This window comes from Mustelus asterias, chromosome 12 (assembly GCF_964213995.1).
Source record: "Mustelus asterias chromosome 12, sMusAst1.hap1.1, whole genome shotgun sequence".
NCBI classification, from domain to species: domain Eukaryota; kingdom Metazoa; phylum Chordata; class Chondrichthyes; order Carcharhiniformes; family Triakidae; genus Mustelus; species Mustelus asterias.
In genome coordinates this window covers 22,120,594-22,264,772 of record NC_135812.1, presented here as the reverse complement: position 1 = coordinate 22,264,772, position 144,179 = coordinate 22,120,594, and positions in this window count along the sequence as shown.

Genomic DNA, 144,179 nt, shown 5'->3' with positions numbered 1-144,179 from the left:
CCCTTCTGACCTCCAGAAAGAATGAAAATTAATTTGACAAACTTGTAACCTATAGGTGAGAAAATGCCAAGTTTCACAAAAAAATATCAAAAATTAGTGGAGAAATTGAAATTTAAAAAAAAACAATGACAAGATAAGTTTAAAGTTTATTTATTAGTGTCACAAGTAGGCTTACATTAGCATTGCAATGAAGTTACTGTGAAAATCCCCTCGTCACCACATTCCGGCGCCTGTTCGGGTACACAGAAGGAGAATTTAGCATGGCCAATGCACCTAACCAGCACGTCTTTCAGACTGTGGGAGGAAACCGGAGCACTCTGTTTGATGTGTGTAAAAATGAATTATCACCTTGCTTTACTTTTGCATCTAATTTCCTCCTGGGGGGTAGTTGTATATGAATTAATCTCCCGCTAACATCCAAATCCTGTGACCTTTTGTCTGAGTTAGTGCAGAAGATCGAGTTGGATTTCTATGTTGGTCTACAGGCCCTCAGAAAGTGGAGTTACAAAAAGGTCTAAATCTAGGAAAATGATGATCGTTGGAAAAGAAGGCCAATTAAGCCCCTCAAGCTCATTATCAGTCAATTAGATCATAATGGAGGTGTTGGTCTCCCATAGTATGATTAGACAGAGTCAACACAATCCTCGGGTACCACCCACCGCGGGAGTCATAGCGGGTGGGACAGAAAATTTAGCGGATCATTTAAAGTTCTGTTGACCTTGAGTGGGAATTCCTGGTCTTGGGGCACGAACGGCTCAAATATATCACCCAGTGAGAGAGAATTCATGTTTGACACATCACAGAATCCCTACAGTACAGAAGGAGGCCATTCGGCCCATCAAGTCTGTACCGACCACAATCCTACCCAGGCCCTATTCCCGTAACCCCACACATTTACCCTGCTAATCCCCCTGACACTAAAGGTAAATTTATCATGGGGCAATCAACCTAACCTGCACATCGCTGGACTGTCGGAGGAAACTGGAGCACCCAGAGGAAACTCACGCAGACACGGGGAGAAAGTGCAAACTCCACGCAGACAGTGACCCGAGGCCGGAATTGAACCTGGGTCCCTAGTGCTGTGAGGCAGCAGTGTTAACCATTATGCCACCATGCTGCCCGAACATGGGTTAGAGTTTTTTGAGGGTGTAATTGGCAGGATAAGTAAAAGCGAAACCAGTATATTTAGTCATATATTTGGATGTTCAGAGGCATATAAGTTGTCACAGAAGTGGTTGTTACAAAAGATTAGAGTTCATGGGAATGGGGTTTATATATTAGCATGGATTGAGGATTAATAATACTCTGAAAACAGAGAGGGAATAAACTAGTCATTTCCAATATGGCAGAGTGTAATTGCTGCAGTGTCACAAGGATCAATGGGTGGACCTCAGCTATTTACAATTTACATCAATTACTTAGTTGAGTGGACCGAGTGTATTATATCAAAGTTTGTTGACAATACAAAGCTAAGTGAGAAACTAAACTGGGGGGAGAATGTAAAGAGGCTGCAAATGGATATGGACTGGTTAGGTGATTGGACAATAAGGTAGCAGATGGAATATAATGTGGGAATTGTGAAATTATCCACTTTGGATAGAAACAATGAATAGACTGGGCCTCGATTCTCCAAAGAAGAATGAGAGGCGATCGAATGAAAATGTTTAATCGTCTGAGAGGTTTTGACAGGATAGATGCTGAAAAGTTGTTTCCCCTACCTTGAGAGTCTAGAAATTATAGAATCACAGAATCCCTACAGTGCAGAAGGAGGCTATTCAGCCCATTGAGTTTGCACCGACTCTCTGACAGACCATCTTACCCAGGTTCTATCCCCGTTACCCCATATACTTACCCCACTAATTCCCCTAATCTATACATCTTGGGACATTAAGGGACAATTTAGCACGGCTAATCAATCTAATATGGACTGAGGGAGGAAACTGGATCACCCGGAGGAAACCAACACAGACATGGGGAAAGATCCACACCGACAGTCACCCAAGGCTGGAATCAAACCTGGGTTCTTGGTGCTGAGGCAGCAGTGTTAACCACTTTGCCACAAGTAGGGATCGTGTTCTCATGATATGGGGTTGGCCATTTAGGACTAAGATGTGAGGTGATATCTTCACTAACAGGGACAGACATCAGCTAACAGAGAAAGAGGTAACATCATAAGGGGGATCCCTTCGAACAGGATCAAAATTCTCCTTACATTTTGCAGCCTTTATGGCTACCAGTACCTCATCAACATTCATATAAAATTACTTGACAGCACAACAAAAAATAAGCCTTGGTATTTTGAAATGAATTTTCCCAGAGGATTTCATTTGTTATGCTCAATCCACCACCCTGGCTTTGTCCACATAAAACTTAAAGGAACATTTCATCGACGTGTGTGAGACAGATTTTAAGATGAGATTGCGAGGAGCAAAAATAAATCCAGACCACAAGGCATAAAGGAACAGATTGTGACAGCTATGGTATAAAAGGGAACAGCAGTAAAAACAGTGGAGTGAAAGTGCTTGGAATACTTCACGTTCAGCAGGCTGTCACAGTACCGCACACTGTGACATAACATCCTATCTGGCAAACTCCCAAACATTGCATTTAAAAATTTTTGTACAAAAAGTTCGTTAGAAAAAGTTGATGTCACTTCCACCTCCTCAATTTATTCCCCTGCCAAAGGCACAGCTTAAGTTGATGTTACTCTTCACACATTCATCGCAACGCGACGCTTCAATAAGAGTGGCCATTCCATCCATCTTTTTGATCATTCTATGGAAACCTGTGGTTGTGTCTGTCATGTTGCTCACAGATACCAGTCGCTCGTTGTGTGTTCATTTATTTTTATTAGGCACATGAAAACATTTATACATAGATAGAAGATTGAAGGCATCAACAGCAGAGTTTTGTGTGTGTGTGTGTGCTCTGCTCTAAAACAAAGGTGAGACTAAGACTGGATTGTATGACACACTTCCCTTCCAGTGACGTCATACCGCTATCCTTTAAAGGCATATTACAACAATACCTCTAACCCTTCCCCTTGGAGCAGCTAATCATCGTGTGAATGAATTTGAATATTTTTCCCTGTATTCTGCTGCCTGGCGGACAATTCCAGCATTCTTTGTGTAAAGACGTGTTTTGTGATGCCAGCTCTCAATATGACGGCCAGAATGTTACGGCCATTCATGCTGGCAGGATTTTCCCATCGCGCTGCAGTGAATGGAGATTTGGCTGGGCACCAGATTCTCTGACTTTTCTGCCGTGCGAGATTGGCGTGAACGGCCGGTAAGATTGCGCCCTTTGTTTGTCGTCTGTTCTTCAGTAAGTTTAACTTAAAACATGATGTTTTTCTATTCTACTTAATATTTTGCATGTCCTCTTCAACTTCTTCCTTTCAACATTGTCTTGAGCTTTTCTACCTGCAGTAGAGTGGCAGGACTTAAGTAAGAAGAACTTGTACTTACATAGTGCCTGTGGCTTTTACAGCTGATGAAGTACTTCTGAAGTGTAGTCACAGTGGTAATGTAGAAAATGCAACAGCCAATTTACTCATTGCAAGGTCCCACGAAGAGCAATGCGTGATGACCATATAATCTTTTCCTTTATAATATTCAATAGATATTCGCTAAGGCACCAGGGGTTCTTCAACTAGGGTCAAAGAATTTCTTATGTTTACTCAAGGGGGCAAACAGGCTTTCTGTTTAACGTCTCATCTGAAAGACAGCACCTCTGGCAATGCAACACTCCATCATGACTGCACTGATGTGTTAGACTTTGTACTCTGGTTCTGACCCAAAGGTGAGAGTGCTACCACTGGCCCACAGCTGATAGTTCCATGTTTTTTTGGGTGTTGCTTTATCCATATGCCAAATTGAAGACCCATTTCAACACATTGAGGAGTCTGGGTCTATACTCGATGGGGTTTAGAAGGATGAGGGGAGGATCTAATTGAAACTTACAGAATACTGAGAGGCCGAGATAGAGTGGACGTGGAGAGGATGTTCCCACTAGTGGGAGAGACCAGAACTCGAGGGCACAAACTCAGAGCGAAGGAACGCTCCTTTAAAACTGAGATGAGGAGGAATTTCTTCAGCCAGAGGGTGGTGAATCTGTGGAACTCATTGCCACAGAGGGCCGTGGAGGCCAAGTCATTGAGTGTCTTTAAGGCAGAGATAGATAGGTTCTTGATCAATAAGGGGATCGATCAAGGGTTATGGGGAGAGGGCAGGACAATGGGGATAAGAATCATATCAGCCATGATTGAATGGTGGAGCAGACTCGATGGGCCGAGTGGCCTAATTCTGCTCCTATATCTTATGGTCTTATAATCCAGGCTGGCATTATTGTGTAGTACTGAGGACAGGTGGGTAAGGAGCTTAGTTTTTTTCCCCCAGAGAATCATCACCCTCTGGACCAAACATCCATAATATATAGTCAGAGTGGATCATTCCCTTATAAAGGACTGTAATGACCCATCCTCAATATATGTTATGAATGTTTGTTCCAGAGGCTGATGATTCTCTGGGGACAAAAGATGAAACTCTTCACCTACCAATTTTATAGTCATAACCGCATCATTATCCATATCAAATAGACTATCTGCTTCCATATCCTTTCATCATTTTCAAAACACCATCAGATTCCATTTAAGTCCATGCTTTCTGAACAATAAATAACCTGATCTTTCTGAGCCATTCCTGATAAGCAAGAGCTGTGAGATTTAATATCATTTAGACAGTTCTCCCTGCATTTTCTCGGAGACACAATGGGCGTGATTTTCCCCCCGCGCTTACCCAAAGGCCGGAAAATCCCGGCCGAGGTTAATGGACCTTTTCACGGTCCGTACCCCGCCTGTTGCAATTTTCCCGTGGGGGCGGGCTGGGAAAGTTCCACCCAATATCTTCCACCATTTGGAAAAATGCTCACTCTCAGCCTTCCCGTTTGATAGTTGGCAAAGTGGACACGCTGCTGAATGAGGTAAGGAGAAGGCAGAGTTGGCCTGTCGGTGCTCTGCGGCTACCAGAGATAATGGCCAGACTCAATGTTCAATGCTTTTCTTTCAAGATGGAGCAGATGCAGAAAAATGGTCGAACAGAGCAAATGTGCCAGGGCAAATGTATTCATTTCAAAGAACCATAGAATCCCTACAGTGCAGCAGGTGGCTATTCGGCCCATCGAGTCTGCACCAACGACAATCCCACCCAGGCCCTATTCCCGTAACCCCACATATTTACCCTGCTAATCCCCATGACACTAAGGGACAATTTAGCATGGCCAGTCAACCTAAACCGCACATCTTTGGACTGAGAGAGGAAACCGGAGCACCCGGAGGAAACCCACGCAGACACAGGGAGAACGTGCAAACTCTGCACAGACAGTGACCCAACCTGGGTCTTTGGCGCTGTGAGGCAGCAGTGCTAACCACTGTGCCACCGTACCGCCCATATCAGGTATATGGCCCAAATATTTAGGCTACAGTCAGATGCTGGAAAATGCTTTGCTGTTTTTTTATTGTTGGCCTCCCTGTACTTTGGGAAGTGCAGCAATATACTGGCGCTGACCAGCTGTGTCATGTCTCTGGTGTAGTCAGTAACTGGTGGATGATCAATCACTTGCTTCATTGATCTATTAGCAGGCTGTACATTGTTTGCTGGTGTAGATGACACTTTGCTTGGAGACAGAGATAGGAGACAGAGGTAGAAAAAAATTGAATGTGCTGGTGACTTTGTCTCCCAATGATGGTGCTCACCCTTTGGTGTAAATTGGGTGCTGTTACCCTTGCAGTTGGTGGAACACGTTGCAAGTGACTATAAACTAACCTGATTCCTGTAGAGCTAATATGATTTGCAGATATAGGTGGTGATTTACAGTTAAGTTTTCCATTTTTAAGTTTATTTATTAGTGTCACAAGTAGGCTTACATTAACACTGCAATGAAGTTACTATGAAAATCCTCCAGTCACCACACTCCAGCACCTGTTCAGGTACACTGAGCTAGAATTTAGCACGGCCAGTGCTCCTAACGAGCACATCTTATGGATTGTGGGAGGAAATTGGAGCACCCAGAGGAAACCCATGCAGACGCGGGGAAAACGTGCAGGCTCCGCACAATGACCTAAGCCGGGAATCGGACCCGGGTCCCTGGCGCTGTGAGGCAGCAGTGCTAACCACTATGCCACCCCTGTCACAGATATCACAGTGGGTGCACCCCGAACTGGGTGTTCACTGATCTTCAGTGAAAGCTTTCTTTACCTCCTTCCACTTAAACACCATGATTAAGGCCCAGTGCTAAGCAATAACGAGGTGCATCTTCCTCACTGGCCAAGGCCCACCCAGACTGGAACAAATGATGATATCATGGCTCACTCTACAGATCTGCCAGACTGTTTGAGAAAGTTTTGGGGCAGTAAGTTTTTCTGTGATGCTGAAACATGATTCTCCTGTGATGTAGGCATTCTTCCTTCTAAAACAGAGAGAAAAAATATATATATCCCTGTGGAGAAAATAAAGTCAAACATACTAAACACTAGGCGCGAACAAATAACACCATTTGTACTCTAGACACTTATACATTGCTCAAGAACCCGTGCAGGGGATAGATATTCTGTGCAGCAACTGTACTCACTGCGATCATGAATTTTTTTTGGTCAGGCTTTCTGCTAAACCTTTCTCATCAGAAAAATGCTCTGTCAGCATACCCCATTTAATGTTGCCACTTCAATTGTTGCCATGTTGTTATGGGCTGTTCAGTCATGGGCTCTGTTGATTGGTGGAGCCAATTCCCGAAACCTCTGTTCCACCTCCAATTCCATCTTGACCTTTCACAGAAAATCTCGTACTCATCGGCCCTCGTGTCGCACATCGCTTATACGTGCCATTTATCTCTCGCTCAAAATGGACAGAGGCAGATTAAATACTGGTTATTGGTAAGGCAGGGCATGGGGTAGGGGTCGAAGTACCCACCTTCCAACTATTCAGTTGCTCAAATCATGCTGGCTATAGGACAGCACGGTGGCACAGTGGTTAGCACTGCTGCCTCACAGTGCCAGGGATCCAGATTCGATTCCCGGCTTGGGTCACTGTCTATGCAGAGTCTGCACATTCACCCCGGGTGCTCTGGTTTCCTCCCACGGTCTGAAAGATGTGCTGGTTAAGTGCATTGGCCAGTCTAAATTCTCCCTCAGTGTACCTGAATAGGCGCCAAAGTGTGGCAACGAGGGGATTTTCACAGTAACCTCATTGAAGTGCTAATGGAAGCCTACTTGTGACACTAATTTTTTTTTTAAACTTTATATCATTCGGGGAGGCAATGGCCTAGTGATATTATCACCAGACTATTAATCCAGAAACTGAGTTTATGTTCTGGGGACCCAGGTTCGAATCCCACCATTGCATTTGATGGAATTCGAATTCAATAAAAAATATCTGGAATTAAGAATCTACAGATGACCATGAAACCATTGTCGATTGTTGGAAAAACCCACTAATGTCTTTTCGGAAAGGAAATCTGCTGTCCTTAACCTGGTCTGGCCGACATGTGACTCCAGAGCCACAGCAATGTGGTTGACTCTCAACTGCCCTCTAAAATGGCCTAGCAAGCCATTCATTTGTATTGATCAAGGGCAACTAGGGATGGGCAATAAATGCTGGCCAGCCAGCAACGCACATGTCCCACAAATGAATAGAAAAAAGCCATGGGAAACCCAGAATAGAAAATGCTCCATTCTTCACATTGATGTTCAGCAAGAAACAAATGATTTTTCCTTATCTCATTACTTTATATGACATTGTTAAAGCTAATTGAATTTAAAGTAAATGCATTAATAAAGTGAACTAGGAATTCTATTATACTTATTTGAAACGGGTCATTACCACATGCTGAGAGTGTGTGGACCAGTCTATCCAATGTAAAATGTTAAACTCTAAGGGACCCTTTATATTGACCTAGAAAGGCTTAATATTTGATGTACTCAGAATCATAGAATCCCTGCAGTGCAGAAGGAGGCCATTTGGCCCATCAAGTCTGCACCAATCACAATCCCACCCAGGCCCTATTCCTGTAACCCCTCATATTTACCCTGCTAATCCCCCTGACACTAGGGTTAATTTAGCATGGCCGACCAACCTAAACCCACGCAGAAAATGTGCAAACTCCACACAGACAGTGATCTGAGGCTGGAATTGAACCCGGGTCCCTAGCGCTGTGAGGAAGCAGTGCTAACCACTGTGCCGCCGTGCCGCCCTGTACTTATGCCAGAATATTCGGTGTGAAACACAGGGTCACAGCCGCACCGTTTTCCCCAATGTGTTTATGCACTTGATGGAATGCACAGCTTTGCTCTGCTCCAAATTTTCATTGGTTGTTCACACAAAACATAACCCTCAGCATCGAGAATGCTACAAATGATCAGAAGTGTCAATTAACTGCAACAGACCATGGGCAAAACCAGTACATTTCCTGTGAGAAATAGAGACCATAAAAGGCATCAACCAAGATGGAGAATCCTGCAGGTTTTCATAGACACCATGGGGCCACAGCAAAATACTCTTCTCTGAGCAGAATTAGAACAACCCATCATGGCCAGAAGGTAAAGAAGATGCGGAAGGTCATCACACAGGTCAACATGGAGTTGTATATCAGGAGAAATTATGAGAGAAAAGTTGAAGAAACACGATGTTGTGTAAGGATCAAGCACCTATATGCAGAAGACTATGGAAAACCTCTTTAGCAGACACGTTCTGCAACCAATACCAACGGCAGCCATGATTGAATGGTTGAGCAGGCATGATGGGCCAAATGGCCTAATTCTGCTCCTATATCTTATGGTCTAACACATGCCATCACCATCATCCTCACAGCTTCACGTCATATCACAAGTGTGGTTGGGATCAATCTGGGATAGTTCTTCGGTAGGAAAGGATGTTAACAGGTCACTGCGCAGGCAGGATTCCAGTATTTTCCCAGGCTCTCCACATTCACACTTGGAATGATCCCTGAGGTTACACGTGATCACATTGCTATTGATCTTTTCCATCCAAGCTCTCTCTTGATTGAGAGGAACCCAGTGTTTTTGTTCAGGGTTAGAACCTGGAGGGGGTATTCTGAAAGAAGCAAGTTCTCCAAGAGCATTAGCCTCTCTTGCCACTTTGTTACTCTGTGGCTCTCCACAGTGGGACTTTGGAGTAAGTGGCTTTTGAGAGGCAAAGTTCAATCTGGATTTAAGCCTATTAGATGGTTGGAAACATAGAAACATAGTAAGTAGAAGCAGGAGTAGGCCATTCAGCCCTTTGAGCCTGCTCTACCATTCATTTTGATCATGGCTGACCATCAAATTCAATCTCCTGATCCTGCCTTCCCCCCCATATTCCTTGATCACTTTAGCCCCAAGAGCTATATCTAACTTCTTCTTGAAATCATACAAAGTTGAATGTGTCTAATTAGTGGGTGTGAAGGATGGTACATCTGTTTTTGTCTTTCCTTTATGCTGAAGTCCTCCCACCTCACTGATGTAGGTACAATCCCTACCAAGCAGTTCAGCTATAGTGTGGGGGTCCTTTTCAAATGAAGAGCCTACAGGATGGACTGAGTCCAGCATTAATTCCCCATTACTCAGTTACCATTGGGCTCAAGCCAGGCACACTGTGCCAGGCTTGAGAATAAGGAATGGAACTGAACTGAATAGAAATCAGTTTTATATACCATAGCCAAGTGTGGCTATGGATGCCAATCAAGGTTACTGACTACAGACCAGTTTGTTTGCATCTGAATTGACCCAACACCTAACAAAGGGTCACCTGGACGTCAGCTCTTTTCTCTCCTCACAGATGCTGCCAGACCTGCTGAGAGTTTCCAACTAACTGCAAGTGCAACACAAACTGAAATGAAATGAACATGCTGAGCAAGGGGCGGTGACGGCCTAGTGGTATTATCGCTTGACTATTAATCCAGAAACTCAGCTAATGTCCTGGGGACCTGGGTTCGAATCCCACCACGGCAGATGGTGGAATTTGAATTCAATCAAAAATATCTGGAATTAAGAATCTATTGATGATCATGAAACCATTGTCAATTGTTGGAAAAACCCATCTGGTTCATTAACGTCCTTTGGGGAAGGAAGGAAATATGCCGTCCTTACCTGGTCTGACTCCAGAGCCATGTGGCAATGTGGTTGACTCTCAACTGCCCCCTGAAATGGCCTAGCAAGCCACTTAGTTCAAGGGCGACTAGAGATGGGCAATAAATGCTAGCCAGCCAGCGACGCCCATGTCCCAAGAATGAATAAAAGAAAAACTACTGGAGCAGGGAGATGCCAGAATGCTGAGGACTGAAGACTCATCTTGCCCATTCCCATAGGCAACTAATAGTTATGATGCATCTAGTTAGCTTCTACACATTCTCTCAAGCTTACTGTAGGCAGAAGCCTGCCTCCTTGCTTTACCCTATGCTTGATGCAGAGTGCTGCCCCTCAAGCTATATAACCACTAGTCTCTGTCTAACAGAGAGAGATGCCTATAGTTTCTGGTGGGCAGTGGCTAATTACCGTATTATCCTATTGGAGTCAAGGTACTTTACATTCAGGTAAGCAATACACGGCCACACAACGGTGCCACAGACAACTCTTATCTCCTTATGGGAATGAAGGTCTGTGTGTGGAGAATGGCATGCATCAGGAGGTGAAACCTTTCACCCTCTTTCAAGATGCTATCATTAAAGTCTGTCAGTTGGAAAGCCAGTGTGGGTGACTCTCACGCTGGAGGCCAGGGAAAACTTTGTATAATTGTAATTACACAGCTTCGATGTGCAAATGTTTTTCAGCATTGATTGCGCCTCATGCTGTCTACAGTAAATACACCTGTAACTCTGCACTGTAACTCACTGTGTGCCCTCCTTGCTGCAGATCATTCCTGACTCCTCTCAGTAATAAGCCTCACTCAGCCCTCTGTATTATCAACTACTTGAGGGAAGCAGCCCACAGATAGGCGCCAGGAGGGCCTTTTGAAGAGAACGAGTCACAGTGCGAGGTGGAGCTGAAGAAATACCGACCACTATAATCAGGCCGAGGCACAGAATCATCGTGGGCCCGATGTGATCGGAACTTCAGGTTGCCCATTATGAGATGGAGGGTACTTCAGGAACAGTCAGCTACCTCCTTGCGGGTCAAGCTGGGTACATCATAGTTGCAGAGTCAGTTTCTTGATCAGGCGCTGTTTGCGAAGCAAGAGTTCTCTGTTCTGCAGAGTGCTACTGAGCAACATCATTGGCATCGGCAGCAGAAATCTGATGTATGCTGATGTGTCGCTCGGTAATGTTCACACTCCACAACACAGTAACCACCAGACTCGTGCAGTCGGAAGCAGCTGCCACGAAGGAATGATTCTGAGGCCTTGTGGCAGTGCAATACCGAGGCCGGGGTTTCCGGCGGTGGGACGGCTCTTGGTTGGCCACTGTTGGCCACTTCCGGTCCTGTTGAAGCCAATTGCTATTTGCGTTGCTCATCGTCCGCACTGCTGGGGATCCCGTCACAGGGGGTCATCTTTGGAGGAGCCGGAATATCCTGCTGGCGGGAAGGACTGGCCTGAGTTTAAAGAGAGCCACACCTGATGGGAGCACTTAACTTTCAGACAGCGTAAGCAGATAAAAGCAGACGTGCTTTCTGACCTACAATGGATCCCGGTCTAACAATGTCTCAACTTTAAAATTCTCATACTTCACCCCTCAGCTCTGTCGCCTTCTACAGACCCACAAAGACTGCTCTGCAACCCTCCCTCCCACCAACCCCCCCTCCCACCCTCCCCACCCCTCAACCCCACATTCTCTGCGTTCCTGCAATTCTGGCCTACTGCGCATCTCCAATCTTTATCCTAAAATCTCCTTCTGTGGCATTGTTTTTTTCATTTATTAGTGTCACAAGCAGGCTTACATTCACACTGCAATGAAGTTACTGTGAAAATCCCCTAGTCACCACACTCCAGCACCCGTTCGGGTACACTGAGGGAGAATTCAGCATGGTCAGTGCACCTAACCAGCACGTCTTTCAGACTGTGGGAGGAAACCAGAGCACCCGGAGGAAACCCACGCAGACACGGGGAGAATGTGTGCAGACTCCTCACAGACAGTGACCCAAGCCGAGAATCGAACCCAGGTCGCTGGCGCTGTGAGGCAGATTGCCTGATAATACTCCCATGAACAGCCATGGGGTATTTTAATTAAATTTGTAAAAATGCTACACAAATGCAAGATGTTGTTGTACAAGAAGGCTCTCGATTCGTCACCAGTTTCTTGCCTTTAGCTACCTCTGGACATGTGATAGATACAATCAGATACATTTTGCAATCTACAGCCATTTACACATTTTAAACACCCAGGCAATTTCCCTTGACTGTCTCCAGGGACTGATGTCTGCTAAGATATAATTGCAGTGAAGTGGCTGCCATTTTGCTGTGTTACAAATTCTTGTTCCCATTGCATGATTCCATCAATAATATGAGGAAAAGAATTACTGGTAAGAATATCAGGGAATGCACAGTTAACATGCTCTTTCCCCGGAAACATTAACCCATTTATAATAATTTCTGTCAAATTTGCAGACACAGGAATGTCTAATGAAGTCCAATCCACTGGTAATACCATCAGTATTTTCCAGGATATGCTGTCTCTCACAGTGGTGCACTCGAACCTGACTGCAAGATCACAGATGGCAGACTGCTGGTTGTTTCAGAGTGTTGGGTGTGTGGGCAGTACATCCTGAAATGTGCCTAGCAAGTGGCTAGCTCTTCCAAGAGTGAGAATAGGAAGGTTCAGATTTTAAACGCTAGGTCCCATTTTATATGTGTCACTGGCGAACTTCTTGGCCAAAAACAGCTCCAAGTTGGTGGAATCAACTGCCCGGTGAAAACTGGGCAAAGGGGGAAATCATTGGTTTCGGCACAGTAGCACAGTGGTTAGCACTGCTGCCTCACAGCGCCAGGGACCCGGGTTCGATTCCTGGCTTGGGTCACTGTTTGTGCAGAGTCTGCACATTCTCCCCGTGTCTGCGTGGGATTCCTCCAGGTACTCCAGCTTCCCCCCACAGTCCAAAAGACGTGCTGGTTAGGTGCATTGGCCATGCTAAATTCTCCCTCAATATACCCGAAGTGTGGCGTTTGGGGGATTTTCACAATAACTTCATTGCAGTGTTAATGTAAGCTGACTTGTGACACTAATAAATGAATAATGCTAAATTGCCCCTTAGTGTCCCAAGATGTGTAAGTTAGGTGGATTAAGGGGTTATGGGGATAGGGTGGGGGAGAGGGCCTGAGTAAGACATTATTTCAGAAAGTTGACTCTTCTGCACTGTGGGGATTCTATGATTCTGTATGAAACAGCATACTACCCCTATGTAGTGCTTCAGTCAGTCTTCATTAGAATGCTTTGATAGAGGCCACAGTCAGGATAAGGTATAAGGGTTAGCGAGGGCCAAGGTGAAGGAGTCCGAAAGTGCAATGTCTGCTGCCCAGGCCTCTTCTGGACCTCGATCCAACTACCAAACAGCTTTGGCCTTGTGAAGAAGCCATCACTACATCTTCACACAGGTTCAGGTTTGTGTTACAGTCAGTGGCAACGGCACCATTGGAACTCAAATCCTTTAAAGAATGATCCTGCCAGCTATGGCCGGGTGTCTTTTATGCCTGTGTAAAATGTCTGCTGGCTCAACCAGGGCAGGACGTTGGTGGTTAAATCCCTAGCTCCATTGGAAGTGTTTCTGCTAACCTAAGTTTCTGTTGGATAATGAAGGACGTTTAAATCCCACCCCCACCATCGGTCTATATGAAAGAAAGATGACTGGCCAGTCGCCCAGGAATAAGATGTAGGGCACAATCTTACCGCCCTTTCACGCCACGCTCCTGCTGCAACGAGGACAGAGAATTAGGCGACAAGCCAAATCTCCGTTCAGTGCAGTGGGATGGGAAAATCCCGCTGGCATGAACAGTCGGAAAATTCTGGCCAATGCATTTTGTTTGGCATTTTTTTTCACAAAAATATACTTTATTCTTGAAATACCTGAAAGAGACACGACGAAACATTTCATTTTGTCATAAGAAGAAAGTGCAATGATATTCAAATAAGAACATAAGAACATAAGAACTAGGAGCAGGAGTAGGCCATCTGGCCCCTCGAGCCTGCTCCGCCATCGATAAGATCATGGCTGATCTTTTTGTGGACTCAGCTCCGCTCACCATAACCCTGAATTCCTTTGCTGTTCAAAAAGTATCTATCCTTGCCTTAAAAACAGTCAATGAGGTAGCCTCAACTGCTTCACTGGGCAGGGAATTCCACAGATTCACAACCCTTTGGGTGAAGATGCTCCTCCTCAACTCAGTCCTAAATCTGCTCCCCTTATTTTGAGGCCATGCTCCCACATTTTCTCCAGAGATTAAGATGCTCTCTATGACGTGTCAATTGAGTAATGAGAACATTACAAACATTTCAATCCTTTTGCTACAGAGAGTACAATTCTGTTCAAACTATATATAATACCTCAATAGGTGAACCATAGGTGTTAATTGCCTTTTATGGCATTGAGAAGTCTGCTTGCACTCTGGGTGATCCAGTTACTCAATTGTTTGGTTTCAAGTTTATTTATTAGAGTCACAAGTAGGCTTACATTAACACTGCAATGAAGTTACTGCGAAAATCCCCTAGTTGCCACACTCCGGGTACACTGAGGGAGAATTTAGCATGGCCAATGCACCTAATCAGCACATCTTTCAGACTGTGGGAGGAAACCGGAGCACCCGGAGGAAACCCACGCAGGCACGGGGAGAACGTACAGACTCCGCACAGACAGTGACCCAAGCCGGGAATTGAACCCGGGTCCCTGGCGCTGTGAGGCAGCAGTGCTAACCACTGTGCCGCCATACCAACCCCTCTGATCCTTGTTGTTTTGGTACACTAGCAATTTCCTCCTAATCGCGGTTTAGGCAACACCTTTTAATTCCCCTCCCCTTGTATCATTTTGTCTACAGGTTTCGCCGGCAATCGAGCTGCAATGTGTTGAGAACAGAACAGCGAGTTTCATTAGCATGCATTAGCATCTGTTATCTGCATTTAGCATACATTACTCCCCATTTCCTGATTGGCTGGAGCTGAATACATAGATTGCTCTTAACTTTTTTGCAAATCCGCGGCGTCTCAGTTGAAAATACCAACAATGTGAAAATAATTGAATATTTTCCGCATCGCATCATGAGATGCGGGAGATTTGCATGAAAAAAAAATCTCTCAGAGAATCGGACCCTAAGCTTCTTTCAGCTGATCTAACTGGCCCGCTGCTGTAAATGGAAAGCGCTATTATTCTAAATGAATTTTTAGTGCTCCAATGTAATTTATACAGGGTCCTCTTCAGTGTCTACCTTGGTAAGTATATAACAAATTGTAGGGAATCAGTTATACACTCCACGGCAGTGCACTGAATCAGGAATAGGATAGCTTATTATTTTATAGACAAATCACTTGGATCTCAGATATGTCAGGTCAAAGCAGTTGGCCTCTTTCCTTTGTTTCTGCTTGTACGGGGAGACAAAGAGAACTGATGGAAAGTAAGGCTTATAATTCCACTGGATCTATGTCACCTGCCACCTGTCTGTTCTCGGCAGCCTCTTGGGAGATTGGAGGGCAGCGCAACTAAGCAGGCAGTGAGGGGAATGTTAAACTGGGTTGCCTCTGGACTTTGTGAAAAGGCTTCTGATCCCCAGGTGTGACACGTTGGCTCAGTAGCAATGAGATGCGCAGTCATGCTCTCCCTGAGATGCTGGGTTAAAGATTTGCTCAGGGCAGTCAACAGCATGCACCAAGTATCTGCCTAAAGAATGCATCTGTTACGTCTTGGCCCAAGTACTGGTGCTGGGCCCAGAGGCATTGCTCAAGCGATAGCACTATCTTCACTTCATCAGGATATTCAGAGATCTGGCTGTTACAACCGTCATCAAGGTCTGGAGATCTGTCTCCAAATACTGCCTTTTAATCACTGACCCACTACTGCCTTCCTCATTAACCCATTCTACTGCACCATATTCTATTGTGCAGCTCTTAATTCTTATCGATTAGGGACGTCCGCAATGATCATAGTTTTCATAAGAACACTCTTTGAGGCTAGGCCTACACATTACTTCACATCTTGTGAAACACACCATGGGTGTGACTTCAACTGTTTTAAACAATTTTGAAATTCTAATTGTATGTCCTCCCTACAAATAAGAACAGCTTACGCTCTTAAGTCTCCAGTACAAATCTTCTCTCACAAAGACAATCTGTTCATAAAATGTCAATCATAGAACTAAGATTTTGATTTGAATTGATTTATTATTGGATACAGTGAAAAGTATTGTTTCTTGTGCACTATATAGACGAAGCATACCATTCATAGAGTACATAGGAGAGAAGGAAAGGAGAGGTTGCAGAATGCAGTGTTACAGTCATAGCTAGGGTGTAGAGAAAGATCAACTTAATATGAGGTAGGTCCATTCAAAAGTCTGATTGCAGTAGGGAAGAAGCTGTTCTTGAGTCAGTTGGTACGTGACCTCGGACTTTTGTATCTTTTTCCCAACGGAAGAAGGTGGAAGAGAGAATGTCTGGGGTGCATGGGGTCCTTGATTATGCTGGCTGCTTTTATAGAGTCATAAAGTCATAGAGGTTTACAGCATGGAAACAGGCCCTTTGGATCAACTTGTCCATGTCGCCCCTTTTTTTTAACCACTGAGCTAGTCCCAATTGCCCGCATTTGGCCCATATCCCTCTATATCCATCTTATTGTCAAAATGCTTTTTAAAAGACAAAATTGTACCCGCCTCTACTACTACTTCTGGCAGCTTGTTCCAGATACTCACCACCCTCTGTGTGAAAAAACTGCCCTTCTGGACCCTTTTGTACCTCTCAACTCTCACCTTAAACCTATGCCCTTTAGTTTTAGACCCCCCTACCTTTGGGAAAATATATTGACTATCTAACTGATCTATGCCCCTGATTATTTTATAGACCTCAATAAGATCACCCCGAAGCCTCCTACGCTCCAGAGAAAAAAGTTCCAGTCTATCCAGCCTCTCCTTCTAACTCAAACCATCAAGTCCCGGTAGCATCCTAGTCAATCTTTTCTGCACTCTTTCTAATTTAACGATATCCTTTCCATAATAGGGTGACCAGAACTGTACACAGTATTCCAAGTGTGGCCTTACCAATGTCTTGTACAACTTCAACAAGACATCCCAACTCCTGTATTCAATGTTCTGACCAATGAAACCAAGCATGTCAAATGCCTTCTTCACCACTCTGTCCACTTTTCCAAGGCAGCGGGAAGTGTAGACGGAGTCAATGGTTGGGAGGCTGGTTTGCGTGATGGACTGGGCTTCGTTCACAACCCTTGGTAATTTCTTGCACCCTTGGTCAGAGCAGGAGTCATACCAAGCTGTGATACATCTGGAAAGGATGCTTTCTATGGTGCATCTGTCAAAGAGAAGAGAGCAGGCCAAACTAATGAGCAGGTCAGGCTCTTCGAATGTGTGTAATTTTGTGCTGGGCATTAAGTCTGCATGGTTTAATTCTGATCAATGCAGTGTAAGTCCAAAACAGAGCTGGGAGCATGACCTCCATCATGTGATATCTGCAGAAATAATATTGAGACTGCAGCATACAAAGCCAAACGGCATTGAAGATCACTGAACTGTATTATTAGGATGTGGTTTCCTTCATCCTCTTCTTTCAAAGCTTGTTTTATTTCCTTGGATCTGATGTTGTCGGCAAAGGGATATCAATGGGTCTCCCCATCTCCCATCAGATTTCTGATTTTCCTATTTGGTTGATTTGAATAAAGGGTAGATTTGACCACCCAATTCCCCCCCTCTCCCCGGCAAAGGTGGGAGTCATCGTCGGCAGTGGGGGGGGGTTCCTGATGGTGGGATTTAATGGCAGGAGCTTGCAATCACAACCGTCTTGGTAGGATAATAGCAGGTCACCATTCCCACCAACAGCTGTTGGGAAGCCCTTTCTTATCCTAATGTGGGGATGCAAACTGGAATTTTCCCCCACTATCCCCCCCTCCCCCCCCCCACTCCACCAGTGCAATTTCACGCATGTCCGACCCAGCAGGGCCCGCATACGTCGGGACTTAACTGGATGAATATCGGGGGCAGCCTGTGGAGAGTGGAAGAGATGGAGGTCTCAAGTGACCGTGGGCACTGGAAGATCATGTGGAGCACCTGTCTTGAGCTACAGGTGCTTCCAGGACATGGATCATTGAGCCTCGGCTGTCCGGGCACATTTTAAATATGGTGGCCGGATGTGAGAGTAGGGCGCGCAACATCCTGTCTGCCCTGTGACACGAAATGTCCCATCAGCTCGAACAATACACTATGAGGACATGCGGTATCAATCACCTGGCATTTAATGCAGTCCTGTAGGATTGTTCATAGAATCATAGAATCCCTACAGTGCAGAAGGAAGCCACTTGGCCCATCAAGTCTGCACTGACCACAATCCCACCCGGGCCCTATCCCCATAACCCCATGCATTTAGCCTAGCTAATCCCCCTGACACTAAGGGGCAATTTTAGCATGGCCAATCCACCTAACCCGCACATCTTTGGACTGTGGGAGGAAACGCAGGCGGACATGCAGAGAATGTGCAAACTCCACACAGACAGTGACCCAAGCTGGGAATTGAATGCGGGTCCCTGGCGCTGTGAAGCAGCAGTGCCAACCACTGTGCCACCGTGCCGCACAGTGATCTTCAATGCTGAGTTGTATAAAACTACTCCCGTTTTTTAAAAAAAACATTTTACTCCATCCTTAAAGTTACAAAGCCAATGCTCAGAATGGAACCGACAAACCCAACCCCATTCCTTACTTGCTCCGAAAACCAAATTCAAATTCCAAATGAATCCAATTCATGGTCCCACTAGAGCGACAAATAACATCCAAGCTGACAAGATAAGACATTGCACCCCATCTTGGGGTTGGTCTGACGCTTTATCTTAGCCAAAAGGCAGAGAAGCCACTTCCGTTATTAGTCAAGCATATTAAAGCTTGCTGTTTAAAACTTAATTGGTCTGAATCTTTTGATGGTTACTATTGGTGAACAATCCTTTTGTTGTGAGCCTAACCATGAGGAAACCCATGGCTAGGACTTTTAAGATGGTGTGTTTCCATTCCCGCCGCTGCTGTGCCGCTAATTCACTGGCTGGAGACAGGACTTCCACCCCCTTTCTCGGGAGGAGCCCCGCCTCGGAGAGGTGCCAGCCAACCTGATTGTAAAGCAGCCCTCTGGTCGCCGCAGCTCCAGAGGCTGCAGTGGTCAGGAGATCTGGAAGTGAGCTACCCTCACGTTTGGTGGCATGAAGAGATGAAGGGAGCAATGCTCCATGTTGGTACAGGACTGCAAGATTGTTGGTGGCGAGGCTGGTGCGGAAGGCCCACCCTTAGTGGGGTGGGGAGGGAGTGGGGATGCCAATGTTAAAAGCAGGCTGGTGATGGAGGTGCTCCCCCCTCCCGCCTCACACACACGCACACGCACGTGCACACGCATGCACACGCACTTCCCACCTGAGGCCTGAACAGGGTTAATTTTTTTGGGCTTCACCCCTGACCTGAAACTCCTCCCATGAGGCTGGGCGGGAAACGGCCAATAATTGGCCCCTTAGGACCGCATTTGGGGCAAGGGTGGGAGGGCCTGGCCCATCTGAGGGTAAACCTGCAGGGAGGTCGGGGCGGGCAGAAATCTGACAGGAAGGCCATTGGAGGAATGTTACAATTACACCCCCCCCCCCCGCCCCCTTCAAACTCGCCGGTGCGGGAGAATGTAAAATTCTGCCCCATGTGTTGTTAATCTTTGGGTAAACAGTCTTCCATAAACAAGGACAGGAGTGTGCTGTAGTCATTTCAATATTTGTAGAAGTCTTTGATCAATATTTTCAGGGGTGCCCTTTCGTGGCAAAGTTTGAAAATTGTTCCCTTCATACCCTCACGTTTGGTGGCATGAGGAGAACTCACTTCCAGATCTCATGTCCGTCACACTCTTGGGGTTGGTACAGGTCTGAATGAAATGGTGTGCCAGTACAGGCAGTTCCAGATCCATTGCGAAACAAATTACCTGTGGTTAAAACATTTGTTTGCCCAATCTGTGACTCAGCATCCTGGCACAACAATCCCTATAGTACCAAGCTGTCTGTCTTAGGTTTACACTCAAGACTGCAATGCACAAATACGCTGTTATTGCTGGGTAGTATTGAGGACATGCTGCATCATTTGACAAGCTAATTTTTAGATGAGATGCTAAATTAAGGCCCGCCTGCATAAGTGGATGTGGGAAAAATCCTCTGATACTATTCGGACAATAGCAGATGGCTCACCCAAGCTCTTGGTCAAAGTTTATCACTCAAACTACAGCACAAAGCAAATTAACTGGTCATTTATCACATTGATCTTTGCTATGCGTAAATTAGCCACTCTGTTTTCCGACAAGACAATAGTGATTGCACTTTTGTTTTGGCAGTGCAGTGGGTTAGGATGTCCTGAGATTGTGAAAGGCGCTATGTAAATTAAGATCCTTCCCTTTTGTGATGCTTCACATTTTTGTCTCCCTGTCGGTCGCTTGGCAGGGTTGCTGGAGTTCTGCTTTTTAATGCTTATCAGTTTTGCTCCATGGATTGATGGCAGGACCCAGATGGGGGGGTCACGTAATATCCCCTTTCCCACTTCCCTGAAATGCCGTGCACTCACGATGTGCTCTGTCTCGTATCCTGGTGGACAGGTATGCAATATACCCGGCCAAGGCAAGCAAGTTGCAATGATGGGTGACTTCCCTACACCAAAAGGTGATCCTGAGTGCTCAAGAATACCAGTGTGGCTAGAATATATATTTTCAAAGTTTTACTGTTATTTATTAGTGCCACAAGTAGGCTTACATTAACACTGCAATTAAATTACTGTGAAAATTCCCTAGTCGCCACACTCCGGCGCCTGTTCGGGTACACTGAGGGAGGATTTAGCATGGCCGACGCACCTAACCAGCACATCTTTCAGACATGTGGGAGGAAACCGGAGGAAACCCACGCAGATACGGGGAGAACGTGCAGACTCTACACAGACAGTGACCCAAGCCAGGAATCGAACCCAGGTCCCTGGCGCTGTGAGGCAGCAGTGCTAACCACTGTGCCACCATACAGTCCAGTCGCCATTTCATAGAATTAATAGCTACAGTCATTATAGGGAGATGAAATCATGGGCCAGCAGCCTGTTCAGGTCTCAACACTGCAGAACTTAATTTGCTTATGCGTTACAAATAACACTAAAATGCTGCTATAATCCTCCATGAGTTTAACAAGCTGGACCTGTGTCAGTCTACCATGAGGCCCAACTCCCTGCTGATAATTCCAATTAGCACAAGTAGACTAGTTCAGACTAGTTGATCTAGCTTGAAGCATTACAGACCTTTTATATTTCTCTCTGCTGCCTCTGCCTCTCTCCGCTTCTCACTCAGATATATCTTGCTTCAACTCACCAGTACACATGCAGTATGCAGGCCTGAGTACCTCATCAGCTACCACCATTCTGAATTTCCATAAAGATTTACTTTAATCAATTAGATTAATAAAACCAAATTATTTTTATTGACTTGGGTAAAGGTTCTGCTGTTTATCATGTGCTCCTACCCTGCAACCTTCCAAGATCTCTGCACTCTACTAATGCCAATTTAAACCTTGCTGCAACATTGATGGCTTAATTTCCCTTCTGCTGCCTAGGCCCTAAACTTTGGAATCCCCTGACTAAAACTCTCTGCTTCTCTACATGACACAGTGGTTAGCACTGCTGCCTTACAGCGCCAAGGACCCGGGTTCAATCTCCGGCTTAGTTTACGGGTGCTCTGGTTCCCTCCCACAGTCCGAAAAACATGTTGGTTAGGTGCATTGGCCATGCTAAATTCTCCCTCAGTGTACCCGAACAGGCGCCGGAGTGTGGCGACTAGGGGATTTTCACATTCACTTCATTGCAGTCTTAATGTTAGCCTACCTGTGACACTAAAAAATAAACTTTAAACTTCACTCTCCCACCTTTAAGGTGCCTTTTAAAATCTATCACTTTGACCAAATGTTTGGTCTCTTCACATTTCCTTTTGTGGCTTAAGGGTGCTCAATTTTGTTTGATAACACACTTTGTGAAGCACTTTAGGATGCTTTGTTACACTTTTTACGATGCTATGTAAATGCATAATGTTGTTGTTCTGAGATAAGATGATTACAGCGTAGTGGAGGACATGCCCCTGTCTACATCAATGGGGACAAAGTAGGAATGGTCGAGAGTTTCAAGTTTTTAGGTATCCATATCACCAACAACCTATCCTGGTCCCTCCATGCAGATGCTATAGTTAAGAAAGTCTGTCAATATATCCACTTTTTCAGGAGGCTAAGGAAATTTGGCAATTCCGCTACGACTCTCACCAACTTTTACGGATGCACCATAGAATCCTTTCTTTCTTGTGTATCACAGCTTGGTATGGCTCCTGCTCTGCCCAAGACCACAAGAAACTACAAAGGGTTGCGAACGAAGCCAATCCATCACTCAAACCAGCCTCCCATCCATTGACTCCGTCTACACTTCCCGCTGCCTCAGGAAAGCAGCCAGCATAATCAAGGACCCCACGCACCCCGGACATTCTCTCTTCCGCCTTCTTCCTTCGGGAAAAAGATACAAAAGTCTGAGGTCACATACCAACCGACTCAAGAACAGCTTCTTCCCTGCTGCCAGACTTTTGAATGGACTTACCTTGCATTAAGTTGATCTTTCTCTCCACTCTAGCTATGACTGTAACACTACATTCTGCACTCTCTCCTTTCCTTCTCTATGAACGGTATGCTTTGTCTGTATAGCGCTCAAGAAACAATACTTTTCACTGTATGCTAATACATGTGACGATAATAAATCAAATCAAGTTGAATACAGATATAGACCTTGGAGAGCTAGCTTGAGCCTTTTCTAAATGAGGGGATTTGGTGGATCAATCTCTGAGCCTGAACTCTGAGGCCTGATTGACACCCCTGACCTCCACTTCCCATCGAGCAGGTGAGCAGCAAAGAGTGGCCAGCCACTCAGCGAGGGAACCTGAAGCCTCTGCCAACATTGCCAGGGCCCCCAGATAAATGGGGAAAGGAGGGGGAAACCAGAAACCATTCAAGAAGGAAGGATAACTAGGGTTGTGAGAGAAATGGTGAGCTGGGAGGGAGCGGAAGCGACAATAAGGTATTGTGGGGGAATGGCCAGCAGTGGCCTGCATTCTTTTAATGTGGGATCGGTAAGAACATATATTTTCCGATATATTTTTAAAGCTTGCCTTCTTGGTTGCAGCCTGACATTCCGTTGCTTGCTTGTTAGGCCCCAAGTAGGCCCCAGTTGCACCGCACAATTGCCATCATTGCAACTGGGGACATCAAACGGCTTTCGAATTGGCAGATGGAAAGGGAACATTGTCTGTTACTGGTCTGGGTACTGCGTGTCCGTTATCTGACCGTCTGCATAAAGTCATGCAGTGCACATCCAGCTCGGAATATGCGTACACCTCCTGGCCGCCATGCTGGGGGCTTGGGAACCCATTTAGTCCACAAGAAAGCAGGTGCTGTATGACTGAGTTTCTGAGGTAGTGCCTCTGACAATGCAGTATGCCCTCAGTGTCAGTTTATTAAATGTGCTTGGCTCCTGGAGGGGTGTCTTAAACCTTCTGCCTTTCAGGATACAACACTACTAACTGAGTCATGCTGGCCATGGCTGGGATTTTCCTGGCCACCATGGCAGGACCCGCTGCAGGAGGTTCAGCTGACCAGCCCATAGACTGCTTCTTCAGAAGGAACTCTTCAAAAATGCAGATACGAAAATACAGCAAAACTTACTCCAACTTATAAATCAAAGGAAGGGTTTAATAAAGAAACATCATTACTCCAAACTTGGGGCCTCGCCCTGAGCCATTCCAAGCTCCCGACAATTCTACATGGCTTCTTATTTATAGTGAATCAGCTGGTCAGCTGACTATTACATCAGTCTGTAATTGGTTCCATGGTTTACCGGGTCAGCTGACCCTTACATCTTGTTCCCAATGGTCAGATTACATCCAAATACAAAGTTGTCACCGGTTACATTCTAACATAGACCTTTTGATGGAACTGGCGGGGAGGGCCAGAAAATTCCGCGCTATGTTTGTGACTACCAGCTAAGGAGTTCCACCATCTAGATTTATCAGGGTATTATAGATTTTACCCACTCAAAATAATCCCAGATTTTATAGTCTTGTGAAATAATAATGTATTGTATAAGAGTCAAAGATTGAAAGGATCCTGGAACAACACTTACGACAGAGAAGAAAAAGTGACATGTACCAACCCTTCATCAACATGAATTCCTACTGATTATATTCTCCATGGTTACAGTTAAATAACTCGATTTTCAAACAACACAACAACTTGAATTCTAGCATAGTAAGGGTCATTAAGGTGGCTGCATAAAATGGTCTTTAACATGTTTTCACGGTTCTGTTTTGGAGAGTTTGTTGATGGTTTGAAAAGGAGGATTGTCCTGAGGTTTAATGATTTAATGGGGATAACTGGGGAGCAGAAATGGTTACTGCACCCTAAGGAACGGTGGCTCCTCATACATATTACTTCAGGCTAATGGTCTATGACTGTTCACTCAGTGGCTTAGGAGGGAGTCACGGTACATAGACTCCATAATACCAAATGGTCTGATTAAATGCATATTCAATAATGCTAAGTTTCACAAATCTTTACCACCAACCGGACCAATTTGTTGTTTCAAAATGTTATCACTCATTTAATTTTGTTTTTGCTGTATTTAACTTGTGATTACAGTTCCTATAACTCCACGTCAGCACTTTCCAAGGTGGGTTTATGATAAATCTTCAATCAATGCAGGAGATACATATTTTCAGCTATATTTTCCAAGTTAATGCCCTTTACCATTTTATAAAAATCTTTCTTCTTTCCCTGCATGCTGTCCTCCTTTTTGTGATTGGGCAGAAAATCTAAAAAAAAAATCTTTTTGTTTTAACCAATCGATTATTTGCACCCTCTTGGTCTTTGTGTAATTTTTGTTGTTCTTGGCGATTCCTTTTTTCCATCTCCCTTGCTCTGTGTTCGTTTTCTCTTTCACTGGACCCTTCACTTTTTCTATTTCACTTTGGAAAGAGGCGCAGGATTTTTAAAAATGTATTTATTAGTCACAATTGGGCTTACATTAACACTGTAATGAAGGTACTGTGGAAATCCCCGGGTCGCCACACTCCGGCGCCTGTTCGGGTAACACTGAGGGAGAATTTAGCATGGCCGATGCAGCTAACCAGCACGTTTTTCGGACTGTGGGGGGAAACTGGAGCACACGGAGGAAACCCACGCAGACACGGGGAAAATGTGCAAACTCCGCACAGACAGTGACCCAAGCCAGGGATCGAACCCGGGTCCCTGGCGCTGTGAGGCAGCAGCGCTAACTACTGTGTCACCACGCCACTGACATTGGCGTACATCTTTCTAAAGTAAAAATACATAGCCCCAACTTTATGTTGTCGATATATTAACGCAGTGTGCCCCCTATGCATGTTGGACAGTTTACATGTGGTCCAGTCGCACTTTAGATGAGATTAAGTATAATGGGCAGTAGCACCTTAACAGGAAGATGCAAACTCCTTACCAAACATCCATTTCTGTCCAAAATACCGAGCACATAATTTAAGTGGCCACTTGACAATAACGCTAACAGAAATTGGTTACTTCTATTTGTCCGACTTAATTGATTGTCTGCTTCAAATATAGGCAGTTTATGGCAGGGCAGGTATATTCATTGTGGTTGATTCTCCTATCATGATGCGTTAATATTTTAGTAAGAAGTTTAACAACACCAGGTTAAAGTCCAACAGGTTTATTTGGTAGCAAAAGCCACACAAGCTTTCGAGGCTCTGAGCCCCTTCTTCAGGTGAGTGGGAATTCTGTTCACAAACAGAACTTATAAGACACAGACTCAATTTACATGAATAATGGTTGGAATGCGAATACTTACAACTAATCCAGTCTTTAAGAAACAAAACAATGGGAGTGGAGAGAGCATCAAGACAGGCTAAAAAGATGTGTATTGTCTCCAGACAAGACAGCCAGTGAAACTCTGCAGGTCCACGCAACTGTGGGAGTTACAAATAGTGTGACATAAATTCTGATTCTAGGATCGCATGATAAAGACTCAGGAGGAAAAAAGCAGAAATATTTATGTGAAATAGTGTGACATAAACCCAATATCCCGGTTGAGGCCGTCCTTGTGTGTGCGGAACCTGGCTATCAGTTTCTGCTCCGCGACTCTGCGCTGTCGTGTGTCGCGAAGGCCGCCTTGGAGAACGCTTACCCGAATATCAGAGGCCGAATGCCCGTGACCGCTGAAGTGCTCCCCAACAGGAAGAGAACAGTCTTGCCTGGTGATTGTCGAGCGGTGTTCATTCATCCGTTGTCGCAGCGTCTGCATAGTTTCCCCAATGTACCATGCCTCGGGACATGTCCCGAGGCATGGTACATTGGGGAAACTATGCAGACGCTGCGACAACGGATGAATGAACACCGCTCGACAATCACCAGGCAAGACTGTTCTCTTCCTGTTGGGGAGCACTTCAGCGGTCACGGGCATTCGGCCTCTGATATTCGGGTAAGCGTTCTCCAAGGCGGCCTTCGCGACACACGACAGCGCAGAGTCGCGGAGCAGAAACTGATAGCCAGGTTCCGCACACACAAGGACGGCCTCAACCGGGATATTGGGTTTATGTCACACTATTTCACATAAATATTTCTGCTTTTTTCCTCCTGAGTCTTTATCATGCGATCCTAGAATCAGAATTTATGTCACACTATTTGTAACTCCCACAGTTGCGTGGACCTGCAGAGTTTCACTGGCTGTCTTGTCTGGAGACAATACACATCTTTTTAGCCTGTCTTGATGCTCTCTCCACTCCCATTGTTTTGTTTCTTAAAGACTGGATTAGTTGTAAGTATTCGCATTCCAACCATTATTCATGTAAATTGAGTCTGTGTCTTATAAGTTCTGTTTGTGAACAGAATTCCCACTCACCTGAAGAAGGGGCTCAGAGCCTCGAAAGCTTGTGTGGCTTTTGCTACCAAATAAACCTGTTGGACTTTAACCTGGTGTTGTTAAACTTCTTACTGTGTTTACCCCAGTCCAACGCCGGCATCTCCACATCATTAATATTTTAGCGCAGTGGGCTGGAAGATTCCAGTGGCGCATAATGCACGGTATCCGCGTTGGGTGTCCTAGCCTGCTAGCATCTCTCAGTGCCGGATTTCCGGTGGCGACAGCTCCGCGTCAGAAATAAATGGGGATATGCATAAATCATGCTAATATTTATTACCATATATTTTAAATCCTATTAGAGGGCCCGAGACTGAAGTCTCCGGGCCCGCAAGCCTCTCCCACCCCACTAGGAGTATTTCACTGCAGCGAGGTTTACAGTAGCTCGCCCCTTGCCGGACCCTGCTGGAGTGAAGGGGGGGCAACTGGGGCCCCACAGATGGTCGGGCGGTGGGGGGACGATGCCCCTGGGCATTGGCCCCTTGGCAGTGTCAGCCTGTGCCCCCTAGCACTGCCCAAGGGACAAATTCCAATGTCCAGTGGTAGCTTGGCACTGCCCACCAGGCCTGGGGTAGTGCCAAGGGGCTGGGGCCTATGGGGGCAGGGTCTAGGCTTGGGCCTGATGGGGGCAGGGCCTGGTGGGGCAATTGATGGGAGTGGAGGGGTTTTGCTCCCTCCCTCTGTATTGGGGATCAGTGGGGGAGAGAGGGGGGCCAGCGATCAGGGCTGGCCATTGGGGTGGGGGAGGGGGGCCAAACTGGGGATGGTTGGGACTGCTTGTTGGGGGGGCAACGGATCGGGAGGGAGCAGGAGATTGGGTTGCTGGGCGAGTTGAGACTGGGCTGGACATTCATTGGGGGGCAGTGATTGGGCCATGGTGGGCGGGGTGAGAGAGCCGGCGTTGGCATCGGGAGGCCGGCAGTACGGGACCACTGCGCATGTGCTGATCTCAGTGCTGACAGATTGGCGCATGTGCAATGGCGCACTCAGGACTATGCTGCTGGCCTCTCGGGCGGGAATAGGCCCCGCCCACTGATTTTCAGTGTGATTTACGCTCGTGCACTCTGCAGTGCACAGAGTGTGAGAGTTTCAGTTTGAAAATCCCGCTGAAAAAAAACAGCGGGATTTACTCCAGTTTTTATGCGAATTCGACACTAGAATTTCTTTGAGAGAATTCCTCCCATGAACCGTCTACATCTGCACAGCACTTACAAAAGAACATCTTTGATGTGGAGTTACTTTAATTTCATCTGTGATGGGACAGGGGCAATTTGAGAGCATCTCACATGACTCGGGCAGGCAGCAAGACATAGTGAGCCAGTTGGAGTCCAGGCGGCGATAGGATGTGATGTGATGCTATCATGGATCATTTGCTTGGGACAGTGATTGGGCTTTAACTTCCATTCCGTGTATCTCTGTATCTTTCCCTGGGGTGCAGTTTGGGTGTTTGAGCAAAGGGCTAAGAGTTGTAGCTTTTGCTGGAGTAAGGATGAAACATAGAATCTTCGGGCATTATCTCACCTGTCATTCACACCATGCTCCCGCTGCAGTGAGGTCGGAGAATTTGGCAGCCAGCCCAATCTCCGGTCTCTGCGGTGGGGAGAGAAAATCCCGCTGGTGTGAACGATGTTAAAATTCCAGCCATAGAATCCCTGCAGTGCAGAAAGGAGGCCATTTGGCCCATTGAGCCTGCACCAACAACAATCCCACCCAGGCCCTACCCCCATGACACCATGTATTTATCTTGCTAATCTCCCCGACACTAGGGAGCAGTTTAGCACGGCCAATCAACCTAACCTGCACATCTTTGGACTGTGGGAGGAAATGGGAGCATCCGAACAGGAGGCGATGGTCCAGTGGTATTATCGTTAGCCTATTAATCCAGAAACTCAGCTAATGTTCTGGGGAGCTGGGTTCGAATCCCGCCACAGCAGATGGTGGAATTTGAATTCAATTTTTTAAAATCTGGAATTAAGAATCTACTGATGACCATAAAACGATTGTCAATTGTCGGAAAAACCCATCTGGTTCACTAATGTCCTTTAGGGAAGAAACTCCTTACCTGGTCAGGCCTACACGTGGCTCCAGAGCCACAGCATTGTGGTTGACTCTCAACTGCCCTCTGAACAGGGCAACTAGGGATGGGCAATAAATGCTGGCCAGTCAGCGGCATCCACGTCCCATTAATGAATAATAAAAAACCCACGCAGACACAGGGAGAACGTGCAAGCTCCACAGCGACAGTTACCCAAGGCCGGAATGGAACCCTGGTAGCTGTGAAGCAGCACTGTTCTACCATGCCGCCCGTAGTGTGTATTGCTTCATCAGAAAACAATTAATCAAGGGGAAAGAGATCAGATATATTTTGTAAAATTCCAAGGTTAAGTGTACGGCAGAGGAATTTTGAGGGCAGCTTTCTATCCTGTACCATACGTAGTGAAATCTTGCGAGTGTCCTTTCTAAACATGTTAACAATTTTATGATGCATCATGCACAGGGCATTTTCCCTTTTAATGCTGTAAATATTTTTTTGTTTCAATTCAATCTCATTGAATGCCATTTTGTTTCTATATTAAATAATTAAAAGTTATTTTCTGAAAAGTGATATATTTAAATGTTGCACAGTACATTAGAGGGAGATCTCAAAAGGCTTCCCATAATTATATTATCTGATTAATAAAAAAGTGTTGTATGGTTTGGCATGGAGAATGCTTTAATAGTACTCCAGTGTTTCAAGTGGATTTTTACCCACTGGCATATGAGAAAATTGATATCTCTTGTTCATATGACCATTGATGCTAGATTACACAGCTTCCTTCATTTGAAATGAAATGCAAATAAATAGCATCACTGATAATGACATTGATAATGTATCATATCATTGGACTGCTTAAGCAGCACTGAATACCATAACCAGCCCCTACCTACTATTTTTATTGCAAATTGTGGCAAATGTCATTTATGTCACATTAAAAATGTTAACAGTATAGAATGTCATTTCAAAAATCGTAGACTTTGCTCCAGAAAATTAATTTTACTTATTCCTTCTCTCCGTTCCTATCTTCGGGCCAATATTATGCTTTCCATTCTACAAGAGTAATATTTAATGAATAGGATTATTAATAATGTCAAGGTCTAAGGGGGTCTTTTGGGTAACAGATAGGCGTACACAGAGAGGGGATCATGTGACACAGTTAATGTTCCATGAAAATATCAGGCGGTGTGGAGTAATTATGGAGCACAGTAAAGCAGGGAACCCATTGAACTTTGAGTTTTAACCAGAGCTTTCATAGAGAGAAGCTGATTGCAGAATGCACGGACCCAGCATATTCTCAATGTTTTTTGCATCTCTCTCCGCTATGTATGGAAAAAGTTGGAAATAAAATCGAGGGGCGCTCAAATCCCCTTCATTGAAAACTAGTTCAATTATCCCTGCTTGGTGAACTCATTTTTTTGGGGACAAAAAAAAAACAGGAGAGTCATACGAAAAATAGAATTAGATTTTACGAAAACCCATCAAGGCAGCCACTTAACTGTGGCTGGGTTTTATAACCCCGTCCTGTTTTTCTGTTCGTCTTCTCTAAGAGAAACCTTCAGGTTAGGGAAAGGACAAAATAATGACCCTTTTCATCCTTTTCCTACAAGTACAGCTTATCAAGTCTGTGAGTGACACCGGCTCTTTAGTTTTCACAAGGAGCCGAAAGTGATTTCTATGAGAAAATATGGCTTTCCTCTATAGCATGCCACAGTGAATGAAGCTATAAAATTATGTGTAGCTTTATGACTACCATTCAGGGATGCTTGTATATTGATGGTTCACAGGCCATATCCTTCTTTACCCCCTTGAAAAGCTGACGATGGTGCCTGTGTAACTATTTTTCATGCATTTAATATATTAATTATCCAGTAAATGCTCCCTAGGCTATACTTTGGATTGCGAAGACTGACAGCTTTTCAATGAAGCTCCAAAGGCAGCCATCAGGCGCAGTGTATTATGTCGTAAAGGTCAGGGTGGGGTTAATGTAACTTTTTATTTGCTGATTTTTCATAGGTGGGAGCATGGTTAGTGGAAGAGAAGTACAAAAGAGAACACAGATACCAGTGAGGCATATTTTTTGTTCAATGTCAGATCACTCAATCCTCCGGAAAGGAGACGATTTCTGCAAAGGAACTCCAGGTCAAAGGGATTTTTTTTCTCTCTCTTTCTCATGGTTGCTTCTGTGTTTCATTGCTTTTAGCCACACAATCTCAATTCGGAAATCTAACATGTTGTTCAAGATTCAATTTATCTGCTATTTTTTTTGTAGATTAGCATTAGCTCACAATCCGTCGTGCGTATATTAAAAAAAAATAAACCTGAGGTAAAACATTTTCTCATTTAAATTTATTTCATTTTTTTTTCCCTGATAGATAATAGCCGACGCAGGCGACAGCGAGGATGTTATATATCAACCTTTGTTCTTTGAAAATGCCTTGGGGAGGAGGTCTGAAATTAGAGGAATATATTTTTTAAAATGCTGCAGGGGTATATGCGGGTGGGGGGGTGGGGGGTAGTGGGGGGCACTGATAAAGATGCTCATCTGAAAACAGAATCAGCGCACTAGCAATCAATATTGTGCCAAGTCTCAGCTGCATGGAATAACTTGGTCCACAAGTTTTGACCTCATAAAATGTATTAGAAATGCAGACATGATTAACTGTGGCCAGATTTATGTGAAATTAGTATCTGTTTAAGCACTTATATCCCAAAAGCCTCTGATCATAAAGAGCCCTTGTGCTCAGTGTGTACAAGTGTCTCAGTAAGGCTACCAGGACAATTGCAAAAGGTGCAATCAAATTTTTCTGCTATATTTTTTTTAAAACTGAACTATGGGATAATTGAACCCCTGCTAATAGCTAGTAAAAATTGTCCAACGCGGAAAGAATTAAGCACAAAAGGTTGCCGAGGTTAAAATGCAAACTAGAGCTCTCTGAATGTGAATCCAGTTATTAGAATACCGTATTTTCTTTTTAAAAACCTTCCTCTGATAAACACAGTTACACATTTCATAGAATAAGCAGAACCATGAACAACTTGTGGTATTATTCGGCCTAACCACATGGGAGGTGATGTGAGGGGAGCAAGTAGAAAGTAAGCAGTTATCAACAATGTAATCATTTGCTTACATATACATTTTCATTTAAAAAACAAAATAAATACAATTCCGATTTAAATACAACAATGTTCCATTGTCTGATGTAGCAGATACAATTGATGTGGGCTATCTTCCAATGTCTTTCTCTGCCTGTAACTATTGATAGAATCAAGATATGTTCTTCATTAGTACGTAAATTAGGTATGAAATTAAGATTTGAAACATATTCATTTGTTTTTTTAGCTATTATTGCTAATGAAACTTCAGGACTTTCCACTAACCAGGGCCCTGGGCAGGGATCCATTTTCAATGAGTTAAACTCAGCAGCACTTGGTCGCTGAGGCAAGGACCCCATCAGTAAGTGCAGCCTCAGATTGTTACGGGGATGTCGAACACTTGACAAAGCTAGGGGCGGCATGTGGCACAGTGGTTAGCACTGCTGCCTCACAGCATCAGGGACCTGGATTCAATTCCCGGCTTGGGTCACTTCCTGTGCAGAGTTTGCGTGGGTTTCCTCCGGCTGCTCTAGTTTCTTCCCACAGTCCAAAAGACGTGCTGATTAGATGCATTGCCCATGGTAAATTCTCCCTCAGTGTACCTGAACAGATACCAGAGTGTGGCGACTAGGGGATTTTCACAGTAACTTCATTGCAGTGTCAGTGTAACCCTACTTGTGACTAATAAATAAACCTTACTGTACTTTAATTTAAGATTCACATATACATTTAATACAGGTTAATTTGGCTTTTATTTATTTTTTAAAAACCTGAAATTTTTCCCTAATCTGAGGACTTTCCCACTGTTGGTTTCATTAAACTGAGCTGGGACACTGACAAGTATTCGAAAAGCTTTGAAGAAATGCTGATATATGTGCATGGAGACAGCCTTCCCTAAAGCATTAAGGGCTCATACATACCAATAGGAGATCAAATAATGCATTGACTCCAGGTACATTTCTGAGAACACGTGGTATCAGTGGAATGTTGTACAAAGCATAAACTCATGGTGAGGGAGGCAGGCTGGCAGATGGGGAGTGGAGGAAGAAGGATGCATTCAAATCTATAAAAAATCATTAGTTTTATCATTTGGAAAACTGGTCTGAATTTTATCGTGGAGGTTGGCAATTTTACCACAGCAGTATCCTAATTGGCCGTCTGTTGGCCTGCGGTCCAATTATGGACAGATGGCGGCCTACCAGACCAATCAAAGGGCTGGCAGCTCCAAAGCCTTGGCCGCACCCAAGGGAGAGGCAGTCAGGGCTGAAGCAGCTCAGATTCCTTGGGTGCTGAGCCAGATAAGTTTGAAAAAAAATGCCGCGAGGGTCGGAGAGGAAACCCCTCCAGGTGAGATAATTGGAGCTGCAGGGGTTGCTTTTCCTGCCCATGCCCCCCCCATCCCACCCCCACTGTTTGACCCATAAAGCCTCTGGTTCCCATGACCACCTGGGCTGCTGAAGGCCGCATAAAATGGTCTGGGCTTTTAATTATGCTAATTGACTTCCCTTCTCTCTGGACAGACCGCCAATTCCCATCAGGTCGCGCTGTGGCACAGTGATTAGCACTGCTGCCTCACAGCACCAGGGACCCGGGTTCCATTCCTGCCTTGGGTCACTATCTGTGCAGAGTCTGCACATTCTCCCCGTGTCTGTGTGGGTTTCCTTTGGGTGCTCTGGTTTCCTCCCACAGTCTGAAAGACGTGCTGGTTAAGTGCATTGACCATGCTAAATTCTCCCTCAGTGTACCTGAACAGGCGCCGGAGTGTGGCGACTAGGGGATTTTCACAGTAACTTCATTGCAGTGTTAATGTAAGTCTACTTGTGACACTAGAGAGGGAACCAATTCAACACAACTACCCATTATTTAACCACTCCCACCTCCCAGCCTATCTCCAAGGAGCTAGTAATATACAGGCCAAGAGTTTGTGTTTTGTAAAGTATTCGATTGATACCTCTAGGACTCACAATCTTTCGCGGAGGGAAAGCATTTTTTGACCTCATATTGGTACGTGTGAGCCTTTGATGCTTTAGAAAGGGCCATCTCATTACACACACATCTGCCTCTCTTTGAAACTTATTTGAATACTTGTTGGTGTCTTACGACCCACTTTATTTCTTTTACTGGACTGTTTCTCAGGTATCATAGAATCCATGGAATCCTACAGTGCAGAAGGAGGCTATTTGGCCCATCGAGTCTGCACTGACCACAATCCCATCCAGACCCTATTCCCGTAACCCCACATTTACACTGTTCCTGACACTAGGGTCAATTTAACATGGCCAATCCACCTAACCCGCACATCTTTGGACTGTGGGAGGAAACCAGAGCACCTGGAGGAAACCCACGTAGACACAGGGAGAACATGCAAACTCCACACAGAAGGTGTGGAGATGCCACTATCCCCGTCAAGGTGTTACTGTTGTTCAGACGAAACTACCCAGGACTAGAGATGCCTCCTCCTTCCTCCTCCCCTAACACAGTGGCCACATTCCCAAACTGTCCTACCGATCGTCATACCTCTTTCCTTACTAATGCGCCATCGGTCAACATTGAAGACACAAAGTTGTTGTGCGTTCCAAAATATTTAAAAATCGCAAAAGTGACTGCCACTGGTCAAAACTAAAGAAGAAATGTCTAAAATCCTGACTCTTAGCTTTGCTGCAGTGGCCGCCCCTGGCACTTTGCTGAGCATCTCAGAGGAACACTGTAGCACAGCATTGCCTATCTGTACATTTACATGCAGCAGGAGCTGCTCTCTGCTGAACTGGGGGCCACGCTTTGTCAGTGCCTGTGAAAGTCATCGCAGCTCGGAACATTTTTGCCTCAGGTTCTAGCCTGGCCTCCAGAGGAACCATCACCCACTTCTCTTGATCTGCACTGCATTGCTGTATTAAACAGCTGGAGTTTGTCTGACTAGCTACCTTTAAAATTGGCAGGCAGACCCCAGATTTCTCCTGGCGGGGGGATGGAGGGGGGGAGGCCAGGGCGTGAATTGTTAATGGTGTGTTAATTATGTTATTTCGGTACACCAGTGAAGGGCATTATTTAATTAAATACTTGCAGTACCTATAAATAGCAGACAGCTGGGATACTGGCAGTATTTGGGATGGTATAGTGGCACAGTGCTGCTTCACAGTGCCAGGGACCTGGGATCGATTTCAGCCTTGAGTGACTGTGTGGCGTTTGCATGTTCTCCCTATGTCTGCATGGGTTTCCTCCAGGTGCTCCAGTTTCCTGCCGTGCTCCAAAGATATTCAGTTTAGGTTGATTGGACATGCTAAATTGTCCCTTAGTGTCCAAAAGTGTATAAATTAGGGGGATTAGCGGGGTAAATATGTGGGGCTGCAAGGATAGGGCTGGAGCAAGATGCTATGTCAGAGAGTCGGTGCAGACTCGATGGGCCAAATGGCCTCCTTCTGCATGACAGGGATTCCCTTCTATTCTATTTAATTTACTCATTCATGAGATATGGTGTTATTGGTTGGGCTAGCATTTATTGCCCATCCCTAATTATCCTTGAACTGATGTGCGAGGATGTGTGAGGCAAGTTTTTTACACAGAGGGGGGTGAATGTCTGGAACGCGCTGCCTGGGGAGGTGGTGGGAGCGGGTACGATAGCGGCATTTAAGGGACAACTAGACAAATACATGAACAGGATGGGAATGGAAGGATACAGACTCCGTAAGTGCATACGGTTTTAGTTTAGGCAGGCATCATGATCGCAGGCTTGGAGGGCCGAAGAGCCTGTTCCTGTGCTGTACTTTTCTTTGTTCTTTGTTTGAGTGGCTTGCTGGGGCATTTCAAAGGGCATATAAGAGTCCATAAGACCATAAGACCATAAGACCATAAGACATAGGAGCGGAAGTAAGGCCATTCGGCCCATCGAGTCCACTCCACCATTCAATCATGGTTGATTTCAACTCCATTTACCCGCTCTCTCCCCATAGCCCTTAATTCCTCGAGAAATCAAGAATTTATCAATTTCTGTCTTGAAGACGCTCAACGTCTCGGCCTCCACAGCCCTCTGTGGCAATGAATTCCACAGACCCACCACTCTCTGGCTGAAGAAATTTCTCCTCATCTCTGTTCTAAAGTGACTCCCTTTTATTCTAAGGCTGTGCCCCCGCGTCCTAGTCTCCCCTGTTAATGGAAACAACTTCCCTACGTCCATCCTATCTAAGCCGTTCATTATCTTGTAAGTTTCTATCAGATCTCCCCTCAACCTCCTAAACTCCAATGAATATAATCCCACGATCCTCAGACGTTCATCGTATGTCAGGCCTACCATTCCTGGGATCATCCGTGTGAATCTCCGCTGGACCCGCTCCAGTGCCAGTATGTCCTTCCTGAGGTGTGGGGCCCAAAATTGCTCACAGTACTCCAAATGGGGCCTAACCAGTGCTTTATAAAGCCTCAGAAGTACATCCCTGCTTTTGTATTCCAAGCCTCTTGAGATAAATGACAACATTACATTTGCTTTCCTAATTACGGACTCAACCTGCAAGTTTACCTTTAGAGAATCCTGGACTAGGACTCCCAAGTCCCTTTGCACTTTAGCATTATGAATTTTGTCACCGTTTAGAAAATAGTCCATGCCTCTATTCTTTTTTCCAAAGTGTACGACCTCGCACTTGCCCACGTTGAATTTCATCAGCCACTTCTTGGACCACTCTCCTAAACTGTCTAAATCTTTCTGCAGCCTCCCCACCTCCTCAATACTACCTGCCCCTCCACCTATCTTTGTATCATCGGCAAACTTGGCCAGAATGCTCCCAGTCCCGTCAACCATGTTGCTGTGAACCTGGAGTCACATACAGGACAGACCAGGTGAGGATGGCAGATTTCCTTCCCTAAAGAACCCTGTACTAGAGTGCATTTACTAACAGGGGTATCTTAGAAATGAAAACCATCTGTTCCTGCAGTTTCAATAGAGTTCATTGTTAACATTTCCCAAGAGCAATTATTACAGCTGAATCCATTATGAATGCTGGTCTGAGTTTTTAAAAGCTATAAGTCACTTAACTCAGCTTGGGTTGGGGGTGGGGTGGATGAGTTCACATTTTAATTGACAGTTTTAAGATATTCTTAAAGGACTAGGGGTCTTTGATGTGGTTAAGGAATGGAAGTTTGTTTGGTTTTATAACAGATTAAGGGGATTTAAAATCTTTGAATTGGTTTCATGAATGAGTTTTTCTTTCTGATACAAGTATGTATGAGTGACAGCTCCCTTAGATTATTAGAAGTTTATTCTTTTCATCTCCAATGTTGTCTGAGGTCTGATCATACTGTTCACTGGGTAAGTGGCATTGAAGGTTCCTTAGACAACCACAACTGCACACAACAAACATTCCACCCACCTGCTTTCCTGCACATGCAAAGATGTTGATTTGATTTGATCCATCAAAGAAGAAACAAAAACTTGGAGGGCCGAAGAGCCTGTTGTGGTTGTCTAAGGAAACCTCCAATGCCACTTACCCAGTGAACAGTATGATCAGACCTCAGACAACATTGGAGATGAAAAGAATAAACTTCTAATAATCTAAGGGAGCTGTCACTCATACATACTTGTATCAGAAAGAAAACTCTTGCCTGGATTCAAATTCGAGACCTTCTGGCACATGTGTGGGACTCAGAACACTGAGCTACCAGGTGTTCTGAATGATGAATTGGGGTCGATTTTAGCTTGGAGTGGATTTCAGGCAAAGGTTTAGATAAGGTGTCAAAACTCAGGTGACTCCTGACTGCTCATTGACTTCCAGGGAGCATTGAGGGACAAAAAGTACGAGTGGGAGGAGGGGCACAAGGCAGTGGAAGGCATGACTTTTTCATGGGGGCTGGAGAGGAGAACTTCTACTCGGCCTGGCACAGGGTCTCTTGATGTGGAGCAGCGCTCCGAAAGCTCGTGGCGTTTGCTACCAAATAAACCTGTTGGACTTTAACCTGGTGTTGTGAGACTCCTTACAGGGTCTCTTGGCCCTTGTCGCCAGTTGCCCCTCAGCCTAAGCCTATCAGGAAAGGAGCCGTGGCTTCCATACACAGGCACTGGCATCAGTGGATCCATATTAGCATTTATGCGTCAGTCTCCACCTTGATCTCACAACCAAAACCAACAGAATTAAACAGCAGATAACACCAGGAACAGAGCAGTAAATTTTAACTGCTTTCCATTCTGTCCTTGCTCAGCCAGGAGAGTTAAAATCGCACTGTCGCCTCATGATTCAGAGGCGTAGCTTTAAGTTCACAGGCGTAGCTTTAAATGGTGGAAGGTATTAAACTGAGGAACTATCAATGCTTGGCATATCGCCAAAGGTGTTATTCGAAATCCCCAGTATTAAACAAGGATGCTATTATGAAGATTCCGACTTGAAAATCAGCATTCAATACAAACAGCAGAAAGAAAAGATGTTGCCCAGGATGAATTTTGCCTGCATTCCTTGTTTGGGCCTGATCCCTTGCTGTCCTAGATCATAAGATCATAAGATTATAGGAGCAGAATTAGGCCATTCAGCCCATCAAGTCTGTTCCCCCATTCAATCCTGGCTAATAAGTTTCTCAACCCCATTCTCCCGCCTTTTCCCCGTAACCTTTGATCTCCTTACCAATCAAGAACCTATCTCTGTCTTAAATACACTTAAATCTTGACCTTTATCTTGCTGTATTTTCAGGTTCAGGTTATTACCATGGGCTCGAGGGACCCGAGTAGGCAAATATATGGACGTTGACAGAAGTTTGTGACTAGATGCTCAGATATTGGCAGCAACAATGATGAGTAAAGGCATTGGGCTGATCGACTGCTGACCCGGGTTCGATTCCAGCCTCGGGTGACTGTGTGGAGTTTGACTTTCTCCCCGTGTCTGCGTGGGTTTCCTCTGGTTTCCTCCCACAGTCCAAAGATGTGCAGGCCAGGTTGATTAGCTATGCTAAATTGGCCCCAAGTGTATCCCAAGATATATAGATTAGGGGAATAACAGGGTAAATATGTGGGGTTACGGGGTAAGGCTGGTTAAGAGTGGGTGCAGGCACGATGGGCCGAATGGCTTCCTTCTGCACTGCGGAGATTCTATCCATGAAGAGGTGTTTGTAATAATGGTATCATCTAGGCCTCTTGGCTAAGATGCAAATGAGATCAAGTCTTGGGGGAGGTGCAATGCCTGCTCCAATCAGCTTGGATCATGTAGATCAAGCCCAAAACAGGAAGTGGGATGCCTGTCTTGTCAGCTTGGATCTGGAATGTCTCACTTGTTGAGACTTTGAATTGGACTTTGATTGGATTGAATTAGATATAAACACAAAAAAAAATAGTTAAAGAACATGTCCGTTAAGGCAATCTTTGTAGTCTTCAAAATGTTAACAGTAAGTCTTTATTAACTACTTGTAATTATTATAGGGGAAAGTTTTTCCCAGATTTGTCAGAAAACTGGTGTGTTTCTCTCCACAAACACCGTCGAGTTTTCAGACCAGATTTCCATGCACTGGGAGCCTGGTTTATGCCTGATAGCCAGCCCTCCCGGCTCCACACATATCGGGGCGCTTTTTAAAGAGCACCCCAATCTGCATTTAAAATATACTTCCTCCCACCCACCATAACTTACAAGGAGAACGCCTCCCCACCCCCCACAAGCATCTGGGCGACTCCTCCCCCGCCCCCCAACCATGGAAGTATCAGGGGTGCTCTTCCCCCCCATCCTCCACCGCCACACAAGTATCAGGGGGCACTCTTCCAATATCCTCCTACCACTGCGACAGTAGTCCTGTCCCCCCCTCACAGGCTGTTGCCTAGCAACTAGGGGTCCACAGGGATGGCAAAAGCAGTTCGAGTTCAGTTGGAACAAGGTAACCCAGGAGGAAGCAACATTCTACAGAAACTGCCGGAACAGGCAGGACTCTACACAGGGGCAAAAAGCAAGTCCCCTAAACTAAAGAAGAAAGTCCAAGAAAACAGGGAGAGGGTCAGAAGCAAGTTCAAAGAAGTGCATCTACTCAAAGAAACAGAAACCTGGGAAGTAGGTGCTTTTTTTCATTTATTCGTGGGACATGGGCGTCACTGGTTGGCCAACGTTTATTGCCCGAGTTGCCCGAGGGCAGCTGAGAGTCAACCACATTGCTGTATCTCTGGAGTCACATGTAGGCCAGACCAGATAAGGACAGCAGATTTCCTTCCCTAAAGGACGCTAGTGAACCAGATGGGTTTTTCCGACAGTCGACAATGGTTTCATGGTCATCAGTAGATTCTTAATTCCAGATTTTTTTTAATGAATTCCAATTCCACCATTTGCTGTGGTGGGATTTGAACCCAGATCCCCATTAGCTGAGTGTCTGGATTAATGGTCTAGCGATAATATCACTAGGCCATCACCTCAGTGCAGTTGAGAGTGAGGAGCAGAGAGCTTCCAAGTTAAAGATAGGGCTGCAAGGCGCAGACTTGTGGACATTGGCTTGCGAGAATAAGGGAAGAACTCAGGAAAATTTCAGTCACTGGAGAAATGGTACTGAGTAAGTTGTTGGAGCTGTGAGCTGACAAAGCCCAAGGCCTGATGGACTTCCTCCGAGGGTCTTAGAAGAAGAGGCAGGTGAAATTGTCGATGCGTTGGATTAATTTTCCAAAACTTCTTAGATTCGGGGAAGGTCCAATTAGATTGGAAGATAGCAAAAGGAACTCCATTATTCAAAAAGGGAGGGAAGCAGAAACTGGGAAACTACAGGCCAGTTAGTCTAATATCTGTCATAGGGAAAATGTTCTGATCTGATTGTGGTCTTTACTTTCCTATCTACCCCCTTTAACACCCTTGTCAATTAAGAATCTAGCAAACTCCACCTTAAAAATCTTCAATGACCCCGCATCCAGTGCCCTCTGGGGCAGAGAATTCCGTAGATCAACAACCCTCCGAGAGAAATAAGTTCTCCTAATTTCCCTCGAAAATGAGAGAGCCCTTATTTTTGAAACTGTGTCCCCTAGTTCTAGTCTGTCTGATAAGGAGAAACATCCTTTCAGCATCCACTCTGTCAATTCTCCTCAAGATCTTACATGCTTCACATTCTTATAAACTCTAATGAATGCAGGCCCAACCTTTCCTCATAGGGCGGCACGGTGGCACAGTGATTAGCACTGCTGCCTCACAGCGCCAGGGACCTAGGTTCAATTCCAGCCTCGGGTCACTATCTGTGTAGAGTTTGCACTTTCTCCCCGTGTCTGCGTGGGTATCCTCTGGTGCTCCGGTTTCCTCCCACAGTCCAAAGGTGTGCGGGTTAGGTTGATTGGCCATGCTAAATTGACTGTAGTGTCAGGGGGATTAGCAGGGTAAATGAGGGTTACGGGAATAGGGCCTGGGTGGGATTATGGTTGGTACAGACTGATGGGCCAAATGGCTTCCTTCTGTACTGTAGGGATTCTATGGTAAGATAACCCTCTCATCCTAGGGATCTGTCAAATGAATCTTCTCTGAACTGCTTCTATATACTTTCTCCAAGTAAGGGATCAAATCTGCCACAGTACTCTAGATACAGTTTAATTCACACCCTATACAATTGTAACAAAACTTTGCTACTTTTATATTCCATTCCCCTTGCAATAACTGGCAACAAATCAAATTAGCCACAATGCTGTAGAGTAGGAATTCCTGGAGTGTCTCCGGGATGGCTTTCCTGACCAATACGTGGAGGAACCAATGAGAGAGCAGGCTATTCTAGACTGGGCACTGTGTAACGAGAAGGGAATCATTGCCAATCTAGCTGTATGAGACCCCTTGGGTTGAGCGACCATAACATGATAGAATTTTTCATCAAGATGGAGAGTGTAGTAGTTGATTCGGAGACGAGGGTGCTGAATCTTAATAAAGGAAGCTATGAGGATATGAGGTGTGAGTTGGCCTTGATAGATTGGGGAGAGTTACTTAAAGGGATGACAGTGGATAGGCAATGGCAAACATTCAAGGAACGCATGGGGGAACTGCAGCAACTGTTTATTCCTGTCTGGCACAAAAACAAAATGGGTAACAAGGCCTATCCAGGGCTTACAAAGGAAATTAAAGAGAGTATCTGATCTAAGGAAGAAGCACACAGATTGGCCAAGAAAAATAATAGGTCTGAGGATTGGAAGCAGTTTAGAATTCAGCAAAGAAGGCCAAGGGATTGATTAAGAAGGGGAAAATACAGTACGAAAGTAAGCTTGCAGGGAACATAAAGAGTGACACTAAGAGTTTCTATAGATACGTGAAGAAAAAGAGGCTGGTGAAGACAAATGTAGGTCCCCTACAGACAGAAATGGGGGAATGTATAATAGGGGACAAAGAAATGGCCGAGCAACTGAATACATACTTTGGTTCTGTCTTCACAAAAGAGACACAAATCAAATGGCAGAAATGCCATCAGATGTTTGAATGGACATACCCTCTCCTTCCCTTCTCCCCTATGTACTCTACGAACGGTATGCTTTTTCTGTATAGCGCACAAGAGACAATACTTTTCACCGTATCCCAATATCTCTGACAATAATAAATCAAATCAAATGTACCAGGACACCTCAATGTGCAGAGAATGGGAAGTAGGGCAATGTCGGAGGACCACAGGGTAGAAATGGGGAAAAGCACTGGTCTTCCACATGCACAGAGCTGTGAGTGGATTACTCTGTAAAATGCAATGATTGAAATCCCCATCCAGTCCCCACTGACTGCTATGGTGTGCAGGCCAAAACAGCTGAGGGTAGCACGTGAGCTAATGGCCACATGCGAGACAGAACACATATCATTGACCACCTTTATTCAGTGCACAAAACAGAAGCTGCTTTGATGGATGTAGTAGAGGAAATGGTCTTCCCTTACTCTTATTGAAAGCACTGCAGCACAGCTGTGTGGGCAGCTGGTAAAGTTCATTGGCATGGGCACAGAGGGTGCTGCAGACCATCCACTGTAGTTGACCACTACACCAAGATTTAGTGCGAGAGAATAGAGAAATGGTACTGGGAAAATTGATGGAATTGAAGGCAATAAATCCCCAGGGCCTGAATCTACATCCCAGAGTACTTAAGCAAGTGGCTCTCGAAATAGTGGATGCATTTTCCAGGATTCTATAGACTCTAGAACAGTCCCTGCAGATTGGAGGGTAGCGAATGTCACTCCAATATTCAAAAAGGGAGGTAGAGAGAAAACAAGGAATTATAGACCAGTAAGCTTAACATCGGTAGTGGGGAAAATTCTTGAATCCGTAATCAAGGACTTTATAGCAGAGCATTTAGAAAGCAGTGGCAGGATCAGACAGAGTCAACATGGATTTATGAAGGGGAAATCATGTTTGACAAATCTGTTGGAATTTTTGAAGATGTACCTAGTAGAGTTGACATGGGGGAACCGGTTGATGTGGTATATTTGGACTTTCAGAAAGCGTTTGACAAAGTCCCACACAAGAGATTAACGTGCAAGATTAAAGCGCATGGGATTGGAGGAAGTGTATTGAGATGGATAGAAAACTGGCAGCAGAAAGAAAACAAAAAGTAGGAATTAATGGGTGCTTTTCAAATTGGCAGGCAGTAACTAGTGGGGTGCCACAGGGGTCAGTGCTGGGACCTCAACTATTCACAATATATATTAATGATTTGGATAAGGGAACGAAATGTAACATCTCAAAGTTTGCAGATGACACCAAGTTGGGTGGGAGGGTGAACTGTGACGAGGATGCAGAGATCCTTCAGAATGATCTGGACAGGTTGGGTGAGTGGGCAAATCAATGGCAGATGCAGTATAATTTGGTTAAATGTGAGGTTATTCACTTTGGAAGCAAAAACAAAAAGGCAGATTACTACCTGAATGGCTGTAAATTGGGAAAGGGGAGTGTGCAGCGAGACCTGGGTGTCCTTGTGCACCAGTCACTGAAGGTAAGCATGCAGATGCAGCAGGCGGTAAAGAAGGCAAATGGCATGTTGGCCTTCATTGCGAGAGGTTTCAAGGACAGGAGCAGGGATGTGTTGTTGCAATTATACAGAGCCTTGGTGAGGCCACACCTAGAGTATTGTGTGCAGTTTTGGTCTCCTTTTCTGAGGAAGGATATTCTTGCTCTCAAGGGAGTGCAGCGAAGGTTTACCAGGCTGATTCTGGGGATGGCAGGACAGATGTATGAGGAGAGATTAGGATTGTTTTCACTGGATGAATGAGGGGGGATCTCCTAGAGACTTATAAAATTCTAACAGGACTAGACAGGGTGGATGCAGGGAGGATGTTCCCGATGGTGGGGGAGTCTAAAACCAGGGGTCACAGTCTGAGGATTCAGGGTAGACCATTTAGGACGGAGGTGAGGAGACATTTCTTCACCCAAAGGGTGGTGTGCCTGTGGAATTCATTACCACAGGAAGTAGTTGATGCCAAAACATTTAATATACTCAAGAGGCGGCTGGATATAGCACTTGGGGCAAATGTCATCAAAGGTTATGGGGAAAAAGCAGGATTAGGCTATTGAGTTGGATGATCAGCCATGATCGTAATGAATGGCGGAGCAGGCTCGAAGGGCCAAATGGCCTCCTCCTGCTCCTATCTTCTATGTTTCTATGTAACATTCCATTTTCCTTCCCAATCAAATGCTGTACCTGCATATTAATTTTTTGTGGTACAAACGTCTATGGTCACGTACCAACCGACCCAAGAATAGCTTCTTCCCTGCTGCCATCAGATGTTTGAATGGACATACCCTCTCCTTCCCTTCTCCCCGATGTACTCTACGAACGGTATACTTTTTCTGTATAGCGCGCAAGAGACCATACTTTTCACCGTATCCCAATACCTGTGACAATAATAAATCAAATCAAATGTACCAGGACACCTCAATGTGCAGAGAATGGGAAGTAGGGCAATGTTGGAGGACCAGAGGGTAGAAATGGAGAGAAACACTGGTCTTCCACATGCACAGAGCTGTGAGTGAATTACTCTGTAAAATGCAATGATTGAAATCCCCATCCAGTCCCCACTGACTGCTGTGGTGTGCAGGCCAAAACAGCTGAGGGTAGCTAATGGCCACATGCGAGAGAGAACACATATCACTGACCACCTTTCTTCAGTGCAGAAAACAGAAGCTGCTTTGATGGATGTAGCAGAGGAAATGGTCTTCCCTTACTGTTATAGAAAGCGCTGCAGCACAGCTGTGTGGACAGCTGTAAAATTCATTGGCATGGGAGCAGAGGGTGCTGCAGACCATCCACTGCACTTGACCACATCTCCAGTGAACTTCGCTTGCCACCAGGGACAGATGTGCAAGACCAGGGGCAGGATTTTCCGGCCGCGCCCGCCCCAAGACCAGAAAATCCCACCCGAGGTCAACGGACTTGCCAATATTCCACCCACCCTCTGCCGCTACAATTCTCATGGTGGGCGGGATGGGAAAATTCCGCCCCAAGTGAGTGGCCAGTGAAGCTCAATCCATCTCCACTGGAATCAATTCATATGCAGGTACAGATGAACATCAGTGCTTCTCCCCATGTCTAACCCTCTGGTCCACCAGCATTACCCTGCTTCCCATTCTCTGCATCTTAAGGTGTCCTGGTACATGAATCACAAAAAGTTAGTACTCAGGTACAAGCGATTGGGAAGGCAAATGGAATGTTGTCCTTTATTGCAAGGGGAATGGAGTAGGAAAGTTTTGTTACAATTGTATAGGGTGTTGATGAGACCACAGAGCACAAATTGCCAACTCCCTCACACATCTCATTACACACACCTTTCGTATTCACCCACACACTACAGTGTATTGCATCCAAGGCAAAAAGAGGAAATAAAACACTACATTGCTTCTTCATCCTTGCCTGCACTGTGGAAAGGCAGGATGGTCTGCTATTGGGCTTGGCAGCCATGTTAGAATGAACAAAGATGACTATATACAAGCAAGAAAAGGCCATCTTCAAGAATGAAGGGAAACAATTGGCGACTGATTTTAACTCGGGACTGCAGTGATGTAGTGAAAGCGAAGCAAGTGGCAAACTATCCAACCTTGGTCATTTGAGGCCCTCCCGCACCTCAACTGAATCCCATCTCTCATAAAAACTGGGCAAGTGGCCATTGTTCTCATTGTGTACTGTTCATCCCGAACTACTGCATGAAATCAGTGTTAACTCTGATGGTCACTGCAATGACTTCGACTGCAATATTTTCAGGCCAAGACATGGAACCGTTAATGGACCAGGCTTTATGTGCCTGCTGCATTGCAAAAAAGATTGCTCGCTGCACTTTGGTTCTGGATTAATATTATTTTATGTTCTTAAACTTTAAAACGGCAAGGATTAAAATCCGAATCTCAAACTGCAGTGCTCAGACGATACATGACATTTAGTTATACCTTCTGATGACAGGATATTTATGTCTGTTAACTATTAATATTTTATAGTTGAGCCATAACACAGTAGAAGACATCTTTTATATTAAGTTTTTGTCATTTTTATTTTCGAGCATATGATCATTTACTCCATGGTCATTATACAGAAGTGGAACATAGAAGCTGACAGCTAGTGAATTACTTTAAATACAGCCAGTTTGTCATATTAAGAGAAATTGGCACCAGTTCAATAGTCTAACGTGCGAGTCTACATTTTTTAGTTTTAAATTTGGGGATTTCCTCAAGTTTATTGAGAACTTTGAGTTTGCTTGAAGGGGTGATAGAAACAGACATTAAAACAAAGGCAGCAGACGCATGGGAACACAAGTTCCCCTTGTTGGAGGGAATGAACGAACTGAGTCTTCCGAGACCCTATAGAACTTCAACAAAAACGGCTTTATTCAACATGCAGGAGGGAGAGCAATACTCGGAGCTGTAATTCTAGCTTATTCCCGAGCTACTCTGCTAATCATAGGTTCTTACACATTCTAATATTTTTTCGCATTACAAAGCACTACATTTCAATTAGGTCATCATATTGTTACTTTAAATGTGTTAAAATTCTCTTTTGATCACATTCTGCTGATCCATTGTCCTGTGTGCTTTATCTTTAATTGTTTTCTAAACATATCCTGTCTACCTGTTTGTGGTCTCAAAGCTTTGCAGTTTCCTTCTAGAATGCAAATTTCAACTGTGTATGTCAATTGTCACCATCACCCCGATACTTGATTAGTTTTCTGGAGGCACAATGGAACTTTCTGTCTTAGACATTGTGGGGTCATGATAGCTGGTATTGATTCTTTATTGCTGCGGTAATCTCCGAAGAGTGTCACCTCGGGTGTGACTCTCTAGTGCAGTCAGGGAGGTAGTTATTTGTAATTTGTCATGTGTCTACCTGCAGTGAGTTTTGATACTACAGCCAGGCTGCCTGTTTAACCCTTTCCATTCTTCCTCTCCTGCTGCAGCCCTCGCTCCCTGTGTTGCCCTGCTCCACCCTCCAAGCCACTCACCACCCTGACTTGGAAATATATCGCCATTCCTTCACTGTCACTGGGTCAAAACCCCAGAACTCCTTCCTTAACAGCACCATGGGAGTACTTACACCACAGGGTCTGCAGCGGTTTAAGAAGGCAGTTCACAACCACCTTCTCAAGGGCAATTAGGGATGGGCAATAAATGCTGGCCTAGCCAGCAACACCCACATCCCATAAATGAATTAAAAAAATAATTAAGAACAGCACAAATGGGTCCATTATTGACTGACTAATTGTGGAATGAAGAGTTTAGAAGTTAGAACCACTGGTGTTCATGGCTGAATGTGGCAGGTCTGCAGAGTTCAGATTTGATCTGTTGGTTGTGGAATCGCTTAGCTCTGTCTATTTCTTGCTGCATATGCTGTGAAAGTAGGCTGTGTTGTAGCTTCACCAGGTTGACACTTCATTTTTAGGTACGCCAGGTGTTGCTCCTGGCATGTCCTCCTGTACTCTTCATTGAACCAGGATTGATCCCCTGACTTGGTGGTAATGGTAGAGTGTGTGACATGCCGAGCAATGAGATTACAGATTATGGTTAAGTACAAGTCTGTTGCTACTGATTGCTCTCAGCGCCTTATGGATTCCCAGCCTTGAGTTGCTAGATCTGTTCAATGTCTATCACATTTAGCACAGTGGTAGTGCCACACAACACCTTCAATGTGAAGAAGGGACTTTGTCTCTGCATGGACTATGTGCTGGTCACTCCTTGCGATACCGTCATGGACAAATGCATCAGCAGCAAATAGGTTGGTGAGAATGAGGTCAAGTATATTTTTCCCCTCTTGTTGGTTCCCTCACCACCTGCCATAGTTCCAGTCCAGCAGTTATGTCCTTTAGGACCCAGCCAGATCAGTTTGTGGTGATACTACCAAGACACTCATGGTGCTAAACATTGAAGTCCCCCACCCAGAGTACATTCTGTGCCCTTGCCTTCCTCATTGGTTCCTCCAAGTGGTGTTCAACATGGAGGAGTACTGATTCATCAGCTGACGGGGGGATGGTATGTGATCATCAGCAGGAGGTTTCCTTGTCCATATTTGACCTGATGCCATGAGACTTCATGGGATCTCAAGTCAATGTTGAAGACTTTCAGGACAACTCACTCCCGACTGTATGGCACTGTGCCGCCTGCCACCTCTGCTGGGTCTGTCCTGCTGAAAGGACATACTCAGGGATGGTGATGGAGTGTCTGGGACATTATCTGTCAGGTATGATTCCGTGAGTGTGACTATGTCAGGCTGTTGCTTGACTAGTCTGTCAAACAGCTCTTCCAATTTTAGCACAGGCCCCCAGATGTTAGTAAAGAGCTCTGTGCTGGGTCGGCAGGATTGAGTTTGCAGTTGTCATTTCTGGTCCTGGGTCCCATTTCATTCCTTTTTATTGACTTGTTGCAGTTTGATACAACAGTGCCTTGCTAAGTGATTTCGGAGGGCATTTAAGAATCAACCACTTTGCTTTGGGTCTTTCACTGTTAACTTACCTTGAGCTAGTCAGATCTGCTATTTCTTATTGATGAAGCACAGCTTGGTATGGCTCCTGCTCTGAGCAATACCACAAGAAACTACAAAGGGTTGTGAACGTAGCCCAATCCGTCATGCAAACCAGCCTCCCATCCATTGACTCTGTCTACACTTCCCGCTGCCTCGGAAAAGCAGCCAGCATAATCAAGGACCCCACGCACCCCGGACATTCTCTCTTCCACCTTCTTCCTTCGGGAAAAATCTGAGGACACATACCAACCGACTCAAGAACAGCTTCTTCCCTGCTGCCATCAGACTTTTGAATGGACCTACTTTATAATAAGTTGATCTTTCTCTACACTGTAGCTATAACTGTAACAATACATTCTGCACCCTCTCCTTTCCTTCTCTATGAACGGTATGCTTTGTCTGTATAGCGGGCAAGAAACAATACTTTTCACTGCATATTGATACATGTGACAATAATAATAAATGAAAATCGAAATTCCCAACCAGCATTCCTATTCTTCATTCATAATTTGTAATCTGTGCAATGAAATTTTTCTTATGCAATAATTGCAGTATTCCTAAACTTTGCCCCAAATGCAGGCACCACTTCAATATTGTTCTGGCAATCAATTCCAGTGATAATGAACAGGAGAAATGAATGATTTTATCCTCCTCAGCTGGACAAATAAAACTAAAGTACCTTATTAATAGATCAGCCATGAGACGAAAACCAGCTCATCAGACACTTGTCCAACTTCACGTCGGCGGAATATCCTCCACAGTTTGTTCGGAAATCACTGAGGGAGTTGAAGCACTCTGATTTTCTTGTTCATTTTGAAAACCACTTATTTCCACAGGGACGAAAGGACAATCAAGGGGACCCTGTAATTCCCGAGGACACCAAGAGAGGGAGCCTTCATCAGTAGAGTTGAATCCATTGAGAAGTACTCAGCTTCTTATTAAAACCTAGCCATGCACATTCCGTTCCATGATATATTCTTTTATCTTTGTGTTTTTCCACTCACATCTTTGTTGAATTTAATTTGCCCTTCCGCACGATCAGCTCACATTAAGTTGATCTTTCTCTACACCCTAGCTAAATGACTATAACACTGCATTCTGCACTTCCTCCTTTCCTCCCCTATGTACAGCATGCTTTGTCTAGTTAGCGCGCAAGAAATAATATTTTTCACTGTAAACCAATACATGTGACAATAATAAATTAAATCAAATCAAATCAAATCAAAAATCAGACGCACCATAGAATGCATCCTTTCCAGATGTATCACAGCTTGGTATGGCTCCTGCTCTGCAAGAAACTACAAAGGGTTGTGAATGTAGCCCAGTCCATCACGCAAACCAGCCTCTCATCCATTGACTCTGTCTACACTTCCCGCTGCCTCAGAAAAGCAGCCGTCATAATCAAGGACCCCACGCACCCCGGGCATTCTCTCTTCCACCTTCTTCCATCAGGAAAAAGATACAAAAGTCTGAAAACACGTACCAACCGACTCAAGAACAGCTTCTTCCCTGATGCCATCAGACTTTTGGATATTTTGAGTTGATCTTTCTCTACACCCTATCTTTCCTTCTCCGCTATGTATTCTATGTACGGTATGTTTTGTCTGTATAGTGTGCAAGAAACAAAACTTTTCACTGGATCCCAATACGTGTGACAATAAATCAAATCAAATCAAAAAGATTGTTCGGCAGGTGCCTAGTTTACAGGGTACAGCTTATCTGTTATCCAGGAATGGGAGGTGCAGGTTAACCAAATTTGCTGGTTAACTGAAAGGCACACTGAATTCCATGGTTTTAACCAACAAGAAAGTTCCAGGGTGGTCACACGGGCATTGAGGCTTTGAGGGGTGCAGGAGTGCGAATATGGAGTGAGCAGACCTCAGGGGAGATGGTGCTGCAAAGCATTGAGAGGCCGAGATCAGAGGGAGGACAGGCCATCGATAACTGTTACCGGTGAGTCCGACATCTCCCATCAAAAGGCAGACCCGATCCCAGAACTCCGGTGAATTGGGAATTCCGGTTGGTGGAGTGCTGGATAACAGAGATTTTTCTGTGGTCTCATCATTACAACGGACAGCAGGAGCATGAGAGTGACCTGACTGATGCATCCTCCATTTATGCCTCAGTGCCTGCTGGGAGAGGTCTGGCCAGCATGCAGCATCTCTGCTTCCACAGCCCTAACATCAGCGGGATTGAAATCAAGACTTTAAACTCGTGTCCAACATCCCGTCCCAGCCATTCTGTAGAAGCGTCATACAGACTCAAAACTTTAACTGTGTTTTTCCCTCTCCACAGATGCTGACAGACGTGCTGCAATTATCCAGCATTTTCAGTTTTAATTTCAGATTTCCAGCATCTGCAGTATTTTGTGTTTATTATCGTTTCCCAGGTCTTGCTTTATAAACACGTCCTGATTTATAAAACTCCAAATTTCTTGACTGGAAAAGATAGAAAACTTTGAGGAACTGAACAACATTTGTTCTAAGAAGACTAAGTTCTAGTGTGCCTTTAAACATTAGCCAAACACTCTAGATTTTTGCATGATGAAAGTAGACACTATGTAAATTGAACATTTGGCAGTTTGTCTTGTCAAGGGCAAAGCTTCCGGTTTTTTTCCCTTCCAGTTATTTATTCCCCTTTCTCGGTCTCTCTGATTCCATCACACAACTCCCAAGTAAAGGTTTTATATGGACACCTGCTCCATAACCTCTACCAATGCTGCTGAGAAAGTTCCCACAAGTGGCCTGGATTGACTGTGATTTTTTCTCTGTCCCTGTGGGGACATGTCTAGGTAATTGTGTAACACGTCCTCACCATCACACTGATGTGATCAGTGTATTTTAAAAATTCATCCAGGGGACGTGGGCGTTGGAGAGTTTTTATTGCCCATTCTTAATTGCCCTAAGGCGGTGGTGAGCTGCCTTCTTGAATCGCTGCAGTCATGTGGTGTAGGTACACCCACAGTGCTGTTAGGAAGAGAGTTCCAGGATTTTGACCCAGCGACAGTGGAAGATCGGCCGAGATATATCCAAGTCAGGATGGTGAGGGGAACTCCCAGGCAATGCTGTTCTTTTGTGTCTGCTGCCCTTGTCCTTCTCGATGATAGTAGCCATGAGTTTGGAAGATGTTGTCCAAGGAGCCTTGGTGAGTTACTCCAGTTTAACTTGTAGATAGTACACACTGCTGCCACTGTGTATTGATGGTGGAGGGGGCAAATGTTTGTGGCTGGGATGCCAATCCAGCGGGCTGTTTTGACCTGGATGGTGTCAAGCTTCATGAGTATTGTTGGAGCTGCACTCATCCAGACAAATAGAGAGCATCCCATCACACTCCTGACTTGCACCTTGTAGATAGTGGACAATATTGGGGGAGTCAGGAGGTGAGTTACTCCATCAGGATTCCTAGCCTCTGACCTGCTCTTGTAGCCCACAACATTTATATGACCAGTCCAATTACTCTGATCAATGTTAACTGCAGGATGTTGATGGTGGGGAATTGGGCAATGGTAATAGTGTTGAATGTCACAAGGAAATAGATTTTGTCTTGCTGGAGAAGGTCATTGTTTGCACTTGTAACATCAATGTTATTTTCCAGTTATCAGTTCAAATCTGAATGGCGTCCAGCTCATGCTACATATGAACATGCACCGTTTCAGTATCTGAGTTGCGAATGGTGCTGAACATTGTGCAATCGTCATCAAAATTCCCACTTCTGACCTTATGGTGGAGAGGTCAACGAAAGACCAGTCGAAGATGGTTAAGCCTAGGACACTATCCTGAGGAACTCCAGCAGCAACATCCAGGGTCTACAAAGATTAGCCTCCAACAACCAAAAACTATCCTTTGTGATAGGAATGCCTCCAACCACTGAAGAGTTTTTTTGCCAATTCCCATTGACTTCAATTGTACTTAATTATTCCCTAATGTCACACACGGTCAAATATATGGGAAAACGTTGATGCAATACCCACATTCTACCACAATGGGGATGAGTTTCCTTACCCCATTAAAAGTGCATTAACTACACTGGAAATTCTTTGGCTAAGCAATTCCAATTTTTACCAATTGTACATCAATAAAATGACTGCCCCAAGTGACCTTGCACTCTTGGGCCCTCAACCCCTTGAATCTACACTGATTCCATTTGAATATATCGGAGTTTCAGACTAAACACTGAGTATCCTGGGCTTGCGTTGCAAGTGTACTCCAGGTAACTTAGGCTGAGGTGTATGATGCACAACAGATAAGTGATACAGGTGGACATGAGGAGATCTTGACCCAGCATGGTCTGGCGGTTTCAAAAGAAGATTTCTGCAGCTGGCTAACACTTTTCAAAGGCCTTTTTATTTCACTATCTAGTCCGCAGACATAAGTGGATTTCCTCCAGAGTCAGATTACTGGGGAATTTTCCATTTATCACTTACCTCGGGAACAGGTATAGCATTTCCAGTGGGCAAGCCTATGTGAGCAAGCGTGCTATTAATTTGAAAGAGGAAAAACGCTCCAGGCGAATCCGCTATTTCCTTCGTCTCTTTGTTCTCGGTGCATGGAGCATCTCTGTGGCACGCTATGCCTGTTCTGAAGGATCTCCTGCAATTCAGTGTCCAGCCCATGGAAGGAGATGAAAATAGATTGAATACAATTCCATGGAAATACTGGCAGCTGCTCAAAAGTATCTTGGATGACTTCCATTGATAAAGACAAAAAAACATTTTCTAAAATATATGGTTTGAAGTAATCAGAGGATCAGAATTTTCTGGCAAAATAATAGCGAATTTAATGTGCATACCATTATTAATATGAAAAATGCCCAGTAATTTGTGTTGAGGAAGAGATATGCCCATAGGTTGTGAATTGGTCATTAACCTCATAAAAAATGGCAGCTTGCCATCCACCTTTTAAGGATATTGCTGCATCTGTGCTGTTAAAATAAGACTCACCACAGAGAGTTAGTGCTGGTATTCGATAGCATAAGAACCCTTTTTAAAGATCAGATTTATGTTCCTGCAATGCCAATTAACCTCTTCAGCCCAGTCCAAGACCAGAGGGCGTAATCTCACCACTTAAAACAGAGATGAGGAGGAATTTCTTCTCTCAGAGGGTAGTGAATCTGTGGAATTCTTTACCGCAGAGAGCTGCAGAGGCTGGGTCGTTAAGTATGCTCAGGGCTGAGGTGGACAGATTTTTAGTCAGTAAGGGAATCAAGGGGTATGGGGATAAGGCAGCAAAGTGGAGTTGAGGATTACATCAGATCAGTCACGATCTCATTGAATGGCAGAGCAGACTCGATGGGCCAAACGGCCCACATCTGCTCCTATGTCTTATGGTCTTAAACCATGAAATCTCGTTCGTGCAGGAGAGCCATTTATCTTACTGATCCTTTCTATTTCTTTTTTTCCAATCTCTCCCTCATAATTCAAACTTTTGTTCCCTCTCTTTGTTTCTCATTTTGCATTTGTAAGAATCAAATACATCTTCCAATTATCTTTCATTTTATTTCTCTCATTCAACCTATTTTCTTCTCTGTTATTCCTCTGTTTCTTTCTCAGTCCTTGACTTTTACTGCTTAAGGAGGTAGACTGTTGCCCTCATCGGTTTGTATGCCAGCAGTTTGCAGAGTAAACATTTTGTTTGAGCTGAGGGGAGAGAAATATTTTTGATTTGATTTATTATTGTCACATGTATTGGGATACATGAGAAGTATTGTTTCTTGTGCACTATACAGACAAAGCTTAACATTCATAGATCACACATGGGTGAAGGAAAGGAGAGGGTGCAGAATATAGTGTTGCAGTTACAGATAGGGTGTAGAGAAAAATCAGTTTAATATAGAATATAGAAACATAGATCATAGAAAAACTACAGCACAAACAGGCCCTTTGGCCCACAAGTTGCGCCGGTCATGTCCCTACCTACCTAGGCTTATATATAGGCTTACCTATAACCCTCAATCCTATTAAGTCCCATGTACTCATCCAGAAGTCTCTTAAAAGACCCTATCGAGTTTGCCTCCACCACCATTGACGGCAGCCGATTCCACTCACCCACCACCCTCTGAATGAAAAACTTACCCCTGACATCTCCTCTGTACCTACTCCCCAGCACCTTAAACCTGTGTCCTCTCGTAGCAGTCATTTCAGCCCTGGGAAAAAGCCTCTGAGAATCCACCCGATCTATACCTCTCAACATCTTGTACACCTCTATCAGGTATAATATAAGGTAGGTCCATTCAAAAGTCTGATGGCAGCAGTGAAGAAGCTGTTCTTTTTTTTATTCATTCATGGGACATGGGTGTCGCTGGCTGGCCAGCATTTATTGCCCATCCCTAGTTGCCCAAGGGCAGTTGAGAGTCAACCACATTGCTGTGGCTCTGGAGTCACATGTAGGCCAGACCAGGTAAGGACAGCAGATTTCCTTTCCGAAAGGACATTAACGAATCAGATGGGTTTTTGCGACAATTGACAATGGTTTCACGGGTCATCAGTAGATTTTTAATTCCAGATTTTTAAAATTGAATTCAAATTCCACCACCTGCTCTGGCAGGATTCAAACCCAGAACATGGCTGAGTTTCTGGATTCATGGTCCAGTGATAATACCACTAGGCCATTGCCTCCCCCAGTTGGTACGTGATCTCAGACTTTTATATCTTTTTCCTGATGGAAGAAGGTGGAAGAGAGAATATCCGAGGTGCGTGGGGCTCTTGATTATGCTGGCCACTTTTCCGAGGCAGGGGGAAGTGTAGACGGAGTAAGTGGATGGGAGGCTTATTTACCACACTGCCGAAAATTCAGGGTCCAGAAACTTCTGGCAAGTAAAAGTGAAAAATAAAGTGATGTGCTGCATTTATCTGTGCTCATTCTCTCCCTCCACCCACTGCTGTCAAATCCCCTTGTTTTCCTTAAGCAGAGACACTGTGTAACCTTTGTCTCTTCATCAAGTACTCAGCCTTATAGCTCATCCCCATTTTCAGGCCCATGCAGCCGTCAGTCTGAATTATTTTCAATGAGCACTTCTCTATCTCATGTCAACACCCAGTTCGAACCCATCACCGTACGCCTAGGCTGCGGCGGCACATTTTGCATGTTTATCAGCCCCGTGCATTGCTATTAACCTTTTCCCTCTGCTGCAGCCCTCTCGACCTGCTGTAGTTTGCAGTCCCTGATAGCAGCAGCTGCCTGATTTCACCTCGGTGCAAAGGAACGCACATTAGCATTTCCACCAGGGCGGGGTGGGGGAAGAAAGAGAGAGAGAAAAAAAAACTCCTCTTACACATGGCCAGGAATTTATTCCGGTAAACAACCTCATCTAATCTCACAAGACGGTTCAGCGGAGATGCTAATTCGAAACAGTGCTGCGTTACCCAAGAGCAGATGGGGGGGAGGAGGAGGCTTCCCTCCCTCCACCCCACCGTCTCCACATTTTGTGGACAAACATATTTACCTGGGTGTAGAGAAATCCTTAAATTACAAACTGTGTGACAATAGCAGTAACTGGATTGAAGGCACGCACTGCTGAGTTTATTGAAATACAGTGGTGTAGGTGGAGAGGGGGGGGGGGGGGGGGAGGGTTGGGGAGGATGGTGTAGAGAAGCCAAATCATAAGGAGGAAGACAGAAGTCTTGTTTTTTCCCTCAAACCTTCAAAAATAATAGCAGTTTATTTAGGACACTGGATTGCGACACAACAGCTGTATTATAATTTTCTCTAACAACACCAATTATACCTTGGATTGATTCTGCACACATTTAATAGGGGTAGCCACACCTCTTGCGTTACAAGTCATTAAAGGTGTCGAACAATGTAATTTTAAAATTGTCCTTCTGCTACACATGTCAATATGACAACATAATTTTCACAATTCGTACTGTGTAAACACTGCATAACAGTAATTTCCCCTGTACAAAAGCAGGATTATTAGCTGTCTGGGTTTTTGCTTGTTCCAGACATGTCAATTTTCCTCCTTTTCTTCTTTCTGGTTTCAAATTGCTACTGCGTCTCCTTTTCTCATTTGTTGCCCAGAATGAAGTGGGCACGTTTAATCGTACCGGGCGCACTGTGAAATCGCCACCCAAGGTGTAACAATGCATTCCAAGTTTGGTATGGGGCAAGCATGCAGCTTTTGTTCAGTTCGGGTGGGAAGCAATGTTATTGCAGGCAATGTCCGGTATTGGGAGGTAGGGATGGAGGGGAAGGCAGAGGTAGGGAGGGGATGGGGTTGAGGAGGTAGGGAGGAGGTGGTTGTGGGGTAGATGAGTGGAAGGAGGAGGAGGGGTGGATCGGGAAACGAAAGAAAGGAGTGGCATGAAAATAAGAATCAAATACATCTTCCAGTTGTGCTGCATTTTATTTCTCTTTCTGTCTCTCTCCTTTCCCTCTCTCCTTGCTCATAAATGCTCACATTGAATCGTAATGTACATACGTGACACACCTGAGTAAGTATAATCTGTTTTAGGTTTTCTTCATAGTAGCTTGCTGTAAAATCTAATGGTGTCATAAAATTGTTAAAATGGTCTGGTCCTGCATCTTCCTGGATGACTTTAAGCTTGAAAATAAAATTATTTATTCTTCCTGGCTCCCGTTTCTATGATTTATTTCTTCTCTGTGACAACAGTGAAACATTTTTGTCTATGACTGGGCTATTTAATGGATACTTTCTCACGGCGTGGCACACACAAAGTTAATCCAAAGTACTACTGGCTGATTCATCAAGCTGCATAGAATATGCTTTACCAGTCTGTGACATCAAAGGTACTGATCGGTCATTGTTTACCTGTTTGCAGTGGTTAGTGAGGTCTAATAAGCAACAATTGGCTTGCTCCTTTAACTATTGAGTAGCCAGGGTCCCTGGACGGGGTCCATCCCACTAACCCTTCTTAGTGTTCGGACGGATTAATGAGTCAAACTGTTCCTTTCATCTACAAGCGTTCTGTGGGGTCCTTTACAGATGCCTGTTTTATTTTTGCAGCTGTATTTGTGTGGACAAACATTATTTTGAATACTGCAGAGGTCTCGGAAAAAGTATATCTTTTTAATATTCTCTGGTATTAGGTTTGTGCTAAATATTTAAGAGCCGTGCATGGGTATCGGTGCATGAACACCCCGGTCACTCTGAGGTCAGTAGGGGTACAAGACAAACCAGAGGCTCCATAGCAAGTATCACTACTTACTAGAAGCAAACTTCCATGCACCTCGCTCTTCAGCCTCATCATCATGCATTTAGTGACAATTCTCTTTGTGAATGCAGGCTCTGGTCAATGCCTCTTTATCTCTTTTGATCTGTCTTGATTAGAGCTAAATAGTAACTAGCATCATGCACTGTAACTATACCAATGAGGAGTGAGTTAGATTTGTAGATCGGACCTAAAGGTTGATGACTTTTCTTTGCGTTCTTGAGTCTGCTTTTTTAACACCAGATGATGTCTGCTGTCATTGGCTGTTACCACAGTATAAAATGTGAAAGGCATATATGTTTGTTTGTATTTCTGGTGATGCAATGTGGACGGGCTTTATCATCAGTATTTTAATAGAGAATTTATAATCCATTGTGGCCTAGTGTTGGAGTTTGTGTCTAACTCCTGCTGGTCAAATGTGTATGACTTTTACAAATGCACCATGGAAAGCATTCTTTCTGGTTGTATCGCAGCTTGGTATGGCTCCTGCTCTGTCCAAGACGGCAAGAAACTACAAAAGGTTGTGAACGAAGCTCAGTCCATCACTCAAACCAACCTCCCATCCATTGACTCTGTCTACACTTCCCACTGCCTCAGAAAAGCAACTAGCATAATTAAGGACCCCACGCACCCTGGACATTCTCTCTTCCACTTTCTTCCATTGGGAAAAAGATAAAGTCTGAGGTCATGTACCAACCCACTCAAGAGCAGCTTCTTCCCTGCTGCCATCAGACTTTTGAATGGACTTATCTCGTATTAAGTTGATCTTTCTCTACACCCTAGCTATGATTGTAACACTACATTCTGCACCCTCTCCTTTCCTTCTGTGTGTACGATACGCTTTCTCTGGATAGCGCGCAAAAAACAATACATTTCACTGCATATGAATAAATGTGACAATAAATCAAATCAAATCAAAACATTCCTGTTGGTCTAGTGATGGAGTTTGTCTATGATTCCTGCTGGGCCAGAGATGGAGTTTGTGTATAACTCCTTTTGGGCCATTGATGGAGTTTGTCCATGATTCCTGCTGGACCAGTGATGGAGTTTGTGTATGACTTCTGCTGGGCCAGTGATGGAGTTTGTGTGTAACTCCTGTTGTCTAGCGATGGAGTTTGTGTATAAATCCTGCAGGTCTAATGATGGAGCTTGTCTATGATTCCTGCTGGTCTAATGATGGTGTTTTTGGATGACTCATAATGGTCTGGTGAGGGTGTTTGTGGATGACTCATGGTGGTCTAGTTGTGGGCTTATGTATGAGTCATGTTGCCCTGAATGGATGAATCTAACTCATGGTTTGACTGCCGGTTATGAGTGGAGTCAGGGCCTTGGAACTGGAATCCAATATTGCAGCACTGCAACTACCCGTGGATTTTTGACTATATTTTTTCCACTCCTATGTTAACAGTTGTCCCCTCCCGGTTCCCCAGTGTAGAGACAGGTCAAGTGATCTGCTGTCCTCAACCCTTGTGCTTCTCTGATCTGGCGGCTGGCATGCAACCAAGATGCCTTATTTGCTTTTGTTCAAGTGTTATAACCTCGCTGCCAACTGAGGTCGAGGGAATCGTCTGTGACAACTTTGATCAGCTCTCACATACAACAATCTTGGATGCTTACACCTTCTGCTTTCGCTGCAATGTAGCTGGAATGTGTAATTCACTCTGAAGAACTATATGTGGCATTTACTCCATACAGACATTGATGAGATACCATCAATTACCACCAGACCGCTAGTGAATTATTTGTCACAGTTAATTACACTTTAGATTTTCATAATCACCTTTAATCACTAACTAGATCTTTGACAACCTTGTATTAAAGGAGCTATTCAGAGGTGAATAGCTAAGTACTCCCTAATGTTAAGAGGTGAATATGCAAGCTCTCCTTGACATTAAGCATGATAGCGTATCAACGCTGCCTTTCATCGTTTGAACAATATTTTGAAATATTTCTTGATTTATACAGAATAATACCTTTTTAAAATCCAGTATCCGAGATTATTGCAGCTGAACTCCTGTACATGACACAATCCATGACTGCTCAATAGTTTTTGGGTTTCCTAATGACTTAATGTTGGAATACTATTACATTAATACATCAATGATCAGTTACCTTGCACTAAAGTGTCATTAATATCTGTAAGCATTACATTCATGCAGTGAGTAAGGTACACTTTATATACAGAGCATATAATTAGCAGGCACATTAGGCCATTAGTTACAAGGTGTTTGCTGCACTCAGAGAAATAAAAGCATGACTTTCACTCCCTAAGGCCAAAATAGCCAGTTTATCTTCTCAAATGGGCAATGAAATGCTTTATGACTGGCTCAGATGTGAACGCGTCTGCCTTTCCCCATCTACCCATGGGCCCTGATTCCACAGTATGCATTTTCCATTTGCCAGAGCAAGTCTAAAAATGTCAGGAGTGAGAAAAAGGAAGGAGGGTTGGAAGAATAGGAAGACACAACATAAAAGAGAAGAACAAAAATGAACTGAATCAAAGGGAGGAAAGTAAATTGTTAACAGCAGAAGGTGCAAGAAAAATGAATTATGAAAGTGGCATAGTGGTTAGCACTGCTGCCTCACAGCGCCAGGGAGCCAGGTTCAATTCCGACAAGGGGGTCGAGGGTTATAAGGGACAGGAGGCAAAGTGGAGTTAAGGCCACAATGAGATCAGCCACGGATAGCATGATGGCACAGTGGTTAGCACTGCTGCCTCACTGCGCCAGGAAGCCGGGTTCAATTCCGGCCTCGGGTGACTGTCTGTACGGAGTTAGCACTTTTTCCCTGTTTCTGCGCGGGATTCCTCCGGGTGCTCCAGTTTCTTCCCACAGTCCAAAGATGTGCAGTGCCACAGTGGTATTGTCACTAGACTAGTAAGCCCAGAGACCCAGGGTAATGCTTTGCGGACCTAGGTTTCAATCCCATCATGGCAGATGGTGAGATTTGAATTCAATAAAAATCTGCAATTAAAAAAAGTCTAATGATGACCACAAAACCATTGTCGATTGTCATAAAAACCCATTTGGTTCACTAATGTTTTTTGGGCAAGGAAATCTGTCGTCCTAACCTAGTCTGGCCGACATGTGTCTCCAGATCCACAGCAATGTGGTTGAATCTTAACTGCCCTCAGGGATAGGCAATAAATGCTGGACCAGCCAGCAATGCCTACATCCCATGAATGAATTTAAAAAAAGGTTAGGTTGATTGCCCCTTAGAGTCAGGGAGATTAGTAAGGTGGTTAAGGGATAGTTGTCAGAACAGGCTTGATGGACGGATGGCCTCGTTCTGCACTGTAGGTATTCTATGATCCTATGATCTATGATCAGAATTTTCACTATTTCAATTGTCTTCTTTTCCTCAAATGACAGCTGGCCAGGAACCCCCTAAACTGAAACCTGGCCAACCAGTCACAGTTTCGTAAAAGCCCTACAGTGCAGAAGGAGGCCATTCGGCCCATTGAGCCTGCACTGGCAATAATCCCACCCAGGCCATATCCGCATAACCCCACGCATTTATGCTGCTAATTCCCTGACACTAAGGGGCAACTTAGCATGGCCAATCCACCTAACCCACACATCTTTGGAGTGTGGGAGGAAACCGGAGCACCCAGAGGAAACCCAGTCAGACAGAGGGGGAACATGCAAACTCCACATAGACAGTGACCCCGAGGCTGGCATTGAGCCTGGATCCCTGGTGCTGTGAGGCAGCAGTGCTAACCACTATGCCATCATGTCGAATGCTCCATGAGAAATAAAAATTTCAAAGTCTATTTGAAAACTTAAAATTCAGGGTAGGTTCAACAGCTTGTTTTTAAGTATCATTTTGTTTTGCCGTTTTTATTTAGTCTAGATTGCTTTACTGAATGTTCCAATACTTTAATTTTTTGTATGTCAAAATAACTCTTAATATCCAAGAGTTGGGTTCTGTGTTTGAGTAAGTTTGTGTGTTTGAGTGTGTTGATGTGTATCCGTGTGCATTAACTCCGAGTTTACTTCCCAATGGGTTTAACATAAAACAATAGGCAGCAACCCACTTCCCATTCTCGCTTGAGGCCTCTAATCTGAATAATAGGGCCAAGAATTTCCTCGTGGTGACTCTTTCTCCATCTTGTATTTTGCTGGAAGTGTGGCGTGAACTCTGTCCAAATGCATAAATAATTTTGCTCCACTTCCATCAAAGTTATGGTTCTCGAAGAGGTCCAACAACTTCTAGACTGGATCTTTGTTAATGAATAAGGAAGAAGTGAATGGCCTTTCACTTCTTCCTTATTCATTAACCAGTATTTACCCTAATCAACCTCTTCAGTAATATTAGGATTGTTAATAGTGGAACCACTAATCTGATTCCAATAATATTCCAAGTCAAACTTATGTGGATGGCTCAATCAGATAGAACAGTGGCATTTCCCTTTATGTACTTGAGTTCGATTTTAATCCAATTTTTTTTTATTCATTCGTTGGCTGGCCAGCATTTATTGCCCATCCCTATTTGCCCTTGGAGGGCAGTCAATTACATTTCTGTGGCTCTGGAGTCACATGTAGCCAAGACCAGGTAAGGATGACAGATTTCCTTCCCTAAAGGACATTAGTGAACCAGGTGAGCTTTTCCAGCAATCGACAATGATTTCATGGTTATCAGTAGATAATTAATTCCATGATTTTTTTCATCGAATTCAAATTCCACCATCTGCTGTGGCGAGATTCGAACCTGGGTCCCCAGAACATGAGCTGAGTTTCTGGATTAATAGTGTGGTGATAATACCACTTGGCTATCTGCAATGGTTGGGATGAACGTCTCTTCTCTCTGAAAGGGGCTTACAAATTAGTTTCAACTGTTCCGAACCTCTTTCTGGTTGATGTGGCTTCACTCCACAAATCAGTCCACAGTTTGTCACTTTTACTCAGGCTATAATAAAGGTAGTTTACAAAGTGTAAACATTCACACTGGTGCAGTTCCGGGTCTTTGTTTTTGAGATGGTGGGGTTGGGGCAGAATAAAATAAGGTTTACTTTGCGCCTGGTTGTGATAACTTATAACAAAGGGGGCTCGTTGCCAAAGTAAAGAAGTCTTCCAGTATGGACATCTTTCACTTTGATCAGCATAGAACACACACACACACACACACACACACACACAGACACGCACATACACACACACGGGATGGCACGGTGGCACAGTGGTTAGCACTGCTGCCTCACAACGCCAGGGAGCCGGGTTCAATTCCAGTCTCAGGTCACTGTCTGTGTGGAGTTTGCACTTTCTCCCTGTGTCTGCGTGGGTTTCTTCCAGGTACCCCGGTTTCCTCCCACAGTCCAAAGATGTGCAGATTAGGTGGATTGGCCATACTAAATTTCCACTTAGTGTCAGGGGGATTAACATGGTAAATATATGGGGTTACAGGAATAGGGCCGGCGTGGGATTGTTGTCAGTGCAGGCTTGATGGGCTGAATGGCCTCCTTCTTCACTGTAGGGTTTCTATGGTTTCTATGACAAATTTGAATGGTGTGGGCAAACCTGAAGTGGACCATAGGACATTAACAGTTGTAATAGGATCGTTGTCATGTCTATCGTTCAAACTCATTGACAGTTTACAAATGCACATCAGCTTGCATCAATTGAAGCAGATAGAGAGCTAAAAATTGCTCATGGCCCGCTTTTGGATGTGGGGCTTGTGATGTGGGGCTTGCAGCACAAAAACTTCACTGCTGCCTCTGTGCTTACCCAATTGTAACATTAGTTTGAGTGTCACGCACCCTGCCAGGGGACCAAACAATGTGTGTGCTGATAACACGTGCTGCAGAAAGTCTGCTCCTCTCAAAGGTAGTCTGTCCCTCTTAAAGCGGAGCTACACTCACTGGAAGGGAGCTGCTACTCACTGCCTGAACTGGTGCTGGGTGCGCTAAGGAGGTGCACCAGGAAAGAGGGAGGGCTTCTAGGTTCACTGATAAGGTGTTGAATGCCTTGGTCATAGAAGTGAACAGGAGAGGGGGAGAGGCTTTGTCTCTCCAGCGTGTTGAGGGAGGGGGATAGTGGGTGCATCAAGGATTGCCCTTCGAAGGGACTGGAACCAGCTAGGTCAGTGAAAGGAATCTGGCCATGAGGACGTGGTAACAGTACATCAAAAAGTTTAAGGTATGAATGTAGGTAAACATAAAATATTCACTGTTTTTAAACTAATGACTGTTTGATTATATGTAATACCGGAGGTGAGGCCAAAGACAAATTTCCATTTTAGAATGGACAATAAAATTCTGCTCTATTCTATACTATGCCATGTCCAGGGATGTATGAAGAATACATCTTCAAAGGACATCTCCCACCCACCACCCATCACATTGTTCAAAGTACCAAACCCCCATCACTCACCCATCTGCAATCCCTGACACTCAGGATTTAAGTCTAACCTTCTGATACTACACCTCACTCTCACATGGATTGCAATGATGACAGATTCATTCCCAACTCCCACCTGCTTTCACAGAACTCCAGCTATTCAGCTGCGGCAGACGCATCACCGGTGTAGCACAATCACTATCATTCCCCTCTCCCGCAGGACAAGGTTACATGCAATAGAAAGGAACAGAGCTGAATGACAAGGGTGCCTTCATCTCCTGATAGAGGAAACGGTTCTCAGAATCATGGAGCTGATTGTGATAGAGCCTGTGGCATTCAGAGAACACTGATGATGGAATGTTCCAGCCTTCTGCCCTTTGCAAACTCCCAGAGCACCCTCATCCTGCCTGCTATCTGGCATGAGGGGCAAGTTGTTGATGCTGTCACAATGGACCTCTTAGACCCCAACCCCATTTCTCTCATGCTAACTCTCTCCTTTCCGTATTTCAGATTTCAGACATCCAAGAACTGGTATCTGGCCAGCCAGGGATGCCCAGGAGGAAGGGAGATATCAACAGCGCATCTCTTAAAGAAATACAATCATATGGATCTGATACTCTCAGTCATCAGCTCAGATGCTGACATTGCACTTACCATAGAGGCTGATATAGAGTTGTGAGGCCCAATTTTATCTCTGTGAGTTTTGCATGAAAGGGATCAGGTGAGCCACTGGGCACTAGTGGGCTGTAGCCAGGGCAAGGGAAAAGGATAGATCATTGTCCAGTTTCCCAGGTGGCAAGGTCACAGACAGATTCCGCTACAGAGGTCTCAGATGAAGGAGATTGCTGGTGAGAATGCTGGGTGTGTTGTCTGGCCTGCCAGACAATCCCCTGTCACTATGAAGGAGCAGGGAGAAGTCTGGCTCCAACATGGCAAGGACATTGTGCAGAGCTCCCCCCCCCTCTGCAGCCTCTACTCCATCTCTCCGCAGTGTTGCAGACCTAGAGGCACCGTATCTGCAGCCGCCCGTACTGGATGCAGCCTTTCTGTGGACAGGTCACCAAATCACCTTTCCTTCCTGTGAGGTTGCAGCAAGACTTCCAGCTGAATCCAGGAACTCACCGCCACAGCTCCAAAAAACAATCTGGAGTGCTTCCAGAAACTTGGCAATGGCAGAGGTTAGAGGACGTGACCTTCCCCGCAAACTGGGTACCTGGCACTGTCAATAACACTGGTGCTGGATCCGTTTTGCAGCTATATGCATACACCTTGGAGAGTGAGTAGTAAATACAGGGCAGCCTCGACGGGCCAAATGGCCTCATTCGGTGCAGTGCTATTCTACAACTCCACGATCATGTGAGTGGAGTGGCATTGTCCAAGGTTGTAAGTAGTATGTTAAATCAACCGGTGTCTCTGATGTTGTGATGTGCTGTTTGGGGCAGTACTGGCGCATGCCAGCACAAATGCCCTTCTCAGCACCGGGACGCCATGTGGAGAGTGGCCGAATTCACTGCCTGCTCCACTTGGATGGTTCCTGGCGTCAGAATCAGAGCTTTGAATTTCACAATATACTTTCCTTAAGACATAGCTTAGAAATTGCAGCTACTTTGTGTTCAAATATCTGAAACTTGTTTGGTTTAATTTATGCCGTGTCACATATTTAATTTTTGGTACTTAATTTTTCTGATATCCCTATCTTTTCTACGCCAATCTCTTCGAAAGAGTTCTTTCACATTTTGTTCATCCTTTTCTATTCACACCTCTTTGTTCCTCATTCATCTACTTGTGAAGTGCAACCAGGACAGAGAAAATAGCCACAGAATGGGCTCACGCTGTGTGTTGTGCTGAGTTTCACTGTATCATCTTGTGGCAAATGTATATTCATTCTCCTGTGCTGAAATACTTTCATTCAAAGAATAGTTTACATTTGATATCGCGCTCCACTCCTTTATTCTCGTCTGTTTTCCAGGATAAGGGTTCAATAAGCTGGATTTGATTTGATTTGATATATTATTGTCACAGATATAGTGAAAAGTATCATTTCTTATGCCCTATACAGACAAAATATACATAAGGGAGGAGGAAATGAGAGTGTGCAGAATGTAACAGTCATAGCTAGGGTGTAAAGGAAGATCAGCACAATATATAGATTCATTCAAAAGTCTGATGGTAGCAGGAAAGAAACTGCTCTTGAGTCGGTTGGTACGTGATCTCAGACTTTTGTATCTTTATCGCAATGGAAGAAGGTGGAAGGGAGAATGTCCGGGGTACATGGGGTCCTTGATTATGCTGGCTGCTTTGCTGAGGCAGCGGGAAGTGTAGGCGGAGTCAATAGATTTAATTTAGACAAATGCGAGATGATGCATTTTGGTAGATCGAACCAGGGCAGGACTTACTCAGTTAATGGCAGGGCGTTGGGGAGAGTTACAGAACAAAGAGATCTAGGAGTACATGTTCATAGCTCCTTGAAAGTGGAGTCACAGGTGGATAGAGTGGTGAAGAAGGCATTCGGCATGCTTGGTTTCATCGGTCAGAATATTGAATACAGGAGTTGGAATGTCTTGTTGAAGTTGTACAAGACATTGGTAAGGCCACACTTGGAATACTGTGTGCAATTCTGGTCACCCTATTATAGAAAGGATATTATTAAACTAAAAAGAGTGCAGAAAAGGTTTACTGGGATGCTACCGGGACTTGATGGATTGAGTTATAAGGAGAGGCTGGATAGACTGGGACTTTTTTCTCTGGAGCGTAGGAGGCTGAGGGGTGATCTTATAGAGGTCTATAAAATAATGAGGGGCACAGATCAGCTAGAGAGTCAATATCTTTTCCCAAAGGTAGGGGAGTCTAAAGCTAGAGGACATAGGTTTAAGGTGAGAGGGAAGAGATACAAAAGTGTCCAGAGGGGCAATTTTTTCACAGAGTGGTGAGTGTCTGGAACCAGCTGCCAGAGGTGGTAGTAGAGGCGGGTACAATTTTGTCTTTTAAAAAGCATTTAGATAGTTACATGGGTATGATGGGTATAGAGGGATATGGGCCAAATGCAGGCAATTGGGATTAGCTTAGGGGTTTTTTTTAAAAAAAGGGCGGCATGGACAAGTTGGGGCTGTAAACCTCTATGACTCTATGAGAGGCTGGTTTGCGTGATGGACTGGGCTACGTTCACAATCCTTTATAGTTTCTAACGGTCTTGGGCAGAGCAGGAACCATACCAAGCTGTGATACATCTGGAAAAGATGCTTTCTATGGTGCATCTGTAAAAAGTGGTGAGAGTCAAAGTGGACATGCCGAATGTCCTTAGTCCTCTGAGAAAGTAGAAGCATTGGTGGGCTTTCTTAACATGTTGGACATATTTCCCATTTCCATATGGATCTACACTTTGCCCATAGTTCTCCTTTTCAGCCCTTCTCCTATTCACAGTGGCCTTGAGGTGGCGAGAAAGGGGGAGCTTTTGGTGTCTGCAGTTAGGGGCAGAATTTCCCATGCCTGCCAGTGGTGGGAATCGTGGCAGGCGGTGGCACAAGATCTGACGTGGTGGAAAAAGTAGGTTTCCCGCTGGTGGGAAATTCTTTTGGAATTTTGTTCTCCTGACTTTGATGGCGGGTGAAGGTGAGTTTCCCACTGATCTATGTTGGGAACCATATTTGCATTTATTTGCATCTCATGAATTCTCATTAAAAGCCCAATCCGCTGGAATCACGTTCTCCCTCCAAATTAAGTGTCCCACCAGCGGATAATTAGAACAGTATGTTTCCCAACTGCATATAGATATCGGGCACTTGGCAATCTTCAGTTCATCAGTGGCTTCGAGGTACATAAATACTGCTTTTACCTAACTTTGAGAGCGGAGCAGTGAGATTTCAGGTGTTGGTATCAGAGGTTGCACCAAGATGAGGCATGGGAGGCAATGGCAACAGGGAGGGACAAGACGGAGACAGGACTAGGGAAGGATGGTGGAACTTGGAGGGAATGGGAAGTCAGAGAATGTTCCGGGCCTGAGGCCACACTGAGATGGACAAATTGGATGAACTGTCCTGGGGCTGAAGCCATGCTCTCAGCTGTATATTGAACAGACTGTTCTAGGCCTATGAGGGCAATGTTAGTGGGTTGTATACGGCATGCATGTCTTGGTTCTGGTCTGTGAGGAGGGGATAAGTATGGGGGAGGGACCCTCTCTGGATGGTGACAGTTGTAAATAGTATGGTGTGAAGAGTGTGGTCCTGGGGGTTAGAGACATGGTACTGTACAGCAGAATCATGGTCAGGGGAGGCATCCTCATTCTGTACACTTACAGTAAGTCAGTAGTTGAAAAGTCATGGGGGCATATTGGATGGTCTCATGGGCGCTTTTGGGGGGACGGCTCGTGGCAGGGGGTGGTTGGTGGCTGGGGCAGATGATGGTGGTGAGGGGCAGTGGGTAACAGGAGGGTGTTGGGGTGGTCCTGGAAAGTCAGGGTGCATGTGACCTCAAGAAGCACACAGGTCAAGTCAACAAAGGGCATGGGGACATCAACGTTACAGGGTTTAGCAGCGAGAACAGGAATATTCACATGATAACGATGGGTTGAAGGGTAACAGGATGAGGCTGTGACAGGAAGAAGGGGAGTTAGGAGGCAGTGAGTATGGAAAAGGGCGGGATGGACTTGGTGGGCAATAGGGACAGGCTGGCTGATGATTGCCCACACAAAAGCTTGCAGCAGTAATATCGAGTTCACCTTGCAATGATCAGGCTAGAGAAAGGAGATCTTCAGCACAAATCTTGGCCAATTGATGGATCCTGACCTCCGCATTGGATGTGTCATCATAGAATCCCTATTGTGCAGAAGAGGCCATTTGGCCCTTCGAGTCTGCACTGACTCTCTGACAGAGTAAGCTACCCAGGACCTTTCCCCTGTCCTGTCCCCGTCATCCCACACATTTCCCATGGCTAATACACCTAACCCACACATCTTTAGACTGTTGGAGGAAACCTGAGCACCCGGAGGAAACCCACGCAGACACGGGAAGAACGTGCAAACTCCACACAGACAGTGACCTGAGGCTGGAATTGAACCTGGGTCCCTAGCGCTGTGAGGCAGCTGTGCTAACCACTGTTCCACCCTGCCACCCACTCAATGGGCCAAAAGGCTTCCTTCTGCTCTGGAGGGATTCCATGATTCTATACGTGTTAATCTGCATCTGAGTTGCATCTACATTCTCGGTGTAGATTGTCAATACTAAACACTCAAATTAGGTTGTTTCTGCCCGAGCAAGGTCAGGCTAATTCTATGCAAGTGGTAGTGGTAGGAGACTCGACAGTCAGGGGCACAGACAGGCGTTTCAGTGGCCGCAAATGAGTCATTAGGATGGTGTGTTGCCTCCCTGGTTCCAGGGTCCTGGATGTCTCTAAGCGGGTACCGGGCATCCTGAAATGGGAGGGTAAACAGATGTCATTGTCCACATTGGTACTGATGACATAGGCAGGAAGAAGGAAAATGTCCTGCGAAGGACAGGGAGTTAGGTCGGGAGCTAAAAAGCAGGGCCTCGAGTAATCTCAGGATTACTCCCTGTGCCACATGCTGGTGAGGTTTGGAACAGGGAGATAGTACAGTTGAACATGTGGCTAAAGAGCTGGTGAGGAGGGAGGGCTTTAGATTTATGAATCACTGGAATGTCTTCTGGGGAAGGTAGGTCCTGTATGAGAAGAACAGGTTGCACCTGAACTGGAGCGGCACCAATATCCTGGGCGGGACGTTTGCTAGTGCTATTCGGGAGGGTTTAAACTAATGTGGCAGGGGGCTGGAAACCAGAACAGCAGACCAGTAAGTGTAGAAACTGGGGAAAAAAGTGAGGCTGAGATAAGCATAGCGCAGAGTAAGAGTAGGCAGAGAGAAGTCACAGGGCTCAGCAGGGCTTTAGGTCTGGAGTGCATTTACTTCAATGCAAAAAGTATAAAAGGTAAGACAGATGAACTAAAAGCCTGGATACTGCATGGAATTATGCTGTAATTGCAATTACAGAAACATGGTTAAAGGAGGGACAGGACTGGCAGCTTAACATTCTGGGATATCGTTGTTCTAGACGGGGCAGAAAGAGAAACAAAAGGGGTGGGGGAGTTGCATTGCTGATGAGGGAGCAGGACACATTGGAATTAGGAGGGCTAAAAGGGGCATTGAAATGTCTTTAGCAAACAAGGTGAAGGAGAATCCCCAGGCTTTTTATGCATGTATTAGGAGCAAGAGAAAGACTGGGCCCATTCAAGGACAGTGGAGGGAAGTTATGCGTGGAATTACAGGAAGTGGGTGAAATCTTTAATGAGTGCTTTGTATCTGTATTCACCAAGGAGAAGGACATGACTGATGTTGATGTCAGGGATAGGTGCGTGAACACTCTTGAGAATGTCAATATATCAAAGGAGGAAATGTTGAGTATCCTGAATTGCATTAAGGTAGAGAAGTCCCCAGGGCCAGATGGGATCTATCTCAGGTTACTGCAGGAGGCAAGGGGAGAAATAGCTGGGGCCTTAACAGATATCTTCACATTCTCTTTGACCACAGGCAAGGTTCCAGAGGACTGGAGAATAGCCAATGTTGTTCCCTTGTTTAAGAAAGGAAGCAGGAATAATCCAGCAAATTAAAGACCAGTGAGTCTGACATAAGTGATGGGGAAGCTTTTGGAGAAGGTACTGAGGGACAGAATATGCACACATTTGGAAGAAAATGGACTAGATAGTGACAGGCAACATGGTTTTGTACAGGGAAGGTCATGTCTCACCAACTTGACTGAGTTTTTTGAAGAGGTGTCAAAGAAAATTGATGAGGGAAGGGCTGTGGGTGTAGATTGTATGGACTTTAGTAAGGCGTTTGATAAGGTCCCACATGGCAGACTGGTACAAAAACTGTAATCACATGGGATTCGGGGTGGGCTGGCTAGATGGATACAGAACTGGTTTGGTTATAGAAGTTTAACAACACCAGGTTAAAGTCCAACAGGTTTATTTGGTAGCAAAAGCCACACAAGCTTTCGGAGCTCTAAGCCCCTTCTTCAGGTGAATGGGAATTCTGTTCACAAACAGAGCATATGAAGACACAAACTCAATTTACATGAATAATGGTTGGAATGCGATTACTTACAACTAATCAAGTCTTTAAGAAACAAAACAATGTGAGTGGAGAGAGCATCAAGACAGGCTAAAAAGATGTGTATTGGACGAGGACGGCCTCAACCGGGATATTGGGTTCATGTCACACTATTTGTAACCCCCACAGTTGCCTAGACCTGCAGAGTTTCACTGGCTGTCTTGTCTGGAGACAATACACATCTTTTTAGCCTGTCTTGATGCTCTCTCCACTCACATTGTTTTGTTTCTTAAAAACTTGATTAGTTGTAAGTAATCGCATTCCAACCATTATTCATGTAAATTGAGTTTGTGTCTTTATATGCTCTGTTTGTGAACAGAATTCCCATTCACCTGAAGAAGGGGCTTAGAGCTCCGAAAGCTTGTGTGGCTTTTGCTACCAAATAAACCTGTTGGACTTTAACCTGGTGTTGTTAAACTTCTTACTGTGTTTACCCCAGTCCAACGCCGGCATCTCCACATCTTGGTTATAGAAGACAGAGAGTAGCGGTGGAACGGTGTTTTTCAGAATGAAGATCTGTAGCTAGTGGTGCTCCGCAGGGATCAGTGCTGGGACTTCTGTTGTTTGTAGTATATATAATGATCTGGAGGAAAATGTGGGTGGTCTGATTAGTAAGTTTGCACATGCCACAAAGACTGGCGCAGTTGTTAATAGTGCCAAGGATTGTTAAAGAATACAACAGGATATAGATAGATTGGAGACTTGGGCACAGAAAAAGCAGATGGAGTTTAATGCAGACAAATGCGAGGTGGTACAAGGAGGATCAAATTTAGGTATGAATTACTAAATGCTAAATTCTCCCTCAGTGCACCCGAACAGGCACCGGAGTGCGGTGATTAGGAGATTTTCACAATAACTTAATTGCAGTGTTACTTTAAGCCTACTTGTGACACTTATAAATAAACATAAACATCATATTAATGAAGTGGATAGTTCTTTTTAGGGCTCCGTGTTATACGGCAGAAGTTTGTAGCTTTTAGAGAGCTTTGTAGATAACTGCAGTCCTGTTCCTTGACAAAAGTAGTTGGTAACACAACCTTGCAGAGGCAGTCCTTTATTTTTGTGAGAGTTTTCCAACTTGTACCAAACTCCCACTTCTTTCTGTGGCTGTGGTCAAACTATGATTAAAACTTGTTCACATATTGGACCTGGCCTATCAGCAGTCTTCAATTTGAAAATAGAAAGCTCTATGCATGCGATTGTGCATTAGGCACTGAATGTGCACTCCAGAATATGCAGCTGTGCATACATGGGGAAAAGACACCACATTAACTTGCTGCCTGATTAGAACACTTTTAGTTGAATATCCAGAATGCACCATTTAAAATTCCAGCTCCCAGATACTCTGTCCATGAATCAGTACTAGAACAATACAGAGTCAGTACTAGAACAATACAGAATCACTACTAGAACAATACAGAATCAATACTAGAACAATACAGAATCAGTACTAGAACAATACAGAGTCAGTACTAGAACAATACTGAATCAGTACCAGAACAATACAGAATCAGTACTAGAACAATACAGAATCAATACTAGAACAATACACAATCAGTACCAGAACAATACTGAATCAGTACTAGAACAATACTGAATCAGTACTAGAACAATACAGAGTCAATACTAGAACAATAGAACAATACTGTTCTCGTTGTCAATCACATTCACCACCCTCCCCCCCCCCCCTCCCCCCGCCGTCAGCAATTTTATTCCATACTCTATTTTAGTTTTATTTGAGGAAGTCATGATCTGGTGCCTAGTTCAGTTCTACAAGTGCTAGTGCAATTATGTCGAGCACTGCAGGTCAGACATGGGTTAGGGTTTTACAGCCTCGCTTGTGCCGAAATTGTAAAATCCCGCCCGAGGTCAACGGACCTTACCATCATCCGCCCCTCGCCTGCTCCGATTCCCTTGGCAGGCGGGGCAGTAAAATTCCGGTGGTGGTCTCACTTATTGCATTTTATCCTGAGAATCCCTACCTTTAGAGAAAGACCAGCAGGAATATCTAGCATGAAGTCACTTGACTATGATGTGCATGAAAATCACTTTGGTTTTACTTCTTAGAGGACTAATTCAAAGGGTTACCTTTTTAAAATGCTTAACAAGAGGGAGTATAGAGGAGATTCACCAGGATGTTGCCTGGGATGGAGCATTTGAGCTATAAGGAGAGACTGGATTGACTTGGATTGTTTTCTTTAGAGCAGAGAAGTTTGAGGAAGGACATGATTGAGGTTTAAAAGATTATGAGGCGTATGGGCAAGGTGAGTAGGAAGCAGCTGTTTCCTTTGTTTGAGAGGTTCAATCACAAAGGAGCATAGTTTAGGTTAAGGGGCAGGAGATCCAGAGGGGATTTGAGAAAATATTGTTTCACTCAGAGGCTAGTGGGAATCTGGAATGCACTGCCTGGGGAGGTAGTGGAGGCCAGAAATCTTAGAAGTATTTGGATGAACACTTGAAACATCATAACATCCAATGATATGGGACAAGCGTTGGAAAATGGGATCAGTGCACCTTTATTAGTAGTTATTGTCGGTGTAGACTCGATGGGCCGAAGGGCCTTTTCTGCACCGTACGACTCTATGACTCTGTAACATAGCGAGTTAACTGGGTTGACGTAAGCTTTAGGGAAGCCTTCCCTGAAATAAGAGGATCTAGAACAAGGGAATGTAATCTGAAAATTTGAACAAAGCTTTTTCCTGACGGGAGAAGGCGGAAGGGAGTATGTCCGTGTCGGGAACTGAACTCACAAGAGAGTGCTGTACAGGAAATTGTGAGCCCACAGTTCTTAATTTAATGGGTAGAAAATTGAGGGCCTATGATTTTCTGGTGCCACTCCTTGCTGGAAGTTTTGATTGGTATATCAAATCGATGGCCTATTTCGATTATTAAAAACAGGCTCCCATCACAGAGTACGCTCAGTGCTTAGAATGGCCGATTTCTGCTATGGATTGATAGGATCACTAACTTTAAGTTATAGAATCCCTACAGTGCAGAAGGAGGCCATTCGGCCCATAGAGTCTGCACCGACAACAATCCCACCCAGGCCCTATCCCTGTAACCCGACTTATTTACCCTGCTAATCCCCCTGACACTAAGGGACAATTTATCATGGTCAATCAACCTAACCTGCACATCTTTGGAGTGTGGGAGGAAACCGGAACACCCGGAGGAAACCCACGCAGACATGGGGAGAACGTGCAAACTCCATGCAGACAGTCATCAGAGACCAGAATTGAACTCGGGTCCCTGGCACTGTGAGGCAGCAGTGCGAACCATTGTGCCACCGTGCTGCCACCCATCCTGATCCTTTTGCAACACACTGATGGGATTGAATGCAAACTGGATCATGGCATCTCACTGTTTGCATTGAACAGGGAAGGGGTTTTGCCAGTTTGCAACCGCTTTGATCCCTATCAAGGGGGTGGGGGATGGGGGGGAGGAGCTGTCCCTCTGACTGTTAGAAAGTGTACAAGCCTGCAAGGGTGGCCTCTCTTCTCAAGTGTCTCCCTTTTATCTTCCTGCCTCCTCCTTTGCAACAGATACAGCTTTTGAACTTCATTTAGTTCTCTGTTTGGTGACAGAGCCACGCTGCCTGTTGGTAATGCTTTCTTGCAGGAGTGTGCAGATGGACCTGTGAGAGGGGTGAGGCCAGCAGCTTCACAGATTGCGGGTTACTCAGTACAGCGTGAAAGCCGTCGCCAGGTTGATTTGCAAGCAGCTGTTAGTGCGAATGTTTGTTATAGCCAAACAAAGGCAGACAGCGCTGAGGCTCGGAAGGGTCCCTGGCACGGACCCAAGCAAATACGTTCTACCGCACTCCTGGTGAATAAATGTAGCACTTAACTGTGCCAGAAGCTTAGCTGGTGGCCTGTTTATCTGCAGCCACTTGTCACAATTCATTTCCACATATTGGCCCCTTCTTATACTTAAGTTATGTTACATGGCAGCAAACAGACAGTTTTGTCCACATATCGCCATCTCAATCTTAAATGTCCTGTTCTAGCAACCTTTTCTTCCTCTTGCTACCTTTATAGCAATTGGAGATTTTGCATTAAATGAGTTGCTATAAAATGTATCGATTGTTCCAGGAAATGGAACAAACTGGAGCCACGATGCATCCAGCGCTATTTAAATGGACAAATGTAACAACACAGGCTGAGTTTGTTATCGGTCATTTCCTATCTCGGTAACATTCATTGAGTCTGGGAATCGCTGTAGGATCCAGTGTGCTGGTGGGACTTGTCCCACAGAATAAGCATAATTAAGTTACGTTTCACCTTAATGTACATTAGCCTGGTTGTCAGTCGGTTTTAACCGAGCACTGACTCAGAACAACATGAACCATGACTTTTTCTTCAAATGGATTAAATCAGGTTTGCAGTGGAGGTTGGGAGCGAGCAGCAGTCGATATTCAAAGGCTGAAGAGATTATTTACAATAGCTTCATTGTGCAAAATTATACCTTTTGTCAAATTAATGTTTTTTTCTTGACGACAGCCAGGTTTCAGAGGTCTCGTTCCCAGTGATACACAGCCTCAGTACTGGGTTATCTGGAATAGTATGTAAAGCAGTTACTGAGATTAACAACGTTATTTGCAGGATTCTCTCACTACATTCATTATTAGTTGCAAGCAGCCAGCACAGCTTTGTCTGGAGTCCTCCGATTGCCCCAGTGCAAAAGGCTCTTTGTACTGTGGTTTATAAAGTGCCCGCTTCCTCACATAATCCTGGATTCACACAACTGTGGACTAAAGAAATGCTTGGTTGATAGAGGCAGCTTTTGAATTGGGGCCACCATGTTCAGACAGCACAGGCATAACCTGATCCACCAGCGGTGAATAAAAGGGTATTAAATATCTCAGTAGCAAGGATTTGATTTACTATTGTCACATGTATTAGTATACAGTGAAATGTATTGTTACTTGCGTGCTGTACAAAGCATACTGAACATAGAGAAGGAAAGGAGCGTAGAATGTAGTGTTACAGTCATAGCTAGGATGTAGAGAAAGATCAACTTAACACAAGGTAGATCCATTCAGTAGTCTGATGGCAGCAGGGAAGTAGCTGTTCTGGAGTCAGTTGGTACGTGACCTCAGACTTTTGTATCTTTTTCCAGATGGAAGAAGGTGGGAGAAAGTATGTCCGGGGTCCGTGGGGTTGTTGATTAGGCTGGCTGCTTTTCCGAGGCAGCAGGAAATGTAGACGGAGTCAATGGATTGGAGGATGGTTTGCGTGATGGATTGGGCTTTGTTCATGACCCTTTGTAGTTTCTTGCGGTCTTGGGCAGAGCAGGAGCCGTACCAAGCTGTGATACAACCAGAAAGAATGCTTTCTATGGTGTATCTGTAAAAGTCAGACACAAACTGCACAAATAGTGTTACAGTCATAGCTTGGGTGTAGAGAAGATCGATTTAATATGAGGTAGGTCCATTCAAAAGTTTGATGGCAGCAGGGAAGAAGCTGTTCTTGAGTCTAGGTATTACAGGCTTCCGAACCAGAAAACTGCAATGCAGAAATAACATTACACATCAACAAATTTGTAAAGAGTTTCTCAAATTTTAATTTTTGTTAAACCATCCGCATTTCAGTGGAACAAGGTACAGAAGAACAATGGGGTAGTAATGGGTGTATAAAGTGCCCTTTGCTGGGGACGAAATTGGAGTTTTTTCATTCATTAATTGGACGTGGGCGTCGCTGGCAAGGCCTGCATTTATTGCCCATCCCTAATAGCCCTTGAACCAAGTGGCTTGCTAGGTCATTTCAGAGGGCAGTTAAGAGCCCTCTGAAATTACTGTGGGCCTGGAGTTACCTGTAGGCCAGACCAGGTAGATAAAAAATTTCCTCCCAAGTGCAATTTCCGGCCATGGACTGTGCAATATTTCAGACAAGAACCTTTGTCCATCAGTGACTTCTCAAAAGCGCATGTAACTATTCCTATTTTAAGAGTTTGAATATTTATTTATCTCTGTTATATGCTTTATTCCCTTGATTAATATGGTGAGGGTTTGTTTATTTTATTTATTAGTGTCACAAGTAGGCTTACATTTACACTGCATGAAGTTCCTGTGAAAATCTCCTGGTCGCCACACTCTGGAGCCTGTTCGGGTACACTGAGGGAGAATTTAGAATGGCCAATGCACTCAACCAGCACATCGTTCGGGCTGTGGGAGGAAACCGGAGCATCCAGAGGAAACCCACACAGACACGGGGAGAACGTGCAGACTCTGCACAGACAGTGCCCCAAGCAGGAATCGAATTCGGGTCCCTGGCGCTATGAGGCAGCAGTGCTAACCACTGTGCCACCGTGCCTTGTGACAGTGCTGCTGGGACCTTGACAATATCATGTCAAAGAAGGTCAGTGCCAAAGGTTTAATATCATAGGCAGGTGTTTGGGACTTTTGGTTGAGTTGTCTGTGGGGGAGCACATGGATCACAATTGCAGAATCTTTCACCTGGAGATCGAATCTGTGTGATTGAGTACAAGAGAGAACAGCTTGCCTGCGGAAGGTTGGCACGTGGTGGGTCAAATGGCACTTGATAATCTCTTTTATTCTTCTGTAGGAGTTAACATTGAGGTATTAAAAGGACATCATCATCTAACGAGTGAGAAGCTACAGTGATTGATGAACTTCATCCAAGCCCTGAGTTACAGCTTTCAAACTCTGTACATGTTATTACAACATACAACATATACCTCCCTACCAGTAATTTCAAATGTTATATTCTGAGTGACAGCATATACCGCACACCTGCATGAACAGAAATCTCCGACGATGACCTTCAAGCAAAGACAAACTGCCCCATAAAATACAAGCAAAGAACAAAACTGAAAAGCTACAATCACTTTGAAGAATAGCGGCCACAGGCTGCTAATGGGTAAAGTCATGATAGAATTCCTACAGTGCAGAAAGAGGCCATTTGGCCCATCAAGCCTGCACCAACAACAATCCCACCCAGACCCTATCCTCACGTTTTTATTCTGCTAATCTCCCTGACATTAAGAGACAACTGAGCATGGCCAATCAATCTAATCTGCACATCTTTGGACTGTGGGAGGAAACCGGAGCACCCGGAGGAAATCCACGCTGACGCAGGGAGAACATGCAGACTCCACACATTTGAACCTGGGTCCCTGGCACTGTGAGGTAGCAGTGCTAACCACTGTGCCACAGTGCTGATGATATTTCTTTAGGAAGAGAAAGTTGAGTGAGGATCTTTGAGTTGAAATGTAAACAGCTTGAAGTTTACTTTGAAAAATATCTTTACCAAAATATATTCACAATGGATTTCATAAGAAAGAAATATAAATACAGTCTCAACATCTTAGATTGCGCCATTTTCCTGGCCCAACCTCCCTCCTTCCTTTCTCCAGAATTACCTATACGATAGTGAGTCCATATCTCTCATTCTAACACACCCAGTGTGAGTGGGAATGCACAAGCAAGAGGTTGGCCCTGATCAAATGTACTCGGTGAATAAGTACGGCTGCCTTAATGTTGGTCAATTTTATAACTGGAGTGATTTATCTCATGCTGCGACCACAAGATTAACAACAGCAGTTGGAGGAACGTATCGCTACTTGGTAGTATACAGTTGATACTTTCCCTCATTGGGGAGTGGAGGGAAGCCAGGAAGCTACACTGTGAAAATAGAGGAAGCGCCATTCTGAAGATTTTTAAAGTTCAGAATCCCTTTCTAGACATTGATGTGCTTATCTTGTCTGGGCATGATCATGCTACAGATGAGATAACTGATACATGCTGCAACCATCCCCTCCACCTCCTTCAATCAAAGATTGCCCTGGTCACGTCTAGGACGTGTCAGTGTAAATTTCTAGTGATCTGGCATTCAACTGTCAATCAAAAAGTCTTTGGAACCAGTCAGATGCCAATGTCAGCACTCAAATATCTTGGGAAAGATAGAGATCTCAAGTCTGAGCCACCTTGGTTATGGCTTCAATGACTGGTTAAGAAACTGCATTGGCAGGTCTAATGATCTTAGATCGGACCTCGTTAGGAACCAATGACATTTTGTTTAAAATAGACAAAGTTTGGGATTCAAGACACTTGTTCAGTGAATAAAGTCACAAGATTCTATGGGTTTTGAACAAGATAAAAGAAACTTTACTATACTTGATCAGAAAGATAAAACAATTTACAGTATCTATTTTATACTCTAACATTCAGGGTAAATTTGAGATATATGTGAATTAACAGGAAAGTTGTGGTCGAACACACCACTTTACACAATCAATGGCAGATGTGACCAATAAAGAGGTGTTGGATTTCTCAACAATCCAACCAGATGTCAGTAACACTGTGAGTCAACCAATCTCATTGAAATTCCATTTCTCTCGCAAGGGTCTCCAGTTTTCACCTTCGAAGGTCTAACTTGGAAATTCTCTCCAAATGTCACTCCAACTCGGACAGCATCAACGACAGGCCACCTCGCAGGGTTTCATTCTTGTCTTCTGAGATTCTGTTCTCCCGGACTCCTGTGTATGTACTCACAAGCACAACTTCAGATCTTCGGCTGCACTGAGCAGAACACTATTGCTCCAAAGGGGCACCTTGGCTCCAACAGTGTCACCAATCTCCAGCTGTCTTCCCGAAACTTCAGGGCCTTTTTGAGAGGGCTCTTCAATTACCAGGTCTTCCTTTGAACCTGCTTCACTTAAAAGTTGCCACCTGCAGCTCTTTTCTCATTTGGAGTTACACTCCTTTTAACTTAAATGGGATCGCTTCCTGCCCATGTCCACTATTTGGGACTCTTCTTTTGAGACCTCTCCCTATCCACTCTCCCTGACCATTCCTGGGGCATTTGGTGGCAATGATGCCCTGTTCTTGGTCACCTGACCTGGGGTTTTGTGCTATTGTTCTTCTCTTGCAATGGCCAAAGGAATGTCCAAATTGTGGAACTGCACATGTGCAGTCTACTCCCAATATTCACATGAGTAAAAGCTTTGAGATCCATTGGGAATTGAAGTTCCCGACCTTCCTCTTAATGAGTATGGTATAAGTATAGTTATCAAAACTCAGATCAGCAGTCTTGGTTGGTCAGATTTGGAGAATTTAAGAGGTGTGAAAGAAGGAAAGGTAGTAAAAAAAAATATTTTGTAAAGAATTACATAGATCCAGAGCGGAATTGTTCCGTTCCATTCCATCTGCCACGGGAATCGTAGCGGATAGGACAGGACCATGGAAAGGTCCATTGACCTCTGGCGGGATTTTCCGATCATGGGGAAAGCACGACCAGAAAATCCCACTGAGTGTGTAATCCATGGCTTTGAATACGACCATAAAGCCTGGAACTTTCCAGCTGTTCACACCAGTGGGATCTTCTGGTCCCTTCAACAGTGCACCCCTGCTGCGGGTTTCCCAGCAGCGTGGGGTGGAGTCAATGGGAATCCCATTGACAGGGGCAGGACTAGAAGATCCCGTTGCCGGTCAATGGCACCACCTCCCTCCATGAGAAACACACCACGGGGAGACCAGAGAAACCCACCCAGAATCAAAAAATGTAATCTATTCAAATTTGCATGAAATGTTTGCAAATAGGCTGCTGTAAATCTTGTGGGCGAAAGTATCTTATCCTCCCAAGTACAATTAAAAATGGTACTTCGATGAAACCAAAAGAGAAAATGTTGGAAAATCTCAGCAGTCACAGCTTACCCTCTGATTTCAGCTTCTCTGCCGTTTGGCCATTCACATCTTCTATTCTCTCTATGGACTGCCATTAGCAGCCTTTCCCCTTGTTTTTGTTGTTATGACTCATCTTTCACTCCCTCACCCTACAGTATAAATATCTCCCATTTTCTGTGCCGTTTAGCTTTGACAAAGGGTCATCTGGACTCAAAACGTCAGCTCTTTTCTCTCCTTACAGATGCTGCCAGACCTGCTGAGATTTTCCAGCATTTTCCCTTTTGGTTTTGGATTCCAGCAACCGCAATAATTTGTTTTTATCCAGTGGTGCTTTGATGAATTAAGTTATCATAATTTCCGGAGTCTGGTTAAATCTTAAAAATGGATAGCAGAAATCAGAATATCGCTTCACCGATGATATGGCACCGATTTTTTCTTTCGCCCCTCTTGCGGAAGAGCTTCATAACTCACTGCTGCTCCTGAATTACAGCCTCCTAACAGCTTGAGGAAGTTTCTCAAACATACCACAGCCAGCTCAGTATGCCATTCCTGTGGTATTTCGATCGCTTATGTTTAAAAGTTCAGATATATCATCATGTCTTAAAATACACTTCTCGCAACAAACGGCATTAAGATTCACAAGGAAATTTTCACAACACCTAAATCAGAATAAGACATCCCTTTGCCTAAACATCATTAGCTATCACAGGGATTAAGCCGTCTCCCCAGTGCATGGAGCACTTGTCAGGCGCATATTAAAAGACGGGATTGTGTGGCCTTTGATGCAGAACGCACTGTTGTGATTTAGCTGCCCTTATGCAATCACTAAAACTCAACATCATTTGCAAATCGGTGACTTATTGGAGCCACAATCAAACCCAATGGAACTGGAGACTACTGAAAAATAGATTTTACATCTCTGCTGGAAACCCTCGTATTTATGTATTTTTCCGCCACATATTCTCTTCATATATTCTCTGGTGTCCTCAAGAACAAAATATGCACTGCTGACGTCGCTTTATCACCAGAGGAAGGTCCTCTGAGGACGAGAAATCTTTTGCATCAAATAAATATGCTTGCACTTAAAGATTCCACCTCTTGCATGTTGTTATTTATTTATGGCCAGCGTGGCGATTCTTACCAATAGATGAAAAAAAATACAACCACAGTGTGATTTGGTACCGGGGATCATTTTTAAAATGAGAATAATAACTGTGCTGGTGTGGGCCACTAAAAAAAGAAGGACCTGGATTTATGCAGCACCTTAACACATCAAAATATTTCCCATGCAACGAATTTCATTGCAGTTGTAGTCTATGTTGTAATGCAGGTAAAGAGTGGCAGCTATTGTACACATGGCACGATCGCACAGATAACTGTGACATTGATGATCAGTTCACCTTCTGGTTGTGATTGAAGATTGGACAGGACACTTGCTCTACTTCAGGTAGTGCCATGGGATCTATAACTAAACGAGTAGATGGGATCTCAGTTTAACATTTCATCTGACCAGTAAGACCTCCAACAATAAGCTCTAGCTGGAGTGCAAGGCTAAATTATGTTCTCACTTGGAGTGAGACTTGAACCCGCAATCATTAGTGTAACTTTTTGATATGCGGCACGGTGGCACAGTGGTTAGCACTGCTGCCTCAAAGCGCCAGGGACCCAGGTTCGATTCCCAGCTTGGGTCGCTATCTGGAGTTGCACACTGTCCCCATGTCTAGTGTGGTTTCCTTCGGGTGCTCCGGTTTCCTCCCACAGTCCAAAGATGTGCAGGTTAGATGAATTAGCCATGCTAAATTCTCCCTCAGTGTACCCAAACAGGCACCAGAGTGTGGTGACTAGCGGATTTTCACAGTAACTTTATTGCAGTGTGAATGTAAGCCTACTTGTGACTAATAAATAAATATAATAATTCCAAAGTTTTAATGGTTAATTCTTGTTACTGTAAAAAAAAAAGTGCACTGTGAGGTAATGTCCATTATTAGACCTACAATTCTCATCATCAAATAGCATCCTCCATAAACTGAGTTTTCTTATTTCAGCCTTGCGGTTGTGAGGGATCATTTTAAAGGATTCTGTTGCTACCCCCATTTGCCTCTTTATTTATGAGAAAAAGACTTTCAAAAAACTTTCAACTGACTGGAAATTTGGGACTTTTAAAAAATGAGACAGCAAACTGCTTTAAAATGCAAGGCCACCTTCCAAGGTGAAGGAGAACTCCCTCTGAAAGGAAGGATGAAGAGAGAGACATTTCGAAGGAAACCTACAGACCTCTAACTCTAACTAAGGAAGAGATTAAAATGCAAAGCGTTGGATTTTAATCAACAGTGAAGACAATGTTGATTCGCCCAATACACCCAACAGACTTTCAATCTCCTCTGTTCAGGATGAAAACTCTGTCTCCTGTTGGTTTTTACTATCTTGAAACATGCCAAAAATATCTGAGATGAAAGATGAAAGTGCGATTACTTGTTCTACAACAATGACTGCACGACATGTTAATTGAATTCCTTTTTTTGGGAATATACAGACAGCAGGTTTTTAAGTACTGGTCTTGCCGAGCCAGAGACAGGCAGAAGTCATCAAAGTCATCTGGAAAAACTGCTGAAGGGAGCAAAAGGATCTCTCCATCTGTCTTTTAAATTAAGAAAAGCCCTACTTCTACAGTATAAAAATCCAACTCAAGAGATAGTGACTGTGCATCGGAAAGAACGTCATGAGAAACCCATCCATTTCTTGCAGATGGATTATAGAATTAAAAAGAAGGAAGTATTCTCCAACCAAGTGCAGTTACCTGGACTTCAATTCAATTCCAGGATTTTAAAGGGAACCAGGTAACTTCAAACTGCCACAACCTCCAACAACTTGTGGCTCAAGGACAAGCAAAGGACTCAACTGTATATTGTTTTAACTTTTGTTTGGACTCTAATCTTACTCCTGATTTCAGTGTGTATTTTTTATTATTGTTTCAGGTTGAGTAACAAATAAACTTGCTCTCTCTTTGACTCAAGGAAATCTGGTATAATTAGCACCTCATTAAAAAAATAAATACATTTGAATTGGAAAAGGCATCTACAGGGAAAAGAAATGCAAACACTTTTTATTGCAACCACTTGCGGAGGTTGAATAAATGTGAGCCAGTTAATCCCTCTTCACCTGGTTGTAACACCCCATTGAAGGAAGGGACATTTGAACAAGGGAACATTGTCATTGCTCTAATGCTATCAACCGAGGTTGAGGAAGAGGTCTCTTGTCTATCCTTTAAGCAATGGGTGGTTGAAAAAGGTGTCATAAACCCAAAGCAAGCCAAAGACAAGAAAATACCTTGGGTTGCATTGATTTGTAGCAATTTCTTCTTAAAATCAATTCAAAATTATCAGCAGTGGGGAGGCAGTGGCACAGTGGAATTATCATTGTCAATCCAGAGACCCAGGGTAATGCTCTGGGGATCCAGGTTCGAATCCCACTATGGCAGAAATTGAAATTCGAATTCAATAAAAATCTGGAATTCAAAGTCTACTGATGACCGTGAAACCATTGTCGATTGTCATTAAAAACTCATCTGGTTCATTAATGTCCTTTAGGGAAGGAAATCTGCTGCCCTTACCTGGTCTGACGTACATGTGACTCAAGAGCCACAGCAATGTGGTTGACTCGCAAATGCCCTCTGAGATGGAGGGAAGTTAGGGATGGGCAATAAATGTTAGCCCAACCAGCAATGCCCACATCCCATAAAAATACATTTTAAAAAATCTCTACCGTCAGAATTGAATTGTAAGAAGTCTCACAGCACCAAGTTAAAATCCAATAGGTTTATTTGGTAGCATGATCTTTCGGAGCACTGCCCCTTCATCAGGTGAGTAGGCCAACCTGCCCTTCAAGCCAGGTGTGCCATTAAAAAGATCATCTCTGATCTTCTACCTTCGCTGCTCCTTCCCTGGTATTTCACATATCCCTTAGTCACCAAAACTCAATTGATCTGTCTTGAATATATTCAGTGACTGAACATCCACTGCTCTCAAGGCTAGAGAATTCCAAATGTTCGCCCTTTTAGTGAAGAAGTGCCTTCACATCTCAGTCCAAATTGCTGATCCCTTATTTTGAGACTGTGACCCCTTGATTCTAGATTAGCTAGCCAAAAGGAAGATCCCCCCAGTCATGACCCTGAGGGATTTTGCGAGAATACCTCTCATTCTTCTAAACTCTAGGGAACATAGAATCCCTACAGTGCAGAAGGGGGCCATCGAGTCTGCACCGACCACAACCCTATCCAGCCCCTATCCCCATAGCCTCACATATTTCTCCTGCTAGTCCCCCTGACACGAAGGGGCAGTTTAGCATGGACATTCAACCTAACCTCACATCTTTGGACTGTGGGAGGAAACCGGAGCACCCGGAGGAAACCCACACAGACACGGGGAGAGTGTACAAACTCCACACAGACACTGACCCAAGCCGGGAATCGAAACCCGGGTCCCTGGCACTGTGAGGCAGCAGTGCTAACCACTATGCTACCCCTAGGGCCCATCTTGTCAATTCATCCTCATAGGAAAATCACCTTATTCCAGGAACCAGTTTAGTGAATAAAGCCTTACATTCGATTTGCTTTCCTAATTGCCTGCTGCAGCTGCATGTTAACTTTTGATGTACATAGCCACCCAGGTCCCTCTGCAAATGAACATTTCTCAGTTTCTCTGCTTTCCTAGTTTTCCTACTGAAGTGGGTAACTTCACATTCTCCACATTATATTCCATCCATTACATTCTTGCCACCCACTTAACCTATCTAAAACCTTTTGCAGCCTATTTGCAACCTCCTTACGGTTTATTTTCTGACCTAACTTCATCAACATAGTTCCTTGTTTGTTTCACCTCAGCTATTGGTATTTTAAAAAGCTGCAGCCATGTACTGATCATTACAGCACTTCATTAGTCGCAGTTTACCAACATGAAAATTACTTGTTCATTCCTTTTCTGTCCATTTACCAATCTTCAATCCATCCTAATAAATTACTCAAAACCCTATTCTCAGTCTGTCTTTGAAAAACACATATATATTCACCCATACCTAGTCATCCAAATATTCCACCTCCCATTTATGCTCAAGAAGCTAAGGAAATTTGGCACGTCCACTATGACTCTCACCAATTTTCACAGATGCACCATAGGAAGGATTCTTTCAGGTTGTATCACAGCTTGGTATGGCTCCTGCTCTGACCAAGACTGCAAGAAACTACAAAAGATCGTGAATGTAGCCCAGTCCTTCACGTAATCCAGCCTCCCATCCACTGACTCTGTCTACACTTCCCACTGTCTCGGAAAAGCAGCCAGCATAATCAAGGACCCCACGCATCCCAGACATACTCTCTTCCACTTCTTCCATCGGGAAGAAGATAGAAAAGTCTGAGGTTGACTCAAGAAAAGCTTCTTCCCTGCTGCCATCAGACTTTTGAATGGACCTACCTTATATTAAGTTGATCTTTCTCTACACCCTAGCTATGACCGTAACACTACATTCTGCATCCTCTCCTTTCCTTCTCTATGAATGGTATGCTTTGTCTGTAACAGCTTGCAAGAAACAACACTTTTCAGTGTATACTAATGTGACAATAATAAATCAAATCAAATGTTCAAAGAAACACTGTGGAATATGTGGATCATTTGCCATACCTTGGCAGTTACCTCTCTCAAAACACCACAAGGAGATTCAACGCTGGCACAGTTGCATCAGTTCAGCCTTCTACAAATTATGACAGTGAATGTTTGACAACAAATATCTCTGCAACTCAATAAAAGTTTTACTGTGCAGAGCAGTTGCCTTCACCATGCTCCTGGAATATAGAGACCTCAGACTGTGTATCAGTAACACATGAGAGTGAGAGAGAAATTTTCTCAGCGCTGCCCCTGCTGCATCCTCTGGATTCAAAGGAAGGATCTTGAACAAATGCCGGTGTATTGCCGAAAAGAAAGGCATGCTACTGATGTTCTCCACTTTGCATGCATCAGGACAAATGCAAGAATCACAAATTTCAAATGGTCACATCAATTTATATTATAGGAGAAAAGTGTGCTGAATGGTTGGCAAGTCAACTTTGATTGGCCAAGATGTTGCCATGGAGAAAGCTACAAGGAACTGTAGGCCTTCAAGCTCCCGGGCAATTCGAAAAAGGCGTATGGTTTGAATGTTTTCCTTTCGTTTGCAGTGAATAGGTCCCTGTGTATGAATATATGTCGTTTCTAACAAGCATAAGTGAGCCACATTATGAGCTTGATCGAACTTTGGCAACATGTCTATTTTTTCAGGAATAGACACTACTGTCCTTCTCAAAGCCAGCTCCACAAGCATTGAGGCAAACCTGCTGTAAAATCAACACTGGTGGACTACAGGCCCCCGTGTCTACATGGTTGAAAATGGTCTCGCCCATCAGGTCCTGTTTCTCAACTCTTCAATGGCCAACATTCCGGGGAGGACAAAGAAAATGCTTCAATGACTCTCCAAAGCTCTCCCTGAAGTGGGATAGCATTGACTTTACCGTAGAGTCATAGAGGTTTACAGCATAGAAACAGGCCCTTCGGCCCAACTTGTCCATGCTGCCCTTTTTTTTAAACCACTAAGCTAGTTCCAATTGCCCATGTTTGGCCCACATCCCTCTACGCCCATCCTACCCATGCAACTGTCTAAATGCTTTTTAAAAGACAAAATTGTACCCGCCTCCACTACTACATCTGGCAGCTCATCCCAGACACTCACCACCCTCTGTGAAAAAATTGCCCCTCTGGACCTTTTGTATCTCTCCCCTCTCACCTTAAACCTATGCCTTCTAGTTTTAGACTCCCCTACCTTTGGAAAAAGATATTGACTATCTCACCGATCTATGCCCCTCATTATTTTATAGATCTCTATAAGATCATCCCTAAGCCTCCTACGCTTCAGGGAAAAAAGTCCCAGTCTATCCAGCCTCTCCTTATAACTCAAACCATCAAGTCCTGGTAGCATCCTAGTAAATCTTTTCTGCACCCTTTCTAGTTTAATAATATCCTTTCTATAATAGGGTGACCAGAACTCGACTCAGTATTCCAATTGTGGCCTTACCAATCGCTCAGAATGGGACAACCTGTCCATCAAGCTGCATCATGCTTCCAGTCCCAATGCCTTAATGATGCAGAGAAAGAAAGAAAAGACAGGAAATCTTATACTCTGGATCCTGCTACTTTGTGGGGCACCCTGCCCCATGTGCCGAAAGATCTCTGGGTGAAGAATCTGCCACCTGAAGCCCCAGGGCAGAAACCCACAAATCTGAGTAGACATCAGCCTCGAATCAAGGGGCAGCTAATGACAACAAGCCCTATTTCTGTCTAATAACCTCTTGGACATCAATTTATTGAGTGCTTCCTGAAAACGAAATCTATAGTACATCCACTGTCAATCTGTCAGTTAAATTCTCAAAAACCAATGGATTTGTCAAACATGATTTGGGGAGCTGCCCAAGCTTATATTGACCCAAGAAGCGAATCCTTAAGCCTTTTTACAACTGTTACAGCTGCAACTTCCATCAAAAGGAATGATTAGTGAACTATGACAAGGGAAATTAGGAAAGATGACCAAAAGCTGGGGTATAATGATAGATTTTGAGATCTTTTAGAGGCAGAGAGTAAAGTAGAGAGATGGAGAGGTTCAGAAATGTATTTCCAGAGACTAGAGTTAAGGATATTGAAGATTGTTGCTAACAGTGGATCTGAACTCCAGAGCTGAGGTGAGAATGACTGGGCATGAGGCATTTGACAGAATGGGCAGGATTTTCCAGTCATGCTCGCCCCAAAACTGGAAAATCCCACCCGAGGTCAATAGACCTTTGCATGGTCTGCCCCCGCCTGCTACAATTCTTGTGGCGGGCAGGACGGGAAAATTCCCCCCAATGTGGCATCAAGGAGCAAGTCAGGGAAAATTGCTCCACTGGTTGGAATCCAATCTAGCACAAAGGAAGATGATTGTTGGAGTCCAATCATCTCAGTCCTGGATTGTCACTGCTGGAGTTCCTCAGGGTCGTGTCCTAGGCCGAAACATTTGCAGCTACTTCATTAATGACCATCCTTCCATCATCAAGTCGGAAGTGAGAAAGTTCTCTGATGATTGCACAATTTTCAGCACCATTCATAGCTCCTCAGATACTGAAACGGTCCATGACCACATGCAGCAACACCTGGACAATATCCAGGCTTGGACAGATAAATTGCAAGAACATTTGCACCACAAGTGCCAGGCAGTGACCATCTCCAACAAGAGAATGTCTAAGCATCTCCCCATGATATTCGATGGCATTACCATTGTTAAATCCCACATACGTACTGCATAACCTCCTTGCTCTTGTACTCTATGTTATTATTAATAAAGCCTAGGATACTGTATGCTTTACTAACCGTGCTCTCCACCTATCCTGCCATATTCAATGATTTGTGCTCACATACACCCAGATCCCTCTGCTCCTGCGTCCCCTTAACAGATGTACCCATTATTTTAGATTGTCTCTCCACGTTCTTTCTAACAAAATGCATCACCTCACACTTCTCCGCATTGAGCTTTATCTGCCATCTAACAGCCCACTCCACCAACTTGTCTATGTCGGTTTGAAATTGTACATTGTCTTCCTTACAGTTCACCATGCTTCCATGTTTCATATCATCCACAAACTTTGAAATTGTCCCATGAACACCAAGATCTAGATCATTAATGTGTACCAGGAAAAGCAAGGGTCCCAATACCAACCCCCAAGGAACACCCCTATGCACCTTCCTCCAACCCGAAAAAATATCCATTGACCATTCCTCTCTGTTTCCTATTACTCAGGTGATTTTGTATCCAAGTTGCAACTGCCCCGTTTATTCCATGAGCTATAACTTTTCTCACAAGTCCGGTGTGTGGCACTGTATCGAATGCCTTCTGAAAGTCCAAGCACGCCGCACCAACTGCATTGCCCTCATTGACCCTCGTTAACTCTTCAAAAAAAAGTTAGTTAAACGTGATTTCCTTTTAAGAAATACTTGCTGTAAAGGATGTAGATTATCAAGTTAAGAAGCTATGCTACAATCATCTCCTTGCTTGACAAGAATTTGTTGATGTGTCTCATCAGTATTACCGATTCGTAATTGAGTAAACCTTGGTCACTTTATCATGACTAAAGTCTGTTCTTTACATGTAACTTTGGTTGTTTATACTTCCACTGTACCAGTCAAATAGATGCTGCCCCAGGTTTCCCACTGCAGAAATATGATGTGCATATTTGCAGTTAGTTGAAAGATTGAACTGTTTACTACAACTCAGCCTGACTGGCTTGATGAGCTGCGAGGACAAAGAATGACATTCTAATATGTTGCTGTTCTTGGTGCCTTTGTCCCTTGGTGCTGCCACTAATTCTTTTATCTGCCCTCAACACTCCAAGCATTATGTGCATTCATAAAAACTAACTGATGCAGGGAAAATTACTGTTTTATGCTATGTAATGTAGATAAAATCTGTTGAATATTGATTTTTTTTCTCCCTCACAAAGCAACCAACACAAGTTGGTCTTTAACCCTTTATCTTAAGCATGCAGAAAGATATTGGGACATCTTACTCAGTGAAAAAAATAGGATGCTGGAGAATTACTGTTATCTTATACCCAGAAGAGAAACAGGATAGATAAGGGCCGCTTGAAGAATTAAAGGACTGTTGTGTTTTGGCTGTAAATTTGCACTCAAGCCATGCTATTAGTCTGTCACCAAGGTTCATATTTTTGAAGCTGTTTTGATAGACTCATTGTGGGGGGAACTACATAGAAAACTCATCAGCAGTTGATGCCTGAGAGCGTTATCATCACTAGTAACCACATGGTTATAGACTAGGAAAGATAATGGTTGGCGCATAAAAGAGATAAAGAGAAGGCGCTTCTCATTAAGAGCTATCTCAGGCTTTGCACGCCACTGAGTATTGAGTGGCCGGTGCCTTCCACATTGTGGGGATCGAGGTGCATGAATTAACAGGAGTGTGAATGAAAGTCCAGTGTGTGCATGCAGGAACGATCCTGATAAAACCGTGTTTCTCCCATGCAATTTACAATACAGCTGAATTCATTTGCATGACAAAATTGCGTCTTCTGTTGATGTGTTGCAGCAAGACAACTATAACATTGCAAAGAACAAGTAACCATGGGGAAGGTTACTGTTAGCAATAAAGAAATGTGCTGACCTGAATTGATTTTCTTTTTTTTCTCCTCTTTCAGCTTCTTATCTTAGAGAAAAACGAATGAGTCCGTTGTCTATGAATAATACACCAATTTTTATTCCCCCAGTAAGAACTTAAGATTTCTCACAATCTATACATATTTGCCCCGACACTGCGTATCTTTTTTAAAAAAAAAATATTGTAAATGGAAATGTTTCACTACCATCTTGGTTTAATTAAAAATTATAGTTTGAGGGGAAACCAAAGACTTGTGGGTCTCCTTTGGAAACCCTGTCAGATCCTTCACCCCGAAAAATAAATTGCAAAGTGTCTTGTCGACTGAATCTATAATCTCGTGCATGATATCTGATTCCAACGGGGTCGCCACAATGGGCTTTAAGAATGCAGTTCAGCTTTTTTAAACAAAATTTGAAATGTTGAGGCAAAGTCATTGATTCCACATCCTTGGCATCGAGCTGCACTTGAAGGGAGCACAGATTGGGGATAAGGCCGCTGCACTGATGTGATAATTCTCCAAACTATATTCCTTTTGATCATGGCTCCCCACTAAAAATGCCATCCCCTCCCTCCCACCAACAAGGCCTGTTGGCCCACACAAATCCTGCTAAATTCTTATGCCACCACTAGGGTTTAATGGGCTCAGGTGTCAAGTCGCTCATTAATGAGCCTAATTGCTACTTCTCTGATGTGGAGATGCCGGCATTGGACTGGGGAGGGCACAGTAAGAAATCTCACAACACCAGGTTAAACTCATAGAGTCATCAAGGTTTACAGCATGGAAACAGGCCCTTTGGTCCAACTTGTCCACGCCGCCTACTTTTTACCACTAAGCTTGTCTCAATTGCCCGCATTTGACCCATATCTCTCCAACAGGTTTATTTGGAATCACGAGCTTTCGGAACGCTACTCCTTCATCAGGTGATATGTCTCTGCCGGCGGGTGGGATTCCATAATCGGGCCATTTCCGCCTTGACTTAACTCAGGACAGTTTCCTGAGAATTCTTGCCTGTTTCTCCCGGTGGTTTGCCACCATACACATGTAGAGGGGCTTCAATAAAATCCACCTATTTTTTTTTGTTTTTGATGTCTTAATTTTTTAAATATGCACGTTGTTTCCACAAGAATATGAAACGGTTTCTCATCGATCCACATTTTTGTTTCTTTAAACATTTGAAGCTGGCCGGTTAATTATTAAATGTCTGCCAATTTATTTGCTTGGGCTTACAATCTGTGGTGTTCTTATTTCTAAAATAAAAGTGGAGGAATTGTATAAGTAAAAAATATCGGAAAACGTACGCCACATCACTTATCTTTCAGGCCTTACTATTTCTTTCAGTGTAATAGTCTACCTGAAGAGAGGTGAATTGCAGGACTGTTGGCCTAGAGGATGCTGGGAATAAGGCTGGGTAGCTTGTTTGTTGACCAGCAGAAACACGATGGTCTGAATGGCCTCTTTCTGTGTCGTAAATCTTCTATGATTCATTACTGATCAATACGAGTGAGATATATACTTTATTGCAAAGTAGGGCGGCACGGTGGTGGCACAGCGGTTAGCACTGCTGCCCCACAGCGCCAGGGACCCGGGTTCGATTCCCGGCTTGGGTTACTGTCTGTGCGGAGTCTGCATGTTCTCCCCATGTTTGCGTGGATTTCCTCCAGGTGCTCCAGTTTCCTCCCACGGTCCAAAAGACGTGCTGGTTAGGTACATTGGCTGTGCTAAATTCTCCCTCAGTGTATCCGGCTTGGGTCACTATCTGTGTGGAGTTTGCACACTCTCCTCGTGTCTGCGTGGGTTTCCTCTGGGTGCTCCGGTTTCATCCCACATTCCAAAGATGTGCGGGTTAGGTTAATTGGCCATGCTAAAATTGCTCTTAGTGTCCTGGGATGCGTAGATTAGAGGGATTAGTGGGTAAAATATGTAGGGATATGGGGGTAGTGCCTGGGTGGGATTGTGGTCGGTGCAGACTCGATGGGCCGAATGGCCTCTTTCTGTACTGTAGGGTTTCTATGATACCCGAACAGGCACCGGAGTGTGGTGACTAGGGGTTTTTCCACAGTAATTTAATTGCAGTGTTAATGTAAGCCTGCTTGTGACACTAATAAAGAAGAAAAGGAAAGCGTATAAAAGGTTCAGAGAGCTTGGCGAAGATAGGGATCTAGATGAGTATACGGCTTGTAGGAAGGGACTAAAGAAGGAAATTAGGAGAGCCAGAAGGGGTCACGAGAAGGCCTTGGCAGGTAGGATTAAGGAGAACCCTAAGTCGTTTTATAAATATGTGAAAAGTAAAAGGATGAGACGTGAAGGAATAGGGCCTATAAAAGGTGAAGGCGGGAAAGTCTGTACGGAACCAGTAGAAATGGCAGTATTTTGCCTCGGTTTTCACAGAGGAAAAGGACCTGGGTGGATGTACTGCGGACTTGCGGTGGACTGAAAAGATTGAGTATGTGGACTTTAAGAAAGAGGTTGTGCTGGAATCTTTGAATGGCATCAAGATAGATAAGTCGCCGGGTCCGGATGGGATGTACCCCAGGTTACTGCGGGAGGTGAGGGAAGAGATTGCAGAGCCTCTGGCGATGATCTTTGCGTCGTCAATGGAGACGGGAGAGGTGCCGGAGGATTGGAGGATTGCAGTTGTGGTTCCTATTTTTAAGAAGGGGAATAGGGATAGCCCAGGAAATTACCGACCGGTGAGTCTAACCTCAGTGGTTGGTAAGCTGATGGAGAAGATCCTGAGGGACAGGATTTATGAGCATTTAGAGAGGTTTAGTATGCTCAAGAACACTCAGCACGGCTTTGTCAAAGGCAGATCGTGCCTTACGAGCCTGGTGGAGTTCTTCGAAAATGTGACTAAACACATTGATGAAGGGAAAGCGGTAGATGTGGTTTATATGGATTTTAGCCAGGCGTTAGATAAGGTCCCCCATGCAAGGCTTCTAGAAAAAGTGAGAGGGCATGGGATCCAAGGTGCTGCTGCCCTGTGGATCCAGAACTGGCTTGCCCAAAGGAGGCAGAGAGTGTGTATAGATGGGTCTTTTTCTAAATGGAGGTCGGTCACCAGTGGTGTGCCCCAGGGATCTGTTCTGGGACCCTTGCTGTTTGTCATTTTCATCAATGACCTGGAAGAGGAAGTGGAGGGATGGGTTGGTAAGTTTGCCGACGACACGAAGGTTGGTGGGGTTGTGGATAGTCTGGAGGGATGTCAGAAGTTACAGAGGGACATAGATAGGATGCAAGACTGGGCGGAGAAGTGGCAGATGGACTTCAACCCAGATAAATGCGTCGTGGTCCATTTTGGTAGGTCAAATGGGATGAAGGAGTACAATATAAAGGGAAAGACTCTTAGTACTGTAGAGGATCAGAAAGACCTTGGGGTCCGGGTCCATAGGACTCTAAAATCGGCCCCACAGGTGGAGGAGGTGGTTAAGAAGGCGTATGGTGTGCTGGCCTTTATCAATCGAGGGATTGAGTTTAGGAGTCCGGGGATAATGATGCAGCTATATAAGACCCTCGTCAGACCCCACTTGGAATACTGTGCTCAGTTCTGGTCGCCTCATTACAGGAAGGATGTGGAAATGATTGAAAGGGTGCAGAGGAGATTTACAAGGATGTTGCCTGGATTGAGTGGCATGCCTTATGAGGATAGGCTGAGGGAGCTCGGTCTTTTCTCCTTGGAGAGACGTAGGATGAGAGGAGACCTAATAGAGGTATATAAGATGTTGAGAGGCATAGATCGGGTGGACTCTCAGAGGCTTTTTCCCAGGGTGGAAATGGCTGCTACGAGAGGACACAGGTTTAAGGTGGGGGGTAGGGTACAGAGGAAATGTTAGGGGGAAGTTTTTCACACAGAGGGTGGTGGGTGAGTGGAATCGGCTGCCGTCAGTGGTGGTGGAGGCAAACTCAATAGGGTCTTTTAAGAGACTCCTGAATGAATACATGGGACTTAATAGGATGGAGGGTTATAGGTAGGCCGAGAAGGTAGGGATATGTTCGGCACAACTTGTGGGGCTGAAGGGCCTGGTTGTGCTGTAGTTTTTCTATGTTTCTATGTTAATAAATAAACTTAAGTGCGATAATAAAGTAATTTGTCCAGCATTTCACTCTCTGCTGCATAAAAAGATCAGGACCTGAGTTTTCCGGCCCCATCGTAGCAGGGGATGAAAACGGCCAGCCAAAAGTGGGTGTGGCACAGTGGTATTGTCACTCGAGTAGTAACCTAGAGACCCAGGTTTAATGCTCTGGGGACCCGGGTTCAAATCCCACCACAGGATAACTCTGGGATTAAAAGTCCAATGTCGTCAAAAATCTGTCTGGTTCACTAATGTACTTTAGGGAAGGAAATCTGCCCTGATCCACTCCAGACCCCACAGCAATGCGATTGATTCGTAAATGCCTTCTGAAATGGCCTGGCAAGCCACTCAGTTATATCCAACCACTGCGATAAAAACAAGGACTGTGGGTGTACCTACACATAGAATCCCTGCGATACAGAAAGAGGCCATTCGGCCCATTGAGCCTGCACCGACAACAATCCCACCCAGGCTCTATTGCCATGACCCCACATATTTACCCTGCTAATCCCCCCCCCCCGACACGAAGGGGCAATTTACACCTCAGGGACTGAAGCGACTCAAGAAGGCAGCTCACTACCAACTTCTCAAAAGCAACTTGAGATGGACAGTAAACACTGGCCTAGTGGACCACACTCACATCCTCGAAAGGAATATAAAATACCAGCAATGGGCAAAGTTGGAAAGTTCAGATTCTGATCCCTGATGGCAACAGTGCCTCACTTACCACTGCAGCTGATACTGAATATACGGCAAGATATTTCCTTTTGTTTATTCGGTAGAAAAATAAGTAGGTGTTGAAATGTTTTCAGTGAATTTTATCTTGCTTGTTTATTTAGAGAGGTAGGTAATATTGAGTACTCTGTGGTCAGTAGAATGCCAATGGCTGGTTAAAATGACCCTTCATAGGCACATTGTATTTTTAAATTTTAATCTTGTGGTGGACAGCCTGCCCTGATTCTGGTCCTGCTGTTGGTAAAATTCCTTGATAGCGTGACATGGTCAGGGAGCCAATCCAATATGGCTGCCCGCAATTTTAGCAGCGTTCCTGTCTTTGTGGTAAAGCTCCGCCACATCTTTGGATGCTAACCATGACTGATTCACCTCCATCTACTTGTGGCGCACCATCAAACATCTTGAACATCAATTCATAGAAACATAGAAAAACTACAGCACAAACAGGCCCTTCGGCCCACAAGTTGTGCCGAACACATCCCTGCCTTCTAGACCTACCTAATAGATACATAGAAAAACTACAGCTCAAAAAGGCCACCACAGCACAAACAGGCCACTACAGCACAAACAGGCCTTCATCTTTGGAACTTATATTATTCGTTCTTTTGTTGCATTCCCTTTGGGTCACCTTTATCTAAGAAGAGAGAATAGAGACCTGTACAAGGTTTCCACCAATACTCCTCCGTAGCTGGTCACTTAAGTTACGCAGGACCAGCCTGGGGTACCTCTTGTTTGCTCTTCCCTCCCCTGTCAACACTTAAAGCTCTCAACATGATGGCACACAAGAATTCCAAGTCATTGAATCATAGAATCCCGACAGTGTAGAAGGAGGCCATTCTGCCCATCGAACCTGCATCGACAACAATCCCACCCAGACCCCATCCCTGTAACCCCACATATTTACCCTGTTAGTCCCCCTGACACAAAGGGGCAATCTAGCATGACCCATCAACCTAACCCGCACATCTTTGGAGTTTAGGAGGAAACTGGAGCACCCGGAGGAAACCCACGCAGACCCGGGGAGAAACAGCAAACTCCACACAGTGACCCAAGGCCAGAACTGAACCTGGGTCCCTGGCGCTGTGGGGCAGCAATGCTAACCACTCTGCCGCCCTGTGTTTGAAGTGACAAACATAACCACACCCAAATCAGCTTTTTAATGGGAAAGGAGAACTTCATCCTGCTCCCCCTCCTCCGCCACAATTTATCCATTCTCCAGAATAATCTTGGAGTATTTCCCTGCATTAAAGGTGCTCCGGAGAAGATTTTCTTCTTCATCATTCCTGTGGCACACTCTGGGAGCACGAACTGGTAAATTGTACACCTCCAACTCATTGGCTTTCCCCCATTAAAATTAATGATGGACAATAACAACCAGCAGTGCATGGTTTCCGAATGTACATTGTCAGTGCGTGCTAGGACCATTAAAGTGGAACATACACCCTTACATCAATAAAAGTTGTTATTTTTCAAAACTTGGTGCCAGTCAATGATCTATAGTGATACATTCTGGCCCAATACATTTATGTAATATTCTAAGGCTGGCTATTATCTTTCAATAAGAAGTTTAACAACACCAGGTTAAAGTCCAACAGGTTTATTTGGTAGCAAAAGCCACACAAGCTTTCGAGGCTCTAAGCCCCTTCTTCAGGTGAGTGGGAATTCTGTTCACAAACAGAACTTATAAAGACACAGACTCAATTTACATGAATAATGGTTGGAATGCGAGTACTTACAACTAATCCAGTCTTTAAGAAACAAAACAATGGGAGTGGAGAGAGCATCAAGACAGGCTAAAAAGATGTGTATTGTCTCCAGACAAGACAGCCAGTGAAACTCTGCAGGTCCACGCAACTGTGGGAGTTACAAATAGTGTGACATAAACCCAATATCCCGGTTGAGGCCGTCCTTGTGTGTGCGGAACTTGGCTATCAGTTTCTGCTCAGCGACTCTGCGCTGTCGTGTGTCGCGAAGGCCGCCTTGGAGAACGCTTACCCGAATATCAGAGGCCGAATGCCCGTGACCACTGAAGTGCTCCCCAACAGGAAGAGAACAGTCTTGCCTGGTGATTGTCGAGCGGTGTTCATTCATCCGTTGTCGCAGCGTCTGCATGGTTTCCCCAATGTACCATGCCTCGGGACATACTTTCTTGCAGCGTATCAGGTCGACAACGTTGGCCGAGTTGCAAGAGTATGTACCGTGTACCTGGTGGATGGTGTTCTCACGTGAGATGATGGCATCTGTGTCGATGATCCGGCACGTCTTGCAGAGGTTGCTGTGGCAGGGTTGTGTGGTGTCTTGGTCACTGTTCTCCTGAAGGCTGGGTAGTTTGCTGCGGACAATGGTCTGTTTGAGGTTGTGCGGTTGTTTGAAGGCAAGAAGTGGGGGTGTGGGGATGGCCTTGGCGAGATGTTCGTCTTCATCAATGACATGTTGAAGGCTCCGGAGGAGATGCCGTAGCTTCTCCGCTCCGGGGAAGTACTGGACAACGAAGGGTACTCTGTCCACTGTGTCCCGTGTTTGTCTTCTGAGGAGGTCGGTGCGGTTTTTCGCTGTGGCGCGTTGGAACTGTTGATCAATGAGTCTAGCGCCATATCCTGTTCTTATGAGGGCATCTTTCAGCGTCTGACACACGGAACAGCCATGGGGACCAAATTTGCACCTCAATATGCCAACATCTTCATGCACAGGTTCGAACAAGACTTCTTCACCGCACGGGACCTTCAACCGATGCTATACACTAGATACATCGATGACATTTTCTTCCTTTGGACTCATGGTGAACAATCACTGAAACAACTCTATGATGACATCAACAAGTTCCATCCCACCATCAGGCTCACCATAGACTACTCTCCGGAATCGGTTGCATTCTTGGACACGCGCATCTCCATTAAGGACGGTCACCTCAGCACCTCACTGTACCGCAAGCCCACGGATAACCTCACGATGCTCCACTTCTCCAGCTTCCACCCTAAACACGTTAAAGAAGCCATCCCCTACGGACAAGCCCTCCGAATACACAGGATCTGCTCGGATGAGGAGGATCGCAACAGACACCTCCAGACGCTGAAAGATGCCCTCATAAGAACAGGATATGGCGCTAGACTCATTGATCAACAGTTCCAACGCACCACAGCGAAAAACCGCACCGATCTCCTCAGAAGACAAACACGGGACACAGTGGACAGAGTACCCTTCGTTGTCCAGTACTTCCCCGGAGCGGAGAAGCTACGGCATCTCCTCCGGAGCCTTCAACATGTCATTGATGAAGACGAACATCTCGCCAAGGCCATCCCCACACCCCCACTTCTTGCCTTCAAACAACCGCACAACCTCAAACAGACCATTGTCCGCAGCAAACTACCCAGCCTTCAGGAGAACAGTGACCAAGACACCACACAACCCTGCCACAGCAACCTCTGCAAGACGTGCCGGATCATCGACACAGATGCCATCATCTCACGTGAGAACACCATCCACCAGGTACACGGTACATACTCTTGCAACTCGGCCAACGTTGTCTACCTGATACGCTGCAAGAAAGGATGTCCCGAGGCATGGTACATTGGGGAAACTATGCAGACGCTGCAACAACGGATGAATGAACACCGCTCGACAATCACCAGGCAAGACTGTTCTCTTCCTGTTGGGGAGCACTTCAGCGGTCACGGGCATTCGGCCTCTGATATTCGGGTAAGCGTTCTCCAAGGCGGCCTTCGCGACACACGACAGCGCAGAGTCGCTGAGCAGAAACTGATAGCCAAGTTCCGCACACACAAGGACGGCCTCAACCGGGATATTGGGTTCATGTCACACTATTTGTAACTCCCACAGTTGCGTGGACCTGCAGAGTTTCACTGGCTGTCTTGTCTGGAGACAATACACATCTTTTTAGCCTGTCTTGATGCTCTCTCCACTCCCATTGTTTTGTTTCTTAAAGACTGGATTAGTTGTAAGTATTCGCATTCCAACCATTATTCATGTAAATTGAGTCTGTGTCTTTATAAGTTCTGTTTGTGAACAGAATTCCCACTCACCTGAAGAAGGGGCTTAGAGCCTCGAAAGCTTGTGTGGCTTTTGCTACCAAATAAACCTGTTGGACTTTAACCTGGTGTTGTTAAACTTCTTACTGTGTTTACCCCAGTCCAACGCCGGCATCTCCACATTATTATCTTTCAAAGCATCCCATATGGGAGAAGCTAAGATACTTTGCTTCAATACTCTCAGCAGCCTCTACATTTACTCATACTTCCAACATGGTACCAAAATAATCCCTTCTGTGTTCAACAATTTGTACCCATACAATATTTCATATCGATGAGATACATGTAAACATAATATTATCGTAATTGGAAATCACCTCAGAAAATCAAGAAATGGAAATAGAAACCTCAAAATACCTCAAAGTGATCAAAGCCAAAATACTGCGGATGCTGGAATCTGAAACAAGAACAGAAAAATGCTGAAAAATCTCAGCAGGCCTGGCAGCATCTATGGAGAGAGAATAAAGCCAACATTTCGAGACTGGATGATCCAGACTCAAAATGTTGGCTCTGTTCTCTCTCCACGGATTCTGTCAGACCTGCTGAGGTTTTTCCAGCCTCCTCTGTTTTTGTGCTTTACCTTAAATTGACTGAATATTACTCCACTTAGCAGAAATACACGTGGATAAATTGATGACCAGAAGAAGGTGAACATTCAACATTACATTTAATCAGATTTTGTACTTGAGCGCTCTTGTTTGGAAGTCAAGGATCTGAGGTTGCAGCAAATCTATGTAAAATTCCCACTTAACACCATGTTGAAGCAAAATACTGATGTGGAGGTGCCGGCGTTGGACTGGAGTGGGCACAGTAAGAAATCTCACAACACCGGGTTAAAGTCCAACAGGTTTATTTGGAATCACGTGCTTTCGGAGTGCTGCTCCTTCATCAGGTGAGTGGAGAGGTGTGTTCACAAACACAGCATATATAGACAGAGTCACAATTGCAAGATAATGGTTGGAATGCGAGTCTTTACAGGTAATCAAGTCTTTATAGGTACAGACAGTGCTAGTGGAGAGAGGGATAATCACAGGTTAAAGAGGTGTGAACTGTCTCAAGCCAGGACAGTTAGTAGGATTTTGCAAGCCCAGGCCAAATGGTGGGCGTTACATGTAGTGTGACATGGTGTGCAAAATATTGGGTGGGATGCTGTGACCCTCAGGTGAAATGGTAAATGTAAAATAGATGACAGAAACTCGCCAACGTTTTAACTTTCAGTCACACCTTCAATCCGTCCTCCATCCTGCACAACACTTATTAAGTAAAGCAGAGCCAGCATAGTCATCAAGCGAGCCCAGTCATATTGTCTCCATTCTGCTAAGACTGGATTAGGCGCCTGACACAGGTACTTGATATTTTGAAAGGCTGCTCTTTAGAAAAGGCCTCCGCGGCAACACAGTGGGTAATCCCTTCAATTACCGCGTTCAGCGTTGCACAGAACAAATCTGTTACAGGATGACAAACCACTAATTTTAATTTAATATTTCAGGTTCCAACAAATGACAATGAGTAGGAAGAGAAGCGTATATCCCATCAATGCTTCATACTGCTTTCCTGATGGGGAGTTTTAGCAAAATTGTTGGAGAACAATCGACTATCTTACATTTGAATTAAGTTTAACCCTGGGGTGCTGCAGCTTTCGAGCAGTTGGAAGCCAAGTTGTAAATCACAATCGTGGATTCCATTTCTGACAAGCACTTCCCATCAAGATGACATTTAAACCATTAATTAATTAACAGATAGAGAGATGAGGAGATTCTGAATTATCCCCATTTGGATAATTAGTATTGAACACATTCATTATTGTGATTTACTTATGGAAGACATTTCCTAGCTCCTCTAGAAACAACTTGATAAACATGGTATAAGTAAGTGTTCAGATAAGGTCACCTTTTTAAAATTAACGTGCTGGCCAAATATGCAGATTAGAAACACAACCAGGTAGAATTAATAACATAACTGCCATAGCTTCCTTTAATTAAAATTATTTTTTCATTGCAATTTGAAATTATAAGTGATTGAAAACAATTTTCAGTTGCAAATTTGAAAACATAAACTGAATGATAAATAGTGTCATCTGACAGATTCCCCAGCACAGGACTGCACTTTCAAAAGCTGACTTATTAAGCAGAATACAATCACTGCAAACACATCCAGTAGCAGGAGAGAGTGTCCATTCACAAAATGGGAGAAAGTGAATTGGAACCTTGTACGAACCCCATTAGGTTTAGTCCCTGTGCTGCACATGGGACCTGATATGAATCATAGAATCCCTACAGAATCCCTATGGTGCAGAAAGAGACCGCTTGGCCCTTTGAGTCTACATCAATTCTTCGACAGAGCATCTTACCCGTGCCCATCTCACTCCCGTAACCCCACAAATTTACCCTGCTAATCCCCTAACCTATGCATATTGGGGCACTAAGGCTGGAATTTTACTGGCATACCTGCCCCGATTCCAGGGGTGGGCAAGGCTCGGGGAACGGTATTCTCTGTTGGCCTCGGGAGGGATTGTACGAAGCTCGGGCAAACGTGTTGGTAAAATTCCACCCTAAGGGGCAATTTAGCATGGCCAATTCACCTAACCTGCATATCTTTGGACTGTGGGAGTGTATAGAAAGTAAAGAGTTCATATATTCGCCAGCCAACCCATGCTGTGGGAAGCTAAGTTTGGGATGCTTCTGTGTTTTGCACCATATGATAGTATCACTATCATCACAGGTCAAGTTGACTTGCTACTGTTATCTTTGTATATTGTTTTCCAAGTATGTGCTTATACCAAGTCGCACGTAATGTTGTTTGTGCCACACTGTTAAAGAGGGGCTTCGACTTGGGTACATTGGGCTTCATAAGAACTAGGAGCAGGAGTAGGCCATCTGGCCCCTCGAATCTGCTCCGCCATTCAATAAGATCATGGCTGATCTTTTCGTGGACTCAGTTCCACTTACCCGCCCGCTCACCATAGCCCTTAATTCCTTTACTGTTCAAAAATGTATCGATCCTTGCCTTAAAAACGTTCAATGGGGAAGCCTCCCTGCTCCACTGGGCAGGGAATTCCACAGATTCACAACCCTTTGTGTGAAGAAGTTCCTCCTCAACTCAGTCCTAAATCTGTTCCCCCTTATTTTGAGGCCATGCCTCCTAGTTCTAGTTGCACCTGCCAGTGGAAACAACTTCCCTGCTTCTATCTTATCTGTTCCCTTCATAACCTTATATGTTTCTATAAGATCTCCCCTCATTCTTCTGAATTCCAGTGAGTATAGTCCCAGTCTACTCAGTCTCTCCTCACAAGCCAATCTTCTCAACTCCGGAATCAACCTAGTGAATCTCCTCTGCACCCCCTCCTGTGCCAGTATATCCTTTCTCACCTTATACAGCTGCAACATAACCTCACTGTTTTTAAACTCCATCCCTCGAGCAATGAAGGACAAAATTCCATTTGCCTTCTTAATTACCTGCTGCATCTGCAAACCAACTCCTTGTGATTCACCTCGGCGTGGGAATGCAAATGGTGCCAGGACCACTCGAGCTCCAGACCAGCCATCATTATCCAACAGGCAGAAGGGTGTGAGACTTGTTGCTTGTATTTCTTTTTTATTGTTTACTCTGTTGTAATAAACCATTATGATAGTTTATTCTAGTCTGTCTCTTCCGGATCATTAAAAGAACAAAACAAAGCAGGGAGGAAACTAGGGCACCCAGAGGAAACCCACGCAGATACAGGGGCAACGTGCAAACTCCACACAGATAGTCACCCGATGCTGGAATCAAACCCATGTCCCTGGCGCTGTGAGGCAGCAGTGCTAACCACTGTGCCAACATGCCAATCGGGTTGAGGATGCTTCAGCTTGCCTTTCCCTTCTCCTGTTATGAAGGTGTTTCTCGGTGATGGGTTGGCTGGCGAATATATGAACTCTTTACTTTTTATACTCTCACACAGTCCAAAGATATGCAAGTTCGGTGGATTTGCCATTCTAAATTGCCCCTTAGGGTGGAATTTTACCGGCACATCCGCCCGAGGTTCGTATGATCCCATCTGAGGCCAACGGAGAATACTATTCTCCGAGCCTCGCCTGCCCCTGGAATCGGGGCGGAGGTCCCGGTAGAATTCCAGCCTTAGTGTCATATGGTCCCCAGAAGGGTAGGGGGTTTTAGTTCAGATGGGCAGCATGGTCAGTGCAGGCTTGGAGGGCCGAAGGGCCTGTTCCTGTGCTGTAATTTTCTTTGTTCTTTGATAATCAACGTATACTTGGATGTGTTAAACTCTCATATTTCTATAAACCTCACCACACAGAGGAGTGGGTGCTGGGCATTATTTGCTATTTCAAATGTTAATATGTTCATCTGTAGTTTGGATCTCTTGGCTTTTTTTTTAATGAAATGCATCAGTGAACGCCATTCAGTCCATTTCAGTTTGAGGACTGTGTGATGATGATCTGAAGCCCTCTGAGTTATCGATTATTATTAGTTATGGGTCCAGTTTCGGGGAGCGTGTATTGCTGAGCCAGTATTCTGTGGATTGGTGAGGTCAGGAGTTGGGAGCGATCTGAGTCCCCACATCCAGTGAGTTCCAGCTGAGCTGTGTTGTCACTGGGAAAGGCTAGAATGGAGGCATCCTCACTGGTTTCCTGAAGGAGTTCTATCTCACCTTCAGCATATGTATGATCTTGCTACTCTCCAGCTAGCTTGCTGGCCTTCTTCTCAAAAGGGATGAGGACTCGAATGTCCAGATGCTGCCTCTGGTCTTGTCCGCTCCCTCTTCTTATTTTGTCAGACAGATAGGATTGAGTGTCATGAGTGTTTGAGCGGTTTCGGAGAATGCATGTCTATGGCAGCTCCTGAGCTGTCTCCAGTAAGTGACTAACAGCATGATATTCTGCAACTGATAGAACATTGACAATATGAAATGGTTGGCACACATTCAGTGCACTTGTCCCATCTGCTGCTGCGTCCTGCAACCCACACTCCTGTCGGACATCTCGGTGCACTTCCACTGCCTGATGCCCCTTTGAGAGTTCGTTTGCAGTGAGGCAATGGTGCCGCTTACCCTGGTAGAATGCAACAGTTCAATCACCTTCTTCCTGGGCTGCTGGGCAGTTCTTTTGGATGCCCCAAGGGTGCTAACCTCAACCTCCCAGGTCAGACAATGTCAAAGGGGTGGGGCCTAGAGGAGGCCTGAATGGGTGGGGTCTGAGGGGTTGAGTCTATGATGGGAGGACAGGGCCATGACATGAAGCCAGGGAGGGTGTACTCTGCATCGGGGAATTGGCCAGGACAGTGATTGGCCGGAGGAAGGGACACTCTGCATCTGGGATCGGCCGGGCGGTGATCAGCCAGGGGTGGGTTCAGGGCCAGCGATCAGCCAGGAAGAGGGTAATTGAGGCCAGCGATTGCCCAGGAGAAGGGAAATCAGGGCCAGCAATCGGGGGTGGGGGATTGGGACCAGCGACCAGGGGGCCAATGTTTGGGTCTGCAATTGGTGGGAAGTGGTGATCAGGGGGAAGCAGCGTTTGGTGGGGGGTTGGCGATCGCGGGGGCAGGGGGGGGGGGGGAGATGATGTCCTGGGGTTTATCAGGCTAGGGCACGATGCCTGGGGGATTGGGGGAAGTGACAGCTCACCCAGTGCATTGTGTACACACTTGTACACAGTGCACTGGGCGATCAGGGCGCATGCACAATGGCATCCCTACAGCTCAGCAGTCAGCTTCTCAGTGAGAATTGACTCTGCCCACTCCCCATACTGGCGAGAATCACACTTTGTCTCATTTGTTTTTCTAAATGCCATACAATTGTATCTGGGAGCTTGCTCAAAAAATGGACATGATTCTCTCTCATTCAGCACTTAGAATGTTTTGGTAAGATCACCCACTATGTTTTGGGATTGTGTGTTTAAGGTTAAATGAAGGGTATTATGTGACCTGTTCTGAAGTCCACCCGACAACAAGCCTGGGTGGTTTGATTGTTTCAGAGTGAAGAGGATCCAGATTGTTTTACTATTAAAGTTTATTATTTGTCACAAGTAAGACTTACATTAACATTGCAATGAAGTCACTGTGAAATTCCCCCAGTTGCCACACTCTGGCGCCTGTTCAGGTCAATGCACCTAACCAGCACGTCTTTCAGACTGTGGGAGGAAACCGGAGCATCCGGAGGAAACCCACGCAGACACGGGGAGAACGTGCAAACTCCACACAGACAGTGACCCAAGCCGGGAATCGAACCTGAGTCCCTGGTGCAGTGAGTTGAAACTGGAAAGAAAGTGCAAAGTGTTTATACTTGGAGACAATGGCAGCAGCCTGCATGCTAATTATGAATAGATTGTAAGTCTCTAAAGTCCTAGAAAAGTATTGGGAATGTTGTTTTGTAAACAGTTGTGCTTCAAACTGTACATTTACTTCCAAGATAAAAGAGATTTGAGATCTCCAAGATGGCTGATCAGCATTTCTAACTGGATACCACACCCATGTGTTTAACATGGGGATGGGTTTTGAGAGGGAAAGGGTCTGAGATATCCCTGAAAACACAGAGAAGGTGAGTCCAGCAGGGACAGGGAGGGGAAGAACAGTTATAGGCAGCAGGATTGTGTGGTTTAGATTGAAAAGACTGGATTCATAAAGAGGTAAAATGAAGCTAGAAGATTCATCTAGTTTATACTAGAGGAAGATTGGCTGGGGAAAACCCTTCACTGTGAAAGGCAATTCCCAAACAGTTCCAAGCTGGGAAAGGATAGGAACAGAAGTAAACTCTCAGGAGTTAAAAATCACCTTGGACTGGTTCCAGGTGTGCTGAATGACTACTTAAAGGACAGTGATGGTAGGTTTTTCAGTTGTGTTAGAAGTTCTACTCTATAGTTTAAATTGTAAGGTGCCTACAAAAATTGTGTTTGTCAACAGTGCTTTTAATCTTAGGTTACAGTAAAAGTCTTCAAATGCAAAATCTTCAGTTGTTAACTGGAAGTTTGAATTCTTTTTTTAAATAGTTATTGATCTCTATGGAGATTGTAACACATTCTTCACCTACCTACCCCTCTGCCTAAACAATTGTCTCTTGCCCTCTGTCCTAAATCCTTTATTTTTCTGTAACATTATAGTAATTTGAGTGACTGGTCACTGATGAAGAATGATCTCCAAAGTGCCTATTAGCAGATCCACATTTCCATTGTTGACCAGTCAAAGTTATGGCAATAGTGAGGTGATTGCTTTACATTCCATGTCGACCTTTTTTTTCACCTTATCCTGGCTTCCTTATATGGGTGAAAGACTGAGTCAAAGCTGACAGCATTCAAAACAGGATGGGTTGGCTCCAAGTTTATCATTCAAGCAAGTGGGCTTCCTGACTAGGAGATAATGGCATTAATATCATTATACAATTCAGTGTGAATATTATCACCCAACAATGACACTGTGTGTGTGTGACTGTCAACCTTCCCACTTCACCCAACAACCTGCCCTGATCCCTCCACACCGACGCTATAGTTAACAAAGCCCACCAACGCCTCTACTTTCTCAGGAGGTGAAGGAAATTTGGCATATCCACTCCAACTCTCACCAATTTTTACAGGTGCTCCATAGAAAACATCCTTTCCAGATGTATCACAGCTTGGTATTTGACCAAGACCGCAAGAAACTACAAATGGTTGTGAACTTATCCCAGTCCATCATTCAAACTGGCCTCCCATCCATTGACTCCGTCTACACTTACCGCTGTCTCGGAAAAGCAGCAGCACAATCAAAGACCCCATGCACACCGGACATTTTCTCTTCCATCTTCGTCCGTCGGGAAAAAGATGCAAAAGTCTGAGGTCACGTACCAACCAACTCAAGAACAGCTTCTTCCCTACTGCCATCAGACTTTTGAAAATTCCAATCTTATATTAAGTTGATCTTTCTCTGCACCCTAGCTATGACTGTAACACTATATGCTGCACTCTCTCCTTTTCTTCTTTGCTATGTACTCTATGAATGGTATGTTTTGTTTGGGTAGCGCGCAAGGAACAATACTTCTCACTGTATCTCAATGCATATGACAATAATAAATCAAATCAAAATCACTTATATCCATTACCAATGGCAGATATACAGAGTGTGGGGGCCCTGTCCTCAGCTTCACAGTGAGTCTGTCAAGGAGGAATCAGCCTGTGATTGGCTGAGCACTCGTCAGTCAGTCGTGGCTATGGTGGAAAGTCTGGAAGGTCGGTTTAATTTGACACTCGGAGACCTGGGGTGGGATTTTCTGGTCCCGCTGCAGTGAACGGAGATTTAACTGAGTGGCAAATTCTCCATCCTCGCTTGTTAGCAGCGGCAAAACGAGAACGGACGGAAAGTTCTAGCCCTTGCTTTCTTTGACTGAGATCTCGCTGTCCCGTTCAAGAGGAGGAAATTCCAGACTTAACAGGAGGGAATGATTTAGAGGCCCTTAAGATTATGAAAGGGTTTGATAGGGTTTTTTAATTCATTCGTGGGACATGGCCGTTGCTGGCTGGCCAGCATTTATTGTCCATCCTGAGTCACCCTTCAGCTGAGTGGCATGCAAGGCCATTTCAGAGAGCAGTTGAGAGTCAACCACATTGCTCTGACTCTGGAGTCATGTGTAGGCCAGACTAGGTAATGATGGCAGATTTCCTTCCCTAAAGGACATTAGAAAACCAGATGGGTTTTTCCGACAATCGACAATGGTTTCATAGTCATCAGTAGATTCTTAATTCCAGATATCTTTTTATTGAATTCAAATTCCACCACCTGCCCCAGCAGGATTCAAACCCAGGTCCCCAGAACATTAGCTGAGTGGGTGTAGCGAAGGTGTTTCCACTTGCAGGAAGCCAGAACTTATAAGATTGTCACTAATAAATGGAATAGGGGACTCAGGACAAACTACTTTACTTCGAGAAGCTTTTAGTAGTCTGTCATAACGACCTAGATGTCAGGGTTAGAGACTGACAGTGAAGGAAACTGGAAGAGAAATGATGGTGAGCAGTTTGAACATCATTACTACCACGAAATCCAGGTTGTAGAATCTATGATTGTGTTAAGGAAAACTTTTATTGAGATAAATTAGATGTTTTTTTAAGAGCAGAGAGGGAGTCAGATTGTGTTTTAGAGCTAAAATTTAAATCATGCAAGATAAAGAATCGCAGGTCACTGCTGGGTTCAAATGCATTTGCTTTTTTCTGTATTAAACTCTAAATATATTAGTTACCTTCAAAAACTATTCTCAGACTCACAATATTGCCAGTGTAATCACAGAATCCCTACAGTGCAGAAGGCAGCCATTCAACCCATGGAATCTGCACTGACTCTCCAACAGAGCATCCCACCCAGGCCCTATATCCGAAACCCCACATACTTACTCTGCTAATCCCCCTAACTTACACATCTTTGGACTGTGGGTGGAAATCAGAGCACCCGGAGGAAACCCATACAGACACAGGGAGAACGTACAAACTCCCCACAGACCCAAGGCCGGAATTGAACTCGGGTCCCTGCCACTGCGAGGCAGCAGTGCTAACCACTGTGCCACCTTGCCACCTTAATCACTGTATTCTTTCAGCCACTTACCTCACTGACAGAGATGGAGATCTACTGATCCTTACTATATACCCGCAACCTTCCAAACAGGTTTTCTTGTTCCACCTCAGACGTATTGAAGGAATTTGGGTTGGGAAACTTCTCCAACAGATTTACTATCTCCAGGTGCTCTGGTTTCCTCCCACAGTCTGAAAGACATGCTGGTTCGGTGCATCGGCCATGCTAAATTCTCCCTCAGTGTACCCAAACAGGCGCCGGAGTGTGGCGACTGGGGGATTTTCACAATAACTTCATTGCAGTGTTAATGTAGGCTTACTTGTGACACTAATGAATAAACTTTTTTTAAAAACCTTACACCTAAGTAAAAACATGAACCAATACCATCAACATTTGCTGTACTGGAAACCTGGAGTTTGTCTCTTTCTTGTTCCAGAGGGATAGTCTGATTCATCCAAGCTTCACTAAAATTCAAATTCCCACTTATTAAAGAGCAATGCTCTGGATAATCCCCAATAAAAACTATAGACGTAGAGCCAAAACCATTAGGAAAGATGCTCAGGCTCAAAAGGGAAGTTTTAAAGTTTATTTATTAGTGTCACAAGTAGGCTTACATTAACACTGCAATGAAGTTACTGTGAAAATCCCCTAGTCGTCACACTCCGGCGCCTGTTCGGGTACACTGAGGGAGAATTTAGCATGGCCAATGCACCTAATCAGCACGTCTTTCGGAACGTGGGAGGATACCGGAGCACCCGGAGGAAATCCACGCAGACACAGGGAGAATGTGCAGACTCCACACAGACAGTGACCCGAGCCGGGAATCGAACCGGGTCCCTGGCGTTGTGAGGCAGCAGTGCTAACCACTGTGCCGCTGTGCCGCACATAAATTAATATATAAAGATAAATATCCGAGAAGAGCGGTGATTTCATCATAATCCTGCATGTTAGTGATAGCACTGTGGGAGAACTGGCAGCCATTTTCTGCTGTAAACCTGCAGCAATGCCATTGGAAGGCTGGGCAGAGCTACAGGGTGATGGTGAAGGATGATAGAGGTTCTATGGAAAAAAGCGTTGAATCCATTTGAGTGAAAATTAGAAATAGTAAGGAGGAAAAGTCATTGGCAGGCGTAGTCTATAGGCCACCAAATAATAATATCACGGTGGAGCGAGCAATGAACAAGGAAATGACTGATGCATGTAAAAATGGTACAGCAATTATCACGGGGGACTTTAATCCATATGTCAATTGGTCAAACCAGGTCGGTCAAGGCAGCCTTGAGGAGGAAGGAGTTCATAGAATGTATCCGCGATAGCTTCCTTGAACAGCATGTAATGGAACCTACAAGGGAGCAAGCTATCCTAGATCTGGTCCTATGTAATGAGACAAGAATAATTAATGATCTCACAGTTAGGGATCCTCTCGGAAGGCACGATCTCAGTATGGTTGAAATTAAAACACGGATGGAGCGTGAGAAGGTAAAATCCAATACCAGTGTCTTGTGCTTAAACAAAGGAGACTATAAAGGGATGGGAGGAATTGGCTAAGGTAGACTGGGAGCAAAAACTTTATGGTGGGACAATTGAAGAACAATGGAGGACTTTCAAAGCAATTTTTCACAGTGTACAGCAAAAGTATCAACCAGTGATAAGAAAGGACTGTAGAAAAAACAGCTAATCAACCATGGATATCTAAGGAAATAAAGAACAGTATCAAATTTAAAGAAAATGCAAAGAAAGTGGCAAAAATTAGTGGGAAACTAGTGAATTGGAAAATCTTTAAAGGTCAACAGAAAGCCACAAAATAAGCTATAAAGAAAGTAAAAAGGATTATGGGAGTAAACTAGTTCAGAATATAAAAACAGATAGCAAACGTCTCTACAAATATATAAAAAGAAAAAGAGTGGCTAAGGTAAACATTGGTCCTTTAGAGGCTGAGAGGGGGATTTAAAAACGGGAAATGAAGAAATGGCCACGAACAGGTATTTTGTGTCAGACACAAATAACATACCAAAAACTGATGACAAGAAGGCTATAGTAGGTGATGACCTAGCATTATCATGAAAGAGGTAGTCTTGGGTAAGCTAATGGTGATAAAGATAAACAAGTCTCCTGGCCCTGATGGAATGCATCCCAGGGTAATAAAAGAGATGGCGAGGGAAATAACAAATGCATTCGTGGTAATTTACCAAAATTCGCTGGACTCTGGGGTGGTTCCCGCAGATTGGAAAACAGCAAATGTGACGCCACTGTTTCAAAAAGGAGGTAGACAAAAGGCGGGTAACTATAGGCCGGTTAGCTTAACTTCTGTAGTAGGGAAAATGCTTGAATCTATCATCAAAGAAGAAATAGCGAGACATCTGGATATAAATTGTCCCATTGGGAAGACACAGCATGGGTTCATGAAAGGCAGGTCATGTTTAACTAATTTAGTGGAATTCTTTGAGGACAATACCAGCACAGTGGACAACAGGGAACCGGTGGATGTGGTGTATCTGGATTTCCAGAAGGCATTCGAAAAGATGCCGCACAAAAGGCTGGTGCATAAGATAAAGGTGCATGGCGTTACGGGTCATGTATTAGCATGGATAGATGATTGGTTAACTAACAGAAAGCAAAGAGTGGGGGTAAATGGGTGTTTTTCTGGTCGGCGATCAGTGGCTAGTGGTGTGCCTCAGGGATCAGTGTTGGGACCGCAATTGTTTACAATTTAGATAGATCGTTTGGATTTGGGGACCAAGTCTAGTGTCAAAGTTTGTAGATGACACTAAGATGAGTGGTAGAGCAAAGTGTGTAGAGGACGCTGAAAGTCTGCAAAGGGATATAGATAGTCTAAGTGAGTGGACAATGGTCTGGCAGATGGAGTACAATGTTGATAAATGTGAGGTCATCCATTGTGGTAGGAATAACAGCAAAATGGATTATTATTTAAATGGTAAAATATTGCGGCATGCTGCTGTGCCGAGGGACCTGGGTGTCCTTGTGCATGAATCACAAAACGTTGGTTTGTAGGTGCAACAGGTAATTAAGAAGGCAAATGGAATTCTGTCCTTCATTGCTAGAGGGATGAAGTTTAAAAACAGGGAGGTTTTGTTGCAGCCGTATAAGGTGCTGGTGAGGCCACACCTGGAGTAATGTGTACAGTTTTGGCCTCCTTACTTGAGAAAGGATATACTGGCACTGGAGGGGTGCAGAGGAGATTCATTAGATTGATTCAGATGTTGAGAGGGTTGGCTTATGAGGAGAGACTGTGTAGACTGGGACTATACTCATCGGAATTTAGAAGAATGAGAGGGGATCTTATATAAACATATAAAATTATGAAGGGAATAGATAAGAAAGAAGCAGGGAAGTTGTTTCCACTGACGGGTGAAACCAGAACTAGGGGGCATTGCCTCAAAATAAGAGGGAACAGATTTAAGACTGAGTTAAGGAGGAACTTCTTCACCCAAAGGGTTGCGAATCTATGGAATTCCCTGCCCAGTGAAGCAGTTGAGGCTACCTCGTTGAATGTTTTTAAGATAAAGATAGATAGATTTTTGAACAATAAAGAAATTAAGGGTTATGGTGAATGGGTTGGTAAGTGGAGCTGAATCCACAAATAGATCAGCCATGATCTTATTGAATGATGGAGCAGGCTCAAGGGGCCAGATAGCCTCCTCCTGCTCCTAGTTCTTAAGTTCTTATGAACTTTGTGGTTGACAGAATTTGACCTTGCTCTATTCAAGATTGGCGGCCTTGTCTTCAGCCATTTGGAATTCCCTCCTTAACCCTCCCCAACTCACATACCTCCTTTAAGGTGCTCCTTAAGACCCTAGATCCTTGGCCAAGTATTTGGTCAACTGTCCCAATATCTCTTTATGTGGCTTACTGTCAATTCTTTTTGTAACACACCTTTGTGAAGCATCTTGGGATGTTTTATTAAAGGATCTATATATATGCAAGTTGTAGTGGTTGTTACTTTTTTCCACGGGTACGCTTGCAACCTTTTTGATTGTTATTAGATGCTGGTGTTTGAAGGTATGATACCTCTCCACAGTGGGTTGTTAACTGGGTTGCTGCTTCAACAATGTTGCCTTATCTTTTCTTGTTATTCAGTAAATGAAAGGTAATGGCTGAAAGGAGGCAGGATCAATCCAGCTTTCATAGAATAAATGAAACAGTTGCATTAACCCGAGAAAAGATTGTTGTCAGAGCAGCTGACCTCCCTATGGCAGCTTCCCAGACAGGATTGACATCAGAAACTCATTACAACACCCGAGAAGCTTGACACCATCCAGGACAAAGCAGCCCACTTGATTGGCACCCCATCCACAAATATCCACTCCCTCCATCACTAGTACACAGTAGCAGCAATGCGTACCCTCTACAAGATGCACTGCAGGAACTCACCAAGGCTCCTTTGTCAGCACCTTCCAAACCCATCACCACTACCATCTAGAAGGAGAAAGGCAGCAGATACCTGGGAACACCACCACCTAGAAGTTCCCCTCCAAGTTATTCACCATCCTAACTTGGAAATATATCGCCTTTCCTTCACTGGCGCAGAGTCAAAATCCTGGAATCCCTCCCGAACAGCCTTGTGGGTGTACCTACACCTGAGGGACTGCAGCGGTTCAAGAAGGCAGCCCATCACCACCTTCTCAAGGGCAATTAGGGATGGGCAATAAATGCTGGCCTAGCCAGCGATGCCCAAATCTCATGAATGAATAGAAAAAACGTGCTGAATGTCCAGTGCAAACCCACCTCCAATGATATATTTCTAACAGTCACCCTGGAAAAATTGGGAGCTTGCATTTTGGCCTTCAGCAAGCAGTTACTCATGGTTACTTGTGACTGTTACTGGTGCTGTCATTTGACTCGACATTTCTCTCAACTCTTCCATAGCACTGTTGCCTCTCAGCGCCAGGGACCTGGGTTTGATTCCCAGCTTGGGTCACTGTCTTTGCGGAGTCTGCACGTTCCCCCCGTGTCTGTGTGTGTTTCCACCAGGTGCTCCGGTTTCCTCCCACAAGTCCGAAAGACGTGCTGGTTAGGTGCATTGGCCATGCTAAATTCTTCCTCCGTGTACCTGAACAGGTGCCAGAGTGTGGCGACTGGGGGATTTTCACAGTAACTTCATTGCAGTGTTAATGTAAGCCTACTTGTGACACTAATAAATAAACTTCAAACTTTATATGCTGAAACGTAGAGAATAAAGAGGGGTAAGCAGGGGTCCCATTCTCTCAACATAACCTGGTGGACTTTCCAAAGGAACAGGGTTTCTACAGATCATCCATCATGTCTGGCAAGTGGTTGGGAGAAATCCTTCCAAACTCTATTCCAAAGTCTATTCCAAAATCTTTGCAAGGTTCTCATATTACATCATTGCGAGAAAATGGAAAATACTGGATAAACTCAGCCAGTCAGGCAGCATCTGTGGAGAGAGAAACGGAGGGTGGCATCTTCTGTGCAATCCACCACGTATTTTGCGGCAGCAGAGGTGGCCCACCATTGGCCAGTGGTGGGACCAGAACATTCCGCCACTGTCAACGGGGTTTCTGGCCTAATACACTCCTTGCCACCAGGAAACCCACGGCAGGGGTGCGCCGTCAGTGGCAGCGGAAGATCCCGCCGACGTGAACGGCCGGAAGATTCCGGCAACAGTTAAAGTTTTGAGTCCTTAAGATCCTTCCGCAGTCCTGAAGGGTCACGTAGCCTCGAAATGTTAACTCTGTCACGCTCCCCGCAGATGCTGCCAGATCTGCTGAGTTTGTCCAGCATTTTCTGTATTAATTTCTGATTTTCAGCATCCCCCGCAGTATTTAGATTTTATTCATAGGTCATTGAGCTGAGTGTTCGGATGACCTGTTTGAAGTGAATGGTCACCAGCTAGTTATCTGAACTATAGAAACAGGAATAGGACATTCAGCCCATTGAGACTGCATTTGATTTGATTTATTATTGTCACATGCATTAGTATACAGTGAAAAGTATTGTTTCTTGCGTGCTATACAGACAAAGCATACCATTCATAGAGAATGAGTGCAGAATGTAGTGTTACAGTCATGGCTAGGGTGCAGAGAAAGCTCTGTCATTCAATTAGATCATAGCTGATTGTCCACCCCAAAGCCACTTTCTTACTCCACCCCCATATTGCTTGATGTAATCCACCTCCAGAAATCTATCGATTTCTCTCATGAGCATGCTCAGTGACTGAGCCTCCACAGTCCTCTAGGGCAGAGAAATCCAAACATTCACCACCTTCTGAATGTAGAAATTCATCCTCATCTTAGTCTTAATTGGCCTGCTGCTTATTCTGAAACTGTACCCCCTGGTTCTAGACTCACTGGCCAGGTGAAACGTCCGAGCTACATCCACCCTCTCACACCTATGCTCATTTAAATGTGGATTTTGGATCATTTGTGCCTTTTATTCCCGTCTCTGCACATCAAGGCAAGTCTGTTTCTTAATATTTGTCTTGCAGCAACTGATCATTCTCAAAAGGGCTGGAGGAATTGCGGATAAAGGCAACTTCAAAACAGCCAGTGAGCAAGTTTATTTTTTATTTGATTTGATTTATTATTGTCACATGTATTAGGATACAGTGAAAAGTATTGTTTCTTGTGCAATACATGCCGTTCATAGAGTACATGGGGAGAAGGAAAGGAGAGGGTGCAGAATGTAGTGTTAGCCATAGCTACGGTGTAGGGAACTTAACATAAGATAGGTCTGTTCAGAAGTCTGATGGCAGCAGGGAAGAAGCTGTTCTTGAGTCAGTTAGTACGTGATGTCAGACTTTTGTATCTTTTTCCCGACGGAAGAAAGGGGGAAGAGAGTACGTCTGGGATGTGTGGGGTCCTTGATTATGCTGGCTGCTTTGCCGAGGCAGTGGGAAGTGTAGACGGAGTCAATGGATGGGAGGCTGGTTTGTGAGATGAACTGGGCTATGTTCACAACCCTTGTAGTTTCTTTCAGTCTTGGTCAGAGCAGGAGCCATACCAAGCTGTGATACATCCGGAAGGGATGCTTTCTATGGTGCATCTGCAAAAATTGGTGAGAGTCGTAGCGGACATGCTGAATTTACTCCAGGTGCCTACAAGTGCTGTACTTACTCTTAGAATCACAGAATCCCTACAGTACAGAAAGAAGCCATTTGGCCCATCAAGCCTGCACCGACAACGATCCCACCCAGGCCCTATCCCTGTAATCCCACATATTTACCCTGCTAATCCCCTGACACTTAGCATGGCCAATCCACTAACTCGCACATCTTTGGACTGTGGGAGGAAACCGGAGCACCCGGAGGAAACCTACGCAGACATGGGGAGAATGTGCAAACTCCACACAGGCAGTAACCCAAGGCCAGAATTGAACCCGGGTCCCTGGCACTGTGAGGCAGCAGTGCTAACCACTATGCCACCCACGGTAGTAGCTGCTTACAGGTTCCAGGCAGTTAGACTTCAGAGAAGTCCTGGGAGTCACTTATAGCTTGGTACAGCCAGGAGATTAGAGTTTGGAGAAACTCTGGGACAAAAAACAAACTTGGTTCACGGACTCTCAGGTAAAATTTATGTCAAAAAACCAATATGACATACAAGAATTAATTTATTTTGTATATGTAAGCTACTTTTATGGTAGGGTACATTTGGAAGATTTAGGTCATATCTATGCCTAGTGTTTGAACTGTTATATGGTTGACTTCATCCATCTATTTGTGAGCTGATAAAACAGACAAAAATGACTCTTGTAAATTGTATTCTCCAGAACTATAAATTATATACATACTTACAAATAAAAATTGAAGCGTTTGACCAGCTAATGCATTCTGAATGTTAATAATATTTAAGGATTGTGTTTCAGTTTGCTGTCAATATTGATCTATTTTAAGGCATTTACTGACTTAATTTCTTCACTAATTGTAAGCTAAGTCCATCACGATGTGTGAATGAAAGCCTTTGCATTAAAGCTGCACTTCTAAATAATTTTCTGCTGTACCCATTAAACCCTGATTTCAATCCATCCACCAGCACAGCGATGGGTGATTCGAAGAGATTTATCATTTTATTCTAATTTTAGGGTGGTTTATTCGCACAACACTTTTTTTTGAGGGCGTGAGCATTATCATAAAGGCGCAAGAAGGTATATCTGGAAGATTTCAATTAATAAATTGTAAAGCAGCTTATAAATAAAATATACTAGCTGACATTTCTCAGATGAATGACAGAAATTGAAGCTGTTCAGAGGCTTCCTGTGAAAAATGGTTTAAATTCTGAGTGGTGCTGATCTAAAGGAAAGGATTGGAGTTTCTACTTTCACCTGGTGACTGTTTTGGCGAGTACCAAAATAATAATAATAAATGAGGACGTGGTGGCCTAGTGGTATTATCGCTAGACTATTAATCCAGGAACTCAGTTCTGGGGACCTAGGTTCGAATCCTGCCACGGCACATGGTGGAATTTGAATTCACTAAAAAGGATCTGGAATTAAGAATCTACTGATGACCACGAAACCATTGTCGATTGTCGGAAAAATCCATCTGGTTCACTAATGTCCTCTAGCGAAGGAAATCTGCCATCCTCACCCAGTCTGGCCTACATGTGACCCCAGTCCCACAATAATGTGGTTGGTTCTCAACTGCCCTTGGTAACTAGGGATGGGCAATAAATGCTGGGCAGCCAGTGATGCCCGTGTCCCGCGAATGAATAAAGAAAAATCCTTTCAGCAAAAAAAAAGAAAACTTCTTTCTTTGAAATGAAACAATTTGTGAACAGAACTCCCACTCACCTGACGAAGGGGCAGCGCTCCGAAAGCTAGTGGCTTTTGCTACCAAATAAACCTGTTGGACTTTAACCTGGTGTTGTGAGACTTCTTACTGTGTTTACCCCAGTCCAACGCCGGCATCTCCACATCATGATCATTCCCCAACTGTGCACTGAACTACTGTGATTCTACCTGGCACAGCTGTCACAATTATGGAGTCTGTCATAGACAGTCCTTGTTTCTCACTCCTCTCCAATATTTCTTTACCAGGTGAGTCCTCTTGGAGCCAACCTGACCCAGTGAGACTCTGTTTACTTTCACCTCTTCACCATGACATGGCAGATAACTCTAAGCATGGTCACAACACAGAGAGCGGCCATTTTGGCCTATCAAGACAATGCCAGTTCTCAGCATGAGTGATTTAGCTAGCCCCACTCTGCTGTCCTGTCTTTGTAAACAATTTCCCTTCAGTTGCTCATCCAATTCCCTTTTGATAGCCACCATTGAATCTGCCAACACCACCCTTCAGGCAGTGCATTCTAGATTGCAACCACTTGCAGCAATTAAAAATAATTCTCACGTTCCCATTGGTTCTTATGTCAATCACTTTAAATCTGTATCCTCAACTCTTCTGTTAATGGGAACAGCTTATCTCTATCTATTCTGTGTAAATACCCTCTTGATTTTGAGCACTTCTATCAAATCTCCTCCCAATCATTTCTTCTCTAAGGAGACTAACTCCAGTTTTTCCAAGCTATCTACCTACCGGGTGCTCCAATTTCCTCCCACAGTCCGAAAGATGCGCTGGTTAGGAGCACTTTTCCATGCTAAATTCTCCCTCAGTGTACCCGAACAGGCACCGAAGTGTGGCGACAAGAGGATTTTCACAGTAACTTCATTGCAGTGTTAATGTAAGCCCCTTGTGACACTAATAAATAATTTTTAAAATGACTAAAAGTCCCTCATCCCTGGATTCATTCTAGCAAATCTTGTCTTGAATAAAGTCTTCACATCTTTCCTAAAGTCCACTTCCCAAAATTGGACAAAACTGTGGTCGAACACACCTCTTGGCACATTAAATGGCAGATGTAACCAAGCCAGATCCCATGGATTTCTCAGCAACAAGCCAGACATTAGTGCCCACTGTGAGTCACAATATCTCTACAAAATTCTACCCCTTTAGGAAGGATTTCAACTTCTTATTTTCAAAGATCTAGCCTCTGAATTCCCTCAAAAGCTGCTGCAACTCAGACAGTCTCAATGATTGCTCCCCTCCTGATGGTTAAATCTCTCTTCTTAAGATTGCATTCTACAGGATTCACAAAACTGCACTCCTGCCTCTAATTATTGGTACACTACCAACTCTTTCACAGACTGCTAGCTTCACTATGCTGGCACTGCCCCTGAGTTTCTCCCAACTCTAGTCTCGTGGCTGTACTGAGCTAATAAGTGGCTCCCAAGGCTTCTCCGAACTCCAGCTGCCTGGAGCCTGTTAGCTGCTCCCAGGGCTTCTCTGTGAAACGCAACCCACATGAAATCCAAGTTGCAATCAATCCCCTCTCCCAACAAACGCACAGATAAGTTGAAACCAGAGAACCTTCTTAACCTCTACCCATCTCCATGATAATGTATCCTTCCAGGACACCCTGATCAAACATAGCTATTGTGACTAACAGTGGTCACTGATGCCTGGGTGTATTTTTGAGAAATCTGTGGGCAGCATGGTGCCAGAGTAGTTAGCACTGCTGCCTCACAGCGCCAGGGACCCTGGGTTCAATTCCGGCCTCGGGTGACTGTCTGTGTGGAGTTTACACGTTAGGTGGATTGGCCATGCTCAATTGTCCCTTAATGTCAGGGGGGCTAGCAGGGTAAATACATGGGGTTACGCGGATAGGGCCTGGGTGGAATTGTTGTCAGTGCAGGCTTGATGGGCCAAGTGGCTTCCTGCTGCACTGTGGAGATTCTATGACCTGTCTTGGCCGCATTTGCCATTTAATGTATAATGGGGTGCGTTCAACCAGTTTACCTGTTAATTCATTTTTACTTCAGGTTAATTCTGAATGTTAGGAGTATAAATCCCTCAGTGTCAGGGGGGCTAGCAGGGTAAATATATGGGTTATGGGGATAGGGCCTGAGTGGGATTGTAGTTGGTGCAGACTCGAGGGGCTGAATGGCCTCCTTCTGCACTATAAGATTCTATGACCTATGGTCTATGAGAAGTTAAATATTGTCGATCTTACTTTTTTAGCTGTTAACTCCTTAAGTTGACATGGGCCAAATCTTGTAAATGTAATAGACCCCAAACTGCTTTAGTTGCATTTATCTCATTTTCTACAGTTAAACTTGAATCTTTCCGGTACTCCAAATTACTTCTAAAATACGAAGCATGAACTAGCTATTCATCACAAAATTTACAACTGTCCCAGACAGATTGGGATCCTGAGATGGTCTCCTGGGTCGCAGTTTTCAAAGCCTACCTACACAGGATCTTGACTCTGTAGCCCTTGGAAAATCCTAGTCAAAGACTCTCGACTAATTCAAAGCCACTAGAGATAAGGAAATTATGCCACCTTTTTCACTGATTAAATAAACAAACACTGGTACTGGATATAAATTTTCAACCAACTGAGTCAGGAACCTATCCCCTAATTATAACCTAATTAAGAAATTATAACCTTAAATCATCCAGAACCACTTCCAGAATGCAAGCTCTTAATACTAATTGACAGAGTTCATTATAAGACATTAAACCGATTCACCAATAATGGTCCCATATGCATTGGCAGAGTGGCAGCCTGACCCCACTGGATTCCATCAGCGCAGTTCATTTAAGTCATTAAAATATGTTTCTGCCATGTCTTTCCCATGTGCAGGGAAAACAGTTTTCACCTGTAGAGGAGGGGATAGTGTAGACGGAATCAAAAGTGCAGCAGCTCTTAAAAGGCTGTCTCTTGGGGCAGCACAGTGGCACAGTGGTTAGCACTGCTGTCTCACAGCACCAGGGATCTGGATTCGATTCTCAGCTTTGGTCACTGTCGGTGTGGAGTCTGTACACCTTCCCACGTTTGCGTCGGTTTCCTCCGGGTGCTCCGGTTTCCTCCCACAGTCCAAAAGACGTACTTGGTTAGGTGCATTGTACACGTTAAATTCTCCCTCAGTGTACCCGAACAGGCACCGGAGCGAGGCGACTAGGGGATTTTCACAGCAACTCTGTTGCAGCGTTAATGTAAGCCGACTTGTGACACTAATAAATAAAGTTAAAAGTCATCTTAAATAAAGGCAGTAAAATGCTTTCAGGATTGCCTCCTTCGAGGAGGAGAGTCTGGAGGTTTTGCTGGAGGAGGCGACGCTGAGGGAAAATGGGCCAGAGGGAATTTCTCCATATGAAGCCACCTTGCAGCAAGCCTGCCAGGAGGTTGCTGGTTACATGAATGTTGTCTCTGTGCTTCTGCAAAGCAATGAGGGAAAACACATTGCCCTGGACTGAGAAAGAATGCCAGAGTGGGAAAGAAAAATGTGTGCCACATATAAAACAGGGGAACAGCTGCAGAAGACATCCTCAGGGAATATGTAATCAGATTTACAATGCAGCCTCCAAAGCAGCTCTTCCACCCCACACTTCTTAAACCTCCAATATATTATCCAGGAACCTCCACTTAGGGGAGTTCCTTCTACTTACACCAGCATGTTTTCTCATTAATTCACCTATTCACCAGCATGGTGGTACAGTGGTTAGTACTGCTGCCTCACAGCATCAGGGACCTGGGTTCGATTCCTGGCTTGGATCACTGTCTGTGCGAAGTCTGCACATTCTTCTTAAGTCTGCATGGATTTTCTCCGGTGCTCCGGTTTCCTCCCACAATCAAAAGATGTGCGGGTTAGGTTGATTGGCCATGCTAAATTGCCACTTAGTGGCATGGCGTCTAGCTAGGGTAAATGCATGGGGTTATGGTGAGAGGGACTGGGTGAGACTGTGGTCAGTGCAGACTTGATGGCCGAATGGCCTCCTTCTGCGCTGTAGGGATTCTATGATTCTATAACTTTTTGGGGGCTTTCTGTTCAACCTTTCACACTGATGGAATAGCTTACTCCCGAGGCTGGCCTTCTTCAAATCAAAGGAGCTCTTTGAATTCCTTTCGATAGAGGTGTCTGCACATGAGTATTAGAAAAGAACCTGCACTGGACACGGACCAGCCGATCGGAGGCACCTCAGCCACCATGAAGAGCAGGACCTCCAAGTATTTGGGATGGAGGCTATCAAGTGAACGAACAAGGGAGGGTTTGGTGATTCTGCGCAAAACCCAACAAAATAACTGTTCTCTTTGCTGGCATCTTCCACTCAATCAATGATTAACAGTCAGCCACATCTTTGTCTCTGCTGCAAGAGGCCCCAGTGCCTTGCTGCCATGTGCAGAGCCACCGACAGTATTCACAATGCTAAGACAATGGGTGGGATTTTCTGCCCAACACTCCCCTGTACCGTGCTTTGCCGAGGCGGCCCACCATTGGCCAGCAGCAGGATCTCCCAGTCCCACCGCTGTCAATGGGGTTTCCCTTTGTTTGCACCCTCTGTCACCGGGAAACCCATGGCGGGGGGGGGCGGTCACCATTGGCAGTACCAGAAGATCCCACCAGCAAGAAATGGCCAGAAACTTCCACCTAATGTATTAGCTTGAACATATGAGCAAAGGACAGGGGTAGGCCATTCAGCCCTTCGAACTGCTCAGCCATATAATAATAATAATATCATGGCTGATTTGATAGTCACCTCAAATCTGTATCCCGTCAACACCCAATAACCTATCACCCCCTTGCTTAACAAGAATCTATCCACCTCTGCCTTAAAAATATTCAAAATTACTGCTTTCACCACCTTTGCAGGAAGATCCAAAGACTCACAACCCTCTGACTGAAAGAATTTCACCTCATCTCCGTTTTAAATGGGCGATCTCCTAATTTTTAAACATTGACCCTAGTTCTAGATTCTCCCACAAAAGGAAGATGGGAAGTGTGAAGAACATCCCCTCTATATCCACCCTGTCAAGATCCCTCAGGATCCTACATCTTCTTATGTGTAGTGTCTCCCAGGATAACAGTGACACCAGGGAGGGACAATTAGCAACCCCAATGCTTGATCGCCGATCAATGGAGTGATCTAGGCCTGGTGAATGCTGCACAGAAATATCCACTTGTGGAGAATTAGATAGGAATGTCAGGGATAAGTACCTGGTGAAGTATTGCACATCAGAGACGATGAGGCTTTGGAAGTGGCAGGGGATCAACAGTAACGATAAGATCACGATTGGATGAGAACTGTTCTAGGAGCCACAGATTTGGAACACTTATTGACTGTGATATCAACCTGCAGTCAATAAACTGGAGAATCTTCAAGACTCACTACAGATAATGGGCAACTTCCAGTCGTCCTGTAAGAACACCTCTGCTGGCATTCAAAAGGGACTCAGGAATCTGCAAAGTACCATAAAGGAAAGGGTACCTCAAGGATGCCCAATGGAAGTGTCCCCTGTGAAGAGGGCCCCAAACACCAATGCCATTTTCTTCACTAGTACAGTGTGAGCCAATATTGAGTATTTGGGTTTGGACTTACAGGAAGCCCTCACTCCTGCTCTACAGAGTTGAAGAGACTGGTTTTAGAGAACCTTGATTGCAAACTTCACACTTCCCAACTAAATGTGTGCTCCCAACTGAAGGGCTGGTCATCCAAAATTTAGGTTAATGAATGGAGTAGCCAAAAGCAGGAGGCAAATAGAAGGAAGAGACGGAATGAAACTTGATCTCTCATGGTGAAGATTCATTGGGCCCGATTTTACCAAACCTTCGCGCCCAAAAACGGGCGCGAAATGACGGTAAAGTTGGGCGTCGGGCCTATGCCACGATCTGCACCCGATTCCTAGCGGATCGCGCCTTTACCAACGGCCGATTCGTGCGCCGTTCCGGTGCGCGCCCAAATCGGCCGGCACGACGATTTAAATGCACTTGCATGCATTTAAATTGACTTAATGAAGCGCGCTCCCACCTTTACCATCAATTCCCCCTTTACCAGCGTTCGCCTCAATTCGCGTCCGCGCCTTTACCGACCTGATAAATAAAAGTCCAACTTGTACTTTTATTCGGCAGGGGAATCGCCGAGGCCCACCCTTCGCGGACACCCCCTCTAACCACCCCGGCAGACCCCCCCAGGATCGGACCCCTCTGGGAGGCGGGCCCCCCCTCCCGGGATCGGACCCCTCTGGGAGGCAGGCCCCTCCCCCTCCCCCTCGGCAGCAGGCCCCCCCGGCAGAGCACACCCCTAACCTACCTCGATCGTGGTCTCCCTCCACCATCCTTCCCGCTCACCTTCAGTCCTGACTTCGAGCCACGGCTGAAAGGACCGGGCTTCACACAGGTCCGCTGGCATGTGCCAGAGGAGGGGGGGCGGGCCCAGTTGGAACTCTGGTGGGGGGGGGAGGAGGGGGTGGGATGAGGAGAGAGGGCGGGCCCACATCGCCTTCTTAGGGGGTGTGACTTATCATCCCCTGGGGTGTTGGGAGGGGAGAGGGGGTGTGACGTCTCATCCCCTGGGGGGGCTGGAGGGGAGAGGGGGTGTGACGTCTCATCCCCTGGGGGGGTTGGAGGGGAGAGGGGGTGTGACGTCTCATTCTCTGGGTGGTAGGTGGGAGGGAAGGGGGTGTGACATCTCATCCTCTGGGTGGTGAGGAGGGTGGGGGGGATGTGACTCTAATCCTCTGGTCGTGGGGGGGGTTCCGCTGCATGTCTGTGGCCGATCCCTCCTGGCACAATCACTGGTACACTACCAGCCACAGCCATCTCTCCCGCTCTCTCACACCTGCAGGGAAGAGTAATCTGTGGCTGGGAGTGTACCAGTGATGGTGCCAGGAGGGATCGGCCGCAGGCAGGCAGTGGAACCCCCCCGACCAGAGGAAGAGAGTCACACCCCCTCTCCCCCCCCCCTCCCAGGGAATGAGGTGTCACACCTCCTCCCCTCCCACCCCCCAGGGGATGATAAGTCACACCCCCTCCCCTCCTTCCCCCCCACCCTCCTCACCGCCCGACCAGATGATGAACGGCAGAGAGGCTCTCTCCACTCTCTGCTTTTTTTTTCGCGCCCGGGTGCGTTGTGTCAGATTTTTTCCGAACGGCGCGTGGCACTAAGCCCCACCCACTGGACCGGCACCGGAAAAAAGTGTATGGACGTGCTGGAGCGCGGCCTCCGGACTCGGATCTATTTGACACCCGCACCTGGCACTTAGTCTCTAAATGGTAAAATCGGTCCCATTGTCCACTTAGCCTGTTCAGTGGACTGTGGAGTACACAGATTGGCGATGGAAGAAACCAATCAATTTATGTGATGGAAGTAGAGTAGGACAAGTGTTAAGGCCCAGATCAGAAACTCCAAGGTAGATTATGAAGTTAGCCTAGACGCCTAAGTTTTATAGTTGATTTTGGCATTAGGGTGAGCATAAGGTGTTTCACCCCAGGTATGATTCAATCATCCCAATCAAGCCCCACTCTGAAAAGTCCCGGGGAAAAACATCAGAACAGCATTAGTTGAGATTAAAACCAATATTCTAGCCATTAGAAACAATTATGCTGCTGCAGCAACAGTACAGGATGCTAGTAGACAGAATGGCTCCAATTAAATGGAAGAGACTACTGGAAACATGCTGCGTAGAAACAAGACTAAAATACATTCCTTAAAGGTACAATATCATCACTCAAGTACAAATGATCACCAGGCCTTCATTAAGGAGCAGCGGCTTACATTGCAAAGTGGAAACATCCGTTCCTGAAGAGGATCTTGAGATCTGCACCCATTATTTTATCTGGTGCTTTAATAACTGACAACTGTGGACATTTCCAAAGGTTGGAAACGTCAGCCCTGATTTTACCGGCATGGCCGCCCAAGCCTCGTAAGATCATGCCCGAGGCCAACGGGGAAATGCCGTTCTGCGAGCCTCACTGCCTCGATTTTGGGGGGGGGGCCCTGCCGATAAAATCACGGCCGTCATGTCTGATGGCTGAGTATCTTGCAGTCTTTTACATCTTTATAGATATGATGGTCTGAGATCAATGATGGGACTGTTCACACTGTATTTTATGGATTGCGCAGCATGGCCCTTGAGGTATTTGGCTGGGAATTTGCATTTGTATATCTTTTCATCTTCAGCTCTGTGAAGTAACAATCCTGGTGTCTAGTAATGCTGTAGAGACATAATGAAGACACATGAGATAGAATTAGTGGCTTCATATGATGACCCATGAGCAATGAAACTGGAAGTATGATCTGAGTAGTTATCTCACAGGTTTTCATAATACTTGTGATTAGATTAACATCCATCTACTGAAGAATTAGGTCAAGATAATATGGCAAAGTGGTTAAAAAGGAATGGCTATATTCCTACTGCACATGCTAATTAATCTGCAATTGCTTGGTGTGGAATGCTTATGGTTTCAACATTGTCTTCAACTTAATCTTCAAAAGAAAAATAGGTTACTTAATTTAAACATGTTGTCAAGTTCATGCAATATACTTCATTGAAACCTCATTTATGCTCATCTTATGGTTAAACCATCCTGCAATTGTAGGGATTATGAATAAACGATACATATGTAATGATAGTTAAATATTCTGCCACTTCCACTCCCACTGGAGTGATAAAGGTAGTGAAGGGATGAGTTTAATGTACAGGGACAGATTTTTCTCTTCTGTACTTGGACATACTAATCTCTGGACGGAGAGCTTAGAAGAAAATCAGATAGGGAAAGATTGCACATCATTAAGATACCAGGCCTGATCTTCATTCATCCCATCCGTTGACTAAAAAAGCTTAAATGGGCTTGTGATTCTTGCTGCCCAAGTTCCTCTGCACATATATATTAAAGCAAAATACGGCGGGTGCTGGAATCTGAAACAAAAACAGAAAATGCTGGAAAATCTCAGCAGGTCTGACAGCATCTGTGGAGAGAAAATAGAGCCAACATTTCGAGTCTAGATGACCCTTCATCAGAGTTCTTTCTACACACGTTACCTAGGCAGTTATTGACAACCAAGAGCAAAAGAAGAAAATCTTACCAGCCTTTTGAAACACAATTTTGTAATGCAAATGTCACAAAAACATCTTTTTTAGCGTTGAATCTGGAAGGTACTAGCAAGGATGGAGTTAGAGGAGGCAATGTTCACAACCTTCTGATTTTGGGGTTATCCTTTAAAAGATAAATTGCTGGCTTAGGAATGGACCCAATTCTGTTGAGCTGTGTGAGAACCATTTCCTTTTGCTGAAGGCAAAAGGCACTTCATCTTCTCTCTATACCAATAGGCAGCATTGTTACAAAGTTCACCTTCAATCATCTGCATCCTATACGGTCCATTGAACGAAGTTCCATTGAGAAGGGTCCGCAGATACATCTAACAATGCACATCAACTCTCGTTAACTTTAGAATTTGAGAGAAAAGCATGCTGAATTTATTGTTAACTGAATGTATTTTAGTTATTTTCAAAATCGTTTTGCCAGTCAAAGACTTTTTTTTAAGTGGTGAGTGTTTATTATTAGTTCAAAGAAAAAGCATGTTCTTGCCCACAGCTGGGTTCAGCAATCTGTTTTTTGGCCTGAATTTGATGGAAAAAAATAATTTGAAATTTCAGAAGGCCTATTCGTAAACCTTGCTTGTATCCGAGGAAAGCTGTGCAGCACTGTTTATTATTTTATTTATTAGTCACAAGTAGGCTTACATTCACACTGCAATGAAATTACTGAGAAAATCCCTGAGTCGCCGCACTCTGGCGCCTGCTCGGGAGAATTTAGCATGGCCAATGCACCTAACTAGCACGTCTTTAGGATTGTGGGAGGAAACTGGAGCACCCGGAGGAAACCCACGCAGACACGGGGAGAATGTGCAGACTCCGCACAGACAGTAACCCAAGCCAGGAACTGAACCTGGGTCCCTGGCACTGTGAGGCAGCAGTGCTAACCACTGTGCCACCGTGATACAAAATGTTGATTACAATAGATCATTGCAAGACAACCTTTTCAGTGTCTTAGTGGAAATTGAAAGATATATTTTTCCAATGAATAACCTAAGTTGAATTCATCTTTTGTTTGTTTTAGGATTTGGGTTAAGCTGAAAATGCTGCATTTAACATCCATCTGTGATTGCCTTAAAAAACCTGGACTTTCTCCTTCAGTAGTTGTAGTCCTCATGATGATAATGCTCCCACAGTGGTATTCGGTCAGGAATCCCAGGATATTGAGCCAGCAGTGATTCTTGTACAAAAAGAACTATTCTCACACATCATGAATTATTGAAGGACGGACAAAATAATGGCCCTGTGCAGTCTTAGTCACAAGCAAGTTAGTAGATTTGTCTGAATTTTCACTGTCTAATGTTCTAATCTATGTATTAATCCAAAATTACACTGCCGCATCTTTAAAATAGTTACGGCAGAAATTCAGATGGATGTTTGTTGCTAATATTAGTGTCCATAAGATTTCAAAGGACACCCATAGGCACAAAGTGGCATTTATTATTCCATTTTAAGAGTGGTCGTATATGAAGTATTAACCAATTTGCATTCAAATTATTGGGTGGGGCAGTTGATAACTCATCTTGTCAAGTCTACATGTAAGACTTTAGGGAAAGAAAAGGCAGCCTTGGACTTCAATAAAATTGCAAATTTCAGTGCATTTCATGATATCCTAAATAAACATGAACAACTCACATTTCTCTTCCAGCATCAAATATTAATCCATTTGAGGTTGGTGCTGCAATTGCCATTGTGTGTGTGTTGACACTGTGCAAACAGTTAGGATATTGCTATTCCAGCCCTCTCATTCTTAGGCAAAGTCAAGAGCTTGACAAATTCTCTTCCTAATTATACCTGCCAGTGTTTGCTTCCCAATACAGTTAAGCTTCAATCAGATTTTTAGAATTCAGGATTAAGTTTCATGCTGTAATGCTTCAATATATGGAAAGCCTTGCATTGTTTGGTTTGTTCTGTCTCGATCATAACTCAGGTCTTAGTTTAGTTAAATATTTCATTGTATGAACAAGAGCAAAATGTACAGTGCAAAACATACCTGAATACACATACACAAATGATAAGTAGCTGGCATAGCGTACAAGTAATTATACATGCAAGACAGAAGGAAAACTATTTCTGCTTGTGTTCAGATTCAATCCAAAGCAGATGAATTTGTAAGTCTTATCCATGTTTTGCATTCTTTACTACATGCAAGTCCCATAGATTTTAGACTATCAAGAATTTCTTGTCGGTAAATAAGAATTCTCCATATGTGAACAAAGGGAGATTTTGCTTCTGTGTTTGATGCCGTCTTAGAAGCTGCTGTGAAAAGAGATTTGGGATTCATTTCATACCAAACACACCAATTGCCTTGAATTAATTTTTTACCCAAGTGTCAACCAAAAATCCCTTCCTAAACGAAGGCTCACTAACAAGACTACTCCGCTGAGTTGCTTATCCAAATGTTTTATCAAAGCCGGTTGGGGGCTGCTCATATTAAAACCCTAGAGAGGTCATGGCCAGTGACCTCTGGGAGCCTGTGGATCTAGCTGAGCTGGCCCTCTGACGCATTGTAACATTTAGTTAAGGGGCTGGTGGGGAAGTAGACATGCTCCAAACTGAGAAGGCAACTGAGAAGGCCTCACCGCAATTGTCAAAGTCTGTGACTTATCATTCCCATTGATGTTACAGTTATGAAGTTTATAAGATTTTGTGATGTTTTGATTGTCTTTAAATTTAAGGTAAAATGAAGAGGGGTTCATGTGTCTTCTTCTGAAGTCTACCTGACAGTAAGCCTGGGTGATTTGATTGTAAGAGATCAAAAGAAGGTTCAGATGGTTTTATTGGTATGAAGCGACAACGGCAGCAGTCTCTGGGTTTGCAATGACTCTGAGGTGCCAAAAGTCCCAGAAAGGTGTTATAAAACTGAGTTGTACAACAGTGCTGTAAACTTCCCATTTACTTCTAAGATGAAAGAGAATTAATGTCAAGATTAGCTAATTAGCATTTCTACCTGGATATAAAGTTAATGTATTTCACATTGCCATGGAGAAGGGGGCATAAAAACCATTCTTGACATCAGGTTCGAGGCTTCCCTACAAATCAATGGATATTTCAGACATGCAATAGCTCAGTGTGGTTAGCAGAGAGAAGAGACTATTTTGATTTTGCTGGCTACCACAGTTGGATGCAGGAAGGAAACAGCCTCTAGTCAAAGGATTGAGTTGAACGATCAGCCATGATGGTAATGAATGGCGGAGCAGGCTTGAAGGACAAAATGGCCTCCTCCTGCTTCTTTCTTCTATGTTTCTCTGTTTCTAAACGTACCCTGATGCCAGCTATGGATTTTGGGAGATTTGTTCTGGCATGGCCAGGGGGAAGAAGAATCATTCGAACAGACTTTACTGCTGGTGTTGAAACTCAGGAACGCACCTGGAGACAGCAACTCAAAGTTACTACTCGGTAAAACAGGGACATGGGAACCCGTTGGAAGCTGGAAACAACTGTGGGCTGTTTGCTGAAAGAACTGTCATTGCATGTGGTGCGCAACGTGGAATAATTATAAAAGAGGAATGTTCCTCTCCATAGTTTAAAGAATAAGTTGCCTGCCAAAAGAAAATAATGTTTGATCAAAAGTGTTTTTAGTCATTTATAACAGTAAAATATGAAATCTTCAGAGTTATTGCTGCTGAGGAGGAGCCAGCAGAAAGAGAAAAGGGGGAAGAGATAGCAGAACACAGACAAACTGGGCAGCAACATGTGAAAGGCTTCACAATGCAGCTTGAAGTTGTCAAGACGTCTGATCTCCGTGAGGTGCACGACGGGGTGCTACTCGCCCTTCAAGGGCTATAAATTTCCACAGCTTCCTTCTCCACCGATGTGAGATGGTCCTCCTCCCGCCCCAGCCACGTTGTACTCCTCTCCTTTGCACCGTGCACCATTTAATTCCGCAAAAATGGGAAAGTAAGTGGCGACTGAAAGGGAAAGTGCTTCAGGATCTGGTGTGAGCGCCCAAAGATAGAACAAGCAGGACGGGAGGTGTTGAATGGAAAGGAAATGGCTGGAGTGAGGAAAGAGTCATGAAAATGAGTTTCTAGACCTGCAAGTGTATTCAAGTGGGGCCAAATTGTTGCTTGTGGCAGAAGGTAAGAGGTAAATGTGAATGTGAGGTGGTATAGTGTGCTCTATAGATTGTTAGTGGTGGGGGGGTGGGGGGGTGGTCTATTGCCAGGTGCCACTAAGGGAAGTGCAGGAATAAAAAGATGTACCCTCCTCTTCTTGTCTTTAGATCACTGAACAGTTTCCCTTATTGAGTCCTAAATCCGGGAGTGATACCATTGGGAAGAAAAATCATTGCCACCTTTCTGGCCCAACATGTGGGAAACAGAATATCCCTCCTCACCCTTACCTTTTCTATGAAGGTGATTGTAATAGATCGGGGACAACGTGATGTGGCTTGAAACAAAAATAGACTTTATTACCAAATAAAGAATAATATACAAGGTCAGACTAAAATACAACGCGACTGCTCCACGCGATTCTCTAATTGTGAGTCCCTCCTCGACACATGGTACGTGCCCTCCTGCCGATTGGCACCGCTTCCCACCAGGATGATCCAAAGGGTCCTTGTCGATCACGTGGCCCTCAGGAACCTCCTCCTCCCCCCGATCAGGTGGCCTTCGAGACCATTCCCCCCCTCCTAAAGGACCACACTTCTACAGCAGGCATTCGAGAACTGGAAATTGACAACATGTGGTTCAGAATCTCCTCTTCCCAGCTGTATTAGTGATGACAACCTCATCCTAAGAGGAGCGTTCCCACTTCTGCAAGTTCACTGGAGGTCTGATTGCTTCAAGAACATCGCCCTCTTGGTTTTGGATCACAAAACAAAATGCAGGATGTATTCAAGTGACAGGAAATGACTGAACAGGAGACACACTGAAAAAAATATTGACAGAGTAACCGGAACCCATTGGGTTTGGTAACTTCTAGCCCTGCTTAAGCTGCTATTCCAAATGATTGACAATCAAACTAATCGGCTGGCATTAGGACACAGCCTAGCTCCCACTAAATGTTATATCCAGGTTCTCTTAAATGGCCAATTGAACAAGTTAATTGTTTAATTTGAGTTTAAATGGTAAAACACTCCATTAAACTCACCTGGTGTGCATTCTAATTAATCTTGCCCTACTGACACAGTCTTTTGTTTTTCTTTATGACTGAGTTTGGTTTGGTTTTACTCAACACACATTTTGAATATCCTTTCCGACCCATCCAAAAAACATCATTCGAGGGATTTACATTGAATTTATATTTCTCCCAGGGAATATCCCGTTATGCCAGCATTCCTGTTGAGTAAACTGATCTAAATCATTTTACTCAAAACCATTCAATTGATAGTGAGAAAGAGATGGCTCTTTGCATTTTCAATACATCCAATGTGTATTAGAGATTAATTTCCAACAATTAGTGCACAATTCTTGTTCTGGAGAAAGATTTGGGAATAATATTTAATTGGGAACCAAGAACTGTCAACTTGCTCCTCAATTTCCACAGTTTCTGTTTCAAGTGTTTTTTTAAGAGGAGATAAAGGACATACCTTGACGTGGTTCTTTACACTACTTCAGAATATCCCAAAGTGTTTTACAGTCACTTAAGTAAATTTGAAGCATACTCACTGGTGTAATGTAGGGAAACACAGTAGCCAACTTGATTTGATTTATTATTGTCACGTGTTTTGGGATACAGTAAAAAGTATTGTTTGTTGCGCGCTATACAAAGCATACCGTTCATAGAAGAGAAGGAAAGGAGAGAGTGCAGGATGTAGTGTTACAGTCATAGCTAGGATGTAGAGAAAGATCAACTTAAGATAAGGTAGGTCCATTCAAAAGTCTGACAGCAGCAGGGAAGAAGCTGCTCTTGAGTCAGTTGGTACATGACCTCAGACTTTTGCAGCATTTTCCCGATGGAAGAGAGTATGTCCAGGGTGCGTGGAGTCCATGATTACGCCAGCTGCTTTCCTGCGGCAGCAGAAAGTATAGATGGAGTCAATGGATGGGAGGCTGATTTGCGTGATGGACTGGGCTATGTTCACAACCCTTTGTGGTTTCTTGCATTCTTGTTTAGAGCAGCAAGCTCTCATGAACAGAAATTTGTGTTTTTCATGACATTGAATGAGGGATAAGTATTAGCCAGGACATGAGGGAGACTCCCCTGTTTTACTTCAAGTGGTATCCTGCGATTGTTTATGTCCACCTGAGAGATCAGGCAGGTCCTTAATTTCACCCCAAAGATGACACTTCCAACATTGCAACACTCTTGAAGCATTAAAGCATCATAAACTGTCCCTAAGTCTCTGGATCTGAGAGGAAAGTTCTACCACAGAGTCAGATTGCACAGTTTTTAAAATGCTGTGGTTCAGTTGAAAGACTTCCGAAAGACTGTCAATACAGCTAGCGGGTGACAGCGTGGTCTTCGTAAGTATATAGCCAAGAGTAAAATAATACATGCTGGCAAGCCACAAAGTGAGAAGACAGGTTTGGTGGCTACAATTGGTATTAGTGCCTCAAGCTAGAATGGGTAACATTTATTTGCAAAGTAGGGATTTGTAGATGTCAGGTGAGGACAGGATCTGATCTTACTGTAATACTCCTCATGATAAAACATTTTACTAGCACTAAAGTAAGGTAACAGAGACAGGCCAGTACCCGTTAAAGCACACCTCAGCATCCTTGGAGAAGGAGGAGAAAAAAAAATGGACAAAAAGATGAAGGTTCTCCAGAAAAACCAAAATGAAAATGGCATTGGTTTCAGACTTGAGTTCCCTGCCCCCAACCCATTGGCCACATTAAGAAAAATGGGAAGAACATCAAAATTCCTTGGCGTTATTACAATCGCAGAAATACGAAGTGAATGTAACCATTCTTTTTTTGGATTTTGGGAAAACTGAGAAACTTGACACATACAGGTTGACATTCTGCCTCAGTTACTTCAAATGGAGATGGGGAAATTAAGGTCAAAGTTTTCTCAATTTTTCTGTGTGCTACTGGAAAATGCCTTGAACCTCAGTACCAGGGGGAGGCAACCTCTATATATTTTATTAGTTTGGCACAGAAAATATTGACGTTTACAGATCTTGAGGGGAGCATTGCTTTGGGACAGAGGGATGGGAAAATCAACCCGTACAGTTTTGAATCGGTGTTCCTGCACAGAAAAATGAAATGTAGAGATTTTTTTTAAAGTAAATGTGTGGAAAAAGATATTCGGTTTTGAAATATTGATAGAATAGAGCAATATTATGTGAATATCCTACTTAAATGTAGACAGCATTGAAGTGGTTTGCACTGTGACCTCATCGCACCGGGGATCCAAGTTTGATTCCAGCCTTGGGTGACAATGTGTGGAGTTTGCACGTTCTCCCCGCGTCTGCGTGAGTTTCCTCCGGGTGCTCCGGTTTCCTCCCACAGTCCAAAGATGTGCAGGTTAGCCAGATTGGACATGTTAAATTGCCCCTTAGTGTCCCAAGATGTGTAGGTTAGGGCGATTAGTGGTGTAAGTATGTGGGGTTCTGGGATAGGGCCTTGGTAAGATATTCTGTCAGAGAGTCGGTGCATACTCGATGGGCTGAATGGCATCCTTCTGCATTGTGGGGGTTCAAGGAATCTATGGAATCTATTTTTGACAGCTTCAATGTTATGCAAATTCTGGAGACTAAATGCAATAGTAAATTGTCAAGTGAATGTGACAAGATATATCTTGTACCCTTATCCTTTCGCTATCTCCAGCCTTGACTATTCCAATGCTCTCCTGACCTGCCTCCCATCTTCAGCTCATCTAAAACTCTACTGTCTGTATCATAACTTGCACCTAGACCCATTCACCTATCACCCCTGGACTGGCTGACCCAGACATTGGCACAATGCCTCAATTGCTAGCATGGAGGTTCTAGCAGTTTTGAAATCAGACGGAAATTGGGACAATTCAATGTTATATAACATTTCATAGATCATAGAATCATATAGTGCAGAAGGAGGCCATTCGGCCCATCAAGTCTGCACCAACCACAATCCCATCTTGGTCCTATCCCCATAATCCCATGCATTTACCCTAGCTAATCCCCCTGATACTAAGGGGCAATTTAGCATGGCCAACCTGCACATCTTTGGAGCGTGCCAGGAAACCGGAGCACTCGCATGAAACCCACACGGACACGGGGAGAATGTGCAAACTCCAAACAAATATAATTGGGAAGAGAGAATCTATAAAAGCATTGTTTGACTTACAGCGCAGTGACCCAAGCCGGGAATCGAACCCGGGTCCCTGGCGCTGTGAGGCAGCAGTGCTAACCACTGTGCCGCCCCCATTTAGGCAAACCATAAGGATTTCTTTTGTGCGGGGCTGGGGAAAATTCAGAGTGGTGCAGTCAGAGACCTGAGGCTGGGTTAGGGGTTAGCGAGCATTTCATTTTGCTCTGATATATGCCATACCTGATCTTCGTGTCATTAGTGCTGACAGTGGGTGACAAAGACAGAAAAGGTGTTGCCTACCCAATACTAACAGCCCAAAAGCAACAACGCAGTCAATAACATTCTGAAGCCTTGGTTAAGATTATGCAGACTACATAAATGGAAACCTTTTCGTCTGAGCTGCATAAATACAAGGAAAAATGGGTTAAAAAAAATTCAGCCTTGACAACGCGTTGCTGTAAAAGCTGTGAGAAATTCTCCCCTCTCTCACAGAATCAATTTTAACACCTACAAGATCCTCATTTTTTTTTGTATTACAAGCTTTGGCAGTTCACTCCTCACACTTTCCATCCATCTGATCAATAACTTCTCAGCTTTCAAGAGGTGAAATAATGCGCTGTAAGTCAAACAATGCTTTTATAGATTCTTTCTTCCTGATGATATTTGTTTTTTAATTCACAGTTGATTCCATATGGCTTCTCTGTTTTCAATGAGTTGTACAATTCTGATTTGCAACACCACTGAGGCTTTAGCAATGCTTTTGGCAGCTATCTTATTGAAGGCTGTTAAAAATCACGAGTTCAAAAGCCATTCGTGTACTCGAGTGAGATTAAAATTTTTCAGATGAAAGGAAAAGGCTAGATTTCAGAGTTATGGCATTGTTTGAATTATTATATCTCAGCAAGACAACACCACCTGAAGAGGGAGGCAAGAAAGCAAATCTTATGCAAGAATATTAGAATCCTATTAAAAGTACTGTACCACAGACTGTTCTTCCTGTCATTAATAGGACCACAATTTTAACCGGACATTGAAGAAATCTCTTTGTTACAGGAAGCAATGTCACATCACCAAACTCAGCAACTGTTTGGCTGGAGACAGTGAAGTCCGGCACGGTGGTTTCGTGATTAGCACTGCTACCTCAGAGTGCCATGGATCTCAGGTTCAATTCCGGCCTCAGGTCACAGTCTGTGTGGAGATTGCAGGTTCTCCCCGTGTCTGCGTGGGTTTCCTCCAGATGCTCCGGTTTCCTCCCACAGTCCAAAGATGTGCAGGTTGGGTGGATTGGCTATGCTAAATTGGCCCTCTGTCCAAAAATGTGTAGGTTAGGTGGATTAGCCCTTGGAAATCTGTGGGGTTATGGGGATAAGGTGGGGAGACACAGTAAGTTACTCTGTCAGCAAGTCGGTGCAGTCGATGGGCCGAATGGCCTCTTCTACACTGTAGCGATTCTATTCTTCTATTCTATAATTCAAAAGAGCAAACTTACAAAGTCAGGTGGAAGAGAAAGGGACTGTCCATTATAAAAAGCCAAATGTGTGAAGAGTGCGCCTGAATGTACAACACACTTTGAGAGTTTCAAAAAATTGTAAGAAACCTTGTTTATCCAAACATGCTGCTTCGAATGGTTGATCCCAACGTGAATTCAGTTTTTTAAAAATACGACATTATAGACGGGATTCTCTGACCTCTGCGGCTGGGATTCTCCAATCCCGCTGCAGTGAATGGAGATTTGGCTGAGCACCAAATTCTCTGTTCTCGCTGGCAGCGGTAGCAAGGCGTGTGGGAATGGAGAATGCTGGCCTTTCTCTCTTAGCTTGCTTATAATGCTGGTGTGTGGAGCGGACACTATTAGCAAGCAGGAGCGGTACCCCTGTTGGCTCTTAACAGCTATTCTGTTTTGTGTTCCTCACCCTTGTGACATTCCCAACACATTCCAAAGCACATATAATCTTATACTAAGGTCACACCTCCTCAGGACTGATTCAGTATTGCCACTCATAATTAAGCTTGGGGACAAATAAGTTGCCCAAGATCTTATTGGTTGGTGCCAATGAGGGCATATTTTATACTTATTGGCTTTTCAGTCTGTTGTTTGCGATGGCTTGATAGCTCAAGATAATTTTCATTTTTTAAACTTTTTATTATCTTTTTAATTCATTCATGGGACATGGGCGCCCCAAACTTTATTGCCCATCACTTGTTGCCCTTGAGAAGGTGGTGGTGAGCTGCTTTCTTGAAATGCTGCAGTAGTGATTGATACAACTGAGAGTCTTGCTAGGCCATTTCAGAGGGCAGTTGAGAGTCAACCACAATGCTGTGACTCTGGACTCACATGTAGACCAGACCAGGTGAAGATAGCAGATTTCCTTCCCTAAAGGACATTAATGAACCAGATGGGTTTTTCCGACAATAGTTTCATGGTCATCATGATGTGGAGTTGCCGGCGTTGGACTGGGGCAGGCATAGTAAGTAGTCTCATAACACCAGGCTAAAGTCCAACAGGTTTATTTGGTAGCACGACCTTTCGGAGCGCTGCCCCTTCATCAGGTGAGTGAAGAGTTCAGCTCACAAACAGGGCGCATATAGTCTATATATGCCCTGTTTGTGAACCGATGACTCACCTGATGAAGGGGCAGTGCTCTGAAAGCTCGTGCTACCAAATAAACCTGTTGGACTTTAACCTGTGAGACTACTTACGATTCATGGTCATCAGTAGATTCTTAATTCCAGATATTTTCTTTTTATTGAATTCAAATTCCATCTGCAGGATTCAAATCTGGGTTCCCAGAACATTAGCTGAGTTTCTGGATTAATAGTCAAGCGATAATACCACTAGGCCATCGCCTCCCCAATAAAGCTCATTAAAATATATATATATATAATTTAAAATATCTGTTACTAGGCTGGACGGAATTCAGATATGCAGAGGGACGAGAAAGACTGGGATGGGAGCAGATTTGACAGCGAGCTTGAAAAGGAAATCGAATATATACTTGAATGTGAAGATTTGGCATAGTATTGGGACTAATTGGTAGCTCTCTCGGGGAGCTGGCACAAGAATGATGGGTCAAATGGCCTCCTTCTGTGCTACATGTCTCCACAATGAGCGGAATCCTCCGAGAAACTGAGATTTGTAGCACAGCGTATCAGAACAGGAAACAACTAACAGAAAAAAAAATGAAACACTGTACACTTAAAGCATTTTGTTTGCTGGCAGTATTAATAGGAATGACACATTACAGTTTCTCATTTAAGTAGGGCATATGCAAATAACAGCTGTACAAATACGATGGTAGTCACTGGATTGTATTCATCATCTCTCATAAGGTAGCTCTCCAACTCACATTGCTGATACATAATAATTATTGGATGAGTCTCAAGTATATCGCTAAAACATACAAGGCTATTACTGGAACAACAGGCAAATCTGACTCATTCTGAAACAGCGGTTCACACAGTAAACCTGCTGTGTAAGTAATGAGAAAATCCTTTCCTTCTGACCTTAGCAACCTCAGTCTGCAAGACCTTAAAATGTGATGTTTGCTTGGGTCTGTTAATCATTAATTGTTATGCTCAGATGTTTGTTAACTTTTTAACCAGAGGAAAGGAGGCAGTGCGAGCTTAAATGTGACTGAGATGGGCTGCAATGCACCAGGACAAAATGGTTACACTAAGCTTCGTCCTTTTGTTAGTGAAGAACTTTCCGACGGGGTAATTAATGAAATAAGTGGCAACTTGTGATGTTTCACGGTGTAAGCATTAGAAGGAATGTTGCGTTATAACTTTAAAAATGAACCACTTAAAGATACTAGCTTGAGGGATGGGGGCCAAGGCTTGGAGGCCCTGGTCATCCCTTATGTTTGTGTCTCAGGTGGATGAGTTTGAGCTGTTTAGAAATGGGCTGTGAGAAGGAGCAAAGCACCTGACACACGTCTTTTCCACTTTAGTTAAGTGAAGGACTAAACTACAGTAAGAAGTCTCACAACACCAGGTTAAAGTTCAACAGGTTTATTTGGAATCACAAGCTTTCGGAGCGCTGCTCCTTCATCAGGTGAGTGTAGAGAACCTACCTCTCCACTCGCCTGATGAAGGAGCAGTGCTCCGAAAATTCGTGATTCCAAATAAACCTGTTGGACTTTAACTTGGTGTTGTGAGACTTTTTACTGTGCCCACCCCAGTCCAATGCTAGTATCTCCACATCATGAAATACGAGACACAAGAATAAGAGAGAAGCTAAAGTATGTTGGAAAGAATCATTAGGTGATAACAAGCTTGTGGGCAGCACGGTGGTTAGCACTGCTGCCTCACAGCTCCAGGGACCCAGGTTCAATTCCAGCTTCGGGTCACTGTCTGTGTGAACTTTGCACGTCCTCCCCGTGTCTGTGTGGGTTTCCTCCTGGAGTTGTGTTGTCACCATGCTGCGATCTGTTATCATGTCTTGCCACATCAGGATGAGACTTTGCTTAATCTACGAGTGACTTGAGATAACTGGTACTGGATATGATTTTTCTTGAAATTATTTATTCAAAACTATTTACAAATACCTCATTCACATTGTTTCCTAGACTCAGACTGTTCTCTGTCTGTTCTTGGAAGATGGGGTCGTACACATGCCTCCCTCCTCACTCAAATATTTTAAATTATTTTCTTTTCCTCACCCTTCAAAACACAAAGACTTAAGAGACCCCCTCCCCCCCAAAAAAAAGGTCCAGTCACCCACCTCTTGTTTTATTAAAGTCTTTTTTCTCCCAGTCTCCCAGCTCCTCTCTCCCCCGCTCCAGCTCCTCAGGCCTTTAGGCCTTGGACCCCTCCAACCAAAGCAATAGCAGCAGGCCCTTAATTAAGTAGCAGCAGGAGCAGACTTTCTTACAGCCTGAGTCCCAAGGCAGGTTTTAAATAAAGTGAAGTAGACACTTGCAGTTCCTTCCACCAAACAAATTAATGATACAGGAAAAGGTTTCCAGTAGAGCTGTGCATGACTGCTCTGCTCAAAGCAAAAGTAAAACTAAGACTGGAACACATGACACATTTCCCTTCTAGTGATGTCGTGCTGATATCCATTAAAGGCATATCACAACAGCAATAACCCAGCTTCCTTGTATAATTCCTGTATGTGCTATGGCTTTTGACAAAGCAGTATTTTTAGTGATTTAAAAAGATTATTTATAACTGTCTGTAGTCCTGCTTGAGTCATGCAGATTAGTTTTAATTATCTATACGACATTTTGTACCTGCACTCCAATTCCATTAGTGAACAGAAATTTTATTCATCTTGTTACCGAATGGCTAGTTTAATTTGAATCAAGGTGATAAATTTTACAATGATTGAAGATCACGTTGCTCTGTCACTCCTTGTTTCAAGATTCTATACCTTAGACAGTCGAGAGAAATGACCGAATCAAACCCTATGGCCAAGATTTTCCTCAGGGTGCGGAGGGAGTGGAACAAGGCCAACTCCTATTAATAAGGTATTTAACATCATTGTCATCATTAACTTCCCTCCATGGATCAGCACTTTGACACGGTGGAGAGGTTTGTACACTCTGACGATCCCTTATGTTATGTTATTGAGAGCTACTTGCTCCTGGTGGGGTCGACAAGGTCAGGAGATTAACTAGGCAAAGTGCAGTCCAAAAGCTTACACCCCAGACCAGACAAAGGAAGATTGTGTATCTCACAGGCTGTGAAGATGGTAGAATGCTGCAATAGCTAGGTGGTCCTGGTCGCCATGATTCAACACATCGCCCAAGTCTGACTATTAACCCATCAAGCCACACAAGATATACAATACATAAGAAACACTGAGGAATTCCCGCAGTGATGTCCTGGGACTGAGATGATTGATGTCCAACAACAATAATCTTGCTTGTGGTCTGACTCCAACCAATGGAGAGTTTCCCTCTTATTCCCTTTGATTTCAGTTTTACTGGGGGCTCATTAAATATAGAATCATAGAATCCCTACAGTACAGAAGGAGGCCATTCAGCCCATCGAGTCTGCACTGACCACAACCCACCCAGGCCCTATTCCCATAACCTCACACATTTGCCCTGCTAATCTCCCTGGCAGCAGGGTCACCTAATGCCAAACTTGGTCAAAGATGACCAAACAGGTTATGTTGATTGGCCATGATAAATTGCCCTGTAGTGTCAGGGAGATTAGCAGGATAAATATGTGGGGTTAAACGGATAGGGCTTGGGTGGGATTATTGTTGGTGCAGGCTCGATGGGCCAAATGTCCTCCTTCTGCACTGTCAGGATTTTATGATTCTATAAGATCATGTGGACAATGATAGAAGTTCCCACATTTACAAAGTCACATGCAGGTTTCTACCAGGATCTACTTTCAAGTCATGTAGCGATGGAGAATCTTTGACGAGGACAGAGCTGTGAACTTGGGAGTTCCTAGTCAAGAATCTGCACACAGGTGATGGGATGCATGAAGGTGTTGGGACAGAGGTGTCTTTTGGACAGCAGCATCTCAGACTGAATCCTCTTTAGGATGCCCTCTGCCTACTCCGAATGGGGAGTGGGCAAGAAAAGATACCTAAAAACAGGCTGTCCCACTTACTCCTGGCTGGGGACCCACACCCTGTGGGATCACCAACTCCTGTGGTCAAGGAAAGAAACTTTAAACCTTGTGACTTGGAATGTTGGAATACTCATGGATAATCTCAAGACTGATCATCGGGAAAGAGGAACTCCAATCATATCAATGATTTATCAAGGCTCCAACTTAACGTCACCACCCTCAGTGAGACCCACCTTTCTGGGGAAGAACAGCTGAAGGAGTAATCGGGCGATACACGATCAACTGGAAAGGAAAGGCTGACAGTGACTCTTGTGTCCACAGAGTTGGTTTGCCATCCAATGATCTTGGATGTACTGTCAGAACTCCCCAATTGTAGAAATGAAAGATTTGAGACACTTCCCCTACAGCTCAGCTATAATTACATTTAAAATTTTTAAATTCATTTACAGGATGTGGGCATCACCGCCAGCATGTGGGCGGCACGGTGGCACAGTGGTTAGCATTGCTGCCTCACAGCACCAGGGACCCGGGTTCGATTCCAGCCTCAGGTCACTGGCTGTGTGGAGTTTGCACATTCTCCCCATGTCTGCGTGGGTTTCCTCCAGGTGCTCCAGTTTTCTCCCAACCCAAGTTAGGTCGATTGGCCATGCTAAATTGATCCTAGTGTCAGGAGGTTTAGCAGGGTAAATGTGTGGGGTTGCGGGAATAGGGCCTGAGTGGGATCGCGATCAGTACAGACTCGATGGGTCGAATGGCCTCCTTCTGTACTGTCGGGATTCTATGATTTTCTCAATGCCAACTAGTGATATGGTTGGCCAGCATTTATTGCCCATCCCTAGTTGCCGTTGGGAAGAAGATGGTGAGCTGCATTCATGAACCACTGCAGTCCCTGAGGTGTAGGTACAGTCACAGTGCTGTTAGGGAGGGAACTCCAGTATTTTGACCCAACATCAGTGAAGAAACGGCGATATATTTCCAAGTCAGGATAGTGTATGACTCAAAGAGGAACCTCCAGGTGGTTGTGTTCCCAGCTATCTGCTGCTCTTGTCCTTCGAGATGGTAATGGTTGTGGGTTTGGAAGGTGCTGTCTAAGGAACATTGATTGGTGAGCTCCTGCAGTGCATCTTGTAGATGATACACATGGCTGGCACTGTTTATCAGTAGTAGAGGGATTAAACATTTGTGGAAGGGATAGTAATCAAGCAGGTTTTTTTGTTCTGGGTGGTGTGGAGCTACTTTCGTGTTGTTGGAGCTGCACTCATCCAGGCAAATGGAATGTATTCCATCACAATCTGACTTGCTTTGAGGAGTTAGGAGTTGAGTTAGTTGCCGCAGAATTCGTAACCTTTGACCTTCTCTTGTAGCCATTGTATTTATACGGCTAATCCAGTTGAGTTTCTGCTCAATCCCTAGGATATTGATCGTAGAGGATTCAGCGATGGTAACGCCATTGAATGTCAAGGGGCGATGTCAAGATGTCAAGAGATCCTCTCTTACTGGAGATAGTCATTGCTTGGCACTTGTGTGGCACAAATGTTACTTGACACTTGTCGGCCCAAGCTTGGATATTGTCCAGTTCTTGCTGCATTTGGACATGGACTGCTTCA